The sequence below is a fragment of the Aquarana catesbeiana genome, linkage group LG11, assembly GCF_042186555.1.
Source record: "Aquarana catesbeiana isolate 2022-GZ linkage group LG11, ASM4218655v1, whole genome shotgun sequence".
NCBI lineage: Eukaryota > Metazoa > Chordata > Amphibia > Anura > Ranidae > Aquarana > Aquarana catesbeiana.
The window spans coordinates 43604559-43748737 of NC_133334.1; the positions used below are offsets into that span (position 1 = coordinate 43604559).

General features: G+C 42.9%; 2 protein-coding genes across 3 annotated transcripts in view; both read right to left on the bottom strand.

The window, feature by feature from the left end:
• Window positions 1–42640: 42640 nt before the first annotated feature.
• CTTN (cortactin) lies at window positions 42641–114479 on the bottom strand. 2 transcript variants are annotated; one of them, XM_073604237.1, is made up of 17 exons: window positions 114329–114479; window positions 91450–91530; window positions 87739–87812; window positions 86188–86317; window positions 82204–82314; window positions 77159–77213; window positions 74436–74546; window positions 73063–73173; window positions 69288–69398; window positions 66753–66863; window positions 62496–62551; window positions 59635–59704; window positions 53887–54035; window positions 52590–52697; window positions 50179–50332; window positions 46645–46716; window positions 42641–44542 (listed from the first exon to the last, which is right to left on the bottom strand). In XM_073604237.1, exons 2-17 carry the CDS (start codon window positions 91528–91530, stop codon window positions 44406–44408), a joined length of 1641 nt encoding a protein of 546 aa, XP_073460338.1. In that variant the 5' UTR covers window positions 114329–114479; the 3' UTR covers window positions 42641–44405. The 2 variants fall into 2 exon arrangements, with proteins under 2 accessions (XP_073460338.1, XP_073460339.1); XM_073604238.1 differs by lacking the exon at window positions 66753–66863.
• A 13178-nt stretch (window positions 114480–127657) lies between these two features.
• PPFIA1 (PTPRF interacting protein alpha 1) overlaps window positions 127658–144179 on the bottom strand; it is a 177937-nt gene continuing 161415 nt past the window's right edge. Inside the window, 3 exon segments of the mRNA XM_073604239.1 lie at window positions 127658–129726; window positions 134907–134977; window positions 139343–139508. Coding sequence (XP_073460340.1) covers window positions 134919–134977; window positions 139343–139508 — 225 coding nt within the window. The 3' untranslated portion in view covers window positions 127658–129726; window positions 134907–134918.

Below are 144179 nucleotides of genomic sequence, written 5' to 3' on the forward strand. Positions count from 1 at the left end.
TGAAAACATGGTATGTCTTGTTCTGGACTAAAGGAAGTTTGTCATCTCTGAAGCGGGTTTACTGCCACACCAGCGTGTAGATGTTTTAAATCGTGGAGAAGCATGTGCCATTTTTCATGAACATTAAGTCCCTTGGCATTAAAGAAAGAGATGCAAATATAATCCATCGCCCATTGGCAGGAAACGAAAAGGGGGGGGGGGGGTAGGACTAGTGGACGGGGAAAGGGAAAAGATAGAGTAAAAGGAAAAACAAAGCGAGTGCAGTCCTAAGGGGGGCGGTGCTTAGAAACAGCCAAGAAGCCCCCGGCACTCTCCAGCCCACCAAGCAAGAAGAGTAGATGTATGCAGCAATAGAAAATACAGAAGCTATAAAATAACAATTCAAGTAACAACATTAGAGCAATATTGTACTGTATATGTAAACGTGACCTTCATCAAGGCCCACAATGAAGCCTACTGCACAGTGAAGTCAATAAGGAAATTTCAGACAAGAAAAGGCGGCATACCAAGAATGCCAAAAAAGGGCAAAGCTGGGAGGGCACTACTGCAATAACTGAATCACCCACCTTTTAGAAATGTGACAACAGTCCCCGATTGTTCCCGATTGCGTACCTCCCCAAGCCAGCACGACAATGCAAGGAAACCTCATGTGTAAGTGAACCCAAGCTGATGGGCTTTATCCAGAATGGGATGAAGCAGTACTCGACATTGCAGGGTGGCCCTGGATAAGTCTGGGAGTATTTTTTTCTATGTAATCTTTATTTTATTTTGAAAATAGTTTATCCATACAGAAAGGTGAGAAAAAAAATGCAAACACCAAACATGGTGACAGTATTACATAAGAATCACAGTCACTGACATAGGTGACCATGGGGCAAAATACAGGCAACAGCAGCATGAGGAAGTTCGGAGACACTGACATAATTCTCCTACTGCATCAAGACCCAACCATCCGTGGATGCACCCCCAGGAAAAGGCAGCAATGACAAGGGGCCGGCTCCAAAAGCCAGAGCCGCCTAGCCCAGCTGCCAGAAGGTCTGGGAGTATTTTGACGGAGGCACCATTAAGGTCCACAGGCCCCATCTCCCATGCTTTATGAAGAATGGCTTCCTTATGTATGTAATGGAGGAGGTGGCAGGTTACATCCCGTGCCCTGTTTGGATCCGTAGGCTTGGGACCCAATGCCCTGTGTACCCTGTCCAGCTCCAGATCAGTGGGGGGGAGGAGAGTCCAGCACCTTATGCAGGATGGCTGTGACAGTGTCCTGTAGGTTCTCTGGGCCAGTGGCTTCCTGGAGGCCTCGGAGCTGTAAGTTGTTGCGGCAGGTCCAGGCTTCCAGGTACTCCAGATGTAGTTGTAGTGCCACAGCCGAATCAGTCTTGGCTTCATGGGCCTTCTCCAAAACTGACACCTGCTGTTCCAAGGCCGTAAAGAAGGATTTTTTCTGTGTTGTAGTGATCGGCTAGATTCTGAACTTCTGTCCTGACCATGTGGAGTTCTTGGCCGTGAGCATCATCAAGCCGCAGGATGAGTGCCTCAATGTCTGCCTTGGTTGGAAGAGCCTGGATAAGTGCCCGAATGTCCTCGTCCACATGTAGGGCAGGTGTAATCTCATTCCTGAGCCAGGTAGACCAGATGTCAGGACCGCCGGTGTGTCTGAAAAGGTGTCTGAGGCTGTGGAAAGTTTTGGAGAGGCAGGGGTTGCCTGTGTGGAGGAAGCCGTTAGAGGTGGACCGCATGGCTCCACTTTATTACAGTCACATGGCTGAACATGATCCTGATCCCTGTGTAAAGCCTCACAATATGTGTTCAGGGACATACACCATGAATGCAGAATTTCTACATTCTCTGCATTTGTCACTGAACACTAGTGCGACTCAGAACAGCATACAGCCACCGTATATTTCAGCCCGATTTGAAAGCGGGCTTCCAGGCACTAGACTATGCCTGTTTTTTAGGCTATATGGGCAAAAGTGTCCCATGTGCATGAGCCCTAAATGTTCTCATACACATTAGTACCGGCCACAGCCTGGGCAATTTTGGAAACTTTCCATTAAATATCAATTGAGGGCTCATGCACCCAGGGTAGGTTGCTACATTTTACAAGGCTGGCAAACTGCACAAACAAGAAAAAAAAAACTTGAAGAAAACGAGAAGAAAGTCCTGCATGGTGTATTGATCTGCAGTTTGGTGCGCACAGCTATACAGTTTTTAGAAATGCAGCACAATGGCTCTAAAGCACACCAATAAAGTTTACAAACTTTATTATGGTGTGTACAGGAATTAAAAACATAAAATGGGTGGAAGTCCACTTTGCAAATCCTGGCAGGTAATTAAAACTAGGATCTCTTGACTGGCATTGTAGTTACACAATGAGGTTGCTTTACTACATGCAAATGACTTCTAACTTTGCAAGGGAATTTTCACTTAGCTTAGTGAGAGGTGAAGCTCTGCCGACTTCCATCATCCAATCGTGTGCAACAAAGAATACCGTTTTTTTTTTTCATTCCTTGCACATGATTGGGTAATGTTTGCAAAGTAAATTTTCACTGCATTCACCAAATTAAAGCTTGGTACACACTGATTTTTTTTTTAATTTTCCGTTCAATCCAGCTGGGCTGACAGCTCAGGAGGAGCCGCTGTGCCAACTATGCAATGTTTGGAATGTTAGTATAGCGATCTTCCCCCTTCCCCCGACTGTACTATTGTGTTCTGATAGGGAGGACTGCCCGACCCCCTGCCAGAACACTCCGGTCTGCGCTTTCAGCCATTGGTGGTGCGTCACTGCCACCCCCCCCCCTCCGGGTGGCAAGGCACTACCACCACCCCCACACCGGGCTTTAATGTACACACAGCACCCCATATTGACAGAAAAACACAGAATTGTTGACATTTTTGCAGATTTATTAAAAAAGAAAAACTAAAATATCACATGGTCCTAAATATTCAGACCATTTGCTGTGACACTTTTATATTTAACTCAGGTGCTGTCCATTTCTTCTGATCATCCTAGAGATGGTTCTACACCTTCATTTGAGTCCAGCTGTGTTTGATTATACTGATTGGACTTGATTAGGAAAGCCACACACCTGTCTATACAAGACCATACAGCTCACAGTGCATGTCAGAGCAAATGAGAATCATGATGTTAAAGGAACTGCCTGAAGAGCTCAGAGACAATTGTTGCAAGGCACAGATCTGGCCAAGGTTACAAAAAAATTCTGTTGCACTTGAGGTTCCTAAGAGCACAGTGGCCTCCATAATCCTTAAATGGAAGACGTTTGGGACGACCAGAACCCTTCCTAGAGCTGGCTGTCCGGCCAAACTGAACTACAGTATCGGGGGAGAAGAGCCTTGGTGAGAGAGGTAAAGAAGAACCCAAAGATCACTGTGGCTGAGCTCCAGAGATGCAGTCGGGAGATGGGAGAAAGTTGTAGAAAGTCAACCATCACTGCAGCCCTCCACCAGTCGGGGCTTTATGGCAGAGTGGCCCGATGGAAGCCTCTCCTCAGTGCAAGACACATGAAAGACCGCATGGAGTTTGCTAAAAAAAAAAAAAAAAACACACCTGAAGGACTCCAAGATGGTGAGAAATAAGATTCTTTGGTCTGAAGAGACCAAGATAGAACTTTTTGGCCTTAATTCTAAGCGGTATGTGTGGAGAAAACCAGGCACTGCTCATCACATGATCCAGTTTTCACTGGAATATATATATCCCTATGGAATATTTCCTGTACCACAGATTTCCCATCATTTTCTGTCCTGTAGACAAATATAGGTGCATCTCAAAAAATAGGAATATCATCAAAAAGTTTTTTTTTTCAGGATTTCAATTCAAAAAGTGAAACTCATATTATATACATTCATTACACACAGAGCGATATATTTCAAGAATTTCGGTCTGTTAATTTTGATGATTATTGCTTATAGCTAGTGAAAATCCAAAATTCATATTTCAGAAAATTAAAATATTGCGAAAAAGTTCATTCTAATCAGCTAAATAACTACAAACACCTGTAAAGGTTTCCTGGGCCTTTAAACGGTCTCTCAATCTGGTTCAGTAGGTTACACAATCACGGGGAAGACTGCTGACTTGACAGTTGTCCAGAAGACAGTCAGTCAGTGACACCCTCCACAAGTGCTGCATCCAAGCATATTAATGGAAAGTTGAGTGGAAGGAAAAAGTGTGGTAGAAAAAAGGTGCACAAGCAACAGGAATAACTGCAGCCTTGAGAGGATTGTGAAGCAAAGGCCATTCAAGAATTTGGGTGAAATTCACAAGGAGTGGCCTACTGCTGAGATGCACCTGTAGTCACTAGCATTAAAACCCTTTCAGTGATACTAAATCCTCCATAAAAATAAAAAAAGTCTTGACTTTAGGTACACTTTAAAAAATTATTTTGTATTAGAACAGTACAGGACACTCCATTAATCATGGCCATGGATTATATGCTGCCACTTAGGTCCTTAGGTGATGGAATACCTCGAACTATTGAGAGCAGGTTTCTGCCTTGTTAAATAGACTACACGCGGTTCTTCACACAGAGAAGTCCTTTCTCTACCTAGTTGCATCTACAGCAACTATGACTAGTTCCTGCAGCTTCCAGATCAGATCAGTGATCCCTTTGCAGCGCATAGGGACAGTACCTGCACCCCGCCGCATGGAAGACGTGGGGCTGGCCTGCAAGTTACCCCAACCACTGGACACTGCGTTTGACACTCATCCTTGGTACAGCAGTACAGTGAGCTGCAGTTAGCCGCAGGTTGCTCTACAGGTCCAGGGCAGTGGCAATTAGTACCGGAGTGATCCAGTCCTTAAAGAAAAGTATGCCCTCCAGAAGTGGGCGAAACAAGGAGAAAATTCTTGCATTAGACATCAAGGATGTGTATTTACATGTTCCCATTTTTCCCAGCATCAGCAGTTTCTGCGTTTTGCAATGGGCGAGCAGCACTTCTGATTTGTGGGCTGTCCATGGCCCCCTGCATTTTCTCCAAGGTGCTTGCCTGGATCCTTGGGTTGTTGCACCCTCACTGAATTCACATTATTTGATATCTGGATGATCTTCTCTTAAAGAAGCTCCTAGGATCTGTGAGGTTTCCAGTCTCTAGCTGGCTGTTGCTGCATCACCTGCTACCTTTAAGCCCATTCCAGGAATATTGACACTCTTTCAAGAAGCAGACCTTGTTCTGGCTTGGGCCAAAAGACATGTTCTAGCCTTGTCCGCAGTACACATTCCAAGAGTAGACAATTTTCAGGTAGACTTCCTAAAGTTGTCAGTGCTTGAATGCAGGGGAATCGTCTCTTCAACACGAAGTGTTTGGGGATATCTATAACTATTAGGGACCCTGGACGGAGATCTGTTGGCATCCCACTTCATCAAGGTTGAGAGGTCCATAGCCAGGATCAGGAATCCAAGGGCCTTCACAGTTTTGGCTATTTTACACCTTCCCTCCGCTACAGTTTTTAACTCTGCTGCTTTGCGGGATGGAAATGCAGGACATCCCTGTGATCTTGGTAGAACCAAACTGGCCCAGAAGGATTGGTACTCGGACATTCTCTGACTTCCAGGAGACACTTTGAGGGCCCTTTTCTGACTGATCTGACCTGCTGTCTCAAGGACCGTCTACCATACTGCTGCATGATCGCTGGCTTTGACAGTTCTGAGAGATCAGGGTTTTTGCGAATATGTTATTGCTACACTACTTAAAGCTAGGAAACCTACCTCGCAGAAGGCCTATCATTGCACTTGAAAGGCTTAATTCACATGGAGCAAGGCACTAAAGTTTTACCTTAGGGGTCTCAGGGGTCTCAAACAGGTGGCCCTCCAGCTGTTGCGGAACTACAAGTCCCATCATGCCTCTGCCTGAGGGAGTCATGTTTGTAACTGTCAGCGGATACACCTTGGGATGTGTCCTGTCGTTTCTCCAGTGTGGGCTGGATCAGCATTTGGCCTTAAGCACCCTGAGGGGTCAAAAGTTCAGCCTTTCAGAGATTGTTGGCTACTCATTCATTGGTAAAGGCCTTTGTTCAGGGGGTGGCTAGCATGGTGCCCCCTGTTCGTTCACCAGTCTCACCACTGGATCTTAAGTAGATGGCAGTGGCTTTCTTTCTCCCCAAGGTGTTTTTTTCCCTTCCAGCCTGATCAGGGCATTGTCCTGCATTCTCTTTGTCTAGCTCCAAATCATTTCAAAGAGATTTCTCTACACGGTTTAGATGTGATACACTCAGTGCAAGTTTACCTTTTGGCCACTGCTTCTATCCTAAACATAGATGCTTTTCTCAAGACTGTGTCCTGCATCTCATTCCAATAATTCTAGGTGGATTAGGAAAGTTATCACTAAAGTTTATGCCTTGAAGGATAGACATCCTCCCATTTTCTGTTAAGGCTTACTTGACTCATTCAGTCTGTACCTCTTGTGCTTTTCAGCAACAGGTGTCTGTCTCCCAAATTTGCAAACCTGGTCTTCGTTTGAAAATCCTTACTTTTGAGGGGACACATTTTTACGTTTGCGCTTTCAGGTTTTTGTCAATATATTCAAAGTGTTATGGCAATGATTAAGAGCTCCAATCGAGCCCAAGGTTATCTGCTGCTGTCTCTAATTTGAAAGTGTTGATATGCATGCATATAAAAGTAAACACTCTGAGACACGCTCAGCTCTGTTACTTCTTACACTTCTAATTTATTCAAGGCGGTGCTAATGTTTTATACACACAAATACGTCATTGCTATGTTAGTCTAATAGGTACATCTCATTGGTTAAGATAGAAAAAGAAAATGGAGAATCTTCATAACGAGGTCTGGCTGTCCTTGGTTTTATCTTCAGTTCCGCGTTCTTCTGATGTGTAGGATGCAGCGGGTACCCGCCATTTTGAGAAAATATAGGAACAGAGCAAACCTGTATACTTATATAATGAGTAAGGAGAAAAATATGTATGCACATAAGAAAATAGACATTTTCAGATTACTATTATTTACATCACATTCCTTCACAATCCCCCCTAAAATGACTATTTTCTCTTTTCTGTCCCTAATACTAAAGGTCCCACTTTGGCCTGGCCCTTCTCCTCAGCAACTCTTTTAGGCTGTATATAGAATTGGGCAGCAACTGTTCACTTCCCTCCTCGATACAGCTGGAGAGGTGCAGTCAGGCGCTATCTATCCCTAAAACCCTATAGGATTGTGAGATTATGGACAGGGAGTGACTGTAGAGGAGTGAAGGGTTTGTCATCTTCCATCATAAGGGGGTCCTCTTCTTCTTGGTGGAGAAATGTAGATGTGCTGTTGTCTACAGCCTTGCTCATTAACTTTTTTACAAAAGGTAGAATACAGCATACAATCAGGGCTAAAAGAACCAGGATTATTAATACCGTTACCCCTATCTGGGCGAGCACCTTCTGCCACCCACTCATCCAGCTGAAGTATTGATCCCATGGGTCTGTGATACCTGAGTTCTTCTTCAACTCCAGTGACAGATCTTCTAATTTCTTTATAGCTAGAGTAACCTTACCATTTGGGCCAGTATTATCAGGAATGTATGTACAACAGGTTCCCGTTTTTTCCTATGATTTTACAAAACACCTCCTTTCCCAGATAGCACCATGTCTAAGGCCATCAGGTCCTGGAATGTCATGTAGGAAGTGGGGGCTAACTGGTCAGCAATTCCCTGGAGGGCATCTTTAGAGTAATTTACAAATCTCTGTTGGTTATAATATGTGTAGTGTCAGGTCACCTAGAGGCTGGGTGACAGATGCACACTGTTGGGATCAGGAGTGCACCGCAAGGTAGTGGACCCTACGGGTGACTGCTGCGGATTGAACCCTGGGAGGTTCGGGAAGCAGGTCTACTGGATCACTGACACAGATCCCACTGGGAGCTAGAGCATAGATTCCCCAGGGCGCGGAGTCTAAGAGCCAGCAGGTGTTCACCAGAGCCTTTAATGGTAAGGATGGACTGCGCTGCAGTCTGGCTCCAGGTCGTGGCCCCCAGGGTCTCACAGCTCACACTCATCGTAGACTACAGGAGAAGAGGAAGAAGGCAGCAGGCTGGAACATCAGGGTCACAGGCAAACAGGGATGGTCGGGAATAGGCCAAAGTCGGTAACAGGAATCAGATGTAGGAAACACAGCAAGTACACATAGAGGCTAACACACAATGGTTGATCAGCACTGCTGGCTTGCAGTGCACAGGTTAATATAGGGTTCCCTGATAGGGCCTGGGGTGGGGCCATGCTTAGAGGAGAGGTTACAAAAGCAGTCAGGTGAGGGTCAGCTGGTCTCTAGAGATGAACACATGGAGACAGGTATGCTGATCGACAAATTCTATTGCATAACCATGACATGTAGTTAATCCAATCTACATTCTTGCTGACAGTTGTTATGGGGATCAAAGACTCAAAACCAGCTTTTACCTGGTCCCTGGCTTTAAACTCATCAGGGACCCCCCTTGTATCCCTTATGACATGTATGTATACATGAGGGTCAAAGCTTCCGGAGAGAGCTGCTCGCTTCCTCCTCTGACTGTGTGCTGGGTCAGTGTATGTATCAGGGGTATCTTTGGTTAGGATATGGGGGCTTTCTATTTTCATCTTTTTTGTCTAATGCACTCTGTGGTCGCCCAGTCTGGCCCTGTGTTCCAACCCACTGGCTCCCACAGAAACCACAACTCTGTCCCCAGTAACTGTCTGTGTGGCATACATATATGTCCTTACCGTCAGGGATATCACTGTACCAATGGCATCACCATGAAGGGTCAAACGGACAAGGTACTATGTCACAGTAATCTAAGGTAAAGGTGGTCACATGTGTACCTGAAGAGTTACACCAAAACGTAATTATGTTATCATTTTTGTGATGGCCACCTCCTGGGCCCCTCCCCCCTAGATCAAACAGAAAAAGGATATGCAGCACCCGAAAACACGCTCTCCTGCAGTGATAAGCGTGCATTCAGGTGTTCTTCCTGGCCAACTTGACTGAGGTGGCTGTGGTCAGCAAAACTTGGAATGGACCATCATAACTTGGCTCAAGTATCTCCAGACAGTAGTTGGTGTGTTCCTGTATCTAATCCAGGATCTGGAATGGAAGAAAACACCTGGACATGCATTCAGGTTAATTCTCGTGATAATGTGGTTACATAATTAGTCAACACATCAGACTGCAACTGTAACTGTTGTGGAAAGTAACAACCAAGTCTGGGAGCTGAACCAAACAAAATTTCATAAGGGGATAGGGCATGTTTCCCCTGGAGGTGTGTCTGACACTGAACAGGGCAATGGGCTAACTGTCTGGCCAACTCATGTTAGTCTCTTGGGCCATCTTTAACATCCTGTTTTTATTGTCCCATTCATCCTTTCTACCTTCCCGCTACTTTGAGGGTGGTATGGGATGTGTAGTGTCAACTGAACCCCCAGTGCTGCCCAAATCTCTTTTGTAAGGGTTGCTGTTAAGGCTGGGCCCTGATCTCTCAATATCACCTCTGGGACCCCAAATCTACATACTATCTCACTTAGTAGTTTCTTAGCTGTGGTCCTGGCAGTCGTGACCACTTCCACTAGAGCGTATTCAAATCTGCCACTTCTTGGCACTTGAGAATGATCAATTTGCATCCTCTGGAATGGGGTATAGGGCTTTTGCCAGGTGCTTCTTCTGTGTTTTTTCTGTGCTTCTTCTGTGCATCCTGGGTTACATTTGGTGCAGATAATGCATGATCTGCAGAAGTTGTCGGTCAGTGGAGTAACTCTTGGTGCAACACTTGTTGATAAGAGAGTTCATAAAAGTCTTTGTCAAGTGGGCAGCTCCATATGCCCATTGCACCACGGCTGGGTACATACTCCTGGGTAGACAAGGCTTCTTGTTGCATTCGAATAGTCCATTTCTGAGAGTTGCTCCTCTCCGTTTCCAGCTTTCCTTCTTATCCGGACTTGCTGTTTCCTGTAGTTCTTTTAGATAAACTCTGTCCACTGGGAAAGTCTGTAAGGTAAGCACGGGGTGGTCTTCTTCTACCACCCTGCTGTCCACTTCCCGTGGACCACCAGCTGTCTGTTTGGCAGCTGAATTGGCTAGATGATTGCCTCGAGCTTCCTTTGAGTTCAGTTTGTCGTGTGCTTTTACTCATAATAGTCACTTGGGTTGTGAGAAGCAAGGCATCAATCAAGTTTTCACAGGTGTTCCTGCAGCCATCAGGAATCCTCTGTCCTAGATAACACCATAATCATGGGCAATGCTGAAAGCATATCTTGAGTCCATATGAATGTTGGCTCTTTTTCCCTCTGCCCATTTACATGCTGTAGTAAGTGCTTACAGCTCTGCCTCCTGTGCAGACATCACCGGTGGTAAGGCTTCAGCTTGTAGAACAGTGTTTTCAGTGGTGACCGCGTGTCCTGTGTGGTCATGGGGTGACAAGTCAAGACTCTACTCCTCCTCCTCCTCCTTTCCCCCCTCGAGAAGTGGAAGAAGGGTGGTAGGGTTCAGTGTTTGACAACTTAATAGAGTAATGCTGTCCAGTAGGAGGGAACACAGGAGTCTCAAGTGTCTGGTAGTGGACAAGTGTTTCGGCTGGATCTTGGTTGAATATGGCAACAACGTCATGGGGAGCAAGCAGAACGAGGCAGTGTCCGAGGACCAAGTTCAAAGTTTTGTCAAGCAAGGCTTGTGTAGCAAATCCAGCTCGCAGACACAATAGGCCTCCTCTTGCTACCACATCCAGCCGACAGGAATAATATCCTATGGGGCGTAGGCTGATGCCGTGTGATTGGGTGAGTACACCTGCAGCATGTCCCAGACGTTTGGATACAAAGAACTTGAGCGTTTTGTCGTAGTCTGGGAGCCCTAGCGCCTGAGATGGCACACTTGAGGGCCTCAAACTTAGATATTTCTTCAGGAGACATCTGGAAGGGTCTGATTGCAGAGCATCAGTAGGAAGGCTTCTGGAATCCATGCTCTGCACTAGGAAATTAGTCCAAAGAAAATGACAGGTGTTGAGCACCACTGCAATTTGGGCTTTGAGGCTCTGCAGCCCTGGTTGGCAAGATAGCACAACAGGCTTTCTGAGGTGACTTCAACAGGGGGTAAGTCAGCTGCACAAAGGAGAAGGTCATCAACATGTTGGAAGAGAATCACTTCCGGGTGTTCCTCCTGTCATATGTCAAGGATGATAGCCATAGCTTTTGCAAACTGGCTTGGAAAGTTCTGTGCCCCTTGTGGCACAACTGTTTAGGTATGTTGCTGTTTCTTTCTGTGGATGAATGCGAAAAGGTACCAGCAGGAGGGTGAGGGTGGACACTGAAGAAAGCGTTTGTAAGGTCCACCTCTGTGAGGTATTTTGCAGTCAAAAGGCATCCACAGCAGGTACCTGGTTCTCCTTTAGGATTCTCTTCTTGGGGTTATTGTGGTTTCCGGGGCAATGATGCGCCCTCTTTTAGCTTGACTGAAACTGGTGGCACCTTTAAGTGACCGTTGTCTTCCGGTCCTGTGGACCATAGGCACGCAGGGATTCTGTCAAGTACTTCCTGCAGTATTGAACTTAAAGTTTTTGCTTCATTAAGTGTCATCAGGAGAGGCAGAGAACACAAAGCAGATTAGTCTTCTAAAGATAGGGGAGTATGTAACTTCATCCCCCCTTCAGGCGTGTCCTGATTGAGGCCTGTAGTCTGGACAACACATCAGCTCCTAGTAGATTCAAGGGACATGTAGAGGACACCACAAATCTGGCAAGAAAATCAGGAAATGTCCCCACTTGGAGTGGCTCTACAAATGGACTGGAGCGGAGCACCCCATCCACTCCCACGCAGGAAACGTGTGTGTGTCTCTTTTCATAGTGGGAGAAACTCAGATCATCAAAGGCCTGTACGAGTTTAGTATGATACTTCTTCAGACTCCCCTTTATCTTGGGTAATATCTTGGATTGTGGTCTTCTGATCCGTCAACTTCTCCTTTGCCCAGTCGTGGAGTTGTGCACAGAACTCCATGCCTGAGGTGTAGGAAGTGGCACTTGTCAGGCTGGCATCATTGAAGGCCATCTGCATGACTGGCCAAAAGACATATCCTGCTTTGATTTGGCATAGGCTGATCAAGTCTCTCCAGGCAGCTGAGTAAGTTTCTTGTATCTGCACTATCCTGTGGTAGAAGGGAATTGGCTGCTTCTCTGGGTCAGGCAGACTTGTCACTAAGGCCGCTGCTTGTGATAGAAAAGCGACATACATCACTGGTGCCCCTTCTGGTAACCGAGACTGTTGTTGGGGCGGGGGCTGGCAAGGGGCACTGTTCTTTACGGTTGCCAGCATGTGTTTGAGATCCTCTCGGAACTGAGAGTCTGGAGCCGGCTTGGGGGTTAAATCAGTGGGTGGCCTTGCTGCCTGCTGTTGGGCTTCCCACTCAGACGCTTCTTCATCATTAACATATCCGGCCTGGGAATGTGATGCTCCCGTATTGGGGAAGACAGGTGTGTGGTATGAACCATCTTGGTTTAAAACAGGAAGGGCTGGGTACAGGCTGTTTAAGCTTACTGGGTGTACCAAGATGGCCGCCGGCAGGAAGTGCACTGGACTGGGTAGAAAGTGAAGGCATGGGTGCACTAAGATGGCCGCCGGGCTGAGTTGTCACAGTGGGTTGTGCTTGGGTGGTGAGAAAGGAGTGGTTGTTAGACGGAGGGCAGTGCTGTCCCTCCCCTCCTTTGTTTCAAGTTCCAACATATCATCAGCTCTGTGATACACATACATAATACAATCGCCATCTTTCTTAACTTCCTTTATCCAATTTTCTTTATCACACAGGATTTTTCTCCCTGTTTCTTCAGCAACATAACTTTCGCCACTTCCTTCAACTTTGTTAACTATTTCAACAGCTTATCTCCTCTTCACTATCACATTCTTTTCTCTCTCTGTTTCTCGGCTAACGGCTTGAGAGGAGAATACATACAACCAAGGGGTTAATATTTTTCTCAGCGTTCTTTATCAACAAATTCCTTCGGTGGGGGCACATACTGCGCTCCTAGCTTCTACTGTTTGCTATAACCCTGTAATGTACGGTTAATCTCAACACAAGAACAAACACGTCAGGGGTAGTGAGGAGCAACGGCCCGCGACCTAACAGATCCCCCGGGCAGCCCCCCCTCCGACCTTAACCAGTCCCCAACCCTTCTCGTGTATAGCAAACAGTAAACCACAAATACACTCACGACAGGACATTACACCTGCCACTCTTCGAACTGCAAAATTTCAGCAGGCTAAGATAACCACAAGGGCAGACCACCCTGCAAAAATAAACCAGTTTATAGACGTTTTTTTTACAGCGCTACACCAAGAGGCCGACAACTCGTCTTGGGGTAAGACTTCTGTAACACTTTCAGACTGCAAAGCCAGCAGCTGAGATAACCCTCAAAGGTTCGTCGAACCCAGAGTAACCCGTCTATAAACGTTTGCTACAAGGGAAACAATCTCATCCCAGAGGCCGAAAGCTCATCTGGAGATGAGACTACCCATTCACACATGTAGCACTTTTAGACTGCTGAGTTTCGCAGCCCAAAGAATGGCAGACAGTGAACAAAAAATACAGTCAGCAGAAACCCATTGGCAGGTTCTTTAAAACAACCTCAGGCGAGGAAATACCTGCCTCTAAGACAGTCTCAGCATACCGACAGAATCCAGCCGTCAACCAAAAGATAAGAAAGTCGTACAGTGGTAAGAATATAAATCAAACTTACCGGTACTGTTAGGGCTGCGCAAACCCCCTCTTATCAATCAATTAACGCCCGAATGCTTGTCGCGGTATAGCTTCGACTGTAGCCTGAGGTCCCGGGTTTCGGCACCATCTGTTATGGCAATGATTAAGAGCTCCAATCGAGCCCAAGGTTATCTGCTGCTGTCTCTAATTTGAAAGTGTTGATATGCATGCATATAAAAGTAAACACTCTGAGACACGCTCAGCTCCGTTACTTCTTACACTTCTAATTTATTCAAGGCGGTGCTAATGTTTTATACACACAAATGCGTCATTGCTATGTTAGTCTAATAGGTACATCTCATTGGTTAAGATAGAAAAAGAAAATGGAGAATCTTCATAACGAGGTCTGGCTGTCCTTGGTTTTATCTTCAGTTCCGCGTTCTTCTGATGTGTGGGATGCAGGGGGTACCCGCCATTTTGAGAAAATATAGGAACAGAGCAAACCTGTATACTTATATAATGAGTAAGGAGAAAAATATGTATGCACATAAGAAAATAGACATTTTCAGATTACTATTATTATTATTTACATCACATTCCTTCACAAAAGTAGAGACTTGTAGATTAGCTACAAGCATGAGCAAGCAATCACGTTGTAATCACTCTAACTCCCTTTTACCAACTGTTGAGATAAAACATCAAACCACACAGGGACTGCAATGTTTTCACTGTGATGGCAACACAGATTCTGAGCAGTAAAGCCATAGTTCCCAACTTTGAGATGGGAAAGAGGGACACTATAAGGCTGGCCATACATTATTAATTTTTTTGTTCAACAAGTGGGCTAAACGAGAGAAAATGCCCAGATTCCCTCATCCACACATTCAAGGTGGATGGGGGAATCCCTCCTGCTGAGTTATTGTATTCTGACAACAGGGAGACTTGTCACACTGTCAGAATACACTGATCAGCAAAGTTGGTTGCGCTAACAGAGAGAAATTTTTCCAACAGGCCAGTTGTACAGAAATCGATCAATAGATTGACTTGTGTACAACCATCATGTCCATACATGGATCAAAATTTGGCTGAATTTTGATCCATGTATGACTGACTTTAGCAAAAGGTATGTAGACAAAAGAACACACCCCCTGTCACATGGCCAATTAATACACACACACACACACACACACACACACACACACATAAAAAAAAAATATATATATAAAATGAAAGGGGGGTGGGGGTGGATTGTTAAACCCACAAGTGTTTTTTTTTTTTTTTTTGTTTTCATACATCATGGGACACAGAGTTGGGCTAATATTCATTACCTACTGGGTTATACGCCATCTCTAGGTGAATGGACACTGGTAGACAGACAGTCTTAGACAGGAAGTGATCCCCTATATAACTCCTCCCATACAGGAAGTACATCAGTTTTTTACCAGTGTCTGCAAGGTGGATGGGCGCGTTTGTGTGAGCTCTCCGAGCTCCAGGTCTCTAGTCCGACAAACTGTTCTTAAATAAATCAAGGGATTGACCGATCCATTTGACACAGGCTCCTTATGCTTAGATAAATGGTACCCGAGCCTCGCAAAGAAGACACAAGATCTTGCAAGGTTTCGCCTGTAATGCGACCTGTGGGCGCTGGACCCTGCAAAGTGGAATCCTGGACACCACAGAGCTAAGGCATTCCTGCAGGGTGCTGTACAGGTCCAAGAGAGTGGACCCTAAACATGAAAATGGTACCCCAGTCCTTGCCTCAAGTGACAGGAACTTGCCGTGATGGGTGAAGATTGGGCTCTTAGTTTCTAAGCTGCCCTGCGCCTGGACAGGTAAGTGAAACCCACTTATTTACTTATTGTGGGGTGTCTCAATGATTGTAATAATCAGTCAAGCTAGCTAGAGGCTGGACACCTGTGTACAGTGACCATACGGGGGAGTTTTGGGCCTAGCTGTGGGTGTTTGTAAAGTGTACCCTTTATGCTCACGTCTGGCTGTTTTTTACCTTGAATGGAGGGTCACACACGAGGCGGCGCTATTGCGCATCTTTGTTTGGCCAAATGTCTGTTCGGCAAAATGCTCTGCAGTTTGTTTGGTGGCCATAGCGCACGCGGCTCCGCTCGGAGCTGAGCATGCGCCATAGCCTATTGCGGGTGCATGAAGATTTGCGCCATATGCGAATACAGCCACTCCCCTTCGCCGGGACAGTGCACGTACGTGCGCATGCGCAAAATGTTCCGGCGAACAGCCAGCTTATTTAAGCTTTGTACGCCAGGCATGCGGTGCTTCCAGAAGGCAGCTGTGGGACACAGAGCAGCCTCTGAACCAGGCATTTGCAGCGGTTCATTTCTCCTTACCCGGGTCACGTGAGTCACCAGGTGTTGCTTGGCAGGCTAAGGTGCTTAGCAGGATTGTTGCATTGGGGGCTTGGTAAGCCCTATTAAAAGGGTCTCGCTTCTGAGGTGTGGTAATACTACACCCAGGTACTCCCTTTTTGTGGCTTGTAAATGTCTTCAAAAAAAGAGGAGCGGGACCAACACTACAGGGAAAGGCACACCTATGTCATCAGTAGCTCCCGATTAACCTAGTCGTATTCCTAGTGTTGTATCCCCTGAAAGACCAGAGACTTCCGGGCAATCTGAGCGGCTGCGCCTACCTGGTATGGTGCCTACAGTCAATGCTGCTGCTTCACCCTGTATCACTAAGGATGAACAGTCCTCGGCCCTAGCCGGGTCATAGCACAGGATTGCTGGCATGATTGCCTCCATCCCGCAGGGTGGCAAGAAGTGCGACAGATCCCCCTCCCCTAAGCCTCCTAGTTTGGAGCAGGAATGGGTTATAGATGGGGGAAGAGCTAAAAGCTCAGGATTCTGTGGGGGGCCTGGCGGATGAGTCTGTTTCTGAGCAATCTGGACAAGAAGATATCCAGTTGGTGTCTGCCTCTCAGTCACAGAGGCTTTTTATCCAGACTCTTACCAAGATGGTTCATTCTGCCTTTAAGTTGCCTCTTTCAGAGGTTACTGAGCCCCCCCTGGTCCTCTTTGGGGTCCCTGAGGCCTCTTCAGGCTGCACAGGCTTTCCCCTTACACCCACTGTTGGAACAGACGGTGTATGCTGATTGGGAACATTCCGACAGGATTTTTGTTCCTCCTAGAAGGTTTTTCCTTTTATATCCCATGGATGGAAAGTTCACTAAGAAGTGGAGCATGCCAGCCATAGATGCAGCAGTTTTTGTTGAACCAGCCGATATTCGGCCGGTGTGTACCAGGCTTTATTTGGATGGCCCAAGTATGTGGATGTTGCTGCATTACGTAAAACTATTGGTTTAGTTTTAACATTTTAGAATGTGGTGCCTCAAGATTTGCATCATTTTAAAGGTTGCCATGACTGAAAAAAGGTTAAGAAACTCTGGTATACACTGTATAAACAAGTGACATTTTTCAAAAAACGCATTCCATATTTACTCACAGCTGCTATGATTTTTAATATTAGTCTGTAGTTTTTTGTTTTTTTTTTACAGTTCAGGCTTGAATAACATTAAAATACAAAGCCGGGTGTCAGTGGAAGATTTTAAGATAAACAGTTTACAAGTTTTCCCTGGTGCTGAGCTCCTTCCCACAGCTTAGCCTCCCAACATCTGACCTCTCATCAACAGTCAATGGTAGAACTCATCAATTATTTGATAGGTCATTTGTCAAGCCTCCATCACAAGCTCAGCAGGGTCTCCAAAGTAAGAAAGAATAAGTCAATAAGGCTGAAAAGGGCAAATGATCAACGCAAGCAGCTCTGTAAACCTGACCTGTGCTTAAAAGGAACACTCAATTTTCATTACAAAAATGTTTTTAGTTTTGGACAGAGTGGGGAAAGATTGGAATTCCAGATGGGTTTTATTGCTGCTTTCGAGGAGACGTTTGTTGACCTTCCTATGGCAGGGAAGTGGTCACCAGGACAGTAAGTGGGAAGTAATCTCCCTTACGGGGGGGGGGGGGGGGGACACTGTTAGAAGGTAATTACAAGGTACTGTTACATTTCTCAACCAAGTGAATTCTACAATGAGGGTAAAAAAAGTATTTGATCCCCTGCTGATTTTGTTCATTTGCCCACTGACAAAGAAACGATCAGTCTAGAATTTTAATGGTAGGTTTATTTTAACAGTGAGAGACAGAATAACAAAAATATCCAGAAACAACACATTGCAAAAAAGTTATAAATTGATTTGCATTTTAATGAGTGAAATAAGTATTTGTTCCCCTATCAGCAAGATTTCTGGATCCCAGGTGTCTTCTATACAGGTAATGACCTACACAAGGCTGGAATGGGCTACAAGACCATTGTAAAGCAGATTGGTGAGAGGGTGACAATATTTGGTGCGATTATTCGCAATTTGGAAAAAAAAAAAAAAAAAAAAACACACAATATAACTGTCAATCTCCCTTGCTCTTGGGCTCCATGCAAGATCTCCCCTCGTGCAGTTTCAATGATCATGAGAACGGTGAGGAATCAGCCCAGAACTATACGGGAGAATATGGTCAATGATTTCAAGGCAGCTGGGACCAAAGTCACCAAGAAAACAATTGGTGACACACTACGCCGTGAAGGACTGAAATCCTACAGTGCCAGCAAGGTCCCCCTGCTCAAGAAAGCACATGTACAGGCCCGTCTGATGTGCCCAAACCTGGTGCCCAACTACAAGAAACGTCTGACCTCTGTAATTGCCAACAAGTCATGTTTAGCGAAGAGGTCAAATACTTATTTCACTCATTAAAATGTACTAGACTGAATATTTCACCAAAAGTAGACCACAATGTTGCCATCATCCCTAATACAGAATTGTACATTGAGGGTCCTCCCACAAGAGGGTTGGGACTTTAAAGGCAACTGGATATAATAGAAAAGGCAATAAATCTAGAAATCAATATATTTTATTATTGTGTCAAATTTAAAAGAGTTAGTGCATATGACTATTGCAAATGACTCATTAGTAACAGCAATGACATAAAAAAAGAGGTATCAAAATACAAACAGATAGGGTCTCCTCTTTAAGAATGAGAAAAGAGCACAAATATCAATATACAAACAGACATGGTCTCCTCTTGTGAAAGAGAAGAAGAGCCCGACGCGTTTCAAGAGCTTGTCCTTTCTTCAGGGGCTTGTTATATGTGGAGACAGGTGTGCATCTATAAGAAAAATGCATTCATCAGAGTTGAACAATGTGGGGACAGGAGATAAGAGGAGCATCGCTGAGGCAAACAAGGCAAGTCGACCATGAACAGGCCCAAAAAAAAAAAAAAAAAGTGAAATATTAAATAAAGATGATAACCTGATACAAGAACTGGACGTGTTTGCTGATAAATGTTCGCTAGATAAAATTGGACAAGAAGCAAATCCAGAAAAGAAGATTGAAGTAGTCCACTATGATCAGGCAGTATAAGGTAGCACTCAGTTGATGTATGTTGTATGTAGCCACAGCAGTGTGGTGTAGCACTGAGCAGTGCCCTATCATAAGGATTTCAAGTTAACCTATGGTATACCTGTGTGATCGAAAAAAGATTTTAAGTATAATACACAAGCTTTCCTTCAAAGAGGAGAAAGCTATTCATCTTACATAGACGAGTGTGTTTAATCTACATATCAAAAATATATATTGAAACAATCAATTATGTATAGATTATGTATTTCCAAATGAAGGAAAAGTATTCTATAAGGCTTTAATATATTATAAAAATTGTACTTATAGAGCAGAAAAAAAATCTCTATATAGGATTGATTGTTCCTTAATTATGGTATAAAAAGACCTTTAAGGGGTTAAAGCCCGCCATCATATGTGTCCAATGAATATTGGTAATACATAAAGTATCGAGTGCCAGTGGGTTTAAAACTTGTCATGCAATATAATGATCAAGGTACATACCATAGGTTAAGATCAGGGCAAGTATCTAGATTACAGAGTCGCCATCCCATCAGCAATTGGCCTGAATTGTGACCGTGCCGATGCCTGGCTTTATATGAGTGTAAGGAGTCCACCGCGTCTGCGTGGCAGTGCATGAACAGCTGATTTGTATCAGCATCGGATCCCTGGAAATGTGTGACGCCATGCGTCACAACAAGGGGGGCAATGCCACTTTGACAACAGCGCGTGTGTAATGCTGTGTGCGTGCGCATCGTACTAGATGGATATATTGTGCGCGCACGTGCAGTGGAAGTTATCGGCGCCATTGAAGAGCCGATGCCGATCGGCTGCTGTAATGACCAAAATGGGTACATAGGTTCAAAGTGCGGCTGTGTGGTGACACCGTACCGTGGCTCCACGTCACTACAAGAAATTTCTCCTATATAAAAAAACTGCCATGCATGAATTAAACGTCAAGATTCTTTAGGATTAGCCAATGGAGAGTATAGTAAGGTTTTTAGTATGAATCCTTATATAGACAAAATAAAAATAATAATAACAAAAAAACAAAAAAAAAAAAAAAAGGACACGCTCCTGAAACGCGTCGGACTCTTCTCTTTCACAAGAGGTGACCATATCTGTTTGTATATTGATATTTGTGCTCTTTTCTCATTCTTAAACAGGAGACCATGTCTGTTTGTATTTTGATGACTCTTTTTTTAGGTCACTGCTGTTACTAATGAGTCAGTTGCAATAGTTATAGGCACTCTTTTAAATTTGACACAATAATAAACTATATTGATTTTTAGATTTATTGCCTTTTCTATTATATCCAGTTGCCTTTAAAGTCCCAACCCTCTTGTGGGGGACCCTCAATGTACAATTCTTATTAAAATGTAAATCAATGTATAACTTTTTTCAAATGCGTTTTTCTGGATATTTTTGTTGTAATTCTGTCTCTTACTGTTAAAATAAACCTACCAATAAAATTATAGACTGATCATTTCTTTGCCAGTGGGCCAAACGTACAAAATCAGCAGGGGATCAAATACTTTTTTTCCTCACTGTATACTGTTGCTATCTATGGTCATTAAACTTATACCGTTATTTTATTTCACTTACAAAAGTATAAGAAAGAAAACAAAGAATGCATAAAAAGATAAAACGTTTTTCTTGGAGTTATGCTGGCTACACAAATGGCAGATCCAGGCTGAATTTTAGGCATGTTTTTTTTTTTTTTACATGGTTACATTTGTCCAGTGGCAGCTACTGCACAGGGATCGGCAGATATGGAATGTGTATTTGCTGTATACTAGATCTCTTGCCTAGCGGCTTCCTTACTGCACAGTAACCACCATTCATGTTTTGCATTTTTATCAATGAATGCAAAGCAATTTGTGAGTGGAGCGGCCTCCACCATGTCCAATCAGAGAATGCTTTGTATTCATTCAGAAAAATACAGAGCACGCTCTGGTGCCTGCGCTGAGCGGGGGACACCCTGTGGTTACTATGCAGCAGGGCAGCTGCTTGGCAAAGGATAGATAAGACAGCAAGGATTACTGAAGTAGCTACCGTTTCTACAGGAATCAGCCAGGTATGGATGTAGGTATGTTTCAGTAGGTTCCTGATGAACCAGTGAACATTTGCTTAATGGGTAGCCCTGTCAACCCCCTCCCATCCAACATCTCCACCCGGAAGAAATAAAAAAAAAAAAAAAGCGAGTCACGTAGAACATTGTTGGCTGGATTGCAGCAGAATCTAGTCAGATGCAGCGCAAGTATTCAGACTGCTGCTGGCTGTGCTCTATAGGATGGGAGACATCTGTTAGACTTTACATGTGTATGGCCAGCCTTAGTGGTGGCAATAGCATTTTTGATGAAAAGCTGCCTGAACGTTTTTGAAATTGCTTAAATATTGCTGTGTTGAGCCAGCATTACCTGATAAAAAACAAACAAAAAAAAAAAAAAAACCATACCATTCCACTTCCCTACACCCATAGCAACAATTGTTTTTCCCCAGAAGTTTGCACAGAGGATGTAAGACATGGGTGCTCACCCTGTGGCCCTCTACCTGTTGCGGAGCTACAAATCTCATCACGCGTCTGCTTTTGGGAGTCATGCGTGTAACTGTTATGCCGTGTACACACGGGCGGACTTTTCGGCATCAAAGGTCCAACGGTCTTTCCGACGGACTTTGGAACGAACGGACTTGCCTACACACGATCACACCAAAGTCCGATGGATTCGTACGCGATGACGTACACTGGACTAAAATAAAGAAGTTGATAGCCAGTAGCCAATAGCTGCCCTAGCGTCGGTTTTCGTCCGTCGGACTAGCATACAGACGAGCGGATTTTTTGACCGGACTCGAGTCCGTCGGAAAGATTTGAAACATGCTCCAAATCTAAAGTCCGTCTGATTTTTGACCGAAAAAGTCAGCTGCGGGTCCGATGAAGTCCACACGTGGTCGGATTGTCGGACGGATTCGTCCCGTCGGACCAGTCTGGTCGAAAAGTCCGCCCGTGTGTACACGGCCTTAGCCATGTAATGTCTCATGGGACTTGAAGTTTCACAATAGCTGGAGGGCCACAGGTTGAGCATGCCCCGTTTTTTTTTTTTTTGCTTTGCCTAAATCTGACCAAAACACACGTATTGTCCAGTTATCACCAAGAATGTAAGACTAAGGCAGCCCCTACACTATTCATTTAACCAGTGGATCGAACGAAACAAAATGACTGGATTCCTCCATCAATACATTTGATGCAGATGGTGGAATCAATCCACCTGAAGTATTCTATTCTGACAGCAGGGAGACTTCTCAGCCATCAGAATACACTGAACATGCAGAAAATTTCCAACGGACTGGTTGCACAGAAGTCGATCAGTAGATAAACTTCTGCACAACCAGCCTGCCCATACATGGTACTGGCCACATTTAAAATTTTGATCCACGTATGACCTTTTTATTAAAAGATGCATGTGGTGCTGTGTTTGCCTAATTAGTAGGCAGGCCCTACCACTCCGTAGGCTGAGGTCATTGCCAAAATTACCATCCGCAGAACAGAAGCAGGTAGGTAAAAGACCTAAACAGTCCAATATTTATATATACAGTGCCATGAAAAAGTTTTCACACCCCTTGAAATTTTCAACATTTTGTCATGTTACAACCAAAAATGTAAATGTATTTTATTGGGATTTTATTATGATAGACCAACACAAAGTGGCACATAATTGTGAAGTGGAAGGAAAATGCTAAATGGTTTTCAAATTTTTTTTTACTAATATTTGAAAAGTGTGGCATGCGTTTGTATTCAGCCCCCCTGAGTCAATACTTTGTAGAACCACCTTTCGCTGCAATTACAGCTGCAAGTCTTTTTGGGGATGTCTCTACCAGCTTTGCACATCTGTTAGTGACTGTTACAAGATTTGTTGCCATAGGAGACAGTGGTCCTACCTATACAGAAGTGGTATATGGCTGGAGGCCTTCCACTGTATAGCTGTCTACCTATAGCAGTCGGAGTCTGCCATTTATCAATGCATCTACTTAAGTGTGTCCTGGCCCTAACCCCATCTCCCACAGTTCTTGTTCATGAGACAAATCAATCTCTCTACATTCATAAAGTGTCTGGCGCCCATCACTTCAGCTTGTATTACACACACTCACCATACCCACTCTATCAAGAAGGATGTCAGCTCTCCCTGACTCAGGAGGTCACCATTAGGCCTCTAGAGGTCCGGGACCTTGCTACATCTGTAGGACAGGTATAAAGTGTTTGCTATGACAAACTGAGTGCATAAAGACTATTGCAATAAACCAGAAGAAAGTTAGACTGCATGGACAAGTCAACAATAACTCATAAATCGCAATAGCATGTCAAGAGCGACTTAATAATAAAGTGCATGAGTGCAAACAATTATGTGTAAACTGAATCCAAAAGACAAAACAAATGCATATGTGCAACAAATTAAAGACCCAACATGGTCTGCTGAGTAGTCCACACTGAGCCAAGCTGATAAGAATGTGATCAAAAGTCTGAACCAAAAAGCAAATAGAGAACCAAGGTTGAGGTCAGATCATCCGGGATAGTGCGTCCTCTACCCGAGGCAAGAGATGGATACTTTTACCAGAAGCTGTGGACCCACGTGCCGTCGGCAGCGAGCCGGCCAAGCTTAGAGGTGGGGAACCGGAACTCCAATGCAGATCACAGAATGTCCTGGCGATACATACAACGATCCTGTCCACTGGATGTTCAAACTTGGGGGTAATAATAAGAAAAAAACGCTTCTGCGTGGTGTAGGTCAAAAGGATGGATTTATTTAAAAGAAAAAAAAACAGTACAAACATCTTGTAGATGTGTACAGATAGAATGTGATCACAGGTTCAAAAAATTTCAAGCGCAAAGTGAACAGCTGGACTAGCAACCCAAATTTACACACCAGAGAACCTCGCCCCCCTAGACGGTCACACCTGTCCACGTAGGGAAGTCCTGGATGAGTGTCCGATGCCCTGCCTATTGGGCAGACATCAGAGCCAATAAGATGGCTGGGACCCTAGCTACCCTTATAGCACCATTTAGAGAGGTGATAGGTAGGAGGCAATGCGAGCTCCAAAGTGCCAACCCATTTCCTATACAAACTGGAATATATAGTTAATAACTGGAATATTCCAAACTGCTGCCTACCTCACACCCAGTTTTTGCCTATTCGTCGCCAACCTTGTGCCTATTTGTCACCGAACTTACACCCAGTTGACACCTCTCTAGTGCCCACCTTATGCCCGGTTGGCGCCTCTCTAGTGCCCAACTGCCTTGTTTGTGGCACCTTGGCGCCTACACACATCGGTGTAATAGATCGCGCTGTGGACTGACTGACATATACAGAGAGGACTTCGCTGTGGGCTGCGATTGATTAGCAGGCACAAGATGTGGGACCTCACTGTGGTGCATGCTGTGATTGGTCAGAAATTTGAGTAGAACTGCCCCCCATTTATTAGACATCAGAGGACTGCACACCTACCGCTGGTCCTAGCAAAGGGGTGGGGTGAAAAGCAGACAGGTGACAGAGGAGCCCTCAATGTGTTCAGTGTGCGGGCTCCATCCCCCATGTCCCCCCCCATTGAGGATACGCCACTCTTTGTCTTGTGTAGTGTACAGCACAGGGAACCATTCCTTCTGTAAATGTCACTGTAACTGAATAAGGGCTTACTCACATGGGCAGCCAGGGGGGCGGTAAAAGCCTGCAGTTAAGGATGGATATATTTAAAAAACAGTACAAACATCTTGTGGATGTGTACAGATAAAATGTGATCACAGGTTCAAAAAATTTCAAGTGCAATGTGAAGAGCTGGACTAGCAACCCAAATTTACACACCAGAGAACCTCGCCCCCCCCCCCCCAGACTGTCCTAGAGTGACAACACTGAAGAAATGACACTTTGCTACAATGTAAAGTAGTGAGTGTACAGCTTGTATAAAAGTGTAAATTTGCTGTCCCCTCAAAATAACTCAACACACAGCCATTAATGTCTAAACTGCTGGCAACAAAAGTGAGTACACCCCTAAGTGAAAATGTCCTCACTACTTTACATTGTAGCAAAGTGTAATTTCTTCAGTGTTGTCACATGAAAAGATATAATAAAATATTTACAAAAAATTTGAGGTGTGTGCTCACTTTTATGAGATAGTGTACAGTAAAACCTTGGTTTGAGAGCGTTTTGCAAGACAAGCAAAGTTTTTTTTTTTTAATAAATTTTGACTTGATATACAAGTAGCGCCACGTCACAACTGAGTATAAAAGAGAAGAGAGGTGCCTCTAAGTGTAGCAATATTGTTAAATTTAATGAAGGTACAACATTTAGCAACTCACATGGTTGATGATTAAAACAGACATATCTAAGTATGCAGGCATCCAGGGTAACGCTGTCCACATAGACCGTCCTTCTCACCACCATCTTCTTATGCTCACAATCCAAGGTTTTACTGTGTATGTATGTATATTTATATTTATCTAATACACACACACCTTAAGATTTAAGGCTTGATTCACACAATGGTGGGTCGTGCGTTCTGGTTGCGGTAATCTCTTTGATGCCCACAACTGAATTGCACTGTTCTTACGAGATATGCAGGGTTGCCATTCACTGCGAATGGCACCCCCATGCACATCAGCCTGCAGTGCGATCACGGGTGCAGGAACTGCAGGGAAATCGCATGGTAAAAAAAAAAAAAAAAAACATTTGGTTTCCCTGCGGCAGCATTTTTAAAAAGATGCATGTGCTTTTTCTGTGCGTTTCATGCGGCACAGCAGCCCATTCAAATGAATAGGCTGCCGTGCCCGAGCAAACTTTGGAAGTATGGCCCGCTGTAGTGTGAACCGAGCCTGTTCACACCAGAATTACACAACACAGTCCACTTTACTGTAAGATTCCTGTGTGACTCAGTACGGTGCAATTTTCAGCCCATTCAATTGAATGGGCTGAAATCGCACTGGATCACACCAAAAGTAGTGAATGTACTACTTTTAAAAATACACTGCAACCGCATCTCATGGTACTGCAGTGCCACGCAATTCGCTGCATGTATATGCACTGTGTTTGTGATCTGTGTTTGGGGTGTCATTAGGAATACACTGACTGCAGCAAATCACACACACAGTACATTCTGAACGTAGTTCTGGAAACACACATGAACATGGGTTTCCTGCACTGCATTCTCTTGTGAATGGTTCCTTCGGTCAAGACAGAATGTGTTGTGATCCATGCATCAAACCTGCAGAGATGTGCTCTCGGGGATGTGCAGTGGAGGTTTGCGCAGCCAGTGGCCTGTCATTGATTTCAACACACCCCTGCATAAAATACCTGGACAACCCATGCGGCTGAAGACGGCCCTTCGCACGGGTGTACAGATCGGTATGTCCGTGTGAATGAGGCCTTAGGTATAACACTTAACAGCCCCTGAGCTTACAGTAATCCTGTGGCCTACACAAAATGGCTGCTGCAGAAACAAACAATTACCTCAGAAGTGCCCTGAGCCTCCAGCAGTTTCCCGCCTTCCTGAGTGGAATGCAGACACAGCTCCTGTCCCTTCCCTCCACACAATGTCAGGGGCTTGCACTAACCATCAGTTTTGTAATATGGAGGACATGTTTGTTCTAGGAGCAAGTGTCCATTTGTGGTCAGTGTTGATCTCTCTGAGGTGAAGTGCATGCGAAAACCCCCCTGTATTGTCTGCCTCTGTCCTCAGCTCCTGCTGCCCTCACGTTTGGCTATTTTTGAGGCTCAGCTCTTCATTACCATATCTGTGTCATACAAATTTTTCACCGTTTTTTAGGGCACATGCGTTGATATGCATTTTCTTAATTTCTCCAATAAAAAAAACCTAGGCCTGTTACCAAGGTCTTAATGCATGAAAACACATCATACACTCCTTTTCATGTGTTACCATTGGCTTCTATGGGCCTCACAACACATAAGTAGGGACTTGAGTGTTGTGAACAAGCTCCACCTATAACACGGACTGTTTTAGGGCATTAGAACATGAACGTGTGAACGAGGCCCAACTGTTGGCCCCGGCCTTGCAGCCCTTCAAGGAACACAAGACACCATGAGGCCTGCAGGGTGACACCACACAATCTTTCATTAGTGAAATGGATGCAATTCACATGTCGCTATCCAAATAAAAATGGTACATTTGAAGTAATAGCTTTGTTAATAAATGGATGGAAAGCTTTCTTACCTGTATAGGAGGGGAGTTTCCTGTGAATGGGCTCCCAGCACTGGGCCCTGCAGACTCTGCTGTGAGGTACAGACTGGACCAGAACTGACCTAATCAAGCAACTTGTCTATTAACCCTGTAAATGCTGGAATCTCACAGCCCTATGATAAATCAGCTTCAGTGTCCCAGGCCTCCCTCAGTTCACACAGGTGACACCATTAGTGCTTCCTAATAAACTCACCTGTTGTCACCAAAACCTAACCTGTCAGAACAATCACACTGGGTGCAGTTGTGTTTTGTTTTATTTTCCAGTACTACTCACTTACATGGACAAGGCCTTTTGAAATTGCACAGGAATACGGTTCAATTTTCAGCCCAATAATTTGAATGGGCTGAAATTCCATTGGATCGAATCAGAAGTAGTAGCAAAAACGCAGTGCCATGTGATCTGGTGCAGGCAAACGCACTGCGTTTAGGGGTGTCATTAGGGATACTACTCGTTCAGAAAATCATGTCAGCGCAGAGAGGTACAGCTTATTTAAAAAAATTGTATCTCAAGTGTGGTGCCATTAAATGTCATTAGGGATACAGTGACACCTGCAACAGATCACACAGTCCAGTGCAATTTGAATGAGGTGCGTTTTGAACGGAACACAGGCTCTTAGACTCGGTTCACATCTATGCAGGTGGCTGTAGATATCGCAGGAAAATTGCATGGTCAAAATGACTATGCAATGTGCCTGCATGCATGCACCTTTTTCTGCAGGAAATACAGGCACAGCAAATGAACGGGCTGCCATGCCCGAGCAAATGCAGCCAGCACACATGCATAGGTGTGAACCGAGCCATAGGGTCCTTTCACAAGGGCGATCCACCCGGTGGACTCCAGTGGAGATCACTCTGCTGATCCCTTCTGAGGAGGCAGACAACAGGTCTGTCTTCGCCCACTGTGCTGAGACGGACCTGTCAGAGCCCCGCTCTCCACTATGGCGCTCCTCTCGTATCGTGAAACTACTTACTCTGATTTCACGGCACACTGTGAGCTTCTCACAATGTGCATTAGAAGTTACACCACGTAAGACAGAGCCCTCGTTTCCTTGTTGGAGGACTTCCAGAATCACTCTCCCTGGTCCACACCCCTTTCATTCATTGGATTTCAGTATTTTCCATGATGGAGGCCAAATTATTTTGTTTTCTATAATCTGGCCAATGATTTAGGCTGGCTTTCAATGGAGCTGGTTCACACATGTCCAGAGCGGCTGTGGTGCGGCTGGGTCCAGTTCAGGTGCGAATTCAGGTAAAAATTTGCACCTGAACCAGTGAACAGAAACACACCGGACTCCGGATTGCAAACCGCAGCCAGACATGTTTGAACCCAGCCTAAAACTTCTGACAGGTTTTTATTGCTAGTCAGTTTCACCATCAAGGAGAATTTCCCTTATTTATTGTCCCGGGGCATTGAAAGGAATGGCTCGTTCACACTAGTGGTTGTAGGGCAGTAAAAACTGACGGTAGTGCCGCACTTTTACCGCCCCTCAACCACTACCCCCTTTGACTGCAGAGGCAGTATTTGAGGGTGTACATTTGCCAAAGCAGGAATTATAGCCCCTGTCACTTTCAGTAGGCAATACCAACCCCTCCTAATGTGAACCAGTTAAGCTAATGGGGCCACTCTCTGCAACCATCACGCAACCTGCATGCAATTCAGGTAGTTGCAGCATGCTAGTGTGGGGTTCAAGGAGCTAAAGCAGGTGGTGAAGCCTCCTCTTCACCTGTCAAATGCTCTTTAAAGTACAATCCGAATGCAGATCACTCTTCAGCTAACAAAGTTTGAGTGAATAAGCCCTGAACAGGTGACCCTCTATAGCAGGGATATGCAATTAGCGGACCTCCAGCTGTTGCAAATAAACAAGTCCCATCATGCCTCTGCCTCTGGGTGTCATGCTTGTGGCTGTCAGAGTCTTGCTATGCCTCATGGGACTTGTAGTTCTGCAACAGCTGGAGGTCCGCTAATTGCATATCCCTGCTCTATAGGAAATGATCCCCTCGATTTTTGTTGCAGTGACAGTTGTCATTTATTGCAGTGGTTTTCAACTCTGTCCTCAAGTACCCTCAACAGGCCATGTTTTGGGAATTTCTTTTAGATAAAATAGCAAGCCATTGACTCTGATTTAAAGCAGCTGTGCAAAATAAAGGAAAACTTGCAAACATGGCCTATTGGGGGTACTTGAGGACAGGGTTGAGAACCACTGATTTATTGGATTTCTTTCACTTCATGTACTGGTCACCATGACAGAGAGGGAGGGTGCGTCTCCCCCACAGGGACAGAGATAGTAACCTGCCACAGTTCTTAAATGCTAGCAGCAGCACAGAAAATGTTTTCTCTTTATATATCCCACATTCCATGGACACCTAGACACTGGTCATGTGATCACTGCCTTTGTGGATGGTCACTGGTCAGGTTCAGCCGCATTGGTTTTGTCTGAATTTAAAGTGTAACTCCAATTTTGTTGAGGAAAAAAAAAAAAAAAAAACATTCCCCTCTGGGTGATCTTACTATATTGAAAGGCTTTAACTAAATTTTGTTGCAGATTGCTACCTTTTGTTATTCTGAAGGCTGTTTGTTTTTCTGTGTCCATGTGGAAAGTGAATCTAATGTGAACTTGCAGCGCTGTAATAAGGAAAGCGGCAGGGTCCCTTTAGGTGTATCTTGGCAAAAATGTAATTTTTGCTGCCAGGGATGCTCAATGCGATTTGTATCTTAGTGCACACTTCTGGAAAAATCAGTAAACCAATCACACAAGCATGTAATGACATATATGGGGGGGAGGGTTTTAAAAAAACGTGCACTTTTGTTTCTGGGCTGTACATACAACAACTAACATACACAGATGTGGTATTGCCGCTATTGTCGAGAGCAGGAGAATTTATTTTGGGTTGTTTGTTGGTAGTAGGTTATGGTAGTAACAAGAAATATACAGCTAAATTTAAAAAAAGGAAAAAAAAAAAAAAAAAAAGCAGAGTTAGTTCTTACCGGAAACTCTGTTTCCAGTAGTTTTCCTGGGCAGCCCTTGAGAGATGGAGCTCCTCCTCACACACAGAAAACACATTGCCACCAATTTCTTTAAAAGGCGGTCCCTCAGGTCCCTGGTCAGTCATCCAAGAGAACCGCAGGCCGGAATCTGAAAGACATACAACACAACCCCACAAGGTTAAACATTAGGGTGGGATCCTGCTGCCCTTGAAGATTACTGGAAACAGAGTTAATGTAAGAACTAACTCTACTTTTCCCCCAGTCATCTTCCAGGTCAGGTCTTGAGAGGATAACCAAGTACTCACCAGACTAGGGTGGGACAACAGCTTGGATGACTTTCCTACCAAAAGCCTGGTCCTGACTGGATATCAAATCCAGTCTTGCAAATCCGAACAAACTTAGAGAATCTTGACCAAGTTGCTGCCCTGCAAATTTGCTCTGGAGTGGCTGCCGCCTTCTCTGCCCCACGAGGCCACTGAAGCCCTTCTTGAGTGAGCTCTTAGATCTTTTGCCGGTGTTATTTCCTTAACTTCGTAGCACTCCAGTATCGCCGACTTGATCCATCCAGCTAGCGTTTTTTTTGGACGCTTGTTTACCTTTTTGTTTTCCAGCGTACAGGACAAACAGAGCGTCCGATGCTCTGAACTCATTGGTGACTTCAAGGTATTGAAGAAGACATCTTCTAACATATAGAAGACTTAGTTCTTGCTCTTTGCTGTTGGCCGGGGAACTACAAAATGAAGGTAGTATTACATCCTGGGATTAAAAGTTGACGTCAATTTTGGTGTAAATCCCATATCTGTTTGAAGGACGATTCTGTCATTGTGAATCTTCAGAAAAGGCTCTCTGACAGACAGCCTGAAGTTCCCCTATCCTACATGCTGTAGTGATAGCCACAAGAAAAAGAGATTTGAGTGTCAGCAGGCGTAAAGTTTCTAGTAGAGGCTCAAAGGGGCTTTTGATGATCCCCCTCAGCACCAACAGATCCCACATGGGACATATTTGTGTCTTGGGTGGTCTGTACTTAGCCAACGCTCTGCAAAAACGAGAGATCAAACGGGCCTTCTTGTAGTGTCTGTTCTAGATACACCGACATTGTTGCAATCTGGACCTTCAGCAGCACCCTGCTGTAGGAACTCAAGAATAGTCGGTGTATCCATCTTTTGTCTGTTATTTGCAGCACTCCAGCTGTTAAATCCATCTCCATGTTTCTCTGTAGATGGCCCTGGTGTTCGGCTTCCTAGCACTCAGAAGCATCGCCACCACTTTATCTGAGATTCCTTTCGATCTCAAGTTGTCTTCCTCAGTATCCAGGCTGCCCATTTGAAGCTTTTTTGTTTTAGGTCTGTTAGGGGTCCCTGACACATCAGGTTGTACCTGCGAGAAAGTAGCCAAGGCTCTTCTGCTGAGAGACCGAGGAGCTGAGAGAACCAGGATCTCTTGGCAGCTAAGGAAGTCCGCCACTTGATTGTTTTCCCCCTTTTGGGTGGACTGTTCCCAGCAACAGTAGATCCCCTTCTGACCATCGACAGATCTGGTTGGGGATGTGGCTTAAGGAGGGGCTTCTCGTGCCCCCTTGCTTGTTCACATAAGCTACTGCTGTGGTGTTGTCTGATAGGATCAGGGTGTGATGACTTCTTGGCTGGTCTTTGAAGTGTTCTATGGCTTTGGCTATCGCCATAAGCTCCCACCAATTTGAAGACGCCTGGGCTTCTTCCGGGGACCATTTCCCTTGGGCAGACTGACCTGTTAGGTGGGCTCCCCATCACCAACTTCTCGCGTCCATGGTCAACTTCCGTGAGGTTGGGAAAGACCATGCCATACCCTCCACCACCAGAGCGACCTCTTCAGGGAGGGTGGGAGAAAGTGTCCTGTCTAGATCCTCTTGCCGTTTCTTTTTAGGAGAAAGACTTGTAGGGGCCTTAGATGATACTTGGCCCATTGTACTGACGGTATTGTTGAGGATGGATATCGGGAGGTTGTTCTGTACAGAACTTACTCCCTTGAGGAGGCCTTGAATCTTCTCCTGTAGGGACGTCTTCTGCTCTATGGAGTTGAGCAGATATCTCAGAAACCGGATGTTCTGAGTGGGACACGGGTTGGATTTTTCAATGTTTAAAATCCAGTCTAATGACTTCAGCCATAGTGGAGTTTCTACTAGGTCTTTTACCAGCTGTACATCTGACGGTGCTGCGAATAGTAGGCCGTCTAGGTACGGTACTACGGTCATCTTCTTCAACCTCAGAGGGACCAGGGCTTCTGCTAGGACTTTGGTAAATATCCTCGGTGACAAGGATAGCCCGAAAGGAAGGGCCCTTCTTTGGAAATGTTACTCCTTACCCCCCATCTCCACCGCCAACCTCAGGTATCTCTGGGACTCTTCTCATATGGGAATTTGGATATAGGCATCCCTGAGATCCATGGTTGCCATTAAAGTTCCTGGTTGCAGAATATTCTTGACTGAGAAAATGAATTTTTTGTATTGTATCGCTTGGTTCAGGGGTTTTAGATTTAATATCAATCGAAACTTCCCGGAAGGTTTTTTGATCAAAAAAACGTTAGAGTAAAAACCCCTTAATTTTTCTTCCTCTGGGACTGGAGTCAGGACCTTCTGGTCTACCATCTCCCCCAGCAACAACAGGAGAGCCCTTGGTTTTTTCGGGATCCCTGGGAAGTTTTGTTAATAGAAATCTCTCTGGGAGGATGACAATTGAATTCCAGGGAGTAACCCCTTGTGACGATGTCCAAGCTAAAATTGGTTGGCTATCATCTTCTGCCATTGAGGTAGGAAGGTAGCCAGCCTTCCCCCTACTGGCATTCTGTCGTCATTGTTTTGGGGTTTGACTAGAAGAGCCAAAGAAGACATTACTCTTTGGCTTCCTCTTGCGACTTGCCCAGTGCTTTTTTGGGTCATCTTTGTCTTCTTGTGGACGTTCTCCTCACCCATGAAAAAACCTCTTTTGTGGAGGTTTGCGCTTCTTTAATCAGGAAGGCTTTCTTCCTATCCGACATTCTTTCTAGGGCAGTGGTTCTCAACCTGGGGGTCAAATGATAATTTGCCAGGGGTCACCGAATCCTGGGATGTTCCATTCCCCCCACCTCTCCACCAAGGAGTAAGAGAAGGAATAAAAATAGAGAATACATGGAAGAGAGGAAAAGAGGGAGAGGAACAAAGAAAAAGGGAGAGAAAAAAATAAGAGAAAGAACAAGAAAGACGGCCAGAGAGAGGGATGGGGGACAAGAAATTAGGATAGAGAGAGATAAAAGGGAAAGAAAGGAGAACAAAAAGAAAGTGGTACATCCTAAAATGTACCATAAGGGATTTTAATACTGTACGAGTGGAAAGGAGTGCTAAATGTCTATGGGTTAGGGGCACAAATTACTTGTCTTGCCTTGGGTGCTGACAACCCAAGCTATGAAAATAAATTTTACTGTTAGGGGTCCAACTTTGGAAATTTTATCAAGGGGCCACGGCAGTAGGAGGTTGAGAACCACTGTTCTAGAGCTTTGTCCAAGCCTGTTCCGAACAGAAGATCTCCGGAAAATGGGAGGTTACATAGTTTCATCTTGGATGCAGGATCCCCTGACCAAGTCTTCATCCAGACAGCCCGCCTGCCACAGCTAGACCGCCTGATCTTGCTGCCAGTTTGACAGATTCTGCAGACGCATCCACTATGTAACCGACCGCCTTGGAGAGAACCAGTAGGGTAAATCTCTTCCCTAGGAGTACCATTTTTGATATGGCCCTGAAGTTATGAGAAACAAAAAACAAAATTTCTTGCCACACAAGTGGTGACGAGTGTGGGCTTCAGGCTGGGGACACTTGTTCCCTAGGCCCTCTTTAGAATAATGTCGCCCCTCTTGTCCATACGATCTTTTAGATGCCTTCAGGGCCAATGAGGACTTTTTGGAGACTTTCGATAGTGGCGCATACAATTTAGGGTTCTTATTCCACACCTCCTGTGGATCGTCACTGAAAGGGAACCACTTCTTATGACTAGCTCCAAAGAAGGGCACCTTTTCTGGGTCTGCCCACTCATTCCTCATGATGTCTGACATCACCTGGTGGACTGCTAATACTTTGGACTTTTTCTTTCCAAGACCTTGGTACATCAGGTCATGTTTTGATGGAAGTTCTTTTTCTTCCTCTATTTCCAAAGTCTCATATATAGCTCCAAGTAAGTCCTCTACATCTTCTAGGGACAATCTTCCTGCTCTGAATCAATCTGAGCTGTCGGTGGCCATTTCACTAGCTGCGCCGCTACCGTTCCCTCCCTGTCTCCTGCGACCCTGAGGCGACTGATCTTGGCAAGGCTATGGGAGAGGAACTTCCAGAGGGAGCTTTTACCTCTGCAAAACACTTAAGATCCTTAAAAAGGTAGTAGCCATGTCATCCCTAACGGATCCAAAAATTCTTGGGCAGATTGCATCTGATGGTTTTTTAACTAGTCTGTCGATGCACACTTGGCATAGCGGTTCTATGTATTTCAAGGGCATCTTGGTAGCACATTTTGCACACCGCTTCCTAGGAGTGGGCTTTGGCTCCTTAGGAGGCTTAGTCTGCCAAGACATAAAACACAGGGACCCATGGTGGTGAGAAAGGGCACACTCAACCAGCCACTACAGTGTGCACATCCAGTGACACCTGACTACCACCTGTAGTGCCCCAGCCTGTTAGAACCACCACCACTAGCTAGCTGTTCCCCCAAATGGACAACAAAAGGAAACCCACTGGTGCCTGTGTTCCGCTGGTGCTTGCATCCCTGGGAGCCTGGGCAGATGAGATAGCATCGTCCTCTTTTATCCTGGACCTTCTAATGGCATCCATGCTGTCCCCTGCAGCCGCATCTCTGATAATGGCACCAGTCAACCATTTAAACTTCCCGCACCTTTAAGGGGTAGGACCAGTTCCCCCGGCGCACGCCCATGACATCACCCTGCCCCTGAAATGACAGTCTTGCGGGTCAAACAGCCCCCGGCAGGGGGAATACGCCCCCCCCTGCTGGAGCCACCAATGGGATGGTGTATCGGCGCCTCTCTCCACGCCTGGGCTCAGAAGAAACCTAAATCTGGGTCACCTCCTTCACTCAGCCTAAGGAGGGTTGCCCGCAGCCACATGTCTATCCCTCCTCCGCCCATCAATCCCGGTAAGGGTGCACTCACCACGGCAGCCCAGAAGCTCACAAAGTATTCTTCTAGCTGCAGCCATGAGGGACATGTCCCAGCCCTAGGGAGATGGGAGCCTCCGGTGGTCCCTCAGGCAACATGTCTCTTCGGACGGAGGAAACATTAAGACTGACCAGGGACCACCTTTTAAAGAAATTAGTGGCAGTGTGTTTCCTGTGTGTGAGGAGGAGCTCGATTTCTTAAGGGCTGACCTGGAAGCAACTGGGGGGGGATATATATATTTAGTGTGTGCTTATATCGATGTGTAGGTAAGTGTGCACACAAAAAAATATATACATATATATTACTTATATATTATTTAACTATTTTGGGACAGTTCTCCTTTGATAATAAATAAATCAGGAGCTAGCCATTATCATTTAATGAAAGCCCAATTTGTCCTGAAAACCAGGTATAATCCACCTGGATGCACAAAATATTTGTGCTATGTAGAGTTTTACAAACACATGTCAAAGTTGCAAAATTGTGCTTCGGCATTAACATTTGTTTTACCCTTAGGCACGAAAGGGTTAAAAAGGAAAGGTAATTTTTAAATAACATTTAGCTACACTATGACTTGTGTAGCAATTGTATACAATATATATTTTTTTTTCGCCCATGAAAGTGGAGTTACCAGTTAAAGTGTTGATAAACCCAGGAGCCTGCATTCACTATATCTGATCTCCCACAGAACATGGAAATGCAATGGTGTTAGTAAATATAAAATGCTAAACACCTTTTCTCATCAGCAGTATATAGCAGCCTTGTGACTTCTATCAGTGTTCGGCCGAGCACTGGTTAAAGCTTGCAGGAGATGTTTTAATTCTCCCCTTATTGTCCCATGAGGCTGCATGACCCCTGACTTTGTATGGACAGTGTTGATTGCATGTGATCGGCACAGGGCCACTCTAAAAAAAAAATAAAAATAAAAAAAAACCCCACAAAAAACCTCTAACAATACCCATCAAACTGAGCATGTGCAGAGTGCCTCCTAAAGCTCTGTTCCATCAGCAGATGAATTGGGAACAGTAATAGAAGGTGAGAATCAAAGACAGGATAAAAAAAACTTTACACAATGCGGAGGATTAACCCCTTAGGTTCCACAGTGAGTATAACAAGCATGCTTTACTGCATATACAGACTGATTTTACTGTTGTGGGTTTAGGTCTTCCCCAGGATCCTAAAGCAATGCAAAAGCCATCCCCTTCTAGTAGACGCAAGCTTACTCGGTCCCTGCACTAAAGGATATAAGGCTGCCCACACATGTTCAATTTTCCTGTAGATTTACCTTAAATTATGTAGTGCAGGGGCATGTAAGATTGAAAATTGTTTAATTTTGACCTCATATTATATGTTTTTTGGTAAATCTAAAGGAAAATTTGACAAGGGGATTGAACATGTATGGCCAGCCTAACACACCAAGCACACATTTTTGGTACCCCAGTTTACAGAACCAAATAACATAAAAGGTCTTGCATTACTTTACAGTAAGCCTGGGTTCAAACTAGCGCGATCTCAGATCGCATGAGATTCGCACCCGTACCGCAGCTGCCGATCACATGCGATCTCTGAGCAATACAAGTTCAGTCATACAGTTTTACGGGTGAACTCGCATTGATTTTGCACAGAAAATAGTGCAGGGACTTGTTTTTTCCTGCACTAGATTCAGATCGCATGGGTGTTCTCTGGCACTATGGAAAAACCTGTAATAATGTAAACCCTAAGGCCTCATGCACACTGCAGCTAAACAAAAAAAACAAAAAAACACCACGCTAGTTTTACAAGCAACTTTTTTCTGCCTTTAAGCACCCCTTTATATTAGCCTGTGTGTCCATGCACACCATGAAATCTGAACACACCAAAATCACTTTCAGGAGAGGAACATCTGGGCAGAAAAAAACACTCAACGCACCTAAACGCTAGGCGCATTTATTACTTGAGCGTTCGTTTCAGTGGCCAGAATAAATAATTTATTATTATTATTCAGGACGATGAAATAAATGAACACCCAAACACTTGAGACACCTGCCTGAAAGCTTCTAAATGCTTTTTTTTTTTTTTTTTAAATGCAGCTTTAATCTACGTTTCCACTAGTGTGACTTGTCATGCGACATTGCACACAAAGTCGCATGACAAGTCACAGCCCATTGATTTCAATGGCACTTGTTTTAATCTATGCGACTTTGAAAAGGTGCCTGCACTACTATGATGCGACTTTAATCCAGAGAGCATAAACTTGGATCAAAGCTGCACTCAGCCGCATCAAAGTCAAACTCAATTGCGCAAATTTGTGATCGCAATAGCAGAAACGTAGACATAGGCACATTTTTAACACTGCTTTTCTCCTTCCAGGAGAAAGTTTTTCTGATATTCAGCTTGTGTCCTGTACTATACGATCAAGATAAGATGGCAGCATTATCCTCCCCACCCCTTCGCAGTGCAGCAAACTGTAAACCAGACTTTACATGGCCTTTGAGATGAAGAGGAGAGACCTGTATAGATTACTTTAGCAGTTCAAAACAACCTTGGCAGCCTTTGAGGGGGGAGTTGAAAGCAGACTACAGATATGCAAATGAGAAGAGAAACACATGTGCCTCTAGGTTAGAACTGTAAACATTTTAATGAGATACAGGTGCATTATCCACTTATATGGAGTTTAAGGAAGGCATGAGTCCATCCACACAGGCGTGGCATTCAGCTGATTTTTCTGCCTGTGGGGGAGAAATCCTAGCCAGCAGGATCTCTGGGACCACGACGATGAAACCGAGCCATGGATCAGGCCATTGGTGTGGGCTGGAACGCAGTGCCGGGCGTGATGACGTCACTGGTGGGTCGCAACACAGTGGTGCAGTGGATAGCACTTTCGCCTAGCAGTAAGAAGGATCGCTGGTTCGAATCCCAACCACGACACTACCTGCCTGGAGTTTGCATGATCTCCCTGTGCCTGCGTGGGTTTCCTCCGGGTACTCCGGTTTCCTCCCACACTCCAAAGACATCCTGGTAGGTTAATTTGATCCTGTCTAAATTGCCCCTAGTATGTATGAATGTGAGTTAGGGACCTTAGATTGTAAGCTCCTTGAGGGTAGGGACTGATGTGAATGCACAATGTATATGTAAAGCGCTGTGTAAATTGACAGCGCTATATAAGTACCTGAAATAAATAAAAAAAATAAAATAAACAGCATTTTGGAACATGCACACTGGTAGATGGGACTCAGGGCGCGCTCCTTTGTCAACCTGTTGAGACTCTGGCTGATAACAGCCTTGTATACATGCCTTGGAACACTGCCATCTAGTGGAAAGGATGTGACATACTTTCAAACATGAAATATCCAGAGCTAAAATAATATTACCGCCTATGGTTCAACAGAACTAACATGACTTAACATATCAAACTTAAGTTCCTGAGGTAATATAAAAACAACATTTGAGCATAAAATCAATCTAAATAACACTATTGCATTAATTTCTTTGGATTGAATTGATTCATTATTATGAAATAGTTTGCGTCGGGGGGGGGGGAAGAGGAAAAGAAAATTTATATGGGAAGATGCATGAAATTATCATTACTATATATGCATGTAAATAAATTGTAAATTAATTAAAAGAATATGTGTGTACATCGCACAGAGGCCAGTAGTACCTAGATACCTTTTGCAAAGCAATGATTTTTATTATAAATGTATGTGATAATAGAATTTATATGCACTAATAGTGGTATCTAATGTAATAGTTTTTGTGATGGGGGTAACGTGGTGAGGTAATTGCCCCTTAAAGGGGCTATTGGGAGTAAAAGGAGGGAGGTGAGGGGGTAACTGGGGAAAAAATGAGGGGGGAGGGGGGGGGGATTTTTTGGGTAGGGATGAAAAAAAAAAAAAAAAAAAAAAAGGGGGAGGGGGATTAGATGTTAAGACATTAACAGTAACACTATGTTTACTTACTATTGGGACGAACCTCCCACCACCACAAGACAGAAAAGTATTTTATATGAAAACCATCATGATGAGGAAGAGATACCCAGGGAAAAGGAGGAAAAAAAAAGGGTAATTGTGGGAAAATGTTATAATATAGTAGACACCTCTAGTTCGTCGTTTAGTCCCCCTGGCGAAAGAGTATTGAGAGAATAAATCCAATATGTTTCGCGTTCGCAGAGCCTATGGAATCGCTCAGCCTCTGAGAAGTTCTTAGGGATCATTTCCATGATCCATACTTTTAGGCCAACAGTAGATTTCTTATGATATTGGGAGAAGTGGCGAGAAACGCTGTGGTTATCTTTGATAATAACATAAAATTCACTGATATTGTAGGTTTTGCCCTTGCAAGACCTGTAGTTTTGTACAACATGACAAGAAACTATTTACTACCAAGGGCAAAATCTACAATATCAGTGAATTTTATAACTGTTCATCCGATTATGTGGTGTATTGCCTCAGCTGCCTCGGTCATCAACTTTATGTAGGTCGTACTATCCGCCCCCTCCGACAGAGATTTGGTGAGCACCGGAGAAAGGTTGAGGAAGGCAAAAGATAAACACAGCGTTCCTCGCCACCTCTCCCAGTATCACAAGAAATCTACTGAAGGCCTAAAAGTATGGATCGTGGAACAGATCCCCAAGAACCTCTCAGAGGCTGAGCGATTCAATAGGCTCTGCGAACACGAAACATATTGGATTTATTCTCTCAATACTCTTTCGCCAGGGGGACTAAACAAGGAACTAGAGGTGTCTACTATATTATAACATTTTCCCACAATAATTACCCCCTTTTTCCCCCCTCCTTTTCCCTGGGTATCTCTTCCTTATCATGATGGTTTTCATATAATATAATAATACTTTCCTGTCTTGGGGTGGTGGGAGGGTCGTCCCAATAGTGAGTAAACATAGTGTTACTGTTAATGTCCAAACATCTAATCCCCCCTTTTTTTTCATCCCTACCCCCTTCCTCAAAAAAACCCTCCCCTCCCTCCTTTTACTGCCAATGGCCCCTTTAAGGCGCAATTATCTCACCACGTAACCCCATCACAAAAACCATTAGATACCACCATAAGTTCATAAAAATTCTATTATCGCATACATTTATAATAAAAATCATTGCTTTGCAATGCTTTGGTACTACTGGCCTCTGTGCGATATACACACATTCTTTTAATTAATTTACAATTTATTTACAGGCATATATACTTGTCATAATTTTATGTATCTTCCCATATAAATCCCCCCCCCCCGACGCATGCTATTCATTTCGTAATAATGAATCCATTTAATCCAAATAAATTAATGCAATAGTGTTATTTAGATTGATTTTATGCTCAAATGTTTTAATATATTTTTATTGCCCATTCTTATTTGGAATTACCTTAGGAACTGAAGTTGATATGTAATGTCATGTTCTGTTGAACCATAGGCGGTTAACAGTCTGTTGATATCTATATTATTTCAGCTCTGGGTATTTCATGTTGGAAAGTATGTCACATCCTTTCCACTAGATGGCAGTGTTCCAAGACATATGTATGGCTGTTATCAGACAAAGTCTCACTAGCTTGACAAAGGAGCGCGCCCTGAGTCCCATCTATCTGTGAGCATGCTCCGAAATGCCGTTGCAACCCACCAGTGACGTCATCACACCCGGCGCCGTGTTCCAGCCCTCACCAACGGGCCTTATCCAAGCCTCGGTTTCATCGCCGTGGTCCCAGAGATTCCGCTGGCTAGGATTTCTCCCCCACAGGCAGAAAAATCAGCTGCTCAGAATGCCGCTCTGCAGTGAACGCCATGCCAGTGTGGATGGACTCGTGCCTTACTTCCTTAACCTCCATGTAAGTGGATAATGCACCTGCATGTCATTAAAATGTTTAAAGTTCTAACCTAGAGGCGCCTGTGTTTCTCTTCTCATCGCAAAATAAAGCCTGGTCAAGGGCATGGTTTGTCAAGTAGGCCATCTCTATTACACAAAACAAAATCATATCAGTCACATAACAGCAACACAAAAGAATTTTCTCATTGAAGATAAGATTTCAGATGGTTGGAAAAAACAACAAAAAAACAACTTTATTGAAGCTTCATTTACAAAATCATAGATCATTAATGAAGTGCTGTATGCAAAACCAGATAAAAGAAACAAATAGACAAAAAATAAGACTTAAAAAAACCCAACCCTGTCTGTTACTCCCCCCCACACCCCAAACCCTAGGGACTGAGAATCATTTTTCAGATTTTCAGATACAATAAGCACCACAATCCCCTGAATAGTTGGTCCAAAAGCCCTGTTTAAATGTCAGAGAGAGTAACAGTATGAAAGGTTTACCAATAAAAGAAATCGGGATCTGTTGCTCTCCCTTAGACTGTAACAATACAACAAACTGCCATTGGAGGGTCTCACAGCTCCTAAAAGATATTATTCCCCCCCAATAACAAAATTTCAAAGCATGCTGCAAGAAATGGGTTATCCCCACAAAAGTCACTTGGCAAAAAAGGGGTTTTATTTGGTCAATAGTTTGAAGCTGTAAAACCTCCCATCTTCGGAAGAGATGACCAATCTCACTGGGTCTCTCTATTCTCAATGCAGGCAATCACAGAAAGCGGGCAAGGATTGGAAAAGCTTGGATCCCTTTGGAAGCCATGTACATCTGTGATGCTGTCAGATGGAGGGTTTCATCCTAAAAATGCTTCATCTCTAATGGGACCAGTGCAATCAACATCCATTTTCTGTTTGGAGTGAAGCAGCACTGGTCTGCTCAGCGGTGTATTTGTTCTGCAATTTTAATTTTAAAGAAAAAACACAAAACATGATTCTGGTGTGATATTGCCAAAAAATGCAGACTTCGACCTCTCTAAAAGTTCAAAACTATCGGGGATCCAGTTGGTAAAACGATAAAACATTTTAAAAAAAAAACCTAACAATTATCCTCATGTACCCAAACACAGATAGTAAAGATCAAACAAATTCTGATTGGTTGCTATGGGCAAAATATTTTTTAAGTGATTTATTGACCTTTGGAGGTTCACAACACAAACAGCTACAAGGTGCTGTAATCCAGAGCAACCAGTCAGAAATCCGCTTTCAGCAGTTAGGCCGAATGCGACTTTTAGATGGGGGTTACTGCATACTTTGCTGTTCTAATATTCCGATGATGTACAGTTCTGAGATTGTAACAGCCAGAGGTAGAGCATGGCATCCGGAAGGATGAGTTTAATGAGTGCCATATTACTAAAGAGAAAAAAAAAAAAAAATAGCAATGGCCTCTTTGTAGGAGAATGTAATAACAAATACTTGACCCCTTACCATCAACCATATGATACATCTATATAAAGCAACAGGCTCAGAGTTTTAATGCATGGTTCTATAGTTTGCCATTTTTTGTAATACTGGGAGGAAACGGACTGAACCATATTAAAAATAAAAGAGCAGCATAGAATAAGCCACAGTCAGGACTGCACCTATATAGAGGAGGTTCACAGTGGACATTACAGGTTGATGCCAACGGCCTCTTGTTGGTGCAAAGTGACTGGATAGGGCAATTAACTGTGGCATCCACAAAACCTATTTCCTCTTCAAAATGAAGTTGATCACTTTAGAAGCAAAGAAAAGAAAAAAAGAAAAAAAAAAAAAAAAGTTAAAAACAGACCACTCCACCAGTAGAGCTCTTGTAGTCAAGCTCAGGAAAGCCATGCTGTTTATGGGCTGGTCACAGGCAGCTGCAGGTGCACATTAGGGCACGATCACATGGAATCCCGACACTCACATCCTTATTTCTTTTTTTAAAAGTGGACGAAAGATCGGAGACTGCAATGGAGCACTGCATAACGTTCATTATTGACTAGGCATAGATGGCTGTATAGTACACATAAGATAAAAATCATTTAAAAATTAGAAGCAGGGGGGGCGCACACTGCAAGATGTGCTTTTCTCCCTAGATTCATTGCGTCTTTTTCTCTTTAAGGCCTGTTTATGGCCAAAACTTGACGTTTTGGATAGCATGTCTGTCTGTGTCCTTATTTCTTGTAATTCCAGCCTAATGGGTGTTGGACAGATTGGGAAGTGGGGTGCAACCTAGGGTGTCAGACCCAGCTGACAATGAAGGAAACCCCCCCCCCCCCCCCTCAATAGGGCACAGGCAGAAATACAAATACATTTTTTAGTAACTACTTTCTGGATTTTAATTTGCAATCTGTGGCTTCCTGTCTAGGTGATGGGTGCCAGAGAGACACAAGAGGTCTTCTCTGCGGGGACGCAAAATCTTCTTACAGAAACACGTCCCCTAGTTGAGAACACTGCATTTAGAACCAGAAGGAAATCATAACCCTTGCCCATACCCTTAACTAAAAAAAGCCAAAAAAAAAATAAAAATATGGGTTTTAAGTTCTACGTGTACCATAAATCCACCTATGTAAATGTTCACAGTACTATTTCTGCTCCTACCTTATATTTTAGCAGAAACAAAGGTTATCCATCCCAAACTATAAGAGGCCAGATGTACTGGATTAAAATCAAGCACATGTATTTACTGATAAAAACAATTAGGTGTGAACGGTGCCTGCTGTTAGATCCATACACTGTTACCCAGCTGCCCCCTGTGAAACCACCCGACAGCAAAAGACTGCCCTGCTCATTAATCAGCTCCAGTCAAACATCTCAAGTAAAGGCACGCCTGGCAATAAAGGGGTTAACAGCCTTTAAAATTCATTTTGCCAGCTTGCAGCAGTCAGCTGCGTGTTAAAAGCCTGCTAAAAATTTACTAGAAAAACAAAAAATAATCTGCAAAACACTGCTCCCTCGCCAAAAGGAAAGAAAGAAAAAAAAAAAGTCATGATTTGTAGTGTAAGAATCCAGCTCGGGTAATTATGGCAAAATTCTTTGTAGAGAGAGTGCGCAAAACAGCGCCTTGCTGCAGCGTCACCAAGCAGAGAGCTGTGACGCAGGATCCTCTCGTAGGGACAACAGATGACGGATATCTTACTGCCGGAGTTCCACATAATTAGCTGGAAAGAGCCCATATCGTTCCTTGCACATCCCTCTCCACCATCCCTCATCAATCATCTCAATGTTCGTGATTATATCATCTGGGTCGAAGGAGATCTCATCATCACCAGCTGCAAAAAAAAAAAAAAGCGTTCCTTCACTGTATGACAATTATCTCAAACAAATCAGTAAACTGGTTTTAACCACTGCAGCTCTGGAAGATTTACCCCCCTTAATGACCAGGCCATTTTTTCTGATATGGCACTGCGTTACTTTAACCGACAATTGTGCGGTCGTGCAATACTGTACCCAAATAAAATGAATGTCTGTTTTTCCCACAAATAGAGCTTTCTTTTTGTAGTATTTGATCACATATACATACATAATATATATATATATATATATATATATATATATATATATATATATATATACACACACACACACAGTAGCTCACAAAGGTGAGTACACCCCTCACATTACTGTAAATATTTTCTTCCATTTTTTTCATGTGACAACACTGAAGACATTTCACTTTGCTACAATGTAAAGTAGTGAGTGTACAGCTTGTATAACATTGTCAGTTTGCTGCCTCCTCAAAATAACTCAACACACAGCCATTAATGTCTAAACTGCTGGAAAAAAAAAAAAAAAAAAAAAAGGAGTACACCCCTAAGTGAAAATTTCCAAATTGGGTCCAATTAGCCATTTTACCTCCCCGGTGTCATGTGACTCGTTAGCCTTACAAGGTCTCAGGTGTGAATGGGGAGCAGGTGTGTTAAATTTGGTGTTCTCACTCTCTCATACTGGTCACTGGAAGTTCAACATGGCACCTCATAGCAAAGAACTCGCTGAGGATCTAAAAAAAAGAATTGTTGCTCTACATAAAGATGGCCTAGGTTATAAGAAGATTGCCAAGACCCTGAAACTGAGCTGCAGCACGGTGGCCAAGACCATACAGCGGTTTAACAGGACAGGTTCCACTCAGAACAGGCCTCGCCATGGTTGACCAAAGAAGTTGAGTGCACATGCTCAGCATCATATCCAGAGGTTGTCTTTGGGAAATAGACGTATGAGTGCTGCCAGTATTGCTGCAGAGGTGGAAGGGGTGGGGGGGTCAGCCTGTCAGTGCTCAGACCATACGCTGAAAACTGCATCGAATTGGTCTGCATGGCTGTCGTCCCAGAAGGAAGTCTCTTCTAAAGATGATGCACAAGAAAGCCCGCACACAGCCCGCAAGACAAGCAGATTAAGGATATGGATTACTGGAACCATGTCCTGTGGTCTGATGAGACCAAGATAAACATATTTGGTTCAGATGGAGTCAAGCATGGTGGTGGGGGTGTCATGGTCTGGGGCTGCATGAGTGCTGCCAGCACTGGGGAGCTACAGCTCACTGAGGGAACCATGAATGCCAACATGTACTGTGACATACTGATCCAGAGCATGATCTCCCTCCCTTCGGAGACTGGGCCGCAGGGCAGTATTCCAACATGATAATGACCCCAAACACACCTCCAAGATGACCACTGTCTTGCTAAAGAAGCTGAGGGTAAAAGGTGATGGACTGGCCAAGCATGTCTCCAGACCTAAACCCTATTGAGCATCTGTGGGGCATCCTCAAATGGAAGGTGGAGGAGCGCAAGGTCTCTAACATCCACCAGCTCTGTGATGTCATCATGGAGGAGGGGAAGAGGACTCCAGTGGCAACCTGTGAAGCTCTGGTGAACTCCATGCCCAAGAGGGTTAAAGCAGTGCTGGAAAATAATGGTGGCAACACAAAATATTGACACTTTGGGCCCAATTTGGACATTTTCACTTAGGGGTGTACTCACTTTTGTTGCCAGTGGTTTAGACATTAATGGCTCTGTGTTGAGTTATTTTGAGGGGACAACAAATTTACACTGTTATACAAGCTGTACACTCACTACTTTACATTGTAGCAAAGTGTCATTTCTTCAGTGTTGTCCCATGAAAAGATAGAATAAAATATTTACAAAAATGTGAGGGGTGTACTCACTTTAGTGAGATACTGTGTGTAAAAATATAAATATATATATTTATATATGTTTTTTTTACTTTCAGGTTAGACTGATCATTTCTTTGTCAGTGGGCAAATCAAAAACTTTTTTCCCTTCATTGTAGGTAGGTAGGTGTGTGTATCAGCCTCAGCAATTTCAATACAGGAGGGATTTCACCCATGAGCCCACATGAGTCACTGGCATGAACCTACCTGCTTGATAATCATACAAAGCAATAGCTGTAAGTCCAAGGTCACTGTCATACTCCGCATACGTGTTCTCAACTGAAAAGAGGATACAGCAAATTACACAGATATCACATGCAGCAAGACTTAACATGAACAGACATTTCATTTCACAACAGACACATCAGTTACAATATCACTTTTTGATATACACCGTGTTCAGTTTGAGGTGGCAGGTTACATGTAAAAGAGCAAAAAAAAAAAACCCACTAATTCAGTGATTTTGCAACAACCTTTTTTCTCCAATACAAGCAGGAATGTAAAGGTCTAAAGCCAAAACTTGTATTCCTTTTAGATACAGTAAGGAATGGTTAAAACCCCTAACCCATGTGGGCTTTTTGTGCAACCTGTGCCCCTTTAGGGAGATTTTCCTGTATACATAACCAGGAGAAAAAAAAAAAAAAAAAAAAAAAAAAAAAAAAAAGGTCTCTCAAAAGTGAGAGAACCCCCTCGTAGACAGTTGGTATATTCCTATCACACTTGTTCCGGAGTGAAGCTTTGACTATGTTGGTGCTGCAGCAATGACCAGCTGATTAAGGGGTCCTGGGCACAGCTCCGAGATGTTGAACTCACACTTGTTGTGGTTACGTAATAAATTCTTGGACTATTGAATGAATGAATGAATTTATGGTGTGCTGGCAGCACATTTTTTTCCTCATATATTTATTAAAATTAACTGAAAATGTACACACAGGATCTACTTATAGAACATTCCCTGGACCAATGTCAAAAACATTCTACCGGCCTGCACAGATTTGTCCTGTATAATCTCTAATATGATTGTTTTCTAAGATAGTCAGCTCCACCTAGTGGCCAAAATGCAGTATTTTTTTGCCAGTTGCAGTATTTATACACTTCAGCCCTGGAAGAATTTACCCCCTTAATGACCAGGCCATTTTTTTCAATACGGCACCGCGTTACTTTAACTGACAATTGCGCAGTTGTGCGACGCTGTACCCAAATAAAAGTGATTTCTTTTTTTTTCTCAGAAATAGAGCCATCTTTTGGCGGTATTTGATCACCTCTGTTGTTTTTATTTTTTGCGTTATAAACAAAAAGACTGACAATTTTGAAAAAAAAAACTATATTTTTTTACTTTCTACTATAATACATATCTTAAAAAAAAAAAAAAAAATTCTTCATCAGCTTAGGCGAATATGTATTCTACATATTTTTGGTAAAAAAATCCCAATAAGCTCAAATTGATTGGTTTGCGCAAAAGTTATAGCGTCTACAAAATAGGGGATAGGTTCAAGGATTTTTAAAATAGTTTTTACTGGTAATGGCGTAGATCAGTGATTTTTAGCAGGACATTGCAAACAAATCTGACCCCAAGTGACACTTTTTGGGGACCAGTGACACCAATACAGTGATCAGTGCTAAAAATACACACTGATCACTGTATAAATGATACTGGCATGGAAGATGTTAACATCAGGGCAATCAAACGGTTAACCGTTTCCTGCTAATGTTTTCTAACTGTGTGGGGGAAGTACTTACAGAGAGAACAGAGATTTGCGTTCCTGTTTACAGTGTACTTCCCTGTAAGAACGGGGATCTGCCTTGTTTACATGGGCAGATCCCCTTTCGTGGGTGGCCGGCAGAGGATTGGCCGGACCCGAGGATTGGCTGCCCCGACATGGAGCGCGAGCTCACAGTATCTACTGCACGAAACGTAAGGTACGTTGTTTCATGCAATAGAGCCGTCCTGCTGCAGGATATATGCAGTGGGCGGCGGTCTTTAAAAGCAGTTTTCCAGCTGCAAAAAAAAAATAATTTTTTTTTTTTTAAGTCAGCAACTTCAAAACACTGTAGCTGCTGACTTTTAATAAGGACACTTACCTGTCCAGGGAGCATGCGATGTTGCCCCCCCGCCCCCCCCCCCCCCCCCCCCCAGGCTGATCCGTCCATCAGATCAGGTGCAGACGCCGCCATTCCAACTAAGGGAAACTGGCAGTGGAGTCTTGTTGCTTCACTGCTGGTTTTCGACTGCGCATGAGCGTGGCGCTTTGTGAAAGGCCAGCTTGTCTTCTGGGACACACACAGGTGTGTCCCAGAAGCAAAAGGGGGGGCTCTCTGCAGCAGAGAAGGTGACGTCCTGGGCCACAGGCCCGGCTGGATCGGAAGTACACTCAGTACTTCCAAAAAAGGTACTATAGAAGAAAAAAAAAAAAATAGTTTTGAATGTCCAAAAACGAGGGGTGGAGAGGTGGTCTTTCGTTTAAAACCACCTCTCAAAAGTGGTTACGTAAAAAAAAAAAATACTGCATTTTGGCCACTAAATGGAACCGACGATCATCAGCAATAACCATAGAAAAATACAGAGATAACTTGTGCAGGCTAGGAGAATGCTTGTGACATTCTTCCAAAGAATGTTTTGCAAATCGATCACATAGTTTCCATTGATAACACTGAAACCTTCGTAAAATCAGACACTCGGAACAAAATGTGTAAGCATCTTAAAAGAGAAGTCGTACATGATTAAGTTAGATTAGCACGACAGCCAGGAGCAGGAGTCAGCAATGACGCTTTACAAATTTCTTTCAATATCTTCTGCGTTAGTGACCATGAGCAATCATGCAGACTAGAAGTTCTGAATTCTGTGGCTGCATGCTGGTTAAAACAAAGTGATCCAGAAAGTGGTTGTAAACCCTTACATATACCCACTGAAGTGACAAGTCCTCTCTAAACCAGACCTGTCCAAAGTACATTGTTCAAAAGCGGTGTCTCAGCTCCAGAAGGCAAGTGATGGGGATCTGATGTCACAAACTGCTCCGCATAGAGCAGGGAGCCAAGTGTAATCTGAGACCTGAGTGGAGGGAATGGACACACACCCCTCCACACATTCTCATAGGGAAACATGCACAGCTGAAGCGGTCAATCACAGGCTTTGGGCTGGAGGGGGTGGGGCCACCCCCCTGGATTCTTTAGTATTGGGGTAACCTGTCAGAAGTGACACCTGCTGATAGAGGGAAGAGAGGGCAGACAGAACTCACACTAGGTGCTTTGGACTGGGACTAGTACATACTATAGAGAGATATGCTTTGTTCGTTTTTCATTTAAGAGGTTTACAAACAACTTAAAGCCAAAGTCAGCCACAAAACTGTCTTTCTTTAAATGATGTATTTTCTTTAGGTTTGTTTGAAACTGCTGACAGTCATGCAGAATGATAGGGCCGATCCATGAAAACTGGTACAAAGGGATCTGGAGCGGCTTCTAATAGCAGCTAATCAGGCTTCCCTTTCATCTTCTGGGAATTGATTTGGCTGGAATAGGCAAAATCTCCTTGTGTGCCATTTAATTGCATGAAAATATAATGCATACTGTTCTGGGACTAGATCTTTCAGAAATCTATATCACTGTATGTTAAACTATGCTGACAAATTCCCTACTTTACTCTTATTTTATATATTTTCAAAACTTTAAAATGCGGTCAACATGTTCACATGTGACCTTTTTATTGTAGCTTTGTTTTGGTGGACACTGGACACCATGCATTACCCTCTTGAAAATCTGCTGTATCGTAAATGGCTTCGGTTTCTGGCTCCTCTTTTTTAGGAGTCTCAGCTTCCTGGTAATCGGACTCTCCAGCATATAATGGTTCAGGCTCAGCTCTGGCCTTTGGTTGTTCTTTCTCATACAATGGGGCAGCGTCCTGCATTGGAAAAAAACAAAAATCACATTAATCCCAAAAGTTACATTTGGATATCTGTCATGTAATGTAAATCAATCTGTATAAATTTGCTGCATTTAAAGTGGAACCAAAGCTCAAACTTTTTTTTTGGATAGAACACGGAAATGTTTGAGTCTTTGTCAATCTTCATGGCCCTATTATCACCTGTTGGGGAAATTTCCCTCTAATGTCATCTTGTCATTAACTACTTCAATACTGGGCACTTTCACCCCTCTTCCTGCCCAGATCAATCATTTTCAGCTTTCAGTGCTGTCACACTGTGAATGGCAATTTCACGGTCATGCAATTCTGTACCCATATGACATTTTTATCTTTTTTTTGAGGCAGTAATGCCAAGTTTCAAAGAAAGGAGGCACCTCTGGGTGCAGACTTAAAAACATTCAACTAAAAAAATTTTAGCAAAAAGAGCTTGACAAAGGAATGCAGCCGTCATGCCATTCACGGCTTGCTGACTCAGGAAACGCGTCGCATGTGTGTGATGTAATCGCCCCTCACCTAGATTGCTGTTTGCCTTCCAAGCCTCATTCTGGTATTCCTCCATCCTTGCCGGCCGGTGGACACAGCACATCTGAAAGACCAGTCTGATTACACATCCATGGCAGGGATGATCGACCTCACGGACCCCTCCAGTTACATCTGGGACTCTCATATGCCTTTTTAACTCAACACAAATGTGAGTGCAATCTCTGTTGCTGCTCTTTTTATTAAAATTGTTTTTAAGTCTGCACCCAGAGGCGCCTCCTTTCTTTGTTTCTTACAGTGCTTTTTGGGAATATGGTTTCCATCCCCATTGGAAGGCTTCCGTGAATGTGGGCTTTATACCTCATCATCGACTTTATGCACACCATCATGGACAATTGTTATCTTTTCTTATCCCTTGTTCCAGTTCATCATTTATATGCATAATATTGTCATTTATGTGGATTATTGCTTTTAACCTTTGCGCCAAACACTTGTTATAATGCCTCGTTTCCACTGAGCGGATCAGTTCGGTATGCTATTTTGAGTGTTTCCATTATCAAAGCGGCCCATACAACCAAACCATACCGCACCATTCAGGGTCCTGCTTCAGATGTGGGGCCATAGAAAATGGTGCGGTTCAGTTAGGGCGGAGCTATGATACATTCCACTGATTGGCGGACAGAAAAACGTCTGCCAATCAGTGTGAAGCCACGCTAGGCATTTTTTCTAAACCCTGTATGGCCCCTGGTGGTCCGACTTGCAGTGGAAACGCTCACCTGAAAAGGCCGGACCATTCTAACCCTTCCAAACTCTACCGACCCGAACTGATTCGCTCAATGGAAACGAGGCAATAGAGCTTTCTTTTGTTGGTATTAATCACCACTGGGTTTTTTTATTTTTTGTTAAACAAAAGAAATGTAATTTAAATAAACAAAAAAAAAAAAAGTTCTTAGTTTCGGTTATAAAATTTTGCAAATAAGTACATTTTTCTTCTTCACTAACTTTCACTGATGAGGCGGTACTACTATGTGCTGATGTGGCAGCACTGAAGAGGTGGCATTAACAGGCACTGATAGGCGGGACACTGATGATCAATACCCCGATTAAATGTGTAAACAGTGTGATGACAGCCTTGCCAGTTATCGGCACTCCTTTCCGCACAAAGTGGTTAAATATACCCCAGACTCTTATGAGCAGAGTGACCAGTCCTAGGGCCCATTCACACCAAGTTGTTGTGGTAACACGAGTTACCGTACACCTTATCGCAATGACATGCACCATATTTTGGTGGCACGCTGCAAGCTAGTGCATTGACGTGTGTTGTGCTGACAAATCAGCTGTTGACAAGACCTGTGCTTACAGTCACACTGAAAAAAACATTAAACGTCCCATTTAAACGTAGTCTATTCACATTGTTGTCAATCAAGCCCTGATGAAGAGGGCTCGACTACTTTTTGGATCATCCCCCTGACTTATTGAAAAAAAATTGTAGTAGTGGTGTGGCGCTTCAATTTTCATTTTTGTTACACTGCATGGCAATGTACGTCCATGGGTAAGGTGCATTAAAGGGAATGGTACCGCATCACACCAACGCATGTAACGAAGTGTGCTTTACCGCTGTCTATCAGTAGTTTACAGATGTAACAAGTATTACATGCACTGATGGAAATTATCCGGTACCTCGAGATTTCAGATTACTGAAACAAAAGCGCCAGCATATAAATAATTCATGAAGATGGCCTTATTCCATTCTCACCTCATATACAGGACTTGCTGGGGCCTTTTCAACCACTTCTCTGGTTCTGGGGGAAGCTGGAGGAGGAGAAGCTGGAGGAGGAGAAGCAGGTTTGGCTTTTTCTTGCTCCTGAATAAGTGGTGGTAAAAAAAATAAACAACAACAAAGTTAAAACTAGCTCAGACAATACGTGGCATTCCATCTGAACAGACGGGTACTTTTTTTTTTTTTTCGGCAATTTTTGGCCACAGATTGCCAGACCTTGCACCTTGGAGCCACCATAGAAGATCTACGGCGCCCAAGCAGTTTGTACTGATGGTGCCAGGCCCTCCCGCTCATCTTCTGGCCCCTATATATAGGAAGCCATTTCCAAGGTACAAGATCTGTCAATACGGGTGAAATTACTGGGCATGTTCTGGCTGATGTTTTCCCCGTTTGAATATAATGTAGCGGGGAAGATGTGCGCCTCATCACTTGTGTTGATGCGGGGATCTGTCAAATTTGTCTGATCTGTCAGGAAAAAAGAAAACTTAATTTACACCCAGCTTTACCGTGTATTGGCAGGGTGCCGTCACAGGATGGTGAAGGCTGATTGGGTATGATAGTCTACGTACATAGCTTATCCCTCTATAGTAGGGCTTCAGATGTGTGTCATGGTAGGAGGGAGGGGTTGGGGTCCAATCACTCTAAGCATAGAGTTTAGAGCTGGCAACTTCTCATTGATAAATCTGCCCTGTATGCAGATCTTTCCTTCTATAAAGTAGGGAGGTGGAGATTTCGATGCCCAGGTGATAGTTTGTTTTGTGGGTGAGGAGTATGCATTCAATGTGAAGAACGTTTGATAGGTTTGTGTGGAGGCGTGTGGAGTGGGCTTTGCGATTCTATTGATGCACACAGTGTAGGGAGACACAGGTCTAGCCCCTGAACGCAATGGTGGCTCCATAACATGCAGCAAGAGAAAGTAGTCACCAGAAAGATGAAAACCGGGGCAATGGTCATGTCACCAGCTTAATATGAAACGTAGGAAAGGATTAAATGATAAAGTTGTTACATACTAAGTAAGTGAATAAATCAGCAGCTGAAAGTGCTTAAAAAAAAAAACTGAGGGTTTACTATCACTTTAGGATTCAATATATATATATATATAGTTTTATACTGTACAGTAGTATTGCAAAAATGTTTTTTTTTTTTTATGTGATCAATAGACAAAATTGGCAGCGGGCATGTATAGTACCCCAATGTTCACAAATGGTTAATCAATTAACTCATAAAAATACAAACAAATGCCTTTTCAGTTTGTATAATGTTCTACACTGACCTCAATTTTCCTGCGGGCCTGTTCTTGTTCATTCTTCTCCTGTGCCATCCTCTGTGCCCTCTCAATCTCTGCCTTCTTCCGGTCCTCCTGCTCTTTGTCTTTTGCAAGGTTTTCAAAGTTTGCCCGGATGTTGCTGGCTTTATTTCCCTCTGTAATGCATATACAGTAATTGTGGGTTTTTAAGAAACCAGCAGGGTCCGATTATTTGACATATCTAGAATATGATGTAGAGTGCATCCAGGAAGTATTCACAGCGCTTCACTTTTTATACTTTGAGCCTCATAGCTGTATATCTGTAAGATGAGGTCATCTAAGAAACTGATGACTGACTGCTTACCTCACCAGATTTAAGATGGCCATAGTTGGATTGAAATTTGGAGAGTTCGGCAGGGACTGGTAGAATTTCTATCCATTTCTGGCCATTCCCATTCCAGACGCCTCTCAAAATGAGACGGTTGGCAAAATTGCACTAGGCTGCAGCGCCTATTAGTGTATTTTGACAGCGAAGGAGTCCCCACTGTCAGAATACAAAATCGCAGCAGGTCAGATGCCTCCATCTACCTTGCTTGTGTAGATGGGGGAATCCACATGTGTCCAGATTTAGGTTGAGACTCTGATGTCACTACTGTGCTGCTCACTGTTCTCCTTGCTGGAGAGGAAGCTGTGCCTAAAAGGACCTGCAGTCTAATGATAGAATGCATTAAGATAAAAAACCTTCTGACTTTACAACCCCTTTAATATAATCTTTAAAAAGTGAACTTAACCAAACAGATGTTATATCGTATTCTTTAAAGGATATCTAACTCACTCCTGGAAAAGTTTAACCGACAGTGAAATTGAAATTCCTATACAACAGATATATAACAAACTTGATATATTCAAATAATTTCAGATGAACTTCAATACATCTTTTACCTGCGCTTTACCCATGTGCTGCAGCGCAACAGATTTGATTTGATGCTCTCCACCCAATCAGCAAATTTTCACCTTATTCCTAGCAGCGGAATGGGAAGGCAGGGGCATAAAGAAAATACCTGTTACCTCCAGGTATTGAGAAGCATGTAATTCATTCCATTCAGAAATTTTAAAACACACGCAAGTGTGGCTTTCGAAAAAAGCTGGCGGTCATATTGCATCATGCCTGCACTAGTGGATATTTGAAGCCCCCTGTCTCAATATTGCCAGTCCATGCGACAGTGTTGAGTCACTCACTATACAGAAACACTGTCAAATGGGAAAATTCTACAGCCACGTCTACGCTATAAGTGCAGAAACTCATTAAAAGGGAATACGTACAGTCAGGTCCATAAATATTGGGACATCGACACAATTCTAATGGATCTGAAATAAAATGAACAAGATGTGCTTTAACTGCAGACTGTCAGCTTTAATTTGAGGGTATTTACATCCAAATCAGGTGAATGGTGTGGGAATTACAACAGTTTGCATATTTGCCTACCACTTTTTAAGGGACCAAAAGTAATGGGACAGATTAACAAGCATCCATCAAACTTTCACTTTTTAATACTTTGCTGCAAATCCTTTGCAGTCAATTACAGCCTGAAGTCTGGAAGGCATAGACATCACCAGACGCTGGGTTTCATCCCTGGTGATGCTCTGCCCGGCCTCTACTGACACTGTCTTCAGTTCCTGTATACAAAAGATACGCTGCGCTAAGGTGAAAATATCAATCTGGAGATTATTAATGCATATGAGGTATAATGAAAATACCGCATAAGCGGCTTATCCAGCCACAGCAAGGCACAAAGGATATATATAAGAAAACAAGTGATTTTAAGGTGCAATGTGTAAATAATATACTAGATGTATACCATTAGAATGAGAGTAGCGATTACTAAACTACTAAATATATATATATATATATATATATATATATATATATATATATATATATATATATATATATATATATATTTATATATATTTAGTAGTTTAGTAATCGCTACTCTCATTCTAATGGTATACATCTAGTATATTATTTACACATTGCACCTTAAAATCACTTGTTTTCTTATATATATCCTTTGTGCCTTGCTGTGGCTGGATAAGCCGCTTATGCGGTATTTTCAGTATACCTCATATGCATTAATAATCTCCAGATTGATATTTTCACCTTAGCGCAGCGTATCTTTTGTATACGTTGTATTGCACAGCATATGAAACGTGTTCTGCGTGGGCAGCTAGGGTGATTTCCACATTTGAGGCAATATACCATTGTGGAAAAAATTATTTTTTCCACCAATTTTTTTCTACCTATATTGTGTGTTTGTGTCACATTCTAGGACATCGCAGCTTTATGTCACTTTATTTCGTATGTTTTTGAATCGCAATTATTTTTTTCTTTCCTTTTTTCTAATATATTATATTTTTTCTAATATAACATTGTGGCTCGCAAAATCCCCTTTTATGTGTCTTCAGTTCCTGCTTCTTCTTGGGGCATTTTCCCTTCAGTTTTGTCTTCAGCAAGTGAAATGCATGATCAATTGAATTCAGGTCAGGTGATTGACTTGGCCATTGCATAACATTCCACTTCTTTCCCTTAAAAAACTCTTTGGTTGCTTTCACAGTATGCTTTGGGTCATTGTCCATCTGCACTGTGAAGCGCCGTCCAATGAGTTCTGAAGCATTTTGCTGAATATGAACAGATATTGCCGAAACATTTCAGAATTCATCCTGCTGCTTTTATCAGCAGTCACATCATCAATACAAGAGAACCAGTTGCATTGGCAGCCATACATGCCCACGCCATGACACTACCACCACTATGCTGCACTGATGAGGTGGTATGCTTTGGATCATGAGCAGTTCCTTTCCTTCTCCATACTCTTCTCATCACTCTGGTACAAGTTGATCTTGGTCTCATCTGTCCATAGGATGTTGTTCCAGAACTGTGAAGGCTTTTTTAGATGTTGTTTGGCAAACTCTAATCTGACCTTCCTGTTTTTGAGGCTCACCAATGGTTTACATCTTGTGGTGAACCCTCTGTATTCACTCTGGTGAAGTCTTCTCTTGATTGTTGACTTTGACACACATACACCTACCTCCTGGAGAGTGTTCTTGATCTGGCCAACTGTTGTGAAGGGTGTTTTCTTTACCAGGGAAAGGATTCTTCGGTCATCCACCACAGTTGTTTTCCGTGGTCTTCTGGGTCTTTTGGTGTTGCTGAGCTCACCGGTGCGTTCTTTCTTTTTAAGGATGTTCGAAACAGTTGATTTGGCCACACCTAATGTTTTTGCTATCTCTCTGATGGGTTTGTTTTGTTTTTTCAGCCTAATGATGGCTTGCTTCACTGATAGTGACAGCTCTTTGGACCTCATATTGAGAGTTGACAGCAACAGATTCCAAATGCAAATAGCACACTTGAAATGAACTCTGGACCTTTTATCTGCTCCTTGTAAATGGGATAATGAGGGAATAACACACACCTGGCCATGGAACAGCTGAGCAGCCAATTGTCCCATTACTTTTGGTCCCTTAAAACGTGGGAGGCACATATACAAACTGTTGTAATTCCTACACCGTTCACCTGATTTGGATGTAAATACCCTCAAATTAAAGCTGAAAGTCTGCAGTTAAAGCACATCTTGTTCGTTTCATTTCAAATCTATTGTGGTGGTATATAGAGCCAAAAAGATTAGAATTGTGTCGCTGTTCCAATATTTATGGACCTGACTGTATGTATTGCTGGGGAGGGGAGGATTATAATGAATTTGTTTCTTTTCCCTTTATCAGCAAAGCAAATGGACGTCAAACTACAGTGGCTATAGAAAAGAATCACCCCCCCCTTAAAATAATTACGTTTTGTTGCTTTGTAGCCTCCAATTTAACTGAACTTTAGCAGTTGTGCAAATATTTCAAAGTCTAGATATGCAAAATTAAGAGAGACATATCCCAACTAAAAGCTGTAATTAAAGCAAAAGGTGACTCAACAAAAAATACTGACATAAGGGGGGGGGGGGGTGATCCTTTTTCCAACTCAGCGATACGGTTTATAAATTTTAACATTTTTTCTGTCATGTTGAGGTTATACTGCAAAACCAAAAAGAAATACGATTGACCACCCGAAAGGCTACTTCCTCATAATTTATTACACAGATAAAACAGAATTAAAAAAAAAAAAAACACTCCTATTCCTCCCTCCTAGAAAAATCACCACCATCTCCCTAATGACCTATACCCCTCAAACCAAAACACCCTGTAACCCTCCTTATACAGCAAAAGAAACCATAGCCTTCCCATCAGAAGCTGGGACAGAGGTAAATCATAAGGAGGAGGGTTAAAGGGTGTTTTGGTTTGGGGGGGGGGGGTATAGGTCATTGGGGAGATGGTAGTGATTTTCTAGGAGGGAGGAACTAGTGTTATAGGCGTTGTTGCTTTTTTATCCGTGTAATAAATGAGGAAGTAGCCTTTGGGTGGTCAATCGTATTTCTTTTGTTTTTTGCAGTAGACTTATACACGGAGACACACTCCCCTTAATTGTGGGCGGCAACCCTTGCTATTTTTATTAATATTAGGCTGCCAGGTCCATATTTTCTTTGTTCTTGTTGGGGTTATATCTTTCACTTGGATGTTATAAGTCTTAACTTTCGGCTGCAAAGCAACAAAATGTGATTTTAACCACTTCCCGCCCGGTCAATAGCATACCGACGTCCGGCAAGTCGTTCTGTTATCCTGACCGGGCGTCATATGACGTCCAGCTGGATAACATGCCGGCGCACATGCAGCGCGGTGTCAGTCTGACATGCCGCATCTCCGATTGTGATAAGAAGCCTCTGTCAGAGGCTTCTTACCACGTGATCAGCTGTAACCAATCACAGCTGATCATTGCGTGAACCAGGACGTACCACCACAGTACCAATCAGTGCCCAGCAGTAACACATCAGTACCTCATCGTCTCAGCCGCCCGGCACTGCCCATCAGTGCAGGGGAAACCAAAATTTTATGACAGAAACTGAGAAACACTTTCTTTTTTTCAAAAATTTGGTATTTAGCTTGTTTAGCAAAAAATAAAACCCCCAGGAGGTGATCAAATACCACCAAAAGAAAGCTCAATTTGTGGGAAGAAAATGTTAAAAATTTAGTTTGGGTACAGTGGTGCATGACCGCGCAATTGTCATTCAAAGTGTGACAGCGCTGAAAGCTGAAAATTGTCCTGGCAGGAAGGGGCGAAAGTGCCCGGTATTGAAGAGGTTAAAGCAGAGTAACTCTTTTTTTATACCCACTGTATATACATAAGCCTAAACTGTATGTCTTTCCACAACATGCCATGAACTCTTTAGTTAATAGTTTTTTTTATTCAATACTTATTTTTGCTGTAGAATTCCCATTCAACATACTCGCCTCGGCTGCAATGGTTTTCTGCCCCTGCGCAAACCCTCTCAAATGGCGTCCTACGATGCCTTGCACTCATTGTGTACACCATACTGTTAGTGCTGACATACCAAGGTCAGTGTGGAGACCATAGGATGCATTGCCTCTTAGGGTGACAAGATTGCTCCTGCTCAGGAAGCATTGTGACCTTTAGGCTGTTGGTTTGCAAACCGGAAGAATCACCAATTAAAAAATAGAAAAGGCAAACGACGAAGTCGCTGGAACAAGTGTGGGGGGGGGGGGGGGGGGGGGGGTGAGTGATTTTATTCATTTTAGAAGTACACTTTAACAGCCAATTAAAGTACAGTACAGTACCACAGCCCATATCAAAAGGATAGGCAAATTATTATCACGTACCGACTTCTACTGGTCGAGTTCTTTGGTAACTTGGGGCCACTTTCTCTATATCTTCAAAGGCTGCAGCTGTCTGTAAAATGTAAAACATACATTAGTCGAGTCTACGGAGTACATAATGAAAGCAAAAGAAAAATGTATGCCAATCATGACTTTAAAACAGACATAACAGATGATGCTGAAACTGACCCATGAAGCAATTATGGCAAGATTTCTACAACTCTACTTAAAGGGCCTCTACATGTGCACTAACACCTGCGAATACACCAAGCAGCGGTTCCCAGCGACTAGTCGCAAGAGGCAGCCCCATTGAATGCTTTGGTAGGCGTCCGGCTCTCCCAACTAATAGTGGTCGCTTGCATGTAAATTCCTTATGCAGCCATCACATACAAAAGAGTAGGGAAGGGTTAGAGCCTGTCAGGTTTTTATTGCTGTGTGTTCCTGCTGGGAAGACTTACCCAACATTTTGTCCTGGTGTCTATTGTCACAGACAGTAAAAAAAATAAACTCCCAAACTTAAAGTTGTCATCTGAAGAGGCTGTGGGGAGAAATCTTCCGATGTAGACAACTCTTCCAGTAATGCTCCCTTCACTTTGGAGTGATTCACTCTCATTTCTGTTGTGGCCCAAAGTGTCTGACAAGCAATATACCCATTCCCCACTTAATCCAAAAACTGGGGGAGTCACAAGGTGCCATTGGGACTATATATGATGGGGGGGGGGGGGGGGGGGGGTGTTGATGACAACATTGCTGTAAATTGAGATAAGCATTCAGTGGTGTCAGCAATCTACAGTAAGTACTGAAAAAAGGAGGCAGAGGATCAACAAGCAAGAACAAGGGAATGGAAGGGAAACAGGCAAACGGAGATTATGTAAAATAAAAAAAAAAAAAAAAAAGTCCACATTCAGCAATGTACTACTAATACTGAAGTAACCTTCAGTATTAAGTTTGATTTCAGAAGATGTTAAAATGGAAATAAGCTACAGAACACTGAAACATGTGAGGCCTAGCTAAGTCATCAGAAGCCATTGTGAAAACAGAAGGACAGTGAAATTGCTTGCTAATTTGATATTGTTAAATCATAAATGAATTTCAATGAACATAATAAGTTTGTACTTGCTCCTGCAGTCTGTGAAAGAAAAATGCAAGTATGTACTTTAGTGTGGGTTTCTTACTAACTAAAATTAATTGGCTAATTGCCAATCCCTGGCCTAAACTGTCCCTAGGGCGCTTACGCATGCACATGCCCAATACCCTCAAGACCATTTTTTGTGATAGAAATATATCCTATACATTTTAAAGCTCAACTTTTACGTAGCCACTGTGCAGTTCTGCCTTTTCCTGGTCCTTCCCCAGTGACATTACACCTTCTCCAGTAAGATTACCACCTCTAACACACACACACACACACACACACACACACACACACACACACACACACACACACACACACACACACACACGCACATCTTTCCCCTGTATTTTTCTGCCTGCACAAACACGCTGGTCTTTTCCCCGTGTCCCCCTCCGGCACATACACACTATGGGGTTAAATTACTAAAACTAGAGTGCAAAATCTGGTGCAGCTATGCATAGTAGCCAATAAGCTTCTAGTTTCAGCGTGTTATTATGGACCGTTCCCTGGCAAATACTGCCAGACACCACACTCCTCTCCTGCACAGGCTGCCCACTGCCATACCCTCTAGATCCTTCTCCTGCACGGAACTAATTCTGTAATACTCTGTACTCCTTTCCTCATACTACTTGCTGCCATTCACTAAACACTTTCTCTTGCATATACCGCCCCCATCATACCCTCTGCGATCCTCTCCTGCACATGCTGCCCTGTCATACTCATTGCAATTGTTTTTTGCACACACTGCCTGCCATTATAGCTCCTACACTCCGCTCTCAGACATACTGCCTCCTTTCATACCTCCTGCATGCCTCTCCTGCTTGCTGTCCTATGCTCCGCACTCCTGTCCTGCACATGCTGCCTGCTTTCAAAGCCCCTGTATTCCTCTACTGCCCATGCTGCTTGCTGTACTATGCACCGCACTCCTCGCCTGCACATGCTGCCTGCTTTCAAAGCCCCTGTACTCCTCTTCTGCCCATACTGTCTGCAGGCATATGCTGCACACTTTTCATCTGCACGTATTGCCTGCTCAATACAAGAACAAAGAAAAGCGCCTCTAAGTGTAGCGAGGATAATTTTAATAACAATAGCCTTGCTGCGCTTAGAGGTGCTTTTCTTTGTTCTTGTATTTTACCTATAGTGTGATCTTCTACTCCTTGAAGAGCAGCCCTGGTGCCCCCCGCTTATCCTGATTGCCTATGCTTAGGACATACCCTAATAGGACCGAGGACTTACAGTTGAGACCCATTTCACCTAATGTGCCCCATTCTTTTTGTTTGCACGTATTGCCTGCTCAGACATTTCTTTAGCATGGTTATTTACCCAACCTTTCCTGTTCTTGAACAGGCACTCTTTTTCTAGTATTTACAATAAAAGGCATTAATATATATAGTATCTCCCCCCCCCCCCCCCCCATACTTACCTAAGTGTTCACTCAGTCCAGCGTTGTGCCCGTCTATCAGCTTATCAGCTCTTCAGGGCTTTTCCGAGGCATTGGAGCCGTTGGACCCTGCTGCTCTCAGTCAAATCCTATGACAAGAGCGCAAAGGGCAGGATCGAGCTGCACTGTCTGTTTCTATGGACGCAGACAGCGCAGCTCGGGATCAAGCGGCTTCCTATGGTGGCACACCGAGAAGAGGAGTAAAGTATGCCAATGGGGACCTGAGAAGAGGAGGATACGGGCTGCTCTGAAACCACAAATGTTTTTTTCTGTAATATATGAAGATACCTTGTCCATTCGATCTTTCTGTACACCATATTTTCCACCGAATCCCTTGGAGTAATCTATAAGCATATTGGCAAATAAGAGCGTTAATTGAAAAGAGAAAGCAACACATTTTAAATAAATGTAAGAGGAACTAACAAGTGTGTGAAAAAATGTCAGAAGAACTATGGACAGTAAGCCCCCTTTCACACTGAAGCCCTTCTGAACCGCCAGTAAAAAACACTGAGCGCTTTTGAAGAGCTTTCCATTCATTTCAATGGAGAGTGGCGTTTTTTCACCGCCCTGCCAGCGCACTGCTCCAGTGTGAAAGCATTCATTGATTTTAATGGAAAATAGGTTTTCATGAGCTTTCAAGCACTTTTTTTAGCGTGAAAGCGCCTGAAAAGCGACTCAGTGTGCAAGAGGTCTCAGGGGGCTATACAGCACTATAGCAAGCAAAAACAGGTAAGGCCCCTTTCACACATGCGGACAGTATGTCCGTATTTCATACATCCATTTTCGGATGAAATACGGACATACATGCATCCCTATGGGATAGCGGGTGCCAGCGGATGTACATCCGCTAACACCCGATGTTGTCCGGCTCCGCTCTCGTCCGATTCTGCGGACGGAAGAAAATCCTATTTTTCTATCCGTCTGCAGAGCGGATCGGATGAACACGGACAGACGGTCCGTGTTCCTCCGATCCCCCATAGGGGAGAGCGGAGATCTGACAGGGCGGTCCCTGCACAGTGTGCGGGTCCCGCCCTGTCATCTGCCTGCTCAGCTGGGGAAAACGGAGCGATCCCCGCTGAGCAGCGGATAAACACGGGGCGGATCAACACGGATCTGTCCCGTGTGAAAGGGGCCTAAGTGCCTATATCATATAGCTTTACAGTGCTTGCCATGTTTGCTATTATTTGGAAACAATGTATTTTAAGAGTAAAATTGTCAAAGAGAAACACAGAGTGCAATTTCTGCCCTCTCCTCCTAAAAATGCTAGCCTGCCTGGCTGTCATGCAGAACCTTCTTCAAAACGTTCAATCACTGACCAAGGACAAGTATGGACCTCTGACTTTTCTTATCTGCACTTAAATGGGTTGATTTACTAACTGGAGCACTTCAAATCTGGTGCAGCTGTGCATAGTAGCCAATCAGCTTCTAACATCAACTTGTTCAATAAAGTTTGACAATAAAACCTGGAAGCCAATTGGTTTCTATGCAGAGCTGCACCAGATTATGCACTATCCAATTTTAATAAATCTCCACCCAAAATGTAATATATCTTTAGATAAAAAGGTAGTTAACAATGGCAGGCTCCAAATTGAGAGCCATTTCCTTTAACCACTTCAGCCCCAGAATGTTTTACCTCTTTAATGACCAGGTCATTTTTTGCGATACGACACTGCGTTACTTTAACTGACAATTGCGTGGGCGTGCGACATTATACTATTTTTCCCCACAAATAGAGCTTTTTGGTGGTATTTGATCACCTCTGCGCCGCGGTTATTTTTTGCAAAAAAAAAGTGACAATTTAGAAAAAAAATATATTTTTTTTAACTTTCCGCTATAAAACCTATCCAATAAAAAAAAAAAAAAAAAAAAGTGGTGGTTCCCTGCCCAGTCATGGGTCTGCAAAGATCTACCCTTGTTCATAATATCCCCATTCTTGGGCTCGTAACACAAGGTAACACAAGGCAATACACGACAATTTGACTACCTGCTTTCTTGACTATTCATTGCCTTCTTCAAGCTATTGAATTGTATTTACATTATGCCTGTTACATACTGGAAGACAAACATTGTACCCATGGATGCCTCTTCTTTATCCCTGTATTTTGATTGTTTTGGAACCTGACCTTTTTCAGAAAGTGAAGCAGATTTACGATCTAAAACATCTAGGTAATAACTGTGCTAAGTTTCTCAGGGTTTCCTAAATTAGATTTACTAAAACTTTAAAGTGATTCCTAATATTTTGATAGGCATAGTCAAAAAGCAAATTTTTTAAAATTGTGAAAAAATAGCATTTTACACATTGCATATTAAAAACACAAAACAAATATAAACAGACTCTGATAGCACTTTATTTAACCATCATATTTCTACTGAAAAAAAAAAAATCTGATGTGATTAAAATGTGTACCAACCATTTAAACTGGGCTAGTCTGGTTATCTCATTGTAAGTGGTTACACTGTTAACTAAGTATGAGTTTTGTTGAACTACACATAGAACTTCAGCCACAAACTCACTTCAGGGGAAGGGTTAATTGCGTCAGTTTTTCAATTTTTTTTTTGGGCTTCCCCTTTTGAAGACTACTCGGGAAGGGAGTGGCAATCTCACTAGGGGGACACAACAAAAATCAAAGGCTGCTTTTAACCCTTCCACACTCTTAAAAATGCAGAGAATATGTTGACTGAAGTCCTACTTTAACTTTAATTTACTACCCGAGACAATCTCTTTCGCAACTTTTAATAAAGACTCTTTATTAGGTGATTGAAGTGGAATTTTGGGATAACCAACTACTCTTAAAACTGTCCCCTTCATGCCCTAACACCCATGCTCACTAACCTGTGTAAAAAAGTTGAATAATTACCCATTTTCAGCCCGCTCAGGTCGAGTAACATGATCTGGCTCCCCTTTGTCAGCCAACACTGCTGCAGGGGAGAGGCGGGAGCGCCAACAATAGTAAGCAAAGGGATGGTCGGCACTCAGGATGACATCTATAACAGTATTTCTCTATTAAGTAAACAAGCACAATGCTGTAAAACAGCCTACACGTTTCGGATGTTATTTTTGAGCCATGGCGAACGTCCAAAACGCGTAGGCTGTTTTACAGCAATGTACAATGTTTACTTAAGAAATACTATTTTGAAGGTCATCCAGAGTGCCGACCATCCCTTACCTTACTCTGGTATGTTGGAGGTGTCAGCAGCCTCAAGTTCTGAGCACCAGGCAGAGCTTTTATGTGCCTATTGTAGCGCCTATACACCGGTTTTCCTTTGAGCACCAACAATGGATGGGCCATCGAAGCCTATGGGCAATGTCATGCCCTCAAGCATTACCTGCCATTATTGGAGGGCTCTCTCCTCTGCAGCAGGCACTGGCTGACTGTCAGGGCTGGGCTCAGCCCTTGCTTCTCTGAGCTGGCCACTCAGCTGTCAGCTAATTGCCAGCTCCCATCTCTCTCCACAGTTAGTCAGCTGTTGTTGATATCCTGCTAGTCAGCCCTGCCTACTTAAGCCGTTCAGTCCAGAGGAGCTCTGCTTTCGTCTTAATCGACATCACAAAAAACATCTCCTGCGTTTAAAGAACAGCTTTGCTGACATCCCTTCTGGCTCCGGATCCTGCTTGCTGTTCCACTACTTTGATCCCTGACTTCTGGCTTAGCTGACCATCTGTTCCGGTTACTGAACTTTGGCTATGTTTTGACTAAGTTTGTTCTTTTTACTTTTATTATTAAACAAGTGTGATTTAACTGTACTTCTGTCTCGGTCTGATTTCATGGTTTCCAATACAAGGGAGAAAAGTTGACTGGAGTGGGCTGAAGACAGGCAAATACAGTTTGTTTTTTGTTTTTTACACAGGCAAGTCAACATATCTGTTAGGAGGGGGAATAGTTAGAGTTTTCCTGGTATTCTACTTTAATCATGCAGATTAGGGGCCCATGTCAAATGGCTTTGAACTTCTATTAACAGCAACTGTCTGACATCAATTTGAGAAGCTTTCAAAATCATTCAGAACTGACAGGTGCATTTGACCTGTAGTTGACCTACTTCTGACCTGCTTCATGCAGGTTTTGCATTCATAAATGTTTATGGGAATGAAAAACCAGTTTGAAGTGAACAAAAGTCCCAACTAAATAATCACTGCCCTGGAACACAGTTCTCAGCATTCAAGATATTGGCACCCAATATATGAATCTGCATTTCCACAGAAAGTGTTTTTTTAATATATATATATATATATATATATATATATATATATATATATATATATATATATATATATATATATATATATATATATATATATATATATATATATATACACACACACACATACATACATACATACACACACACACACAAGTCAATTTAGCGAAGGTTGCAGGAAAGCCTGTAAACTTAAAATGAATTAATTTATAACTGAATACCCCTAGAATTACCAATGTTTGTTAGTGTTAAATACCCATCACACAGTAAAGAGTAGAACAGCCAGTGGACATGAGAAGGTAGGACAAGGACAGACAAAACACAGAATGATTGGACGTTACAGAATACCTTTTTGGGATTCATGTAGCTGCAGTTTCTCTTGGTGATCCCAGCCAAGTGCACACTTGTCTTGTCTGTCTGTCTGCACACCAAACTTTCCTCCAAACCCTTTCACATAGTCTACACACACAGAAATCCACGAGCCATTAAACAGAAATGAGAGACACCCCATGCACAATTGACAGGTTATGAATTACCGACGTGTGCTGCTTAGTACTTCATATTAGGAGGGTAACAAGTTTTAGGCTGATCGTGTTAAATGGAAATTGCGCACGTTGAAACATCTGGAATTATGGATTACTTCAAAAAAAGCACTGATAATAGGAAAATGTTTGAATGCAAAGCGGTCTCTGATTGGATAAGGATTAGAGCGTGACATCACTGCCCCGCCCCTCCACCTCATCCAAAGCATTCTCTGAATGGCGCCCATGCTGAGCGGCCAATCAGTTCAAAATGCAGCCGACCAACTACTTGACACAGGACCCGAAAGCAAACGCAGATCACTGTATTAACGGTGTCTACTTCAGTGATATTCAACTTCCAAGGGCATCAGTCAGGTATGGTATATACAAAGTTACAGCAGGTCCAAGGTTCCCATGTATAAAGTACACCTGGAAAGCATCCTTAAAACTTTATTTTTGGGTTTAGCTCCACTTTAAAAGGGAAGAGCAGACACAATCACAACTTTGCAATTGTTGCATTTGCTGGACAGAACTGAGAATTCTGGTGGGGAATGTTTTTTTTTTGGAGAACGTGTTAAAGATACCCAGCATGTGATTTAATACTGTGGCACCAACACAAAACTTAAATATCAATATACTAGATGGGTTGGCCTGAACTATCAAAGTCTTTAAAAAAAAACACAGACTTTAGGTAAAATTATATACAAGTTAAAAGTCGATTGTTCATACTACAAAATAAATGATCAACCAGTAGATTTAAGTGGAGTATAGCAAGTTGTAGACTCATGGCAATTTCCATTTTACCGATCAGTAGAAAGAACCTGGTTGATGCCAAGCCTCTTTCCACAGGACAAAAAGGAAAAAAAAATATCAAGGCGGTCAAATGATATAAGGAGACACACCAAGCATGAGAATGGGGAGGACCAGTGTCACTAGTCCCCTCCTTCACCTTGCCACCAAGCAGCATACTGGAATGTTACAGTTGGTTTGTAAACATGAAGGAAAAGAAGCAAGAACCATAGAGGAGGAGGAGGACATCTGACAAACAGAATTAAGAAGGTCTGTTTCTCCAAATATCAGTCAGTGATGGGAGCATTGCACAATTATTTGCATGTTGATGAAAAGTATTTTTTAAATATTACAATCTGTTATCTCCATGCCCTCAGACTAAACAATTACGAATTTTTAAAAAAAAGGTCAATTCCATGCCACACAAAAAAAAAAAAAAAAAAAAAAAACATACCAACCATGGGATGTGCCCAATTAGTTATTTTTTAATTGTGCAAAAACTGGTTTTGAGCTTCAAGGATTAGCCCCACCTTAGCGAATATTAGATTAACTGCTACAAATGACAATCTGTGGGTATACAACCTCTTCCAATGTGTTAATGTTGGGGGTTAAGCAAATATCTTGAGAGGAGAATGCTGAACCCAGTGTCTGAGTATGTAAGCTTTATATGTTTTGTTGCAAAATATTTTTTGCTGGAAATATATAAATGTTATGTGCAGCTGGCCTATAGGTGGGATACGGGAGGATGGGAATGGGTATGGTTTTGTATTATTGTAAATAACCTTATTTGATTCAAAAATTAACTATAAGGATCTGAATTTGGGCAAAAAGGTGCCCAAGAAGCTCCTAGGGGACGGTCATACTTGAGAGCCTTTCCAATAACTGACAATGGGTGAAGACAAACACTGAAGAACACCTTTAAAAAGGTGGGCAGATGTAATGTCTTAAAATTTGCAAAAAATAAAAAAAACATTTATGCCAGCCACCTTGAAAACTTTAAAATGACCAATTTTTACTACAACAGAAAAAAATTTGAATACATCATTGGACCCCAAATGGCTCTTCTATAGTGTGGATGAAAAAACACAATTGCAAACCATTACATGGGTCGGCATGTGTTGAACTGCGATTAACTTGCAGCAGTAAGAATTGGGTAGGGCGTGAGAAACAAAAGATTATAGTTTGCGTCTGGAGGAGCATAATTGGAAGCTGGTTTCCAGTTTGGTAGATTGCTAGGCCAATTTTTGAAAACGTATAAAAGAGGAAAAAATAGTTAAAAAATACATGTTCATCAACTGCCAGCACTGACCATTTAAATCAAAACCACCACACAGAATACAGAACCCAAAGAAGTTAAGTTTTTTTTTTTGTCATGTTAATTTTGTTTTTATTCATTCTGTAGACTTACAAAAAAAAAAAAGTTTTCTAAATATTCACTTATTTTCAAACATTTTCCTGTGTTCGCATCATGTGCAGTTGGACATGAAAATGCATTTATGGGCAGGATGTAACCTGCTCTGCACTGCTGTAGGCCAGGGGAACTGTAGGAAATAAATGGTTATTGATACCAAACCTTTTTGCGATTCATGCTTCTCGGTCTTCCCTTGGTAGTCAAACCCGACAGCACTCTTGTCCACATTGTCCTTATCAACACCGTATTTACCGCCAAAACCTTTGGAATAATCTAAAATTTTAAATAAATGTGTAATCAAAGATGGAATTTGGGAGCAGGCTCATAATGAAGTAAGTAGGGTTAGTATTCTAGAAGGATGTATTTTATCACTGGTTTCAGCATGGCCTTTTGGTATCTCTGCAGCAGCATCAGAGGCCGGAGCTCTAAAGTGACATTAAACAATATTTCATACACATCTAGTCAAGTCATTCTACTACACGTAAGAACATACAGTAGAACGAAATGTCATATCTCACAGGGCCACGGTGCTACATACAAATTAAACATAATTATAAATAAAATATACAAAGTATAAAAACACCAATAAAAAAAACCTATACACAATTGGGAACTATGTAACTGTACATATACTATATGTTTCCAAAAGTCTTTGTAGCAGCAAGTGTTTATAAGAGTGTCTAGTGCATATTCAAGATTAAAAAGGAGGGGAAGTGAGACGTTCCTGGTCACAATTTATAGGTTGTAGAAAAGGTTTCAAAGAGGATTGGAGTTGAGGGCTCTCGCAGCCTGGCAGTCTGACAGTCTTGGTTTTGATACTCCGTTACCTTCTACCTGATGGCAAGAGTTGAAAGAGACTGTGGAAGGGATGGGTAGGATCCCTCACGATACTGGTAGCTTTGCTGGAGCATCGTGTATGGAAAATGTCCAGGTTGGAGGGGAGAGAGACACCAATAATCTTTTCAGCCATCTTCACTAGCCGCTGCAGGGTCTTGCGGCCAGCAGAACTGCAGTTCCCATACCAGACAATGATGCAGCTGGTCAGCACGCTCTACTACTAAAGTGATTGTAAAGTCTATTTTTTAAGTATTGGTTTTGCACAGGGCAGCCTGGATCTCCCTCTTCTGTGTTTCTGGCCCCTCCCTCCCATCGCATGCCCCCACAACAAGCAGCTTGCTATGGGGGCACCTGAGCCGAGCTGCAGTTCCGTGTGTCCATTCAGACATGGAGCTGCCGTTCTGCCCTGCTCCCTCTCCCTACGGATTTGCTAAATGACTTTGATTGACAGCCGGGGGGAGCCAATAGCTCCACTGCTGCATTTTAGCTAATCAGGAGGAGAATCCCAGACGGATGAGGGAATCGTGGAAATTGCTGGACAGAGATGTGGCTCAGGCAAGCATTAGGGGTGCTGTGAAGCTGCTACACACAGAAGGCTTTTTATCTTAATGCATAGAATGCAAGATAAAAAAAACCTACCTTTACAACTCCTTTAATGGCCCCGTGATCTATTTTTCATGAAATGTGTTTTTCTGCCTCCATGCAACATCTTCATGAGCTTCCAAACCTTTCCTTCTCCCAATCACTGTGTTTGGGATGGGCAGTGCACATCAGTAGTACTCATGTGTACTGCTCTATACACACACCCACACCCCCACTACAAATCCCATAGCCCCTAGTTCAGGGTGACTATGTTCTGACAGACAGTGGACTTTGGAGAACAAATGCAAATCAACCTCTAACAGGCAAGGAAGTCCAATCGCAGCAGCTAAAAAAAAAAAAGGGGGGGGGGGGGCTTTTTCTCAGAATCATAAAGACATACTTTGCTTTTTAAGGCAGTGTTTAATGTCATTTTAAGTGATTGCCAAGGAGATGCAATGTGAGACACCCCCTGCAAAAGGGAAAAGGGAACCAATGCTTGCATAATTATTTAAAAGTAGATGTAAACCCCAACAAAGAAATGTAGTTTACTAAGGCACAATTATGAACAATTTTTTTTTCCTTTTTAAATAAAAATTGTTTTCAGTTTTTTGATTTTTTTTTTCTTCATTTGCTGCATATCAGCATTGTTGAGCTCCTAAAGCTGCTTCCTACATTCATGCACATCAGCAATGACGGCACGCTGCCTCTCAGGGGAAGTTTGCGGCTGGTGGCGAGAGTGAACCATGCCTATGTAATGTGCCTCGGCACCGCCTTTTGGAGTTTCCACTGGAAAAATGTGTAACAGGGCAGTAGCGCAGTTTAAAGACAAGGACCTGGGGTTGTTATCCTGCCTGAACAAGGTCTTCTATAGAGATGGGCTCAGGCGTATTCAGGATCCTAGTTGTAACCCACCTGCCGATCCCGCCGGGAAGCCGACACTGCACATGGCTAATCAAAGGCAGCAAGACATTTCCTGGCCCACATCTGCCCAGACCGGGACATGTCTCACCGTCTATGATTAGTGGTGTGCAGTGTCGGCTTCCTGGTGGGATCAGGCAGGTGAGTTGGGACTAGGATCCCTGAGGCCATCTCTAGTCTATGATGGATCACCAGGAATTATTTTAATGAGAGATACAGATATAAAATTACTTTTGAAACAAACATGGTGAAGCTTATGAGAGGATTGGGATATTTTACCACGTTGCTGTAAATAAGCTATAATTGGATTGGCTATTCAGAACACATATATAGCTGAATAAGTCAGGGAAGTTACATATTCCCCTGTCCACTCCAGCTGAATGCTCTCCTTCAATAATAATTATCTACAAGGGACACAGACAAAAAGACAAAAACAAAAAGACAAAAACCAAAAAAAAAACCTGGCAAGCTACAACTCTCTCTACCCTATCCCCCCACAAAGAGGTGTTTGGAGTTTAACTTTAAAATGGTCTTTTCTTTTTTTCTATATTAGAACACCTATAGGTTTACAAAAATACTGAATACATAGGGGGCACAAAGACATTATTTTTTTTTTTTTGAAAAAGTTTCCGTCACTCCGAAATTGAGGATTCAAGCTCATTTCACATTTGAACAGTGTTTAGTGCCATTATTATTTAATCCTTATTGCATTATCTCCATGTAGGGACCCCAATAAATAAAAAACAATGGGAAGGAAGAGGAGTTAATTGTTGTCCTTTGTCATTGTTCACTGAAATAGTGGAACATGGATTAGAAGCTCTGAAACTGAAATATAGTGGCAGGTATATTTTGATTTACAGAGTATCTGCATTATATTGCAATGGATGTGTTAAAGTCACTAAAAAAACCCCCCAAAAGAAAAAAACAAAAAAAAACCAAAAAAACTGCTGCCTGAATCTTGAAGTGTTTGTTACACCAACATTTCATACTCCTGATATGTGGCTGCCGTACCATGTACTTGTATGAAAAATTATCCTGTTCTCTTTGTTTTGCTTTGTTTGTGTGAAATCCCTGGTGTTCTTGACAGCCCCTAAGCTTGCCTATTAAAAACTGACAACACTAAGCAGGAGAGCACAGCGTGGTCAGTTCCCCAACTATGCTGGGAACTCAACCTGCTCTCATCCAATGATCAGACTTGTCCCGACACGCGCCCGCGCCCCCCCGTGCGCAATCACTGGAAAGATCAGTGCCCTGATCAGTGAACACAAAAAAAAAAAAAAAAATAGTAATCTTTTTAATATCTATACACAAATGTGTCTTTCATGGGTGTTTCAGATGCATGCTCCCCTGCTGTGCACTTTGGATCTTCTTACTGGCCCCTATGTGTTCTACAGTGATAATGGGGACCTGGCATCCAACAATCCCTGAATCCATGAACGGACGTGACACACAGGTATAATTTTTTTTTTTTTTTTATTTTATACAGAGCTCTAATTTATTTAGTATTATAATAAAATACCAGGTACAACACAAAAAAAAAAAAAAAAAAAAAAAAAAAAAAAGCATTTGGGGCTATATTAACTTGCCAGAGAATACCAACCTTTTTGAGACTCGTGCTTCTCTGTCTTTCCCTGATAATCAAATCCTAAAGCACTCTTGTCCACACGGTCTGCCTGCACACCGAACTTCCCACCAAAACCAGTGGAATAGTCTGTGGGATAAAAATGTATTAGCAGAATATGACTTGGAGAGGGGTTTTTCCTTTTTAAGTGTAGTCTCGCTATAAAAGAGGAACTATAGGAAAATATATACAAAAAAAAAAAAACACAAAACAAAAACGAATGAATTCTTCACAGCTGGTTCCCTACTGCGCATGCGCTTTCTAATTGACCCGGCGGCTGAGGAAGGAGGAGGGGGCCTGGACTTCCGAGGGATGGCCCTGCGCTGCGGTCTCCCGGACGTGGGGAAGGGTATCTGTCAAAAATAGGTACGCATCCCCCCCCCCCCCTTCTGAAAAGGTGGCAAATGTGACACCAGAGGGTACCTGGTCAATGGCCATAATGAACTATAGGGTTTAACCCCCCACCCAAACATAAATGGGCCCTTACAGTCCTGAGCCCCTATAAGGCTGCTTTCACACTGATGCGCTGCAGTTTACCAGCACCATGGGAGTAGCTCAGTGCATCTCTGGCTTTCCTGTGGGTTAGATGCACTGAGCCTTAGACTTCTATTACATCTTGCAGATGTGGTGCCCTTTCTGAAAGTGCACCAAAACTCCTTCATTCAGAGCCACAGGATAGAATAGAGGTCTATGGCTCAGTGCAGCTAACCCTCAGGAAAGCACAGTGCACCTGCAGATCAGTGTGAAAGCAGCCTAATAACCCTTTTTTTATAAGTGCGAATATGCCCATTGCAAAAGTGCAGTGTATGTTTAATACACTGACCTCTTCCAGATTCTGCTGGCATTGCTCTCCAGACTGCTTGCTTCCTCCTCTGCCAATCCTTGCTTCATGCATTGATGCTCTTGGATGGTGATCGGCAACCCATTGATTTTGATCTGAGCTTGCCGACCCGCCATCCCAGAGCATGGGCATGTGCTTCCCTGGTTTGGGATTGTGGGCCACATTTGAGAGCTCCACCGGCTGGGCACCCCTGTCCTAGAAGAACAGAAGAAGAGTCTACATAAAAAAAAGGTCTTTTTTTATTTTGCATGTCTGTGAGAGGCATGTGACACGGCATGCTTAGATTTTTAGTTTCTCTTTGGCTAAAAGACTGCAGGCAAAATATCTGCAGTAGGAGTCAAGTCAGGAAATCTGGTTTTAGCTTTTGATGAACATGCAGTGATGTCTTATTTGTGTTCTTTTGTGCATTCCTGGGAAGAGCGATGCCCCTCACCGCTTGACAGGGTTACAGCAGGCCAACCCTTGCTGCAGGCTAGTTGTCATGAGTCGTCTTTCTCGTTTTGACACAAACCTTTCTGGGATTCATGCTTCTCCGTTTTGCCCTTGTAATCAAAGCCAACGGCGCTTTTATCCACTCGGTCAGACTGAACTCCATATTTGCCGCCGAAGCCGCTGGTGTAATCTGAAAGGCGTTGAGTTTTGTTATGCAACAGCTTTGGACATTTACAAAATGAAAAAGACAAAATAAAAAAATCTCTAGATCAATTCTAATACAATCAACCTTGGCAGCAAACTTCTTTACAAGCATGGAATATTTGTGGCAAAGATAAGCGGTCATTTCCCTATAAGTATGGGCCTACATAAAGCAGAACTAAAGTCTACAATATTTATTGGTCAGATGATCGCAAAGCCCCATGCTGGCACCAAGATCAAGCAAAGATTATTTATATACAAATTGACACACACACACACACACACACACCTCTCTATCTGAAACACAAACTATTTTTGGAGTCCAAATGGCTCCAACAGTCTCAAAGGTGCAATAAAAAAAAAAAAAAAAAAACTCATGAAGCTTTCCTGTGTGGCTTAATCCCCTTTCTTCTGCATGCAAAAATAGATGAAAACCCACATCTCTTGGTTCCCTTCTAAGGTCAGTCTGCCCTTCAGTCACTGGGTGATGCTGTGAATATAGCAGACTCATGATCTACAGCCCCACTAAGAGAAGCCAGGACTCAATATGCCAAACAACTTAATTATGCTTGCTGTTAGGGTTGCCAGAGGAGCAGGTCTTTACAATGAGGATTCTGGAAGATTAAAGCAGCTACAGACCATACATAAGGGCCATTTAAATGTACGCTATATTACCAAAAGTATTGGGACACCTGCCTTTACACGCACAGGAACTTTAATGGCATCTCTGTCTTAGTCCGTAGGGATCAATATTGAGTTGGCCCACCCTTTGCAGCTATAACAGCTTCAACTCTCCTGGAAAGGCTGTCCACAAGGTTAAGCAGTATGTCTTTGGGAATTGTTTGACCATTCTTCCAGAAGCGCATTTGTGAGGTCATGTTAGAGGGAAGGAAGGCAGTCGGGTCAGGTAAAAAGGTGGACCATCATCGGGTATCAAACTAAAGAGCAAATGAAACCCCCCTAACCGGACTTTTTAGGCCAAAAGGATAAGTAAACTATGGAGATAGTGGATGGATGAGCAAGTTTGGGGTGGATAAACAGGACTGGCCTGCACAAAGTCCTGACCTCAACCTGAAAGTACACTTTTGGGATAAATGATAGCAGAGACTGCGAGTAAGGCATTCTTGTCCAACATCAGTGCCTGACCTCACAAATGTGCTTTTGGAAGAATGGTCAAACATTCCTATAGACACACTCCTAAATCTTGTGGACAGCCTTCCCAGAAGAGTTGAAGCTGTTATAGCTGTAAAGGGTGGGCCAACTCAATACTGAACCCTACGGACTAAGATGCCATTGAAGTGTGTGTGCAGGCGTCCTAATACTTTTGGTAATATAGTGCATCTATAACCACTCGGGGCAAAGCATCAATTTTAAAATGTTTGTTTTTGTGTATAGTTTGTGTATATTTTCCATAATGTAATAAAACAAAAATTTGTAGAATTCATATTTTAGGCTGTATTTTTTGGTACATTGTCTAGGAATATCTCATAGCAAGGGGTATTGCTGTATGTAGATCTCCATTTAAAAAGAAAACTCCCAATTTAGCCAAAGTTGTACAAATATGAAGCACCCTACATTTTTGTCCAACACTAAAATACTGCATTTAAAATAGAGTGTCACTTTCCTTGTTCAAGTTGCAAGGTCTCCTGATAACCCACCTCCCAGCAAGGTATACCCACCAATCTGTACCATCTTGCCACTTCCTTGCCCTGTTCCTTGAACTGAGCAGGGCTGCCAGGTTTGGGCTAGTATAGAAACTCCTCCATGTGAAAATCTCTAAATAGCATCGCCACTTATATTGGTTAGCTGCTTGCCTTTCTAAATCCTTGTGATTGCTAGCATCCTTTTCTGAATGAACCTGAATCGGAGCCCACAAAATGGTAACTAGATTTTTCATTTTCGGTTGTCCCAAATGCAATTATATACATATATGGCTCTTTCGTAAACATCATTACAAAGTATAGACAAAAATTCGATTTTTTTAAAACCCTGATATTTATATGCATACAGTACTTTAAAGGAGACCCTATCACCAAATTGCAGGTAAATGCACAGGAAAAAATATAACATTTTGAGTGTTTTTCCTTTACATAAAAATATTGAACAACAGCCCCACTTTTACATCTTTTGAACTTGTATAAAGGTTTTTTTTTTTTGCATTCCCAAACTTCTTTCAAAAGCACTTTCACTTTATTGCAAAAGCATGCCAATACAAAACAGGCTGCCAGTTCAGAGTAAAGGTTTCAGACAAGCGCTTTATTAAGCTAGGAGGTTGTGTATTTAGTGTGCAGCTTGCGCCTAGTTTAATATAAGGCTAGACATGGTCTGAAACAATGTGAGCTGGGAGCTTGAGCGTTGTGCGGCCATGCTTTTGCAATAAAGTGAAAAAGCCTTTGATACTGAAAAACCTGAGGATGTACTGCATTTTTGTATACACTTTGAATGTTGCATCTTACAAGCTCTATTATACTGCAGGGCTCATCTAAAGGTCTGCTCCAGCAATGGAGAATAAAATTTTTTTTTAAAAACCCACACGCAACATGTAGCGCGCGCACACACACACACACACACACACACACACACACACACACACGTTCTCACCTTTCTGAGATGCATGCTTTTCTGTCTTCCCTTGATATTCAAAGCTCAGAGCAGACTGCAAGAGAACAAAAGGATGAAAAACCACCAAACACACAGGGAAGTTCATAAAAATGAAAAAACAATGGTAGTGCTAAAGTTTAGAAAAAAAAAAAAAAAGTTCCTGTTGTGCAGTTTACTGTGTGTAGATTTACTGTTTTACCCACCAAAAGGGAAGGTAATGCATTTATTTCCTGGTTCAGCAATCCAGTTTATGTCACCTGGCAACCTCCGGCCTTATTTTTTGGTCAACAAACTGGCACCATCAACTTTATTTAGTTAGCAGGGGGGTGACCAGGATAGAGTAAACCAAACCAAGAAGATGCATAGTGATCTGGCTCTGCAGTGTGGTAGGGGTGTGTGTATGTAAATCATCTGGCAATAAAAAGACTAAACATACAGTATGTATATCAAATAAGTATTTAAGTTTGCCTTTTAGAACCACTTTAACAGAACTTAGACAATCAAAGCTTCTCCAGGTGAAAAATTAGCAGTCTATCTACCAGCCACTCAGGGAGAAGGGCCACATAAAAGAGAACCCGGAATTCACTGCACTTCAGCCTTTATTGTATATTCCATAAAATCTTAAACAGTTGGGGTGCCCTCCCCGGCGGTACTAACTACCACCTGACACGTGCCCCCAAAAGCAAGCCTCTTGCTATGGGGGCACACGAGAAGGTTACCTCCCGAGCCATGCCCTCAGTGTGTCCATTTAAAACACGAGTTTGGCACAGCCCCAACCCAGCTTTCGCCTTATTGGCTCACTGACTGATTGAAAGCAGCAAGAGCCAATGGATCCTGCTGCTGTGTGAGCCAATGAGGTGAGAGAGACCCGCTGCTCTCATGCACATCACTGGATGTAGACTGGGCTCCAGGTGAGTATTGTCTGAAGTCCCTTGCCAGTACAGTCCGCTTCTCCTTCCTCCAGGTGCCCGTTTCAACAAGTCATGTGCTAAGGGGGCACCCATGCAAGTGCACTCCTGAGCCAGGCTGTGTGCATCCATAGACATACACAGCGCCAGTAAACCACATCCCCACTCCCTCCTTACAGCAGTTTGACTGACAGCATCAGGGATAGACAGCCACAGCTCCCCATGTTTAGTGAACTTATTTAGGGGTATTCCTAGGTTAAAAAATTTAGCGCTCCTGCAGGAGGATAGAGTTAACATGAGTACACCAGTCTTCAAATGTAGGGGGATGTGGAGAGATCCAGCTGTAAGTCTGTGGGCAAGGAATAAGAGTTTGGAGACTGGGACCCTAATCTCATCTGAATATAGATCCTCTTCCAAACTATCCTATACATACTAAACAGGTCTAAAGCAACTTGTGTTTGAAAAACCCTATTTCTAGTATCTACTACTTCTTATCAATACCGAAGTAGTTTCTGATGAGTGTGATATGCCCTATATACAAGGAACAATTGAGACAATCTGAGTAGGGGACAGGGAAATTTACTTTATCTGCCCTGGAATACATTGCCAAACCTCCTCTGTTAGCGTGCCTGATCCTCCGCGAACCCCTTCCTACTAAGGATTGGAAGTGTTTAGAATGCCGGATTTTACATGGGGGCCTTATGTTTTGGGTTAACCCTTTCCCGCCCAAGGGTAAAAAAAAAAAAATGATAAAGCGGAGTTCCATCCAAAAATGGAACTTCTGCTTTTCAGAACCCCCCCCCCCCACGGTGTCACATTTGGCACCTTTCAGGGGCGAGGGGGGGGGAGGAGATACCTGTGTAATCCAGGTATTTGCTCCCACTTCTGTATAGATAGCCGCAGTATCCATGAATATCTACTCCATGTCCGGCCCCTCCTCCATCCCCCCGCTGTCTTCTGGGAGACACACAGGTTCCAGAAGACAGCAAGGACCACTCAGAAAGCACAGTGCGACTCGTGCATGCGCAGTAGGGAACCAGGCTGTGAAGCCGCAAGCCTTCACTTCCCGATTCCCTTACCAGAAGATGGCGGTGCCTCCACCCAAGAGCCGAGGGACAGATCGGCTTCAGGTGCCGACACCTCGGGCACCCTGGACAAGTGTCCATATTTTAAAAGTCAGCAGCTGCAGTATTTGCAGCGGCTGACTTAAAAAAAATAAATAAATAAATTTCGGCGGAACTCCGCTTTAATACCCAAGCATAATTTTGACATGTGTTAGTAGTTGTGACGATATGTACAGTTTTACTATATGTATCTAGGTGAATTATACCTTGTTTTTTTTCAGGACATATTGGGCTTTCATTTGGTGGTAAATGGTAACTGATATCTCCCGATTATTTTTTATCAAAAGGAAATTGGCACAAAACATATGTAAAAAAAAAAAAGAATTAAATATCACTATCATAGCGATCAGGTGACCCAGAACTGGGGAGTACCAAGTCCCGATCGGGGCGAGCACACTGTGCAGTGTGATCCCAGCACAAAGGTATGCATACATGCGGCCTCACAAAAACAGGCCCACTTTCGTGAGGACGAATATATGTGTATGGTCGGTGGAAGGGGTTAAGACAACTGAGCTTCTAATTCTATAAACATCTGGCTCAGTCACCTTGCTGTATCAGCCAAGGGCTTCAAAGTGAATAAGGACTGCTCTTGTTGAAGGAAAATTATGTCTCCACAGTCAGTCAGACTGGATTCCGGAGCACGACAAATGATTTTCTCCTATGACTTGCTAACTGCTCACAGAGCAAACATGTCACTGAGACATCCACAGAATTGCTCAACTTAGGCGTCTACAGGGCTCTTTGCTATACAGGTGGACCTATTTTGATCAGAGGTTTTAAAAGTGGGTGTAATGACAAGAAATAGGATATTATGCTTCACCTTATTAAAAGCATTTGCTCAGAGTTCTGCTTTAAAGCCTGATAATTTCACTACAATTGCTGGTCCTAGCTAAACAAAGATGAGTGCTTTAACGATGCAAAGCAGGTGCGCTGCTTTAAAGAACAATTCCAGGCAGTGGCATGTTATACAGCAACATTGGACCAGCCTGGATCAAAGTAACTATTTATATGCCATACCTGGCCAATGCAGCTGGAAGCCTGAGATCACTGAAGCAGCCAGCACTACTTCAGTGGTCTCCACATGCTTCTAGGACCTGTGGTTGAAAAAAAGAGAAATTCCCCTTTCTTGGGACTTTAAAGACAACGAACACATGTGTATAGTCAAAAAATATATTTTATCAAATGTACATAAAAACGTACGATGATATGATGACCGTTGTTAAAAAAAGGCATGAGAACATTTTACAATAATATACAAGACATCAAAAACAAAAAAAAAAAAAAAACGGCAAGTTACATAATGTGTATGACAAAAAGATTGTTACTCTCCGGTACATGGTAATCCCTGGTACCCGACGCGTTTCTGATTAAAGCACCTTCGTCAGGGGTATAAAGTAGGAGTATGTATTGTCATGATTGTGTCTTTACATGCAAATAATTCCTAATGGAAGAGATGAAACAGTACCAGCAGGGGGGTGCAGATGAACACCAACCGAATACGGTAAGGTGAGGAAAAAATGGTCCCTAAATTTACAATTGCCTGATGATCACAGGGGATCAAGAGTGGCAGACTGCAGAGCGGGGAGAAGCCAAACTCCGTGTTTTTCTACACCTTTATGGAGAAAGATATATCCTTTGGACCTGGGAAGTTTGCAACCTCACATAGACTTGGAGCCTTATTTAAGGCTTTGGTTAAAGCCCCCAGACTAAACAAACCCTACACATTCTGTTTTGGCAACCTGACCATACATACACCTACGTTATACCCCTGAAGAAGGTGCTTTAATCAGAAATGCGTCGGATACCGGGGATTACTATATACCGGAGAGTTACAATCATTTTGTCATACACATTATGTAACTTTTTTGTTTTTTTGTTTTTAATGTCTTGTATATTATTGTAAAATGTTCTCATGCCTTTTTTAACATCCCTCATCATATGATCGTACATTTAATAAAATATACTTTTTGACTATACACATGTGTTCATTGCCTTTAAAGTCCCAAGGAAGGAGGATTTCCCTTCTTGTTCCAATTGAATACCAGGGATGTGGCAACCACACTTTGATCTGACATTGTGAAACCCTTCTCTTTGTCTGGGACCTGTGGTGAGCGACTGCTCTCCTGCATTGTGATTACAGGAGGTTGCCTGCTTGACATGGGTGCCATTCAGAGAATTCTTTGCATTTTCTGAATTAATGCAATGTGTTCTCTGGTTGGACGAGGTGGAGAAGCAGGGTGATGTCACGATCTATACCTCATCCAATCACAGAACGCTTTGCATTCTTTCAGAAAATTTAGAGCATTCTCCAAACAGTGTGTTGAGCAGCCAACCTCCTGTATTCACAAGGCATCAGGCCCATCACTCAGCACAGGACCCAGACACAAGTATAGATCACAGGAGTAGCAGAGTCTACTTCAGTGATTTCCAGGGGCATCAGCCAGCACACTGCTCCCATGCTTGATAAATCGTGGCATTAATATTGTGCGACATAAAAATATTGGCATTACCACCATTTTAGTCTCCAAGGTCTCTGCATTCACTAAATATAGGCAGTCGCGTAAAGTGGGAGTAAACTCCCATGTATAATTTTTACCTATAAGCCTATAATAAGGCTTACCTATAGGTACAGTAAATATCTCCTAAACGTGCGATGTTCAGAAGCGATTTACTTTAGATGCAGTAGGTGACATCACCAGCGTATGCGCTCTGAAGGAAAGGCATACAGAACCTCTCTTGTTCACAACCCAGGGACTGCCTGTAAAATGTGTTGGCGGTTTTAAATAATCTTCAGGCTAAAAACTATCTTTAAACATGAGTGCAAAACGAAAAACACAACATATGGTTCTGGCAGTGAAAGGGTTAAAAAAAAACCCCAAAAAAAACCAAAAAAACAAAAAAACAACCCACCACAACACACACACAAAGTTCTCTCGCTACTCTGCTCTGTCAAAAAAAAAAGGTTACGTTTTTCCTTTAAATTCCTTACTATTAAACAGGACTACAATATTACCTTATCCACTCGGTCTGTCTGGACACCGAACTTTCCGCCAAAACCTTTCGCTGAATCAGACTGGGAACAGTGCTTGGAAAGCTTTGTCAGGTACTCATGTCCAACTGCCGACTGCAATAAAAGAAAAAAAAATAAAATAAAAATACTGCCTGGTAAATCTAACCAACACCGGTGTGGTCCATAGAAAACAAATTAAGGCACTTTAAAAACAAAAAATTACAAACAAATACACGGGTTGGATGGACAACACACAGGTAGAATGCCTTCCATAGGTCTTTAATATTAGATTTGTACAGTATTGACACATAGCACAGCCATATCTGGCAGGGCAGGAGACCCAGTAGTGCTGCAGTTCAATAACACGTAAATATCTCGTCTCTCCCCTAGCCTGTGACTGGACAGTGAAAGGAGATATGAGCTAATTAGTTTTCTCTCTCTGTTACTCTGCTCTTCCCTCCTATCAACATGCTCTTTGTAAGACCATAAGTACCACAGAAGATTGGTTTCTTGTGCCACTTCTTCCTCTACCAGTCTGAGCTCTGCTGTACAGGGGTCTGCAAACGGCTGGTGCCAAGCCACCCTACTGACTACAAATTATATCCCTTATGCTAATTTTTGGCTGCACTGAAACTGACCATAGAAGTTTAGAATCTCAGCCGATTCAGCAGGAACAGACAGACTTGAACTATGTATGGGCAGGCTGAATGTACGCAAGTTGATCATCAGCTTGGGTACAACCAGCCTGTCCGATTTTACATGCGATTATTGCCAGCGGCTGTTATCTAGCAATAATCACTGTGTTCTCCCGGCATTAATGAACAACAGGACAAAAAGAGCGTGTGAATCTCCTTAAAGTGGTCATACATGAAGGTTGGTTGGACTATCGTCCAACCAGCCTGTAAGGATTTTTCCGAATGATCAGGGCCTCCGGCTACAGCCAGCAACACTGATCAGTGTTTTCTAACTCAGCGGGAGCGATTCTCCCACCCACCTTAAAAAAATAATAATAATAATAATAATAAATAAGTATGGATAGGGGAATCAGAAAAGGAGGAAGGAGGAAGGAGGAAGGAGGAAGGAGGAAGGAGGAAGGAGGAGGGGGGAGGAGGGAAGGAGGGAGGGAGGAAGGGAGGACAAAGAAGAAGTTTTACATACAGTCCACTGCTCCTCCCAGCTACTAGAACAGTCCTTGCACAACTATCTTCTATTGATCTCAGCCTCCTCCAAATTCCCCTTTTTTCATTCTCCATGGTTCCACTGTATGTAGGAACCCTCTCTTAAGCCAGCCATAGACTGTTTGAACCTTGGCCGAGGCAGCAGGGACCTGATGATATCTAAACCATGTATGGGCTGAGCAAGCCTGTCGGATTTTACAGTACATACTATTACTGCTAGCCGCCCCCTCCCAGCCAGGAAAACACAATGGAGTTCCCCCTGCAACACTCTCAATGGGACACTGACTGTGCTGATGGGGAAAATCAAGCAAATTTCTATCCTGCAACCTGTGGTTGCAGGAAAGAAAATCACTCCATCTATGGCCAGCTTTACTTGCTCTTGAGATGGACTATGGGATGTGTAGCAAGCACTGCTTGTTCCAAACAAATGGAAAGGAAAAAAAGGAAAGGTTCAGGAGCTCAAGGAACTCACAAGGGAGGCAGAAAACACAGTAAGTATATGGATTAATTTTGGAGAAAAAGAATATTGTTTAGTGTCACTTTAATCGGTGGCTATAGACATGAGGCTTATTCTCCTGAACATTTAGGAAAGCCGTTGCCCTCTATCTTGCTAGCTGTAGATCTGGTCATGTGACAGAAGCTTGGCATAAGATGACAGGAAAGTCTTCCTAATGCTTGCCAGACTCAGCCTGGAATTGGAGATTATTCCCCTAACCACTTCCTATGCTGAGCAGAACTCCTCTGAACAGTAAAATGACTCAGCGTGAGGCAAAGCTGATCCACTAGCTACACTACAGTGCCTGTATTAGGATATCCTCTTGTCTGACGGCCGTTTCCTGGCTCAATAGCAGCACAGCAAGCTGGCCTCCACGATCCATTAGTCACAGAGCCACCAAACCAAGATATAATGAACTCTCTAATCCTTCAGAGGCCTCGACTCGAGCCATTCTAAACCTCCATGCATAGAGATGGCATTCACTCGCAGGAAGTATGTACCACACACTAAGAATGCACAGTACGCAATTTGCAATCAAGGGCATTCTAAGAAGAAGCTTCAACAAATATTTTGCTTTGCTTCTTGCATGGGTCTCGTGCATAAAATTTACGAAAAATTCTGGGAGCTGAAATCAAGATCAGAGGATTACAAAAAGGAAAAAAAAAAAAAGTTGAAAAAAAACACATTGGGTTTTGCTATACAACTATTCAAATACTCCAGTACTAGAGACCCTCAAAAAACTGCTTTGTTAGCATATAAACCTTCTAACGACATTTATTTGCTCACAGGAAAATTCTACTTTTAAACATCTTTCTTATATTCATCCACTTAAGCTTTCCAAAACCATCCACTTAGGCTTTACCAAAACTTTTTTTTTTGGGTAAACATTTAGTGCTGGCACTTCCATAACTTTTTTGCATGATATGCTGGGCTTTCTGATTAGTGTAGAGCTGTAGCTCTCCACTTAGGCCTCATTAACGTACGTAGTTAGGTGTATCTGTGCACAAGGCTGGGTTTCCCCAAATGGGATGCAAAGGTGTTCTGTGCATCTGTATGCAGCAGTCCCATTAGTGTTTATTGGGATTGTAGAGATGCGACCCCATGTCACAGGTGCATATGAGCAGTGAATGCCTGATTTTGGTAGGCTTGCTAATTGCACACCTGCGCGATGGCTTCATAATCATCCCAGGAATAGAGGTCATTGCTCAGACATGGAGACAGCTCCGCCCGGCAGACAGGAGGTCTGGCCTGGGAGGTCAGGAGGGTCCTAGTAGGAGACGGCTCCACAGGAGAAAGACAGGAGGTCTCTGAGTCTAAGGCTGCAGGTGGCAGCCTGTGTGTGCACGTCTGTAGCAGGCAGATGTAGCCTGCGACCAAAATAGCATGAGGCTGACAGTGACTAAGCCAGGAGGCTATAGTTTGTGTCTATACAGTGATGATGGAACCCCCCCGCGAGGGAAGATTACTGTTTGTTTGAACTTTTTCATTACCTTTAAATAAAAGTGGGCTGCCATGCCCTAAAAAACACAGTCTGGAGTGAAAAGTTTCTGGAAAACTGCATGCACTAATTAAACCTAATCACCCCGGATCGTCACAGGATGTAGAGGTTGAATGGACACAGCCGCTGGTCTCAGTTTGCCAGACAAGTGGTTGAACATAGGGAACACTTGTGCATCCCATACAGGCAAAGGCAGCCCTTTGAATGAACATTCGCTAAAGTACATCATGAGAACAAGCCCTTACAGCTGAAGTCCAGGAAGTTCAATATACAAGAGCACTCATCAACACCCTTGCAGTTCATTGAGAACTACAAGCCTCCAGCCGCAATGGCTGACGGTAGTTGCATTTCATTTATTCATTCACAGAACTCTGAATGAATGATGCGGCTGTGTGGGCAGAACCCTACACAGCTGCACTATTCTCAACTTGGAACAGTGAATGTGGGGAGAAGGCCCCCGACCCACTGTCACAGGGAAGGGCAAATCAGGGGGTGGATGGCAATAAATGCTCATTTTACACCCTAAATACCGGTGTAATATGTTGAGAAATGTAAACTTATCCTTTAAGACGTTTCTGAGAAGATTCGCAGTTTGACAAGTCCATTTGACCTCTAATTGACCTCCTAAGCTGCATCAACCAGTTTCTTTTGCTTTCCTATTGACTTGTATTAGTAAGAGAAGCAGTTCTGATGTAAACAAAACCCCGTTGACACAGGCCCCAAATCCCACTCCCCAAATCACTGAAAGGAAAACTTATCAACATGTTGCTCTTCTAAAAACTTTCCTCAAAAGTGTTCAGAAGCTTTGTACCCACCTTGTCCATGCGGTCCTTCTCTACACCAAACTTTCCTCCATAACCATGAGAAGCTTTGGGTCCAGACTCAAGTTCTTGCTCTTTCAGGGTTTGGTGTTCCTGGGAGACATTTTCCCTCAGTGTGTGGATGCTGAGACAAAATCAAAGAGGCATCACAATTATAGATATTGTTTAAAATTGTAACTGGAAATATAGATTTGAGAGAACATATAGCACAGCTTAAGGATGATCACAAATTAGCTGGGGTGAAATCTCTCAAGGTATTGAATAGCCAATCATTCCAATGAAAATTGATTTTCTTTTGTTGTGGAGTTGTTCCTTTAAGTGGACCTCAGTCAACCTGCTATGTTATAGGGAAAAATCTATACATTTTGGAGACTAAGCAGTACCCTAGAGATTTACCTGAATTCCTCCTTAAAAACAGTACCTTTGTACTCTTGGGCTTCATAGCTGTATGTCTGATGTGCAAGACCTAAGGTACTGTTGTCTGTGACTGCTAATGTCCTGAAATTTTGATTGAGATCTGGTGCTTCTCACCATTCTCCTGGTTAGAGAGAAAGCTATACCTGAAGATCTGTAATGGAAGGATCTTCATAAAGTTGGCTATACCTATAACTCTCCTGCAACTTCATAAATATTCCCCTACTCATTATTAGATAAGAAGAAGTCTTCAGGAGAGCCACTCTGGCATGAGGAAGCAAAGTTCTGAGCATGTACCAAGATGGCCGTCTCCACACAGAGAAAGTGCAGGTGTAGTGTCACATATGGCGACCCATCACATTTGGTTACCCGCTTGAGTGCACACGTGTGACGCCACCATATGCGTTCCAAAACTTTTACGACAAAACAGCACAGAAAAAGCGGCTCCATCCCTGAGTCCAGGTTCAAGCCACTTTGCAACAGGCCCCCTCGCCATGCTTCGGGCACGGCCTTGCTTGGCATAATTATATTCTATCTCTACGTCCACTTGGATGGTGGGGCTTGAACCTGGACTTAGGGGTGGAGCCACATAATAACCACTCAAGCAAAGTTCAACGTCAGTTCTGTCACACTATCTGATGGTTTTAGTGTGTCGTAAAAGTGTTAAAACGCATATGGCGGCGTCGTGCATGCGCACTCCAGCGGGTAGCCAAATGTGATGGGTCGCCATATGTGACGCTACACAGGCATAGTAAGTCAGTGATGGGGAAAGATCAGCTGCAAGGGACCTATATAAGCAATACTAATGACTAGTCATTCTCTTTTGCTCGACTTCTCTCTAATATTTCATTTACTATAAATGAGTCCTTCTTGAGTAAAGATTTCAGTTTTTAACATTTACAAAAGATAGTCTGTGTACTTATTTCAGCCTTCAGTCCATCAGAAAGGATTGGGTGCTGGAAAGTGCTCCCATACATGCCTATGCAGTTCAGTATCTATGGCATCTTCTCTCAAACTTTTCAACACAGAGGAACATTATGTTTTAACACTTTGCTGAAGTACTTTTTTTTTTTTTTTAGGCAATTTCAATAGGTAGTAAAAGCACCACACCAATATAAATGGTTTACTTACTTGATGTGTTCCTGATGACCAGATCCTTGCACGGTTTTTGCTCCCCATCTTTGTTCCTTCTCGGATAGATCATTCTATTCACAAAAGACAAGGTGATGAATATTATACGCCACTTACAAGCTTATGATACCATCAGCCTTACTCATAAGAAAGTGTGCCAACAGTCCAGGCACATAAAAAGAAAAAAAAAAAAAAGAAGAAGAAGAAAATCAAATTTCTTGGAATACATCACAGGAAAAAAAAGAGCAGACTATAATAATTATGACCATTTGGGTTAGGCACCACCTATAGGTAAATGGACAATGGCCGACCAAAGACAAACTTCTACCCTATATAACCCCTCCCATACAGGAAGCACACTAGCTTGTAGCAAATTACCGACATCCAGGCGCTACAGCCTTAGTGTAAAAAAAAAATTAAATAAATAAATGTATAGTTAATAAAAACTCAAATCCAGCCACTTGCTGCTCATACAAAAACTCCCAGGAGTTGAGTGAACAGAAGAAAAACACGCAAACAAGAGCGCTGTTGCTAGGCAGTCACTAGATAGTGCTAGAGAACAGTTAATGAGCTCAGCTGGATGGACTAATGCATGTTTCTATATAAATAGTTAATGAAATAATTCATGCATCCACAGGGTCCAGAAAAAAAAAAAAAAAAAAAAGGTTTATTGAGCACAAAGATAAATGAAATGGCTCTTTAAAATAAATGATGCGGTGGTAAAAAGCTCACTGTAAGGATGACCATAATAGCATACCAGTCTTACATGCTGTGTGCCATTTACTGTGAGTCGGCATTTTGGAATCTGCTGTAACTGTCCACACTGAACATCAACTCTCCCGCTGATTCTGGCCTCTTCCTTACCCATTTATCCAACGATTCTCGTGGTGCCTAAGGCTGGTTGGTATGCCATTATGGTCATCTTTACAGACTTATTTCATTAACTATTTATATAGAAACATGCATCAGTCCATACAGCTGAGCTCAATAATCTAGTGACCACCTACCAAGCGCACACTAGTTTTCCTTTATTGTACATCATGGGACACAGAGCAGGCTATAATCATGGCCCATCTGGGAAGTCATAAAGCAATGAACTTGAAGGGAGGGAGACACAGACAAAAACTGCCATCAATCATAAGGAACCTATTCTGCTGTCCGTAACACGCTGTGGCCAAAATCAGTATCCTCTGTGGCATCCACTTAGTAAAACCTCGTGAACGTATGTATCGAAGACCAGTGTGCGGCCTCACAGACCTGAGCCACTGACGCTTGACAAATAGCCCAAGATGCTCCCACACTCCCGGTAGAGTGTGCTTTTACCCAAAAAAAGTGGAGCCTTACTCTTCAAGCCATAGGCTTGAGCGATCAACTGGTGGATCCACTGCAAATAGTTGCTTTAGATGGTGCCTGGCCCTTCCTGGGTCCTTCTGACAGAACAAACAGTCTGACTGCCAGATCGGTGCAGATAACCTGTAATAAATTCTGACAGCCTGAACCAACTATCCAAAATGTGAAGAGCCTTCTCTCCTGGCACCTTTGATAGATGAGGGCGAAATGCAGCCAGCTCTGACATCCTTCTCGCCGAAATGATCACAACCATAAAAAAATAAAAATAAAAATAAAAATAAAATAAAAAAAAAAAAAAGGAGAGAGAAGACGCCTTTTGAGTCAGAAAGACTAATTGGTGGCTAAGAAGTGTAATGCAGCTAGGTAGACCAGACCTTGTGGTTTTTTTTTCCTTAAAAGAAAAGGACCCAGTACTCAGAAAATAGGAGGCTGTCAGCAAATCTACACTCATCACAGCAAGCTTTGTCATGAAAGACCCTCAAGGGGGACCAGCCCTTTGCTCTGGGGTCTGCTGCCCTGGACCTGTACAGCAACCTGCTGGAAAGCACATTGGTCAGACAAAAACAGCACAAGGTTCGGCAACACAGGGCCCAGCTCTGAAACACCGCATTACAGGCAATCCCCACCAAGTCTTCCATCCTCTTCAGCGGGGTTCAGGTAACATCCATTTTGAGTGTTCTGGCCATCTGAATGGAACAGATTACCCAGTCCCTTGATTCCTAATGGAACCGTTCTGAGACCATCAGTACTTTCACAGAGAGCTTAACTTCAGTGACCATCACCTTCAAGAAACTAGTAGAAAAAAAACAAAAAAAAAACCCCAAAAAACCCCAAAAAAAAACCCAAAAAAAAACAAAACACTGGTGTGCTTCCCATATGGGAGAGGTTATATAGGGGAGGACTGTGTCTGTTTTTGGTCTGCCAGCGTCCATTCATCTATATGTGGTGCATAACCCAGATAGTCATGATTATAGCCGGCTCTGTGTCCCCTGATATACGATGAAGAAAAACGTATTCATCCATGTGCCTCAACAACAAAAAAAGGATACAAATCCACTTTGTGGGCACTAAAAGGTCTTTTCAAACCCATAGACTCCTTTGGGAAAGTAATGGAGACATCACTACTATGTCATACATAGCCTCTGTAGAGAGCAGAGCTTTGGGCGGTTTGAGCAGTCACTCTACACAAGGAAATTATGTAGTATTGACGGTCCCTTATCAGAGGCAAAAATACAGGAGTTTCATGCTGGATTACTGCACAGACTTGGGTGAAACATATAAAAGGACACCAAAATCTATGTAGAAATGAAAATGCCTCTTGTATTTAATATTTGATTATCACAGAGTTCAAGTATAACCAATCAGAATGCAGCCTGCTGATTTTACACCAACATACAATGGATCTTTGTCGCCTGCTATGTAAACACAGAATCAGGAGATAATTAACCATTCTCCAAATAATAATTGTTAGCTGTTGTTTTAGAAAAGCATTGAATAAAAAAAAAAAAAAAAAAAAGGAACGGAACCTGACTGCATTCCAAAGACACACCTTCAAAAACACACTGGTCTTGTTTTAAGATGTGATTTAAAGAAGGAAATAACATGCATTTTTGCAATTTAAATGTTATGACATACACCATACAGCACCCACACAGGCGGTAGTTTGGGGTGCATTCACACATGCAAATGCACAGCAATTAGATGTGAGAACTCTTGCTAATAATTTCTTAACCTCAACCCAATAGAACATTCCCATAAAAAACACTCCTAAACCTTGTGGACGGCCTTCCCAGAAGAGTTGAAGCTTTCATAGCCGCAAAGGGTGGGCCAACTCACTATTGAACCCTATGGACTAAGACATCATTAAATTCATGTGCATGTAAAGGCAGGTGTTTATATTTATATATATATATATATTTTTTTTTTTTTCTTCATTTTGGGAAGGGAGGAAAGCTCTTTGGCGCAGAGTTTATTTGTTGAATTTTGAAATCAACCACCTATGTTTTCCTATTGTAAAAGGACTTTTTTTTTTTTTAATTGAAAATTAACAAACACTTGTTGAAAAAGGAAAAATTAGGGTTTACAGATGGAAATCAAATATTTATGCACAGAAGGGGGAACATATCACTAATGGTACACTTTATTTTGTTGGTTGTGTTGTACGGTTTAGCTATGGTGCAGAATCTTGGGTGCTGCATGGTAAGCTTGATTACGTTAGACTCTGTAGTTATTTTATGTCCTAAAATAATTTGGTCAAAATATAAAATAATTACATTGGAGCAGCTAGGCCAGGAACATAGAGATATGCTCTGCAGTATAAGGAAAATGTAAGCTCAGGTTTTATACTTCTTCTAAACTCACCACAAAATCCGGATCCGTCTCCCAGTCATCATTGTCATCTGCAGAGATGGAAAGGGAATGTCCGGCTGCTGATTTCCACATCTAAAAAGAAAAAAAAAAAAAAGAATCTTTGTTAACTACAAACACTCTCTCACAATAGGCTAAAGTAGAACTCAAATTTACAAAAAAAATAGTTTAGCTTAAAAAATAAAAATGCCGCTCTTGTTGCAATACTTACTTGCATCCAGAGCTGTCCTAAATAGAAAGTCTGCTACGCCACTGGTTCTATGGGTGAAATGACAGCCAGTGTCATTCAACTCACTTCCTGTAAGCCTGGGAATGTCATGGACCCGCCCCTTGTGGGTGTGTCACCATGATGGTCTGGACTCACAGTACAATATTGCATAGAGTGTTGCTGACATACCGACAGCACTGTTCTCAGGGGCAATAGCAGCTTTGAGTTTGAATGATATCAAATAGTTACTGGGCTACAAAACATTTCCCGAGTGGCTGATCTGAGAATAGTACAGTAAAATTAAAGACATTTTTGGTACATAAGTAAGTTTTTAAAAAAAAACAAACAAAAAAACTAAATTTTAAATAACCACTTGAGCTCCAGAAGATTTACCCGCTTCATGATCAGGCAATTTTGTGGCACTACACTACTTTAATTGCCAATTGTGCAGTCATGCAATGCAATACATAAATTAAATCCCCCCCCCACACAAATAGCGCTTTTTTTGGGGGTGGTATTTGATCACCACTGGGTTTATTTTTGCACTATAAACAATTCTGAAAAATAAAAAAAAATGTGTTTTACTTCATCGATACAATGCTGCGCTTATTCCAACAAAAACATAACACGATAAAACATAATTGCACAAAGTCCCAAAAATAAATCAATCAGTCTCTGCATATAAAGTCCTCTTAACAGGTTAATAGTGAATTCTTAAAAAGTGTCCATACATCGATCCTCCAACATAAGAAACTTCGTGATAAGTGCCACCACTTCCACCACCGGAGGCAATGCCCGCTCACCATAAGAGGCGACCCCACTGGGTCAAATCGTTCCCTCCTGGTGACACACTCGCCTAGTTAGGATGGGCTCAGCTATGAAACGATGATAGTGTTTTTTCTCGCTCCAGAGAACAGCGGTGTTCTACATATTAGAGGATATTCTGGATACTTCCCTATAACAGCAGCTCGCTCCTGTCTGGACCGTCTGGAGATTCTTTATCTTGAAGGCACGATTTGACCCAGTGGGGTCGCCTTTTAAGGTGAGCGGGCATTGCACCCGGTGGTGGAAGTGGTGGCACTTATCACGATAAAGTTTCCTATGTTGGAGGAGCACTGTATGGACACTTTAAGAAGTCACTATTAACCTGTCAAGAGGACTTAATTGCACAAAGTCCCATAAATAAATCAACCAATCTGTGCATATAATGTTTATCGTGGTATGTTTTAGTTGGAATAATCGCACTGTTGTTTCAATCAATTGTTTTATTTAACGTTGAAGACCATTTTAATGGTGTAGCTGCTCTGTTTGGACCCAACGCTGTTCACTTTACACGCATATCAGCAATTTAGTATTTTAAATTACAAAATGTTTTACTTGATGGCGTAGATCGGCGAATTATAGCGGGACTGTGGTATCGCACCGGTCAACCTGACACTTTGTGGGAACCAGTGATACGAATACAGTGATCAGTGCTAAAATCCACTGACGCTGTACTAATGACACTGGCTGAGAAGGAATCAAACATCTAAGGTGATCAAAGGGTTAAACATTTGCCTAACCACTGTTTTTGTGTACTATGTGCGCTGCTTTCACTAAGGGATGCGATGGATTTTTCTTCCCCCCCCCTGCTTTGCAGGGAAAGAAAATCCATCACATCCCAGCTGTCAGGACGAAGCTCTGCATTGTTTACATATGCAGAGCTCCGTTCAGCGGGTGTCGGCGGACATCCATTCACCAGCATGTGCTGATCGGCTTCTGCTATAACTAATCACAGCCGGCCGTTCGCCCCCTATGTAGAATTACACATACACCCCATAAATATATAATTCTGCACAAAACGGCTGGCCATGGGGCGGTCGGCAAGTATGTACAATGTAAATCCTGACCTCACACAGCCACATATTACGTTTGAAGAGAATCAGTTATGGTAACAGCCATATCTTTTATTTCAGTTTGGGGTTCCATTAGAACTTTCTAATCTGGGAATAATCTTTTACCAGACAGGTAGTGAGGGAGAATCTGCACCAGGGAAACGGACAATACAAGTTGACAGAGGTCCTAGTATTCTCCTACTAACCATAGAACAAAGATGTTGCTGTTATAACTGGATTTTTTTTTTTTTTTTTGTTAGTCGCTGTAAAATCCCCTTTCTCCAAGTTCATTGACAGACACAGGATCTTCTGTTCCAAGGGCCAATCTTCTACTTTACTGTCACTGGTTAGGCGATTCATACCAGGTTGTGCAAGGCGGGGGGTCGTCGGGCTCAGAGGTTCCTATCAGGTTGAAGCTGTGCCCGTCAATGAACGGAAGAGAAACAAACAGAATTCCACCTAATAAAACGCACTCACGTTGCATAAATAAAAAAAAAATAAATAAATAAAAAAAGGGGAAGAGAAGAGTGCATATAAAAATGTGTTTGCACTGGAGCCTGCAAAGCATTGCAACTGCAATCAGTGGACTAGAGGGTGCAATGCTCAGGCTCCTACAGACCATTCCTCAGCCCTAATGCATGGGCACCCCTGGACAGTGCCTAGGTGCATGGGGGCCCCATAATATTTCAATACATCATACTTGCAAACTGTCCCGGATTTGTGTCGGGACAGTCCCATTTTTCTCCAAGCTATTCCGGGATGGCCATGTCTCGGGCAGCGTCCTGGAACCTGTACTGTGCCCTTTATGTTGATTGGTCTTTGTGTTATGGCAGGCTTTCTTTTTGTTTAAAATTGATTTTATTGAAAGTACTAATATGTAGGTTTAATTCTATCAACGATTTATTTTTAAAACGTGGTTAGAAAGGTGCGCATAGCCTTTAGGCCCTATTCACACTAATGCGATTTCTCCTGCGTATGCTGTTGAGCTGCAATACACAACATCACATTCTCTATGAGGACCTTTCACACCAACGCAATATGGCGCAAAGTGATTTTTAAGCAGGAGCTTCTTTTAATGGGGGAGCGCATGAAAGTGCATATACATGCATTTTTGGCAGGGTTCTGTGTTTAATAACCAGTCTCCCCCTGCTTCTAAAAAAAAAAAACAAAAAAAAAAAAAAAAACCACACATTAAAAAAAAAAAAAAAAAAACATGCAAGTGCGCAAAAACATGCTACAAAACCACACTGAAAAAACACGATTATGCAACAGCACTAGTGTAAACCTAGGTTTAAAGAAAAACTTCACCTACCGAAGCATGTTACTCCCATATTTAGAGTGTTAAATTCTTCAGTCCTGCCCCCCCCCAATCCCCCTCCCTCTTTGACAGTGGGTGGGGGATCCTCTCCCCGAAGCCAGTGTCACATTTTGAAAGCAGTGTGGCTATGCGGGGGCTCCGCCCACACAGCCGCGTCATTCATTTCCAGGAATCTGTGCATGAGAAAACGTGGCAGATGGACTGTTAAAGAAAAAAAAAAAAAAATGCACATTTTTTTTTGTTAACCTTCGCATTCATTTTTTTTTTTTTTTTTTAGAAAAAAGTGAACTTAGCTTTTAATGAAATCTACCCTCACTTCCTATTCTGGGGTCAATCTTTTTACTAGACAGAAGTGATGGAATTTCTCCAACAGAGCCTCTGATGGGAGTTCCAATACTTCTCTACACTGTTAAAAAAATAAAAAATTTGGGATACAGGAACATTTTAATGCAATATGGGTTTTGGCCCTTACTACCCTGTGATACTAATTTTTCAGATTTTTTTTTTTTTATTAATATTTTTTTTTTCCACTACAGAACAAAAGTTAAGGCGGTATTAAACATACTCTGTGGTGGCTGCAATAGTTTTCTTATGCAGGCTTTTTTCCCGTTTTTCACCTAGTGATCTGGCCAGTAACACCCCTCCTGTATTAGAGTACCCCAATTCTGGATGAAGGAGCACGCAGGGGCACCATTGGACAGCAGCATTGACAGTCTGGGGGGAGGGGAGTGTTAGATGTACTAGTAGAGATAGATACACTAACAAATTTAAGCCAAACTCCAGCTAATACTTTATAAGCAGTTACAGCAAATAGTTTTTTTCCTTCCTTTGGGGATAAAGATAACTAAAATCAAAGCTGATCATTTTAAGCACCCCTGCCAGTGTTAAATGGTTTGTCTCATCCTTGTAACGGATACATCTTCTGGAGCGCTTGCTCTACTAGACGACTGGGTTCACACTACTGGGAATTGGATTCGGGGTTTCCTCGCATCAAATTCGCATAGCAGGAGATTGGGACCGGCTCTCTATGGAATTGGTTCACACATCTCCGGAGCGGCTCCGGTGTGAATTGCACAGGAGACCTGTGTGTCTTTTGGTCCGTTTCATGTCCGAATTCAGCCAAAAATTTTGGAAAAAAAAAAAATGGTGAATGGAGACACACCAGACCCCTGCTGTGAGCCGCTCTGTGCAGCGGTGTGAACCCAGCCTTAAAAAGAAAAATGATTGCAGCCGTCACATGTAAGAAATAGTAAGTTGCAATATAACAAAATGTTTGCTTTGGGGTTAATACTGCTTTAAAAAAAAAGGAATATAAAATGTGTAAATCCAATAGACAGCATAAGACTTGCAATAAACCAACGCACATAGTTAGGAGGTACAGCATACAGATTCAGATACTTTTAATACTGAAAATTACCACAAAAAAAAAAAAAAAAAAAAAAAACACATAGGTTTAGAGATAGACATTTGAATACATTCTACTTGGCGAGTAGTCGTCTTCAGTCACTATGGCGACACATTGTCCTCAACAATTACATAGCATCACTGGTACAAATGTTATTTATAGCTGCGGTGATCTAGGCACAGTTGTTTTAGATTCCACCACTTCAGTGCCAAGTAATTCAAAAGACCAAAAAAAAAAAAAATCATGCATCACGCCCAAAAAAAAAAAAAAAAAAAAAAAAAGCAATTTGTTGCACTCTAAAAAACTAAAACCCATTCATTGATCCGAAGATGCTGAAATATAACTCCAGGTACAGATATATTATGCACGGTTCTATTGCTCCAGCTTGGACCAATGTAATGATGTATATACAGTGGATGTAAAAAGTCTAGGCACCCCTGGTAAAATGTCAGGTTTGAGTTATGTAAAAAAAAAAAAAAAAAAAAAAATGGACAAAAATAATTTCAGAACTTTTTCCACCTTTAAATGTGACCTGTAAACTGTACAACTCATTTGAACAACACACTGAAATCTTTTAGGAGAAGGGAAGTAAAAAATAATATGGTTGCATAAGTGTGCACACCGCTAAAATACTTTGTTGAAGCACCTTTTGATTTTATTACAGCACTCAGTCTTTTTGGGGATGAGTCTATCAGCATGGCACATCTTGACTTGGCAATATTTGCCCACTCTTCTTTGCAAAAACACTCCAAATCTGTCAGATGGTGAGGGCATCTCCTGTGCACAACCCTCTTCAGATCGCCTCACAGATTTTCAATGGGATTCAGGTCTGGGCAATTCCAAAACTTTAATCTTCTTCTGGTGAAGACATTCCTTTGTTGATTTGGATGTATGCTTTGGGTCGTTGTCATGCTAAAAGAGGACGTTCTTCAGGTTTAGCTTTCTAGCAGAAGCCTAAAGGTTTTGTGCCAATAATTGACTGGTATTTGGAAATGTTCATAATTCCCTCTACCTTGACTAAGGCCCCTGTTCCAGCTGAAGAAAAACAGCCCCAAAGCATTATGCTGCCACCACCATGCTTCACGGTGGGTGTTCTTTTGGTGATGTGTAGTGTTTTTTTTGCGCCAAACATATCTTTTGGCATTACAGCCAAAAAGTTCAACCTTGATTTCATCAAACCAGAACACATTTTCCCACATGGTTTTGGGAGACTTCAGATGTGTTTTTGCAAATTTTAGCGGAGCATGGATGTTTTTCTTTGTAAGAAACGGCTTCTGTCTTGCCACTCTACCCCATAGCCCAGACATATGAAGAATACAGGAGATTGTTTTTCATAAGTACCACACAGCCAGATATTCCTGCAGCTCCTTTAATGTTGCTGTAGGCCTCTTGGCAGCCTCCCTGACCAGTTTTCTTCTCGTCTTTTATTACATTTTGAAGGGACGTCCAGTTCTTGGTAATGTCACTGTTGTGCCATATTTTCTCCACTTTAATGATGATTGTCTTCACTGTGTTCCATGGTATTTTAGCAATTCTCTCCAAGCCCCCAGGCCAGCTCCCGATAGGGATCAGACTGAAATTCTTGCACCTTTTTTCTAGCTGCCCCCCCAGGGACTTGAGCCGATGGAGAACTGGAAACCTCCTAGCAGAGGAAGAAGACTCTGCACAGGCCTCCCGAATATATATCAGACTTCAGCCAATCCACCTAGGGATAAATATTCATAAATCAGGGGGTTGAGCCTCCTTTTCTATGTCCTGGAAGCATCTGAGGATTAGGTAAGTATATCTCTGTTCTCCAATCCCCTTGACAAACAGTTAGAGCAGTGTTTCTCAACTCCAGTCCTCAAGGCGCCCCAACAGGTCATGTTTTCAGGATTTCCCTTAGATGAAACAGCTGTGGTAATTACCAAGGCAGTGAAACTGATGGAATCATCTGTGCAAAATAATGGAAAGCCTGAAAACATGACCTGTTGGGGCGCCTTGAGGACTGGAGTTGAGAAACACTAAGTTAGAGGATAAGTTCACTTTTTGGGAAAAAAAAAAAAAGCAATAAATAATAATTTTGCAGGGGAGAAGAACCCCGCTAGCTGTCACAGCAGGGATCGGGCAGGTCCAGGGCCAGTCTGTTCGTAACAGGTTACATTACACCCCGAATATGTTACGAAAGGTGAAGGTATCCTTTAAAACGGTTGTAAACCGCTGCACTTTTTTTCCCTCATCTGCAAGGCAAAGACATAATGTGCATTGCATACTAGCACATTATGTGAAACTTACCTAAAAAAACGAAGCCCTCCAGCGAATGCAATGTCATCGATGAAAACAGCATCCATCTATACCCAATCTTCCTTCCAGGTTAGCGGCTCCGGCCAGTCACAGAGCCGGATGACGTCACTCCTGCACATGCGCATAGGAGCCGCTGGTCACGGCGCACTGCTCACACAGCATGGGTGGCCATTCCTTCAGAGTGCATGCGCCAGCGATGTAACTGGCTGCATTGACAGTAAATATCTGATAAACGGTACACATTCAGCAGATATTTACACTACCTATAGGTGAGCCTTATTATATACTTACCTGTAGGTAAAACTTAATAATGGAAGTTTACTTCCTCTTTAACCCGTGTAGTGCCGGCACAGCTTCACTGCACTGGGAAACTTTTTTTTGCCCGGAGTTGGGCTTTAAAGACCACCAGCTACTGTGAAGGGGTTAAGAAAATCACCATTGATTAGAGATTTTATTTGGATTAAAAAAAAAAAAAAAATTCGCTATCGCAATCTGTGGCTACAAACGTCATCCAGTAAGAGAACAAAATGTGTTCTCCATCGCATTTCCAGGCCCGGCATCAATAAGCAAAAGCGTGTTTGTATATTCAGCAGAGAAGGCACAGACATGGCTGAACACTTAGAGCAAACGTTGGACCCCGGCCCGTGACCCACATGTCTGTTTCTAGAACAAAGTGGCACATAATGAGGAATAGGCATCATGACAGATCAACAAGTGAATGCAACAAATGACTGGGCATGTAGCCCTCTGTGACTAAGCATTAGATCCCTTGAGAACGTTCAGTTATTTAAAGTAAATGAATGTGCTTTTTAAAAAAAAAAAAACTAAACTCCAGGCAGATATAAAACACTCAAACAAATGTAGGTCTGTGTTCATGGCGTCTGTGAATGTGTTTCATGCACACTGTGTAAGTACCTGAATCTGTCTTACAAACCTCCTGCAGTCACTATACAGCAGAGCTCACACTTGAAAAAAAAGGGAGAAGCAACACAAAAGTCATTTGTGCAGCAGTGCAAAAAGCAAGAGGAGGAGAGAGCAGAGTGAATCAGTCTTCCACTTCTCCTATCACTGTCCAGTCACAGGCTGGGAGAAGACAAAGACCTCTAGTTCAGCTGGCCATACACTAGCAGATTTTTGAAGATTTGTACAAACATTTGCTCAAAAGTTCCCAGTACACGACTTAAAAGTAATATTAACATATTGGGTTTTTTTGTTTAAAAATAACAAACATGTTATACTTGCCTTCACTGTGCAGTGGTTTTGCACCAAGCAGCTCAAATCCTCCTCTCCTTGTGTCCCTCCCTGGCTCTCCTGGGCCCTCCCTCCTGCCAAGTGCCCCCACAGCAGGCAGCTTGCTATGGGGGCACCCAAGCAGGTTCCCTCCCAATCAGAGACAGAGCCAAGGCTGGGCTCACTGACTGATTGACAGCAGCAGATGCCAATGGCGCCTCAGCCCCATACAGCCGAGGCACTCATGCACATCGCTGGAGTAAGATCGGGCTCAGGGGGGCTGCAGTACACAGAAGGGGTTTTATCTTAATGCATTAAAGCAGAGATTCACTTGTTTTTCAGCTTATTAAAAGTCAGCTGCTACAAAAAAAAAAAAAAAAAAAAAGTGTAGCTGCTGACTTTTAAATAAACAGACACTCACCTGTACCAGGAGCGAGCAATGCGGGCATCCGAAGAGTCGCTCCTCTCAGCAGCACCGTCACTGCAACTGTGGGCAACTGGCTGTGACAGCTTGCGGTTTCACAGTCGGGTGCGCAGGTCACTCTGTTAGTGGCCAGGCAATCTTCTGGGATCGGTGACGTGTCCCAGAAGATTGCAGAGAGGGAGGGGGAGAGGACGAGTCACCTAGGCGGACAGGCAACTGAAGCAGGAAGAAACTGTCAAATAAGTACACCCTTCCCAAAAAAAAATAAATTGGCATGCAAGGAGGCGAGGAGTGCTTAAAGCGGAAGTTCAACTTTTGGGTGGCACTCCTCTTTAAGGTAAAAAAATAAAAATAAAAGAAAATTGAATTTAGAACCGTTTTAACAAATGATGTTCAAAAGTATTTTGTGGTCAAAATGTATTTTGATTTTAACATTCACTGTTGTTACATTTTAACACTGTTAGAAAATAATTTCTCAAGAAAAAAAAAAAAAAAAAATTTCCCATTACGTCCCTTTGAATTTTCTCGCCACTACAGTAGAAAAATTAACACTGATTTGACCCCACTATACTAATTAGAAACTCGAATAAACGTTCCTGGAACAAAAAGAAGATTTTAAAAGGAAGTTCTACTAATGTATAGCCATCTTTATTACACCCCCCCCCCCCCACCTTCCCTGCAAGCAGGGCTGTGTTGTGCAGCAGAGCTGTGTTAGCCTAGGTTCACATTGATGTGATTTGGCATGTGATTTGATTGCCGGCAATGGCACCGTCTGGCGCCACACTGATTCCCAAAACTAGTTCCTGCACTACTTTTGGGGACTTCTGGTGCGATTTAAATAGACATCTGTGCAGGAACCTGCACAGATGTCTCTGAATTTACCTCCGAAGTCGGACTGGCATGCGGGTATGAAATCGTGCAAACCTAGGCTAAATCTCAGGACTGGGTGAACAGAAATACAAATCATTTGGCAGGTGAATCAACCAGTGTATGGAAATGCTGCATAATACATAGCTGCGTATTAATATGTAATCAGTGTGTTACTTAAATCTCCTTTATCGGCAATGGGAACGTTGAACAGAAACATAGAGAGGCTTACTCCTCAGCGGCATGCTCTAATTGACACCTCCACCTAATTAGAAGTTAACAGTGTAATCTGTGCGGCTTCAGTCAACATGAAAGGCTGCCAATGGCATGGATCCACCCACTCAAATCCTACCCATTTGTCTACAGCACGATCGCTCTAAAGGCTTGTCACCACTGGGGGCAAACAGGGCGGTCCGGATTTTGGAAGTCTTTTCTTCCCCCCGAAATATCCCAAAAGCACCTTGTGCAACTGTGATAATGCTGAAAGGCACATTAGAGACGGAAGAAAAACCTTTGCTTTGAGAGAAAAAAAAAATTTATATTAATAGATAGATCCGGCATTCAAGAGAACATGGGGCAACCTTCCGACTTCCCAAGAGACGTGACAACTTGTCACTGCTCTCTATAAATCACGCCACATTGCTATGAATGGAGCATTGATGCAGAAACCACCTTGTGTATTTCTCTCTAGCGGTGATCCATTCAGTTTAGCTGAAGCATGGTTCACCACCCTCCAACAGCTAATGTGATCGAGCCCCAAGAGGTAGTGCTGGAGGGAAACTGGACGATTTTCACAGGTTATCAAAATGTGGAGAAAGTCATTACTTGAGCCCCTGGCTGGTGCTCCTGAAATCTAGAAATCACTGAAGTAGACACAGCTACTCCATGGACCTCCACTTGCTTCCATGGCCCTGTGCTGAGCAGCTGGCCTGTTGCAGTCTGAATACAGGAGGTCGGCCCCTCAGCATGAGCACCAGAGAATGCTTTCTGATTGGAAGAGGTGGACGGGCAGGGCAGTGATGTCACATCAGTTACATAGTAGGTGAGGTTGAAGCAAAAGACACAAGTCCAACCTATGTGTGTGATTATATGTCAGTATTACATTGTATATCCCTGTATGTTGTGGTCATTCAGGTGCTTATCTAATAGTTTTATTGAAACTATCGATGCCCCCTGCTGAGACCACCGCCTGTGGAAGGGAATTCCACATCCTTGCCGCTCTTACAGAAAAGAACCCTCTACGTAGTTTAAGGTTAAACCTCTTGTCTTCTAATTTTAATGAGTGGCCGCGTGTCTTGTTAAAGCGGAGGTCCGCTGAAAAAAAAATTAAAAGCCAGCAGCTACAAATACTGCAGCTGCTGACTTTTAATATATGGACACTTACCTGTCCAGCCCGCGATGTCGGCAGCCGAAGCCGATCCGTCCATCGGCTCTCGGCTGCTGCCGCCGCCATCCTCGGTAAGGGAATAAGGAAGGGAAGCCGTGCGGCTTCACTTCCTGGTTCCCTACTGCGCATGCGCGAGTCGCGCTGCTCATCCTCTCTGGTCCCTGCTGTGTTCTGTGTCTCACAGAATACAGCGGTGGGGGCCAGTGTAGGCGCCGGAAGTGGCGTAGGTCACTGCAAGCGCCGCGGTGATCTATGCCAGGAAGTGGGAGCAAATACCTGTATTAGAAGGGTATCCGCTCCCTCCCCCCCCTTGAAAGGTGCCAAATGTGACACCGGAGGGGGGAGGAATCCAAAAAGTGGAAGTTCCATTTTTGGGTGGAACTCCACTTTAAACTCCCTTCCGTGGGGTCACCAGTACGGTATTTGTATATTGAAATCATATCCCCTCTCAAGCGTCTCTTCTCCAGAGAGAATAAGTTCAGTGCTCGCAACCTTTCCTCATAACTAAGATCCTCCAGACCCTTTATTAGCTTTGTTGCCCTTCTTTGTACTCGCTCCATTTCCAGTACATCCTTCCTGAGGACTGGTGCCCAGAACTGGACAGCATACTCCAGGTGCGGCCGGACCAGAGTCTTGTAGAGCGGGAGAATTATCGTTTTATCTCTGGAATTTTTCTGCTTTTCAATGCACACTATCCAACTCATCCAATCAGAGAACGCTTTGCATTTATTCAGGAGATGCAAAGCTTTCTCTGAATGGTTTGCGTGCCGAGTAGCCAACCTCCTGTGTTCAAAGCGCAGCAGGCCAGCCACTCAGTACAGGGACCCAGAAGCTAGTAGAGATCACAAAAAATGTACCATGCCTGGAATTTACAGACAAGGGTCTGCCTGATTGGCAACAAACTGAATGGATAGTTTAGACCAGTGTTTCTCAACTCCAGTCCTCAAGGCGCCCCAACAGGTCATGTTTTCAGGATTTCCCTTAGATGAAACAACTGTGGTAATTACCAAGGCAGTGAAACTGATGGAATCATCTGTGCAAAATAATGGAAAGCCTGAAAACATGACCTGTTGGGGTGCCTTGAGGACTGGAGTTGAGAAACACTATTTTAGACATAGTTTTGGTAAAATAGAAGCATGGCCGTACATTCAGGCAAAAAAAAAAAAAACAGTTCCAAGCAACATCCCACATCTCTGCAATATAAATATACTTTTGGTGGTAGCCTGTCCTGACCAAAGAAGGTTCAAAGCAAAGTTTATGTCCTTTCCACACATCGTTTACAACATAAAAAAGAATAATGCCTATGACAGGCTTAAAGTGCACCTGTCAATAGAGAAATATGGGGTGTGCTGGCCTTGAACGACTGATTCACTATCCTAAACAATCACACAACAAACCAGTCAAGCATGTTCAATATAACTAAAGCACCAGAAAACGTAACCTGGTCTGGTGCAGGCCCAAAAAAGTAAGGGACCTTTTGGATATGTATTTGTATTATTTTTTTCCCCCCAACAGGAGCCTAGCTCTAGAAATAAACAGATGATGGAGGAGACCAACAAGCCACATTCATCTGCCGGGCAGATGCACAAGCCACGTATCTCACTTGACTGTTCCAATGAACCAAGAAATTTGTCTTTTTTTTTTTATAGAAGCCGGTTTGTGATTATTAGGGCCTAACTAGAGACCAATTTCATTCAAAGGTTAAAAATAAGTTGCTTGACCAGTTGACTCATCCACTTTTTTTGCTTTTATGGCTGGTGTACTAAAGGCAATTTAATAAGTTAACATCCATTAAGTACAAACTGAGGTCTGGAAGAGGAAAATGAACACAAGATGTGTCTTACAACTGCCCGTCTTAGAATGAGTCTTAATATACTGACTTGCCAAAAACGGCAAAAGTGACTAAGAGGCTTGAGAATGTTCCAAAGTCTTAATGGTCCGAATTTAAAGATCAGCACTTTTCACTGAAAGGATATTTTCTGAGCAACAGACCAGCAAAAAGTTCTATGGGTTCAACCCTCTGCATACCAGAAGTGTTACAGAAAATAGCTGAAAACACAGATGAGTACTGTCTGGGATACAGAAGTTATATGCAGCTACAATCACCTTCAGGCTAGGTTCACACTGCTACAATCAGATCAGAAAACAAGGTCCATAAAGACATGGATGAGTGATTTTGGGGTGGAGGAATTTGACTGGCCTGCACAGAGCCCTGACCTCAACACGATAGAACACCTTTGGGATGAATTAGAGCGGAGACTGCGAGCCAGGCCTTCTCGTCCAACATCAGTGCCTGACCTCACAAATGCGTTTCTGGAAGAATGGTCAAACATTCCCATAGACACACTCCTAAACCTTGTGGACAGCCTTCCCAGAAGGGTTGAAGCTGTTATAGCTGCAAAGGGTGGGTCAACTCAATAATGAACCCTACAGACTAAAGCTGGATACACACTAGACAAATTTCTGTAGAATTTTCCTTGAGATTTATCAAAACCATATAATATGGAGGCCAAACATTAAGAGTTTCAATTTGTATACAATCAGGCAGGCCCTTGCACTGCATGGTTTTGGTAGATCGAAAGGAAATCAGACAACAAAAAGTTGTATAGGGTCTTAGACTGGGATACCATTAAAAAGTTCTTGTGCATGTAAAGGCAGGTGTCCCAATACTTTTGACTATAGTATATCTCACTATTACAAAACAGCACAAACAGCTCCCTTATTGCAGCTATTAGCAGGTAAAATGGCGCCTATTTGGACCTACATTGACACAGTGGATGTTGATCCTATTCTTATTCCCCCCACCTGTAACCCAAGCCTTTTAATACTATCCTAGCCCACATTTTAGCAATCTGGGAATCTGACATTCTGAGCCAGTCTCATCTCCCCATACCTCTCCCATTATTGGAAATTTTTTAGCTGTCCTTTATTTCCTCCAGGATTGGAAAGCACCCATAGCTATCCCTGGTGGCGCATTATGGGTCTGACCACGGTTCGACCTTTGGTAACCTGCCGAGCCATATGCTCTTTTTAACCACTAAAATCTGCTTACGATATCCCCGATTCTAAAAAAATGTTGATGCATCAAATCTGCCACCTCACGGAATCTTTAACCAAGAACCACAAGTGGTCCACGTTTGGGAGGCTTTATTTTGCTCTTCACGTAATGTCACAAAATGTTTTACAATACACTTTGCTTCCTACCCTACTTTGTGTTTCTGGGGGTGCTCAGACTCCCAGGCGACATGAAACACATATGCTGGACGTGCCCGATGCACTGTTTAGTGTACATTCTAGAGAAGACTAGGTAGGTAGGTAGTAGACACAATATGTTCCAAACAGGGGTGGGACGGGAGAGGAAAAAAAAAAAAAACAACCTTTGGGATAATCATCCCATTTGAGGGGCAGCGGAAAGTCAGTGAAGGACATATCTCCAAGGACCTACATCAGCCCCCATATGGGGAGTAGTGGAGGATATTTGGCTTGGAAGCACTGCCCTTTCAGATGACATCTGACCGGAAGGTGATTCCCTCAGACAAGGAGACACGGCTAATCTTGAGTTGCGCTATTTTGGGAGGACCAACTACACTGATTTGACCCAAGTCTACAACCAGGAGTGGTAACGTATGACTGAGGAAATAGGCCAACGCTACCTTTATATTTCCATCTAGCGCTTATTAACCTTGACGTCAGGATAACTCCAGTATAGGACTTGTCATATCAGGATATACTCATAACCAGGCTCACTCAAGGTTTTTTTGATGCCATAGACTTTGATGGGTATATTTTCCTGATAGTCCACCTTTTACTGTGCTATTGATTCTCCTACTTCTTTTACCTCTCACCCCTCTTTCCCCCATGGCTCCAGCCTCTAGGGGGTTGGTGTTTGGTTGTTTTACTCACAGCCATTGCTGAATACTCTGCATTTTCAGAATGAGCACAACCTGCACCAATATACCTGGGGTCCGGACATTTTTTGTATTTGTTTTATGTTGTTTATGTCCCACATGTATGTGTACATCTTTGGCCAGCCCACTGTGACTAGCCGTAACATTTTGGAGCTAGCCTAGCACCAGTAACCTTCGTTAACTACCATGTTTTATACGTTACATTACTTGGTACGTGTTTTCTGTCATTCAATAAGCCCCCACTTTTTTTTCTCTCCCCCCTGTTTGGGACCCATTGTGTCTACAAGCTTTTTTATGGCCTGGATGACAGACACCACCCTACATACATATAACATGGATGTTCAAGCCTCTCTGTAGGTAGGTAGGTTTATTTCACTGAAGAAGACATGTTGCATGTCTCTTATGCAATAAAGAGCCTGCCTGTTCCCAGTTTTTTTTTATATTGTAGACTTTAGTTACACTTTAAGAAAGAGCAATGAAGAGTCATGCATGCGGCAACAGGTCTATACTTGACAGGGTATGGAACGTGACACCAGGAAAACTCTGTCATACGGGCTACTAGGGCACTTCCACATTCTTTTGACTCCAAACCAACAGGCTGTTCCTTCTTTTTACAAGAACATTGGCCACATTCCTATATCATGGTGAGCACGCCCTTTATATACCCACAATGCTGTGCTTATCGGCAGCAAAGTCACCTCTCCTCCTTGTTAAAGCATGTACCTTCACTGCTTGCAGACAACACCAGATTACAGATGAGGAAGGAGGTGAAAAAAAGGCAAAGGCAGTAAGGCAGGTAAAAGATATAACAAAGAGGGAAATCAAACGAGTTCTGGGAAAGAGATGGTCAGACCCTTCACTGTATAACCTAAAGATCAATAGCTGGCGTGTTGTAAACTCCTATAATCAGGAAGTGGTAAGATTTTATTATAAGAAGCTAGGATTATATAGGAGGGGTGCTGGGAAAAAAAAAAGTTGCTCCTGCATTACAAAGATGGACCAGCGCAAAGTATTATACAATTTCAGTAATATTGCAATCGACATGAAACATTTTAGAGTCGCAACCAATAATATCGCTCCCTCAGCCATGCATATCGATTGCACCAGTTCTACTGGAACGCTCTTTATTTAGCAGCTCCTGGGCACAGTGTTGGGTTTAGGATAAACAAGCAGCAAACGAGCTCTGGAACAAATGTTCCTGGATGTGGAGTATTGATCAGAGACAACAGATCTCTTTGGTAGACGACAACATCAACATCTACCCACACCGCACTGAACTAAGAGCCATCTCCGGGAAAAGGAAACAATTCTCCTCTGCGGTGAGGGTGCCTTCGCACTGCAAGGTTTAAATGCTAAATTTAGATCTAGGGGGCATTTCTCTATAGCTGACCTTCTGCCCCCTTGGCAGCGGGGTTCTCCCCTCTAATCCGGCAGTGCACTCTCCCTTGGTGAACATTCAGTTCAGGGCTATGGACCAGGGCTATAGTGACATCAGACCACCGAAGCACAGAGAAGAGGAGATGGGGACCAGTCCTAAAATGATTCTAAAGCCTAAAGTTTTTTTTTTTACCTTAAAAGGAACTGCAGTCTGCTCACATAATTTGTAATAAAAACCATCTTTGCCATTCTGAAGCTTCCCTCCAACCACCTTGTATATTATTTTATATATATACTGTGATTCTATACTTGCCAAATATGCTGCAGAAACCTCCCTCCACCAAGACTGGCTGCAGCCATTTTAACTGTGGGCAGCTGAAGCCGCTTCCTGTTCACTTCCTCAATTTACAGACACACAGAGGCATACCTCCAACTCTGCAGCTCTCATTGGCCCTCTTATGACTCATCACCCACCCTTCCTGGCAAAAAAACAACAACTGTGTAACAGAATCCCACCCCCCATTATACTTACCTGAGCCCAGTCCTGATCCAGCACTGTGCATGAGAGCAGAGGCTCTCTGGGCAGATTGATAGCAGCAGGAGCCATTGACTCCCGCTGCTGTCAATCAAATCATTAAACAAGGAAGTGGGGGCAGGGCCAAGCTATCATGTGTGTCAATAGACGCAGACAGGGCGGCTCGGGAGTGAGCCCGAATGAGTGCCTCATTGGGATGCGCCGAAGAGGAGGAGCCAGGAGCACCGGCGGGGGACACGAGAAGAGGCAGATCGGGGCTGCTCTGTGCAAAACCACTACACAGGGCAGGCAAGTATGACAGGTTTACTATTTTAATTTAAAAGAAGAAGCTTTACTATCGCTTTAAAGCCTGGAGTGAGCCTGAGGAAGTGGAGGATGGGCTAAGAAAACCTGCTTTAAGCAGCCCCCTAAGACCTAAACGAACATTTAACCCTTAGGGCTTCTTTCACATAGGTGGCCATAGTGCAGTAAAAACAGCCAGTTGATCCACATTTTTACCTCCCACTGACTTCCCAGGTACAAGCGGCCATGCTGTTGCTTGGGTGAGTACAAATAGTTGCAGCCGTGATGCTCTTCATCACAGTACAGTCATTTTACTGCAACGTGCTGAGCTTGATAGACAGCACTGCCTGTCAAACTCCGCCATGCAAAGGCTGGTTTCACATATGTGAAAAGTGGATGCAGTCTTTACCGCATCAAATTCACCCGACATGCGAGTGTGACCGGCTCTCAATGGAACCGGTTCACACATGTCCGGGGCGGCCACAGTGCAAATTGCAAAAGGGTCCTGTGTGTGTTTGGGTCCGGTTCAGGTGCGAATTCAGGCTAAAATTCGGACCTGAATCGCACCTGAACTGGTGAGCAGAAACGTAGTGGACTCTAGGGTTGCACCAATACTAGTATCAGTATTGGTGCCGATACCGAGTATTTGTACAAGTATCGGTACTCGTGCAAATGCACCGATACCTGAAACTGATACAAATGTTCCTCTGTTTAACCCCTTAATAACCCTTCATTTACGCTAATCAAGCTTAATTAATTCCTTATTCTCCTCCATTTAATTATTATTTTCCTGCTTTTTTTTCCACACCTATTTTATAAACGATAAACAATAAAAACTTTTTTTTTTTTTTTTTTGTTTGCTTTGTTAGTGAATATTTTTACACATATATATTAACATTTACACATTTCACAGCGCTAAATTAAAAAAAAAAAAAAAATCTATTTATTTAATTTGTAAATAACTTTTCAATTCAATTACCATTGCAGACAGCTGAAATTAAATCAAAACATTTGCGGTAGGTATCAGTGAGTACTAAAAACAAAAAATAAATAAAAAAATAAAGGGGGGGAAATCGGTACTTGTACTCATTGTAAAAAAAAAAGAAAAATGGTATTGGTGCATTCCTAGTGGACTCCATGCTGGAAACCGCAGTTGCACAAATGTGAACCCAGCCCAAGTCAGTGGGCCAGCCACAAAATGCAAAATCGCTGAGATCCCGCTCTTCTCTGTATACCAGAGTGATTCACTGCGAGGGCGCCGACCAATCAGAATTGTTCTGGTCTTTCCCAGGCAGTGCTTCACAGAGAAGAAGAGTGGGATTTCAAATCCCCAGAGCGGTGGAGTAGGTGCGGGGGGCACTGACAGCTCAGCATCGCCGGAAACAAGTACAGCGAGGACAGGGTGGGTCAGGTGGGTGTGGGGGCTAGTCCCACATTTACATTCCAGCACAGGTCCTGACACATTGCTGTCCATCCAGCAGCCTCCAAAGTGTGTCCGGCTATCAATATACTAGAAGTAGCCATTCCCTTTAGAAATGAGCTACACAAAACTATTTTAAGAGGCACAATGGCATTACTAAAATGGTGTTTAGACAATGGGCTACCACAAGCAGCTCATGCTATAGAAAGCAGTTTGATTCATCAGCAAGCAATACATTTCTGTAGATGCTTCAAAAATCCTTGTAAGTCTATTGCCCCGAACACACGATCGGATTTTCCGCCAACAAATGTTGGATGTGAGCTTGTTGGTGGAAAGTCCGACCGTGTGTACGCTCCATCGGACATTTGTTGGCGGACTTTCCGCCAACAAATGTTGGCTAGCAGGTTCTCAAGTTTTCTGCCAACAAACGTTTGTTGTGGGACTTTGATGGTGTGTACACAAGTCCGTCAGACAAAAGTCCACGCATGCTCAGAATCAAGTACGAGACGGAGATACCACTAGCGTTCGTAATGGAGATATCATGTACGTCACTACGTTCGTAATTGTTGACCAACATTTGTGTGACCGTGTGTATACAAGACAAGTTGGAGCCAACAACCTTCGAACAAAAATCCACGGTTTTGTTGTCAGAAAGTCCGATCGTGTGTACGGGGCATAAGAAAACTGGATCCTGAATTAGATCCCTGTATTTAGGGGAAGGTGACTTGGTTACTGATTCATCTTGATTAAAACAATGTCATCTAACAAGAAAAGGTGCAAACTGTAACCCCATCAATGAAGCAGGTAATGGGAACTCCTACTGATCTCACACGTAAAGTGCAATTTTTTTAAAATATGCAATTTTTTTTCCCCCCTGCAAAAATATGTACATTTATTATTTTTTCCTGCAGAAGCCTGCAAAGCATTGCACCCCGTGATCGGTGGATGAGGGGTACAACACCAGGAACCTGCACCTTTCAGCCCATACCTCTGATACGGCCGACTGTATACAAGCTGCAGGGCTTGTGAAGGAACTACAAGAGGGCTCATCAGCGCCCAGGCAGTCCACTGAGAACTACAAGCTGTCAGCAACAATGGCTGATGGTACTTGTAGTTCTCTCATTCACAGATTACTATAAATGAATGATGCAGCCATGTGGGTGGAGCCCTGCATGGCCATGCTAGTTTCAAAAAATGTGACAGCGGGTGCGGGGAAAAGATGCCCCCTGTCTGCTGTCGCAAGGAAGGGGGGGATTGTGGGTGCGGGAGGCAGGTCTGAAGCTTGTTACACGATAACTTGCTCTGAAAGGTGAACCTATCATTTAAGTTAAATAATCTCATCTTGTCACCCAACTGAATTGGGATTTATGTGCATTGTACTCATCGCCATCCTTAAAGAGTTATTAAACCCAAAACCACAAATGTTATATATTGCAGCTTACTAATCATTAGAGGTGGTGGCTGCATTAGGTTTTTCTTTTTTGTTGAGGCTTTTTTTTTTTTCCTGTTTTCACCTGGTGATCTGGCCGGTAACACACCCCCTGTATTAGAGCATTCTGGATGGGGGAGCAGCAGTGACACCTTTGGCCAGCGGCATTGTCAGTATTGTCAATACTAGCAAATTTAAATACACTAACAAATTTAAACCAAACTCCACTATTTGCAGCTGCTGACTTTTAAAAAAACTGACAGGGCGCCCGCGATGTCGGCACCCGAAGCCGATCTGTCCCTCGGCTCTCAGGTGGAGGCGCCGCCATCTTCAGTAAAGGAATCAGGAAGTGAAGCCTTGTGGCTTCACAGCTTGGTTTCCTACTGCGCATGTGCGAGACTCGCTGCGCGATCCCACAGGTCCCTGTCGTCTTCTGGGACCCGTGTGTTTCCCAGAAGACAGTGGGGGGGGGGGGGTTACGACAGAGGAGGCGCCGGATATGGCGTAGATATCCGCTGATATCTATGCCCGGAAGTGGGAGCAAATACCTGGGATTATACAGGTATCTGCTCTCCCCTGAAAGGTGCCCAATGTGACACCGGAGGAGGGGGGGGGGGGATTCCGAAAAGTGGAAGTTCCATTTTTGGGTGGAACTCGGCTTTAAGTAGTTATTGCAAACAGTTTTTTTTTTCCCTTTGTGATAAAGGTTTTACATAAATGAGTAAAAAACTGATCACTGTAAGCACTGCTGTCAGTGATAAATGGTTTGTCTCACGCCCTCTAACTGCTACATCTATCTGCAGGGCAGCCTGTTCTTTTGAAAAACAGACTTACTGGCAGGATCACCAGATAAGAAAATAGAAGACTAAAAAAAAAAAAAAAAAAAAAGGAAAACTAATGCAGCCATCACATATAAGAATTGGTAAACTGCAACATAACGAATGTTTGCCTTTGGGTTTAATAACGCTTTAGTTGAACCATTTTGTAACCCAACTAAACAAAACTTGCAGTGGGGTGTGTGTTGTATGTGTTGTGTGTGTTGTGGCCTTTAAGGTGAAGTACAAGAGCTAATCGGGGAAGGTTTTCATGAGGACGGCAGTGGAAGGTTTAGGGTTTTGCGTTTATACAGGGATGAAAGATTGCCAGTCAGAGAATGATGATTAAACTGGAAACAAAGCAGAGTGTGGGAGGTGAGTGAGGTTTGGGTTTATTGGGAAGTGCAATGACCTGTTTTTGGGTAAGCAGAGTGTTCAGTGTATGGGGGGGGGGATAGGGAGCGTTTCCTTGTAGAAGAGCAGTGTGAACAGCAAGCTTTCACAAAGCATTCGCAGAGCTTTCAGCAAGCTTTTTTGAAGCCTTTTCAATGTCTATTCAGCTCCAGTTTGTAAAATATTGAACGCAGATCCTAATGGGAGTGCCGATTGCCATGTTAAGGAGGCTGCTGAACTACAAGTACCATCATCCACTGCGGCTGACGGCTTGTAGTTGTGAATGAACAGAGAGGGCGCTGGTGAGCTCATTTAGAAGCCCTGCAGCTTTCAAACAGAAGGTATGGCAGGGAAGCTGCAGGGCTCATCAGCACTACTATTAGGATCTGCATTCCGCAACATTTACCGATTGCCACTTTAAAGGATAAGCTCCCCTTTCAAGAAAAAAAAAAAAAAGTAAAATAAATGTACATATATTTTTGCAGGAGAAAAATCTGCATTTATTATTTTTTTCCTGCAGGGGTCTGGAAAGCATCACATCCATGATGAGGGGTGCAATGTCAGGCTTGCTGTTCACACTGCACTTATACACACTAAAGACTGTGTGACACTGGATATACATTATACAAATGTCTTCCTTTAGATTTACCTTCAGTTATGTAATGCGAAGGCCGGCCTGATGACATACAAATAGAAAGTATTCAGGTGTGACCTCATATCATACGATTTTGATAAATCTAAAGGAGAATTGTACAGGACGATTGTATATTGCATGGCCAGCCATAGGGTCCTGTCACACGGGCGGTCCGCCCAGCGGACTCAGATTTGCTCATCGGAGGGAATCTGTTGATCTCCACTGAGCAGGCGGATGAGGGGTCCATCTCTGATCACTGTGCTGAGACTGAGCTGTCAGAGCCCCCCCCCCCCCCCCCCACTATGGGGACTGCTTGTCCATTTTAATCTGATCGCCCCACAGAGGAGAGCGGGGGGGGGGGGGGGGGGCTCTGACAGCTCAGTCTCAGCACAGTGATCAGAGATGGACCCCTCATCCGCCTGCTCAGTGGAGATCAACAGATTCCCCCGCCGAGAACAGAAGGATATACTGGAGTTGGGATGATCAGGGGAGAGGTGTGTAGTCCTTGTGTATATAGAGGGGGTGGGGGGACAGAGGGGATGGGGGGGTATGTGTGCAGACAGTATACAGATCCTGGTATATAGGGGAGGGGTGTATAGATCCACAGATAAGGGGGAGGGGTGTATAGATCCACAGATAAGGGGGAGGGGTGTATAGATCCACAAATAAGGGGGAGGGGTGTATAGATCCACAAATAAGGGGGAGGGGTGTATAGATCCATAGATAATGGGGGAGGGGTGTATAGATCCATAGATAATTGGGGAGGGGTGTATAGATCCATAGATAATGGGGGAGGGGTGTATAGCTCTATAGATAATGGGGGAGGGGTGTATAGATCCATAGATAATGGGAGAGGGGTGTATAGATCCATAGATAATGGGGGAGGGGTGTATAAATCCATAGATAATGGGGGAGGGGTGTATAGATCCATAGATAATGGGGGAGGGGTGTATAGATCCATAGATAATGGGGGAGGGGTGTATAGATTTATAGATAAGGGGGGGAGGGGTGTATAGCTCTATAGATAAGGGGGAGGGGGTGTAGAAAAGCCCCGTAGTACAGCCAGCCCCGGTCTCCCTCTCACCTCTCCCGGTGTCGGTCGGCTCCTCTCCGGATTGTAGGAAGGAGGTGTCTCTGGGTGTCAGGGATCCCACTTCCTGTCTCTCCCGAGCTGACGTCACCAGTGTCACGTGATTATCCCGGCCGCTGATCCCAGGTGGAAAGGGTCACATGACCAGTGCGAGGTGGGCGGGGCGCGCCCTGTATTCTGTATATCACCTCCGCAGTTTGTACCGCTCACCCACACACAGCGCTGCGGGCGGGATGGGCGGACTACAGGTGTCAGCGTGCTGTCAGCCCATAAGCGAGCGCTGCACTTCTAAGGGGCATTAATTAACCACTTACAGACCGGAAGATTTCCCCCCCTTAATGACCAGACCATTTTTTGTGATACGACACAGAGCGTGTTCACTGACAATCGTGCGACGTTGTACCCAAACGAAGCTGACGTCCTTTTTTCCCCACAAATAGAGCTTTCTTTTGGTGGTATTTGATCACCTCTGCAGTTTTTATTTTTTGTGCTATAAACAAAAAGGGACCATTTTGAAAAAAAAAAAATATATATATTTTTTACTTTTTGCTATACTAAATACCCCCCCCCCCCCAAAAAAAAAAACGAGGGCCGATACGTATTCTTCGACATATTTTTATTAAATAAAATCGCAATAAACGTATATTGATTGGTTTGCGCAAAAGTTATCACATCTACAAAATAGGGGATAGATTTATAGCATTTTAATTTTTTTTATTGTTTTTTACTAGTAATGGCGGCGATCTGCAGTTTTTATCGGGACTGCGACATTGCGGTGGACAGATCGGACACTTTTGACACTTTTTTTGGGACCACTGACATTTACACAGCGATCAGAGCTAAAAAATAGCCACTGATTACTGTATAAATGTCACTGGCAGGGAAGGAGTTAACACTAGGGGGCGATCAAGGGGTTAAATATGTTCTCTGGGAGGTGTTTCGTGTTTCATGTCTAAGGACGCAAATGCTGGACTCGGGAGCACCCCCCCCCCCCGCAAGGTAACCCCTCCGTAGATCACTTCTCCTAGGGGGTTATACGATGCGGGGAGGAGCCACGAGAGCCGCCGGGGGACCCCAGAAGACGAGGTTCGGGGCCACTCTGTGCAAAACAAGCTGCACAGTGGAGGTAAGTATGATATGTCTGTTATTTAAAAAAAAAAAACGCAAACCTTTACAATCACTTTAAGGACCCATTGTGCGATCTGAAAGTCGTGCAATTTTGACACGACTTGAAGCAATGCCTGTGTAATCTTGAGGTCTATGGACCTCAAGTCGCATCAAAGTCAGAACACAGTTGTACAGGGACTACTTTGAAGTCGCACAGATGTGAATGGTACTCATTGGAAATCACTGGGGTACAACTTGTAATGTAACTTTGCAGTCCCAATTGGCAGGACAAGTTGTACACAAGTGTGAAAGGGGCCTTAAGTGCGTGTGACCCCCCACATAATAAACGTGTTCTGTATCCTCCCTCCTGCGCAGCCCATACACCATTGGGGGGTGTTTTGGTCTCATGTTCAGAGGACTTTTATTTTCCTCCTCTGGATGCCTTTGCTCTGCATTTTGCAGCATGTTTATGTGTGTGTTTACTCATTTGGCATTAATACTTTCTGTTTGCCAGTCATGGGCGTCTGCAGAACTTTTTTCAGGGTGGGGGGGCATCATTTTAAGGCCACCCATGCTCCGCCCCTTTTCGACAATCTCATGAAAATCTTTCAACTGGAAATATATATGTGTGTTATATAAGAGATAATTCATCTTCACTTTGTATTGGAGGTTACTCAGGCGGCGGCTACCATGTCCATATAGCCTAGAGGTTGTACATCTTTTTACGTTGCAATGCATCTGTTGTGGCCATATTTTGGTCTTCATACTGTCACTGTATAGCTGTTTTCATCAAGATCAAAATATGTCCACAACAGATGTATGGCAATGTAAAAAGATGTACATTCTCTAGGCTATATGGGTATGGTACGCAGCCTCCTGAGTAACCTTGCGGACGCCCATGCTTTCAATCCAATACAAAGTGATAAGTGAAGAAACTGTACACACACTTATCTTTCCAGCAAATTGCAATGATAGCTCAGCTCAGCTGCCCCACTTTCCAAGCAAAGCAATATATTATTATATATAAAAACGCCCCTCCGCAGTCTTGCTGGCAGACTGGCAGCCAATGACTGGTGTGGAGCGGCCGAGATGAGCATCACATTGGATAATCGGGCCGGGGTGAGGGGGGGGGGGACGTCAGATGATCGATGTCAGAGTCTCAGAGAGCAGCCTGCGAACTTAGAAAAAAGCCTGCAGCGTGGTGGCGGCCGCAGCGGACCCTGCCGGGTGCTGCAACACCTTGACGATTCCAGGGGGGGAACTTGCTCGCTCCTGCGGACGCCCATTTTGCCAGTATATAAATTTATTCTGGCCATTAGACTACTTTAACACACCTAAACACTTTGGCATTATTGTGCATTTATGAACGTTTCACATTTCTTTCTGCCTAAACGCTCCTCTCGTGAATGTGCTGGTGGTGTGTTTTTTTTTTTTTTCTGCCTCTAAACACCTAGGTGTGTATGGACAGAGGATAACATAGAGGGGTGTTTAGAGGCAGAAGATAAAAGCAGTGTTTTTGTCATCCTGTGTGCAAGAGGCCTGTCTGTTCCATCTGATACATTATAACTATGTAGAGCTCCTGAGAGGAGTATAGGTGGAAGCCCAGGGTCAGGTCACATTGTAGCAACTACAATTCTACTTCTTACCTCCAGTGATTTGTAACTGCTGTAGATGATTAGATGATTACAATGTTCCTGTCTACAGTCAGCATTTCTCAACCTTTTTTTTAAGTGCAGGTCCATCACATCTTTTTTGTATCACTGTGGTGTATATTGGTCAGGCAATGCGCTGACACCTTCGCAGCCATTGAGCTACATGCTGGATGCTCAGTGTGCTCCTGTACCTTTAAGAAGGTACAGGAGTCCACCTGCTCTCACCTATCCATCAGAATGCATGTGCCTCCACTGTGGGGACACTTATAAGTTAGTGTTAGGTACCATAGATACCAGGGTGCCGTGACGAGGCTCTGTTGCTTACGCATGCATTTGCAAATGTGTGCAGACTAAACCCCTGCTTTTAACGCATACTGTTAGACAGGTTTAATTGGTTGTCTGCGAGCTGGTCAGTAAGTAAGCTTGTTTTTTTTTTCCCTTGGATTTATCCTTGGCCCTGTTTATACCTTATATAGCCGTCCATTGCTGCTTACTGCGAAGGCCAGCTATAAATGGGGGCAGTGGCATCTTTTTTGTATTTCCATCACATCAGAGGTTTTCTCATCACGTCATTTTAGAGGTCCTCCCATCACACAAGAGGTCCTCTCAGTCTCTCACCATATCAGAAGTCCCCTTATTATACCAGAGGTCCTCCCATCACACAAGAGGTCCTCTCAGTCTCTCACCATATCAGAAGTCCCCTTATTATACCAGAGGTCCCCTCCCCACCACATCAGAGGTCTCTTCATCACATCAGAGGATCCCCATCACATCAGAGGTCACCTCATCCCATTAGAGGATCCCCATCACATCAGAGTTACTCCTATAACATCAGATATTCTTCCATCACATCAGAGGTCCCCTTATCACACAAGAAGTTTCCTCAACACATCAGATGTTCTTCCAACACATCAGAGGTCCCCCCCATCATATCAGAGGTCCCCTTATCACACGAGAAGTCTCCCCATCACATCAGAGGTCCCCCCGTCACATTAGGAGAACCTCCATAATATTAGAGTTCCTCTTATAACATCAGATGTTCCTCTTATAATATCAGATGTTCTTCCATCACATCAGAGGGCTCCTCATCACATCAGAGTTCCTCCCATCACAACAGAGGTCCTCCTTCATTTTAGAGATCTCCTCATCACATCGGAAGTCCCCCCATCACACCAGAGGTCCCTTCATCACAAGAGAAGTCTCCTCACCACATCAGAGTTCCTCCTCCTATAACATCAGATGTTCTTCCATCACATCAGAGGTGCCTCCCCTTCCCCTATCACATCAGAGGGCTCCTCACCACATCAGAGCTCCCTTCATCACATCAGAATTCCTCCTATCACATCAAATGTTCTTCAATCACATCAGAGGTCCTCCCATCCCACCAGAGGTTCTCTCAACACATCAGAAGTCCCCTTATTACATAAGAGATCTCCTCATCACATCAGAAGACCTCCCATCACTTCAGAGGTCTCCTCAGCACATCCAAGGTCTGCCCATCACATCAGAGTTCCTCGCTACACATTAAAAGGTCCTCCATCACATCAGAAATCCCTTCATCACATCATATGTCCTCCCTTCATGTCAGAGGCCCTCCATCATATTAGAGTCACCCCTATACATCAGAGGTCCCTTATACATGGAGAAGCCCCCCCCCCCATATCAGAGTTGAGCTTATATATCAGAGGCCTCCCATCACATCATAGTTGTCTTTATACATCAGAGGCCCCTATGCATGACAGAGTCCACATGGGTAGTTACTGAAGGTGGCGATTCTGTAACTGGTGACAGACACTGCAAAAAGTCAACCGCTCAGGAACTGAGCTAAAAACAGCATGGAATTTCTGAAACACAGATATTTCATTGACTGCAATTCAGTTTTTCCTAACAAAAAACAGTATTGGTGGGCAAAATGAAAAATTTGCCATTAGTTCTATATTAATGGCATCCCAATGCATAGTACTGTGCGTTGTGGTGTGCTAAGTTACAAAAAACAATGCATACAAACAAAAAAAAAAACAGACATCATTCAGATGAATGAGCCTGCCTGCAGTTCTGAAGGTGGACGGTGTTTATCTTAATCCATTCCCTGCATTAAGGTAAACCCCCCCCTTTATACTTACGTGAGCCCGATGTTGATCCAGTGCTGTGCCTGAGAGCGGCTGCTCTCTCTTTTCATTGGAGATTGAGGCAGCAGTGGGAGCCATTGGTTGTTTCTGTAACACAGACAGCACCAGGTTTAAGGTCCAAGGACACATAGGTGACCTAATGGGGGAAGCATGCGAGTTGTCACCTGCATAAAGGTTCGGACAAGTGAATGGGAGGCTAAAGGCCTTTGGAAGAATACGGATAGGCCCGAAACTTGAACTCCGATTGTACTCAAAGCCAATTTGATTTCCACAGCTGACTGTAAAAAAGAGAGAATTCTCCCAATCACGTATTTCCGAGGATGTAATTTTTTGGCTTCACACCAAGCAATATAAGTCTTCCAGACCTTATGATAGATCTTCCTAGTGACAGCTTTTCTAGCATTCACTAGGGTAGACACCACTGGTCCAGAGATGCCACGGTCCTTAAATACCCTGGCTTCAATAACCATGCCGTCAAATTTAGAGACTGTAAATTGGGGTGGAATATATGACCTTGAGACAGTAGATTGGGGCGACGTGGAAGCGTCCATGGCCCGTCTATCGTCAGTCTCACAATCTCCAGGAACCAGTGCCTTCTGGGCCAGGCTGGTGCCACCAAAATTACTGAACCCCCTCTCTCCGAATCCTGCACAACAAATGTGGAAGGAGAGGGATCAGAGGGAAAGTATAAACCAGGGAGTACTGGCTCCATGAAACTACCAGAGCATCTGCTCCGATTACCCGAGGTAATCGGGGCACAAACTGCTGTAGCATGTTGTTGAACCTGGATGCCAGTAGGTCTACCTCTGGCCATCCCCAACGTTGGCAAATTTCCTGGAACACACCCCTGGGTGTAAGGACCATTCCCCTGGACAGATCTCTACTCCCGGGATATGGACTGCCGATAGCAACTCAAAACTCATCATCATGCACTCAGACGCCTGTACCTCAATGCTTGTTGCTCCAAAAGGTACATGAGTGAGCTACTTCTGAGGTAGATTTTTTTGACCCCATACTATTCAATGGAAATGTCTATAAGAGCTGGAATGGAGGGTTTTGAAGGTGTAGTTCAGGCTTTTTTTTTTTTTTTTTTTTTTTTTTTTTTTTTTTTTAGCCCTAATTCCTTCCATTGGCTAATACTAAAATAAATTAAGCTTCCAAAATGCTTGTATACGTTAGCAAAAATACCTGAAAGTTGCTCTGCTCAGGTGTGAATGCAGACTTCAAGCTTGTTCGCACTTGCAGAAGACCTTGCCTCTGAGGGGCAATGTGTCCCCCCTCTTCTTCGCCTGTTTGAACCCCGATAAGTCTGCACCACCATGTGCATTACACATGGTTACAGCGCAGACCCATTTATTTGAATGGCTTGCGATCAATGAAGGTACTGGTGTATAAGTAATAAAAAAAAAAAAAAAAATCAGGTGTTCTGTTTCTTTCATACTCTAGCCAAAACTACAAAAAAAAGTTTCAGGTACCAGGAGGAACGCAACACAGGGAGGCAATGTCTCTAACATGATCAGGAGCCTGTCCTGTTTGACCTTATTACAAAGACCTCTTAATGTGCTCACTGAACACTCCCAGCACACTGCCTCAGACCCCCATAAATGCAGTATGTGTGGTGGTTTGGCATTAAGATCCACCCTGCATTTTATTTTTATATATATATATATATATATATATATATATATACACACATATACATAGTACATACATACATATACACACATACCGTTAGGTCCATATATATATTTGGACACAGGCACAATTTTCATAATTTTGGCTCTGTATGCTACCAGAATAAAATTTAAACAAAACAATCCCAATGAATTTGAAGTGCAGACTTTCAGCTTTAATTCAAGACATAAATATCAAGTACAAATTTTAGGACCTGCAACTATTTGTATACACAGCCCCCCCATTTTCAGGGGCTCAAATGTAATTGGACAAATGAATATAATCATAAATAAAATGTTAATTTTTAATATTTAGTTGGGAATCCTTTACTGGGAATGACTGCCTGAACCCTGGAACCCATAGACATTACCAAAGACTGCAGCTGTCTTCAGTTGTTCTTTGTGGGTCTTTCTGCCTTCAGTTTTGCCTTTAGCCAGTGAAATTCATGCTCAAATTGGGTTGAGATCAGGTGATTGACTCGGCCGTTGCAGAATATTCCAGTTCTTTTCCTCCTCCTGGGTTGCTTTTGCAGTGTGTTTTGGATCATTGTCCATCTGTACTGTGTATTTAAATCAGCATTCATCTAAATCTGGGCTGACAGTATATCTCTAAACACTGCAGAATTAATTTGACTGCTTCTGTCTTATCATCAATAAACACCAATGACCCAGTGCCACTGGAAGCCATGCATGCCCATGCCAACACACTGCCTTCACAATGTTTTACAGATGACGTTGTGTGCTTTGGATCATGAGCTGTTCCAAGCCTTCTCCACAGTTTTTTCTTCCCATCATTCTGGTACAGATTATTCTTAGTTTAATCCGTCCAAAGAATGCTTTTCCAGAACTGGTCTGGACTTTTTGAGATTTTTTTTTTGGCAAAGTCAAATTTGGCTTTTCTATTCTTCAGGCTTATGAATGGTTTGCACCTTGTGGTGAACCCTCTGTATTTGTTCTTGTGAAGTCTTCTCTTGATTGTAGACTTTGAGAGTGTCCTTCGCTTGTCTGGATTTTGCGAATGTATTTTTCTTCACCATCCTGCGATCATTTACCACTGTTGTCTTCTGTGGACGTCCAGGCCTTTTTATGTTGCTGAGCTCACCAGTGCGTTCTTTCCTCAGAATATACCAAACTGTTGATTTGGCCACTCCTAATGTTGTTCTCTCTCTGACTGATTTGTTTTGTTTTTGAAGCCTTACAAATGGCCTGTTTCACTTGCATGGACAGCTCCTTTGAATGCATGATGTAGGTTCACAGCACTAGATTCCAAATGCAAATACCACTCTTAGAATCAACTCCAGACCTTTTACCTGCTTAATTGATGAAGAAAGAACGAAGGAGTAGCCCACACCTGGCCATGAAACAGCTTTTGATTCAATTGTCCAATTACTGTTGGTTCCTTGAAAAAAGGGGGATGGCTATTCTTAACTGCTTGCCGACCAGCTGCCGCAGTTTCCTGCGGCAGAATGGTAAGGCTGAGCGAAACGACGTTACCTTACATAACTTCACCTTTTGGCCACTAGGGGCTAGCCCGCAGCAAGTGCCCGGCAGGCGCGATGACCCCCGGCCACCTGCGATCGCTCGTGACAGAGCGAGAACTGGGATCTGTGTGTGTGTAAACACAAAACCCGGTTCTTTCAGGGGAGTAGAGACAGATCGTGTGTTAGTATGAACACCGATCTCTCTCTCTCCTCCTAGACAGTCCCATCCCCCCCTACAGTTAGAACACACCTAGGGAACACAGTTAACCCCTTGATAGCCCCCTAGTGTTAACCCCTTCCTTACCAGTGACATTTATACAGTAATCATTGCATTTTTATAGCACTGATCGCTGTATAATTGTCAATGGTCCCAAAAATGTGTCAAAAGTGTCCAATTTGTCTGCCGCAATATCCCAGTCCCGATAATCGCAGATTGCCACCATTACTAGTAAATAAAGATGCCATAAATCAATCCCCCATTTTGTAGACGCTATAACTTTTGCGCAAACCAAGCAATATACGCTTATTGCGATTTTTATTACCAAAAATATGTAGAATACATATCGGCCTAAACTGAGGAAAAAAATTATTTAAAAAAAATAAAAAATTGGGGATATTTATTATAGCAAAAAGTACAAAATATTGTGTTTTCTTGTTTATAGCGCAAAAACTAAAAACCACAGTGATAATCAAATACCACCAAAAGAAAGCTCTATTTGTGGGGGAAAAAAAAGACGTCAAATTTGTTTGGGTATAACGTCGCACGACCGTGCAATTGTCAGTTAAAGTGATGCAGTGCCGTATCGCAAAAAATGTCCTGGTCATTGAGCAGCCAAATCTTCTGGGGCTGAAGTGGTTAAGTGCTGTAATTTCTAAACCCTTCCTCTGATTTAGATGTACATACTCTCAAATGAAACCTGATAGTGTGCACTTTCAGCCAATATCCATTATACGTTTTGGTAAATACTTGAAAAGACCTAAAATTGTGCCTGTGTCTAAATATACATGGACCCAACTGTGTGCGAGATTTTATATATATTTATATACGCTACAGAGGCAGGAAAAGGTTAAAGAAAACCTCTATTGAGTAAGTTTGAGGTCATACTGCTTAAACGGCTTCATTATGTTCTGATTCAGACTTTGAACCAGTGTATAGAGCTCAGTAATTCTAACTTCACTGTGTGCTTGGTTTTTGGTCGGCAACTCCAATTATATAAACCAGACAGCCAAGAACCTAGAATTAAGGTGGTTACCTCCATGTTCCTCTCAGAACAGGTTAATCTTAATGCTCATTCTTCTCTAACCATTGCCATGAATATAGACATCTTTTGCTGATGCACTCGTTCATGACCTCTTGAACTACATTCCATTCAGTTATAATAATCTTATATTTTGCAATTTTCTTTTCACCACTGAGCTCCCAGATCAACCATCCTGTCTTCACCTCCAGTCTCAGATTTTTCTTGTTAGCTTTGTTTTATTCTAAGTCGTAGCAGCTTAAACTTTCTTAATCTGCTTGAAAAGCAACTCAAGGCAACAGTAACATTCATTAAATTGACTGCAAATTCAGCGTTGTTCACATTAAAGTCTACTTGGAATCCTAGAATTTAAGTTTTATGATGTGTACCATAATTCCTTGCAGGCAGATTGAACAGAGCCTTTACAATGGCTCCTGTATTTATATAAAACAAGGTTCTTATAGCACCTCTAGGTAGATTGGCAGTCCTGAAACCTCATTCCCACAAAAAAAAAAAAACAAATCCCTGTCTGCAACTTTTGCAAAATTCAGTTGTGGTCGATCAGATACTTTTGTTCTGTTTTTGCTACCCAGTTATGTTGACTTGTACAGAGGAATAAAAGACAACTCATACTGATCTCAACTAAAGTCAAAAGCTTGTGTACACTAGCTCTGACTCTGTCCTGAATGAACAAGGACATGAGAAATTAGAGAGTGCAACGTCACTGCAACTGAGAATCCTGACCTGTAGAACCACAGGGTAGGGATTAAATCATTTCAGAGTAAGTAGTCACCAGTGACCAAAAGGATTTTTCAGTGGGGGAGTGGAGGGATGTAAAACAAACATTCTAGGGAGATGAAATGTAGTTTTCTCCTTTATTTACCACAATGGTAATATATTTATTGATTTGACCAGAATGTGACTTAAATATTAAACACTAAACAGACAATTAAAACAAAGGAATGCTAGAGTTGCAATTGGTGTGGAAAAAGATTTAGTTTAATAATTTGTCAAGGTAATGATTTTGTACTGTGTAGTGAAGCCAAGATCAGGAAATTGGCCCTGGATCCTACAGTTGTAAAAAAAACAAGTCAGCAATGAGGATGGTCACCTGCATATTCATGGTACTGTACGGAGCTTCTCTCCATTTGGCCACAGGTACCAGCAAACTCCAGGTTCAGTCAGCTCACCGGGCCTTAAAAAGTAGCAGTCACAACACTGCAGATCCCACTGCTGATATACAAAAAAAAAAAAAAAAATTCTTCTTCCAGAGGTGATGGAGACACTCCACCCTATGCTGCTGTATGATTAATGTGCAGCCAAAATAAAAACACAGAAAAATCAGCACAAGGGACATAACTTACAATCAGTAGGATGTGTCCCTTGTGCTACTGCCTCTACTTTTTTTTTCCAATCTCTTCATTCATTTTCTTTATGGCAAATATATATCAAACGATAAAAAAACACTTTTCAATCACCATCACAATTTGCAGTCATTATTCCCCCCCCCCCTCCTTCCTCGCTCTACCCGCCTTTTATTGCTTAACGTCTGCCGTGTCTCCCAGCCTCTCCCCCTCATCTGCTCCCATCATTTCTATGTAGTTCCTTGTCTGCCTAAACTCTTTCCAGACCTTCCACTTGTTATCAAATCCTTCCATTCCCTCCTCTCCACAAAACCTAAGATATTCCATATTAAAAGTTTTGTTTAATTTTCTTACTCCAACTCCCCATCGTGGGGCTTTCTGTCTCCTGCCACTGTCGTGGTATTCAACTTTTGGCTGCATTAAAATGGGGCACCAATTTTTTCAGGTATTGTTTAGTTGGCATACTGACCCCATGAAACAAACACCTCCAAGGTTCCTCTGGTATCTCAATATTGGTGATCTCCTTAATTAACTGTAACACTTCTCTCCAATATCTTTTGATTTTTGGACATATCCACCATATGTGGGCCATAGTTCCCACTGCACCGCATCGCCGCCAGCATAGCCGTGAAACCTCTGACATTTATGTGCCTTATCAGGTATTAAATACCAGCGTGCTAGACATTTGTAATTCGTTTCTGTGGTGTTCCTATCTATTGCCATGGTATATGTAATCCTAAGTATTTTGCCCACGTCTTGATCTTTTTCTCGGTTTCCCAGTTCCTCTTCCCACTTTACCATGAATGGTGGTATTTCCAACCCCTTCAGTCCCACAAGCACTTTATAGCCACTACTTTTAAAGTTCACACCAGTGTGGTGTTAAAATTTTCATCCTTGGTAACCTGGGAAAAGATTGATGCAATAAAAAAAAAAAAAAAAAAAAAACACTTAAATGTGCAGTGTGTTTTTCAAACAGGGCACTAAAGATGCAGCAAGGAGGACCTTAAAAAAAAAAAAATACAGCACACTGATAAATAGGGCAGCGCACAGACGTGAACAGTTAGGACTTTTCATGCAATTTTGCCTGCTGGGAAGGTGTATTTGTGTGGCAAAAACGCACCAGTGTGAACAGGGCCTTAGGTAAAATCATCCACCGTCCAGGCACCTCTCCGTTATGTGCAGTGGGGTGGGGTGGGGGGGGGGGGTGTAACAGTAGTAAGGGGCTGGCATCAAAGCCTGACTATGCCCACCCAGCTGCTCCATTCGTAGAAACTGTACATGGTCAGAAGCGGATCTAAAAAGAAGAGGCATCAACATAAGGGCCACATCCTACTACGTTATGTCACTTGTGCTGATTTTTCTGTTTATTTTGGCTGAAATTAGACTTTAGGTCCCAGTAGGGGGTGAAATGGGTCGCATTTTTCATATAACTTATGAGAAGGCAGGCTATTTAAACGCAGAAAAGACATGCTATGTCTCTTCTGCAATAAAATACACCTACCTGCCTGCTCGCAGCTTTCTGTGGCATGTACACTCAGTTGTGCATGTGCCAGCTCGGCTTATATTGTTGTGCTGAGATGACCGACCCCGCACATACACAGGTTTTATGTCATACCCCATTGGCTAATGAAGGTGGCCGAAGACCGGCACTCGGGGAGAAGATGCAACACTTGGAGGGGCACCTCACAGACTTTGGACTTTAGAGAGGAGGTGAGTATAGTGACTTTAGTTCTGCTTTAGTCCACAAGAGAACAGAAGTGTGCAACTTCACGGTTTCCAATTGCAGCCTGTAATGGCAAGACTAAATATATTTACTAATCATAACATTAAATGTTAATCGTGTTTCAGAAACACAGGACAATACTCCAAGACTTGGCTGATCTGATCTTTGTAAAGGACCAACAGTGTTCACCTCTTTGTTCAAATCTTTATCTCAGAGTTTTTAGAAGGAATTGACGCGACCCAATTATCCCACAACGCTGCAATAAAATTCTAAATCTGGAGCAACGCAATAAGCTGATTCTGCAGTTTAACTTTTGCGCACAAAGAAGCATTAGTTCTGCAATGTTTATTTTTTTTTTATTGGCAGTGGAAAATGCTTCAGTATTTTATTGAAAGAAAGCAATAAATAATACTGTGATAAAAATAGTCCAAAAAGTACATAGACTGTACATATATTGTTACATAATCAGCAAGTACACAAACAGGATTAGAAAAAAAAAATGTAACAAGGAATCCAAATTTATACATGAAAAGTAAAAGCAGAAACAATAACAGACATGGTTTACATAACGTCACCTGCAATAAATAATACATCTTGATTTGAAACAGAACTGATTCATAGTCAGCTTTTTTTTTCCTGAACAATACAATGAAGGAGGAAAAAAAAAAAAAAAATCAACAGGACCATAAAACGAACATGTCCTGTTAATTTCCTTCAGGTACAAACAGAAATTAAAAATAAAAACACAAAAACGCAAAAAGATAAGGCCTTTTGTATAAAAACAGCTGCATCAGGGCAGCCTAAAAACATCTCCTTAAAGAGCTGTGATTGGTCCCAGAACTGCAGTAAGGGCCTGCATCATATTGTACAATGTCCAAAAGGCCCAGTAATGTAGTTCAGAAAAATTTAGAAAAAAAGGATAGACCCTTTTATTCAATTAGAAAATGCTGTCTATGGCTTTTCTTGTTTTTCAATAATATCCAACAGGAAACCGTTAGCCAAATTAAAAAAAAAAGAAAAAAAAAAAAAAAGGATTGTATATCCCTAAATAAAGGAATATTGAACCTAAAACACAAAGATGAACTAGAAAAAAAAAAAAAAAAAATCTTGTCACATGCTTTAGCAGGACTTAAAATATATTACACCGTAAGGTTCATTAAAAAAAATGGTAAAAATGGGGAGAGGAACCAGTTATCAGTTATTTAAAATTTCTAGCTCCTTTACACATATTTTGGGAAATGTCATTGATCGCTCTTATGTAAGTAAAATTGTGTTTTAGGTTTATTAATCCTTTAACTTCCAAGTCTAACCAGGTTAACAAAAATATTAAGAAGCAACCCCATCCAAATCAGATTTCTTAGTTTTGGGTGAACAGAGAGACAAGGACTGACCCTCATGTCCCGTCTTTACAGCCGGCTGAGATCCTGGTATCACCACCCTCCTCAGTCTGGGTATATGGTGGAACCAGTAAAGTCATCAGTCTGGACTTCTCTATAGAGATACGGTACATACAAGAAAGATCTAGAACAAACTTAAATATTTATGGCCCTGTAGTGGTGGTTTCCTCATAGGAACTATGGAACAAATACAAAATAAAAATACTGACTGTTCATACCTTATGAAAGTGGAGCTAAGTAAGACCAACTCTCTGGAAACTTACAGAAAGAAAAACTGTCTTAGACAGATTTTGTGAAAATGTCTTGCATGCATTTCTAAAACGTGGTTCAGCATGCTCCAACTTTCCAGACAGGTACATGAATTTGGTGCATTCTGCACCACTTTAGAACACAAGAGACACTTTTGCAAAATCTGCCTGTGTGAGTCTTTATGAATTCCAGGGACTGCTGTCAGCCAGAGTAAAGGTTTCTCCATAGAAATATCAGAAAAAATTACTCTGGCTGACAACAGTCTCCTTGTATTCATAAAGACAGACACATTTTGAAAAACTGTCCCATGTGTCCTAAAAGTGGTGCAGAATGCGCCAAATTCATGTACCTGTCTAGAATTGTACTTTAATGCTGCACCACTTTTCAGAACGCATGCAAGACACTTTCACTAAAACTGTCTGAGACAGTTTTTCTCTCTGTACGCCTAAAGAGAGTTAGTCTTACTTAGCTCCACTTTTGAAAGTTATAAACTGTCGGTATTTTATTTCAAATTTGGCGCATTCATTGCGCCACAATGTAAAAGTGGTGAATTTTAGAACTACTGGAAATTTGGTGTACAGGTCAGGACCATAAGTGCTGCAAATGCTTCATGAATCTGGCGCAATAAGTTAACAAGAGAGATTAACGCCAGAAAAGTGGCACAGCAGCTTAAATGAATTCTCCCCAATAAATTGGGTGGAAAGAGGATCTCAGCCTGTCGCGGTAAGGGCAGAACACTGCTATACTCTCCACCCAAAACAAAGAAGTAGGTGGAGTTGCATTACCGTGATTTTGACTTGGTAAATGTATTCTAAGGATTGTTTAAGGATGGGAAGACCTGCAACATTATACCAGGTAATACAACTGACAAAATACACATTTTGATGTTCTAAGACTGTACAAATACAATTAAAAATACAAATCTTTTTCGGTCAGGTTTGTTATGAAATATACCCATAAATTACAATGCTAGAATCATTTACAAAGCCCCCTGGTGACCGGGACTGAACTGGAGTTACAGTACATTCAAAAGGGAAGAGCGGGTAAAAAAAACAAAAAAAAAAACAAACAAACCACAAACATAAGGATGAACAAGGATACAAAGGACTGAACGTACATGGAAAATTAGCTACATAAAAGTTATCTTTTTTTTTTCTTCTTCTCTTTCTCACAGAGGTGAACAGAAATAACAAACGGTAAAATTCTAAAATATCTGTTCTATCTATAATTTTTTACTTGATAATTAAAAACTCTGTATTAAAATATCTCAAAGTGTCTGAACAGCGCGATTCGTACAGGGAAGCCGGCCAGGTCTGGAAATGTAGAATCAAGATGAATTCACGTGTTGCATATTCATCTGTAGAAGTAATGTGGATAAACTGCAAGAAGGAAGAAAACAAAGGAGTACATTCAGATGGAATGATTTAAAAGTTATTCCCATGATTGAAATTGTATGTCCAGCCAAAACTGTTTTAGGTTTAGATAGCTTGGGGAAGGAAAAGAACCCCTGTGGGGTTTTTACTGCTTTTCGGGGCTTTGTTTTTATCCTCACTGCTAACGTTTTACTAGACGGGAAGAGGGGAATTCTTAAAATGGCAACACAGGCACTTTGGAAAGGCAAACCTGGATAGCTGCTATGGAGACACCAGCCCAAGCAACAACGTAATGAGAAATCTTGACTCAAGTCGATGTAGAGAATCCAAGGAAAAAAAGAGTGAAAAAAGAAATAAAAAAGGACTAGGAAAGACTGGTTAGATTTTTCCAAAACAAGCTGAAGAAAAAGGTGTTCAACTCTCCTAGGACATAAGTAAAACACTGAAGCATTATGGGAGGAGGAGGGGGTATCTTGGGCTGGCCTCCTCTTTTGTTTGTCTGTGTCCCTCAATAGATGAGAAAGAAAAATGTTTTTCCTTAGTGAAGTAGGGGGAGTTTGTAATATTTTTGTAATAGGTAATGACCAGTAATAAACTGATGTTTAACGTTGTAAGAAATGAGGGTGCAGCCGCAGGTCTCTTTCGGTTTATTTTCTTGCATGTTTTTGTACACATTTTGACTCAATAAAATGACCGGGGGGGAAAAATAAAAGTAGGGGGAAGGCTACAAGTCCTGTTAGATGTTTATTTTTGTCTGTGTCCCTGTTGTGTTTTTTTCCCTCACTTCCTGTCTGGTGAAACAGTTTGTAGCAGAACAGAAAGTAAAGGTAAATCTTTTTAATGGAGCCCTGGAAAGCAGTAAAAATCCAAACAGGAGTTCTAATCTTTACCCTCTATATTCAAAACATGGAAAAGTTTTTGGTTTGACACGCACTTCAAGAACTATCATTCATTCTTTCCTAAATGAAATAGATAAGAGGAAACCAGAGGCTGCCCGATTCGCACACAGTTGAGAGTTGCAATCTTACATTTATCTCATTTAATCTCCTACAGGTGAATAGGAGATTGCAGCCCCTACAATGATTCCACTACGTTACTAAGAAAAGCCCTGCCGCTTGAGCCAAGACCCACTTGCCCCGCCCCACCTTGTTTAGAGAGAAGTCATCAGTGACCAAAATGGGGGCTTTCACTTTGTAGACCATCACCTCGAAGTCAGGGTAACTGAGCACCTTTTATTTAAAACCAGGCTCAGTGAAGAGCATACTAGAGGCTTTCTTGAATAGCAAATATATTACTAGGCAACCTGTCAATAAACACCAATTGAAAGATCACCTTCCAATATATATATGGACTTTTGAGACATCATACAATATATAGTGCGTCAAAAGTCCCTATATACAGTATAAACATTTAAAATGGTTTATGGGATCACTTAAAGTGGAAATGTATCCATAACTTGATAAAAATAATGTTCTTTAGCAAGAAACACACACTCAACATGTTTAATCATGCTACCAAAATAAGTGTGTGCTGTAAATTGCCTCCAGCATTGCTCCTGTTCCTCCTTGCTGGAGGCAGCCATTTTGCTGAAGTCCAGAGCCCTTGAACAGCAGTTAATCTTTAGGCTGTCAGCAGATTGGCCTCTATAAATTTGGCACAGTGTCTAAAAATAGAAAGCAACGGATAAACAGAATAGGCACTTAGAGCGGGGAAAATAATTCAGATTTCTTAAGTTTCCCCACTTACAAAGAAATGAAAGGTCTAACATTTATATGATAGAGGCAGAATATCAACCAAAAATCCAGAAAAAAAAAAAAAAAAAACATGATACAAATGTTATAAATTTGAGTTGCAGTTCAGTGAGTAAAATAAGTATTCTGGCTCCCACAGACTGGCTACAGTATGTGCTCATGTGGTACACAGAGGGCTTTTTTTCAGCGGGAATGTGGGGAAACGCAGTTCTGGCACCTCCAGTACTGAGTGTATGTAATAGCACAGAGTGCTGGGGTGTGCTGGAGGGTATATTAATGCTGGCTGCTGAGGGATCTATTGTCGCTGGCGAGGTCTATTTTTGTGTGAGGAGTCTACTGTTGCTGGACAGGTCTATTGTTGCTGGTGGGTCACTTGCTGAGGGAGAGGTCTATTGATGCTGGATACTAGAGGGTCTATTGATGCTGGCTGCTGAGAGATCTGTTGTAGCTGGGGTGGTATTTTGTTGCAGGGGGGTCTACTGCTGCCCACTGCAGGGGATCTGTTGTACGGTCTTTGTTATTACCAAATTCCACACAAATTACTTAGTATCACAAAAAGGTACTTGGTTCTGTATGCTCTAAAAGGGGCAATACTGGGAGGTGGATAGAGGATGAAACCAAGAAATCGTGCTCAGAGCTAGGTAGGGGGAAAGAGACGAAGGTTGACTCAGAAGGGGGGTGTTCCTGCACCTGTTCTCTAAGAAAAGCCCTGGGTACACAATTTAGTTCTGTCAATTTAAGAAGGTGCTCCTAACGACAACTCATTATGTGTACAAAAGACACTTGTCCACAGAATCTCTTTCTTCCATTCAAACCTCACCATCATGGGCAAGGCCAAAGAGCTGTCAAAAGACGTCAGACCGGCACAAGGCTGGAATGGGCTACAAGACCATCAGCAAGAAGCTTAGTGAGGAGACAACTGTTGGAGCACTTATTCTCAAATAGAAGAAATACAAAATAACCATCAATCGCCCTCGGTCTAGAGCTTCATGCAAGATTTTGTCTCATGAGGCAAGTAGGATCATGAGAAAAGTGAGACATCAGCCCAGAAATACACGGGAGGAGCTTGTGAATGATCTCAAGGCAGTTGGGACCACAGTCACTAAACAAACCATTGGTAACACAATAGTTTGAAATCCTGCAGCAACCGCAGGGTCCCTCTCCTCAAGAAGGCCTGTCTGAAGTTTGCCAATGAACATCTAAATGATTCAGAGAAGGGTTGGGAGAAAGTGCTGTGGTCAGATGAGACCAAAATTTAGCTCTTTGGCATTAACTCAACTCGCCGTGTTTGGAGGAAGAAAAATGCGGACCATGACTAAGAACACCATCCCTACAGTCAAGCACGGAGGTGGAAACATTATCCTTTGGGGCTGCTTCTCTGCTAAAGGGTACAGACTGACTTTGCCACAATGAGAGCATAATTCACAGGGCCATGTATTGTAAAATCTTGGATGAGAACTTTCTTCCCTCGGCCAGAACACTGAAGATGGGTTGTGGATGGGTCTTCCAGCATGACAATGAGCCAAAACATACCGCAAAGGCAACAAAGGAGTGGCTCAAGAAGAAGCACATGCAGGTCATGGAATGGCCTTAGCCAGTCTCTAGACCTTAATCCTATAGAAAATGTATGGAGGGAGCCGAAACTTCGAGCTGCCAAGAAACCTTAAGGATTTAGAGAAGATCTGTAAAGTGTGGACCAAAATCCCTCCTGAGATGTGTGCAAACCTGGTAATCATCTACAAGAATCGTCTTACCTCTGATTGCCAACAAGAGTTTCTCCACCAAGTACTAAGTCATGTTTTGCTTGGGGATCAAATACTTATTTTACTCACTGAACTGCAACTCAATTGAAAACATTTGTTTAACGTGTTTCTTTCTAGATTTTTTGGTTGATTTTCTGTTTCTATCATTTAAAATAAACCTATGATAAAAATTATAGACCCTCATTTTTTTGTAAGTGGGCAAATGTACAAAATCTGTAGGGGATCAAATAAAAATTTTTCCACACTGTACATGATTTTTGATGCATCTAACTGCCAGGAACATACGAAGTTTACATTTATATTGTGCAGAGTCATGCATCCCAAGCAGATTACTGCCCAGTCAGCAAGGGAGGGGAAGATCTAACTATAGTACTGTGGTTTATGTAGGGCCCCATCCTGAAGTGATCTAGCGGGACTTTTTTCTGACTAAAGTTCAACTTTAAAGAAAAAGGATAGAAAGGTGCATTTATAAAAACACAAGGGTGCAAGGAGGGTGTAGAGTTTTACTAAAACTGGAGCAGACCAATCAGCTTCTAGCTTTTATTTTCAAAGCTTAACCACTTCAATACCCGCCCATAGTAATATGACATCCGCAGATGGGATCTCCTATCCTGGGTGGGCATCATATGACGACCTTACCTTCACAACGCCGCGTCACCGAGGAGCTGATGCGAGTGCCCGGCGGCCGCAATGTCCGCCGGGCACCCGCGATGACTCGTGACAGAGCAGGAACTGTGGATATATGTGTGTAAAGCACACAGATCCACGTCCTGTCAGGGAAGAGGAGACAGATCGTGTGTTCCTAGTTTATAGGAACATTGATCGGTCTCCTCCCCCAGTCAGTGCCACCCCCCCCCCCCCCCCAGTTAGAATAACTCCCTAGGTAACACATTTAACCCCTTGATCGCCCCCTAGTGTTAACTCCTTGCCTGCTAGTGACATTTATACAGTAATCAGTGGCTATTTATAGCACTGATCGCTGTATAAATGTCAATGGTCCCAAAATAGTGTCAGAAGTGTCTGATCTGTCCACCGCAATGTCGCAGTCTTGATAAAAAAACGCAGATCACTGCCATTACTAATAAAAAAAAAAAAATAAATAAAAATGCCATAATTCAATATCCTATTTTGTAGACGCTATAACTTTTGGGCAAACATATCAATATACGCTTATTGCGATTTTTTTTTTACCAAAAATATGTAGAAGAAGAATACATATCGGCCTAAACTGAGAAAAAAAAATCCTTTTTTTTAAAATCGGGGATATTATAGCAAAAAGTAAAAAAATTGTGTTCTTTTCAAAATTGACGCTCTTTTTTTGTTTATAGCGCAAAAAAATAAATAAATAAAAACGCAGAGGTGATCAAATACCATCAAAAGAAAGCTCTATTGTGTGAAAAAAATTCTCAAAATTTCAGTACACTGTTGAATGACTGAGCAATTGTCATTCAAAATGTTACAGCGCTGAAAGCTGAAAATTGGCCTGGGCAGGAAGGGGGTGAAAGTGGCCGGTACTGAAGCGGTTAACAAGCGGACGCTGGAAGCTAAGTGGATGTCATGCACGACTTCTCCAGTTTATGTAGATCCCCCACCCTCACAATTTTTCTAGCTCCTTATATATGGATACCACAAACTATACCTGGAATTATACGGAATGCAGGCCAGAACTCACCAACAGACAACGTTAGCAGGAGTATGTCCTAATAGTAGCTGAATCCAGTCTTTGTATTCCAGACACATTGCCTATTAATAATCACAAAAAAACATGCAGAACACGACATGCAGTTAGTGTTAGGTTATGCTGCACACAATACACACACTTTGCATCAGACCTTGTGAGGACCAGTCACACTAATTCAGACACGACGTTCCAAGTTTACATTCTGAACATTTTAATAAAATGTAGGTCAACCTGGAACCTCACTATTAATAATGCAACAGGCAAAGAATTCTTTATTATAATGTGCAGCTCATTTTGCTTAATAAGCCTTTGGGAACATCTAACAACTGAGCTAAAGCTGTATGCTGAATACATACTGATAGACTCTCAACAAAACTATCTTGTAAAACGATTTATTCGGGAATTCTATGGTCAATAAAGGTCTCAGTTTCATGAGCAGTTGAGCTACATCAGACTGCGGATTTGCTGCCCAATGACCTGGCAGGTAACACTGAAAGCTGCAAAAAGGACAGTAATGAATAGGTATTACCCAGCTGCCTATGCAGTGTGGCAGAAGTGTATAAATCACAAGAAATTCTGTGCTGAATTGGAAATCTTTTTGTATACAGGCAAAACCATTCCCATACATGTATGTTGGCTGTATACGTATCAGTTTGCTTTATAAAAAAGGAAAGCTTTTGTTTAATGAAGCAGTTTGGAAAAATGTATATAGTCTTAAGTTAGTCAACAATTTAAGGATAATCGATGTAAAAAGAGACCAAAGAAAAGTTTTCACTGGATCTGGCCGTAAGAGAAGGACGTCCATCTGCAGTAGTCCCCAAACCAGCACAGGGGCCAGATGCAGTCCTTTGCTTGCCTATATCTGGCACTTGGGACACTATTCACTCCACTGACACCAATGATGGGGCACTATTCCCCCCCCCCCACCGACAATGATGGGGCACTATTCCCCCCCCCCCACCGACAATGATGGGGCACTATTCCCCCCCCCCCACCGACAATGATGGGGCACTATTCCCCCCCCCCACCGACAATGATGGGGCACTATTCCCCCCCCCCCACCGACAATGATGGGGCACTATTCCCCCCCACCGACAATGATGGGGCACTATTCCCCCCCCACCGACAATGATGGGGCACTATTCCCCCCCCACCGACAATGATGGGGCACTATTCCCCCCCCCCACCGACAATGATGGGGCACTATTCCCCCCCCCCACCGACAATGATGGGGCACTATTCCCCCCCCCCCCACCGACAATGATGGGGCACTATTCCCCCCCCCCACCGACAATGATGGGGCACTATTCCCCCCCCCCACCGACAATGATGGGGCACTATTCCCCCCCCCCCACCGACAATGATGGGGCACTATTCCCCCCCCCCACCGACAATGATGGGGCACTATTCCCCCCCCCACCGACAATGATGGGGCACTATTCCCCCCCCCACCGACAATGATGGGGCACTATTCCCCCCCCCACCGACAATGATGGGGCACTATTCCCCCCCCACCGACAATGATGGGGCACTATTCCCCCCCACCGACAATGATGGGGCACTATTCCCCCCCACCGACAATGATGGGGCACTATTCCCCCCCCACCGACAATGATGGGGCACTATTCCCCCCCCACCGACAATGATGGGGCACTATTCCCCCCCACCGACAATGATGGGGCACTATTCCCCCCCCACCGACAATGATGGGGCACTATTCCCCCCCACCGACAATGATGGGGCACTATTCCCCCCCCACCGACAATGATGGGGCACTATTCCCCCCCCCACCGACAATGATGGGGCACTATTCCCCCCCCACCGACAATGATGGGGCACTATTCCCCCCCCACCGACAATGATGGGGCACTATTCCCCCCCCACCGACAATGATGGGGCACTATTCCCCCCCCACCGACAATGATGGGGCACTATTCCCTCCCCCCACCGACAATGATGGGGCACTATTCCCCCCACCGACAATGATGGGGCACTATTCCCCCCACCGACAATGATGGGGCACTATTCCTCCCACTAACTGCAATGATGGGGCACTATTCCTCTCACCGACACCAAAGATGGGGCACTATTCCTCCCACTGACACCAAAGATGGGGCACTATTCCTCCCACTGACACCAAAGATGGGGCACTATTCCTCCCACTGACACCAAAGATGGGGCACTATTCCTCCCACTGACACCAAAGATGGGGCCTTGTGTACTCAACTGACTCTAGGGCATTTTCTACTCCCACTGGTCACAGTCTGAGCCCCCCTAAAGTAAAGCAAACTGGCCCTTTGTTAAAGTTTGGAGACCACTGCTCTATAGATTGGTGGTAAAGAGAGCCTGAGTACGGGATGGCTCAGTACATATTCCAAATTGTAAAGGCTACTTGGAGTTGCACAGGACAAAACACCGTCATAGCCCTGGTCAGTCGGTTGTGGATGTTGGTGGTGAAATGCTAGATTTTCAAAGTGAAAGTACTCATGTAGTATGAAGTATCTAAATTAAGGATGCCATCTGGTGGCTTTTCAGGTCCATGCTCTTTTCCCAGTCTGACCAGAATTCTACTCATGGCATGTATCTGAGCATCACAGTGATTACTGGACATCCCTGAGCATGCGGTTTTGTGCTCTGTGGGTACCCATAGGGGTCCTTCCTGCCCTAGACTCCTCTTGTACTCCAACTAGTATTCTGTGTCCTGCATGCCAGTAAGACCAGCGCCCCAGTGCTGCCCTATGCTCCCGTCATTCATGCGAGTCCTGTCTGAATAGTGTAGGCAGTTTATGTTGTATGGGTGAAGGACAACATTGCCTGATTGCTGGATTGATAAATGGGTTAAAAGGTGTGCAGCCTTTATAAAGAATCAAGTGTACATGTTGGAAGGTTGTTTTCAATCCGGGTATTCAGACTATTTCCCAAACTTAGGTTAAAGAGAAGCTGAACGGAGACTGCCTTAGGAGCCTTGGGGGGTGGCTCTGGGTGTCTTAAACACTATGGAGCTAGGAGATACTCAGGAACACATCGGGAGGTCTTGTGCTACATGTCGGTGAAGGGGTTAGTGTAACTACTTCGTGTTTCTACATTTTAGATTACTGCATGCAAAACCCTCTTGTAGCTAAAGTTGGCTGCTTTGCCTCTGTTTCACCACCTAGCAACTAGTAAGTATACATAGTTACATAGTAGATGAGGTTGAAAAAAGACACAAGTCCATCAAGTCCAACCTATGTGTGTAATTATGTGTCAGTATTACATTGTATATCCCTGTATGTTGGAGTTATACCTCTTTCCTTCTGATAGGGGTGGTCAGAGGCCGCAGCTAAGTTAGGAGAAACTCATTGGTTGTTAAGGATGAAGCACAGGTAGAACTATCAGACACATGATGTTGATCAGACCGAGCATCTGATAAACACGCCTCTGGAGGACATGTAAAAACAGAGACAAAAGCTGGCCATACACTAGTAGATTTTCGGCTAAAAGTTTGTATGAAAATTCTCAGTACATTCAATGGCTTGACAAATGTCGTTCAAAAGTATTTCGATTGCTTTTAACATTCAATTTTGGAATGATCAAACAAAAACATACATTGTTAGTAATTCCTTTGAGAAAACTTTCCATGCTACTCCTTTGAATGCTGTTTGCCCCCAATAAAGTTTAGAAAATAGAAAACTTGTAAAATAGAAAATTTTGAACAAAATTTTACTTGTGTATGGCCAGCCTAAATTAGAATTCCTACCGAACCCTAACCAGCCTTAAGAATGTCCCCTCTCGCCTCCTAAAACCTATACTAACTAAACCTAAGTTTAAAAAAAAAAAAAAAAAAAAAAAAAAAGAAGATACTTGCCTATTTTCAGCCTGCTTTGGTCTAATTACGTGAGCCCCTGTGTCAGTGAAGGGCAGCTACAGGGGAGAGGATATAGCACTCAGCGGCTGAGAAATCCAGGAGCGGTGATGTCACCCATGGGCTCCCCAGAACGGCCTCCCCTTCAGCCACCGCTGACACAGGGAGCCGGATCACATGACCGAACCGGAGTGGCCTAAAAATGGGCAAGTACACACCGTTTTCTCTCTTCTATACAAAGTCTGGTCAGCATAGGTAGGATGAGGGGGGGGGGGGGGGGACATTTTTAAGACTAGTTCGTGTTAGGCAGGAATTCTACTTTAAAGCTCTGTTTGCTGGCTACAAAAAAAAAAGTACAAACTATTAATATCTACAACATATTTACATGCCTAAAGAAAAAAACTTATATTTTCTGATCATAATGCACAGAACAAAATAGGTTACAACACACTTTTAGGAAACAAGCTATAGTAGCGTAAAGAGAAAGTTATGAAGAAAAATGTCAGCAAAGTGGTAGCAACACATGCACTGAAAGGGCACACAATTCTATCATGCATCGCGGCACACAGGAAGCGGTCAGTCTTACCATCCATCTGGATTTTCTTTGGCTGCATAGAAGGAGAAGACATTGAAGAGTTGACTCTGAAGTTGGCAGGTAGTGTCTCCGCAGAGCCGGCACTCATTCCTCGCACATCCTTTGGTCTGAATTTCTTTCGCCACGATGGGGCCCGTCGAAAGCTTTTATCATCATCCTAAAACAAAGACCGTATTGTTAGTGTGGAGCCGACCCTTGTCTGTGGCATGAGCTTCAGTCAATCATGTGTTTTGACTCTGCTCTCCTGAGTGTATCAGTGGTTTTTCGCTAGAGAGGGGTAAGTTAAAAGTAAGGAAGTCACAGCAACTAGCCCTAAAAACCTAAAAAAAAAAAAAAAAACCTGTCAGTGTAAGCGCTTGAGTTGGGCTTTAAATAATAGTTTGTCATTTTTAGTCAACTTTTCCAAATATTACTTCATATTTGACAAAGTTAACTAAAAATGGCAAAAATATTATTAACTATATAAAGCCAAACTCCATCCACAGGAGTTTAATGAGTTGAGCACTGTTTCTTCTAAAGTAACCTGCCATAATGTACACTTTGTTCTTCACCCAACAAATTTTCTTGTTTACATGCGGGTGAAAGTACGGCTTCTGCTGTTCTTCCCTGCTCTCTCAGCTGTATATGCTGTAGTTGCATCTTAGCCTCTACAGTGGGGAAAATTATTATTTGATCCCCTGCAGAGGCAAGAAATGAAGGGTCTATACTTTTTATCATATGAACTAAAAAGGGGGAGTTTGGGACTTTAAATGAGACATATGGGTCACGTCTCCATCCCTAAATCTGAAAAAAGAAAGGGGGGGTTTTGGGACTTTAAATGAGGCGAGTACACATGGCTAGAAGATGAGTAGATATCAAAAACATGTTTTTATTGGTGAAACAAGAACCATGGCAAAATAACAAAATGACATGATACATGCAGCAATGAATAAAACTGTCAATCACATATTACAGACCATATATAGAAACAAACATTAGTAACCACTGTGTGGTATGGAACGAATCCTGGATGTAGTAAAAACATTGAAAATTACATGGTAGATGGAGAACTCAAGATAATGTATTGAGTATGGGCGTCTGCATGAGAATAAGTGCATCCAAATTAGCCCAACACGTTTCGTGGATAATACCATTCTTCAGGGGCAGGTGCACCCAAATATCGTAATAAGTCTGGAAAATAGGGGATGAGGAGTCAGAGGCTGTCTAAATTGTCTGTACCGGGAGCTGTGGAAGGGACCAGGTGCTGCCATGAGCCCCTCTCTCCCGAGCATTTGCGGCCATAGACAGGAATGCCGGACTCAGCCCCGCCTCCTGAATCATTGGATTTGATTGACAGCAGCGGGAGCCAATGGCTGTGCTGCTATCAATCTATCCAATCAAGAGCCAGGGCCCCGTGCAGAGAGGGAGAGCGTGTCTCCGTCAAGGGAATGAAGGGGCTCGGGTAAGTAAAAATGGGGGGGCGGGATGGGGCGGGGTTGGTCACTGTCAGAAGTTTTCTCACCTTGATGCATTAAGGTGAAAAAACACGAGTGTTTACAACCCCTTTAGGGTTTTTTGGCTGCACGAAGTTTCAGCTCCCTCCATAAATTATCCATAGGATTAAGGTCTAGAGACTGGCTAGGACATTCCATGACTTTAATGTGCTTCTTCTTGAGCCACTCCTTTGGTGCCTTGGTGGTATGTCTTGGGTCAGAGAAGACCCATCTTCAGCATTCTGGCTGAGAGAAGAAGGTTCTCATCCAAGATTTTATAATACATGATCCCTTGAATTAGCCCCTCAATGCAGAAAAGTAGACCTGTACCCTTTAGCAAAGAAACAGCTCCAAAGCATCACGTTTCGACCTCCGTGCTGGACTGTAGGGATGGTGTTCTTAGGGTCATAGTCAGCATTTTTCTTCCTCCAAACACGGCGAGTCGAGTTAATGCCAAAGAGCTCAATTTTGGTCTCATCTGACCACAGCACTTTCTCCCAATCATTTAGATGTTCATTGGCAGATTCAGCCTGTACATGTGCCTTCTTGAGGAGGGGGATCTTGCGGGTGCTGCAGGATTTTAATTCACGGCTGCGTATTGTGTTACCAATAGTTTGGTGACTGTGGTCCCAACTTCCTTGAGATCATTCACAAGCTCCTCCCGTGTAGTTCTGGGCTGATCCCTCACTTTTCTCATGATCATCCTTACCCCATAGGCAAAATCTTGCATGGAGCTCCATAATTGCTCCAACAGTTGTCTCCGTCTCACCAAGCTTCTTGCTGATGGTCTTGTAGCCCATTCCAGCCTTGTGCAGGTCTAAAATATTGTCCGACATCCTTTGACAGTTCTTTGGTCTTGCCCATGATGGTGAGGTTTGAATGGAAGAAAGATTCTGTGGATAGGTGTCTTTTATACACATAACAAGCTGTCGTTAGGAGCACCTTCTTAAAATTGACAGGACTAATCTGTGTACCACATGAGCATGGTAGGGGATCAAATACTTATTTTACTCACTGAACTGCAAATCAATATATAACATTTGTATCATGTGTTTTTCTGGATTTTTGGTTGATATTCTGTGTCTATCATTTAAATACACCTAAAAATATAAATAAAAATTATAGACCCTCCATTTCTTTGTAAGTGGGCAAACTTACAACATCTGCAGGGGATCAAATGATTTTTCCCCACTGTATCTCCTTACCTTTCACAAAATACATACAGCTCCAGACTTCGTTTTGTAAATGGTCAGCAAGAAAGGAGAAGATGTGACCATAGAACTGTGGTCTATGTAGGGCCCTATATACAGCCTAAATTACTTCTTTGTATAGTTAATATGTCATTTAACTACTTCAATACTGGACACTTTCACCCCCTTCCTGCACAGTCCAATTTTCAGCGTTGTCACGATTTGAATGCCAATGACTCATTCATGCAACACTGCACCCAAATTAAATATTTGTATTTTTTTTGACAGAGATATCACTTTCTTTTGGTGGTATTTTTTAGCTTCTATTATAAAAGTTTGCAAATCTCTTTGGTAAAAATAATGCAATTCTGGATAAATTATTTACTGTGTGTGAAAGTTATAGTCTAAAATCTGTGGTTTATATATTTGAAAATTGGTCAATCCCGGTGACACTAAAATGCCAGGACAATACAAATATCCCCCAAAATGACCCCTTTTTGGAAAGTAGGTACCCCAAGGTATATTAATTTTTTTTTTTTTTACATACTGTGACCATAGTGACACTGTACTACTCTGTAGATGTGATTAGATGTTTACTATGATTGCTGAGCACTATATAAGCAAATCATTTATATGATTGGCATCCATTCTTGTGCCATTATGTACAATTGTGATAGCTGCAATTTGCTACAGCTATCACATGGTACAGGTGCGATGTGATTGGCCCTGTTTAAGATAACTGTGACCAATCATAGAGATCACAATAGTACACAATGCATGGCTATCAATTAAAGCCATTGTGTAAAACTAACATGTGATTGCTGTGATTGGTCAGAGCGATCACATGGTACCGGAGCCAGCCCAGCACAACCACCTGTGTTCCACTGTGTCTGGTGGACACAGTAGGTCACAGATCACGCTGATGTGCGGCCCCCTAGGGAACACGAGGACCACAGTGAGTGGGAGGTTGTCACAGGACATCCATCCGGGATAATGGTGCCTCCGGCTCAGCTGTATTATATAGGCCGGATGGGAAGTGGTTAAAGAAAGAATTTGTGAGGCATGCACACAAAAGAGAATAGGAAACATTCCTATAGGTGGGGGGGCATGTGAAACTGCTGCAGAGGGACCACTGATTCCCCACAGGTGGCAGTGGTACGTCTCTGCAGTCTGCCACCAGGGGAAGGGAGTTAGGACTGCTGTTGTGAGTTAATTATACCAATACAATTATATAATACTATCCCACAGCCAGAAGATAGTTACATACATTTAAAGCGGTATTAAACTAAAAACCAAAAATTTTATATATTGCAGCTTGCCAATCATTAGGTGTGCTGGCTGCATTCGTTTTTTCTTTTTTTTTTTTTTTTTTAAAGGATTTGTCTCCTGTTTTCACCTGGTGATCTGGCCGGTAACATAACTCCTGTATTAGAGTTCTCCCACTCTGGATGAAGGAGCAACAGAGACACCTTGCTACAGCAGCATAGTCAATCAAGGGGGAGGGGAGTGTTAGATGCACTAGCAGACACCCTTTTAGGAAAAAGGTTTTAGACAAATAAAAGCTGACCACTGGTAAGCACTTGTCAGTGCTAAATGATTTGTGCTCCATCTGCAGGACAGCTTGTTCTGTTGAAAAACAAAAAACTTACTGGCAGGATTACCAGGCAAAGATGAAAGAAAGCAAGCCTAAAAAATAAAAATATTGCAGCCATCACCCCTAAAAATGTGTGAGTTGAAATAAATGTTTGATTTTGGGATTATACTGCTTTAAGCTCCCGCCCAGTGTTCAGTAGTGCATGTACATACATCTTGCAAAAGCCCGCTGTTGGCTGACGTCACTCAGCTGGTCCAGGCTTTGGAAAGATCTTGACTTTACAGTCGGGATACACCCAGATGTTTGGACCGGCAGCTGGCTCAGCCTCCCAGTGAGTCACTGGGAGACTATGTCAGCCACGCCCACCCCCTGCACAGCTTGGCGCTCCAGTGAGCGTTGGAGAGCCAGAGCAGACAGCCAATGACTGTTAGTCACTGCAGACTGAATATCAAGAACTGAGCGATCAGGGTGTTTTTGATCACTCTGGGTGTAGAGCCAGCAGGGGACAACTGCAGCTAGGATCAGTGCTGCAGCCATCTAGGCGAGTAGGATTATTTTTTGTATTCCTGAAC

Excerpts from the sequence above, each read along its gene's own strand:
- CTTN (XM_073604237.1), bottom strand. The coding sequence starts at position 91,530 with ATGTGGAAATCAGCAGCCGGACATTCCCTTTCCATCTCTGCAGATGAC. Across the intron at positions 86,318-87,738 it reads GGTCATCAGGAACACATCAA|CATCCACACACTGAGGGAAA; the intron begins GTAAGTAAACCA and ends ATTTTGTCTCAG. Across the intron at positions 46,717-50,178 it reads TACAGCAGATTTTCAAGAGG|TTGAGAACACGTATGCGGAG; the intron begins GTAATGCATGGT and ends TCCTCTTTTCAG.